We start from the raw sequence: 143,700 nt of genomic DNA, 5'->3' as shown, positions 1-143,700 counted from the left end.
CAGCTGCTGCAAGCGAATGGATTTTTTTGTATTTATTGCCAAAGTTGTAGTCCTTCAAAACAAATCTACAATTGATAGTTGTTTCTGAAAACATATTCAAGATTTGTCTCAACTGCTCTACAAAAAAGATTTGAAGGTAAAACAAAATCAAACCAAAAAAAAAACACTAAACGAAATTTGTTTAAATAAAATAAATCTAAGAAATATAAACAAGACAAATTTAAGCAAAAGAAAAAAAACCTAAGTGGAAATAACAATTGTCATGATGATGTTTAACTTCCGGTTATAAAATCATTTATTATTTGGCAGTTAAATTGTTTAGAGTTTCAAATCAGTTGTAATTAACAAATAATTATTTAAAATTTTTTTTATTGATATAGTGTTTTTTTATGATTTTAATTGTTTAATTTATTTGTAACTAATTATTGTATTTAGCCAGTTTTTTTTAAAAAAAGGTTAACTTCATTTAGTTTTTATTTTGTGCTTTTATTATTCTTCATAATTAAATCTATTTTTGTTTGTTAAGTTGTTCTGTAAGGTTTTTCGTTTCATGTTTTTTCCTTTTATTTAATTAAAAGTGGTTCTTAAATATTTCGAAATTTATTTGTCTAGTTTTTTTTTTTTCTTTAGTTAAAATTTTTATTTTATAATTTCTGTTCAAACTTCCAGTTTGGCCACAAATTTTGTGTGTTTTTTTGTCACAAACATAATTGTGTTTAAAATGTATTTCTTTTTTTTAAAGATTATTTAAATCTTTAATAAACCGGAATTAAAACTAGTTGATGTTTAGAATTAATGCATTGGTTGATTGGTTTTTAATTATTATAATAACAGTTTCGTTAATTGTGTGACTCCTTTTCTTTTGAAAAGCAATTTATTAAAAATTGACAAAAAAAAAACTTTTAAAATCGTTAACTGAGGGATTAAGTACTATGTTGATTTAGACTAGTTTTTTAGCAGTTATTATTACTGAAATGCTTATAGTTCTCCTTTGATTTACTTTTTTATTTTGGCTAAAATCCTAAATTCTTACATATCGAAAAATTTATGAGTGTATATTCAAATGTTGGCATTTTACTCGGTATTTGTTAATTTATCCACTTTTTCTGGAAACTCTCCCATTAAAGATTGTATATGTAGTGCCAAAGCAGCATCCTGATTGAATGAAAATCTAGCTAATATTTTTTTTAACACATCATGGTAAAGGCTATGATGTGTTCAAAAAAAAGCAATCAGATAGATTTTCATCCAATCAGGGTGCTGCGTGTGTGTGCATAGAAATCAAAAAGTACCAGTCATAGAATGAAAAAGTACCAAAAATCCTTTCCTACAGTACCCCTTAATGAAAAAAGTACCAAAAAGTCCCCTGTTTTTACTTACTAGGTTCAATATTAAAGAAAATTCAAAAAGTACCTTTTAAAGAATAAAAAAATTCCATACAGTCCAATTTTATAGGTTCCAAAAGTACCTTTCGAAGATGAAGAAAAAAGTACCAAAAGTTCCCTTTTGTATGTGTTCCATTTATTCCGGGCTCTACACTTAATATCATGTTTCTAGCCAATAACAACGCACAGTTTTATACGTATCGCGTTGTTCTTGCTCTGCTTGGATCTCAATTTTTGATAAACATTTTCTGTAGTTGTCTCGGATTTTAAATAGCATGTCTGACAGAATTATTGCAGATTTGGGTCCCGATAATAGCTGAGGTCCTCAGAAATTAATTTCAACAGACAGAGGCAAACAGACATACAGACGGACATTGCTAAATCGACTCCGCTATTTATAAGGATTCGGATATATATATACTTTATAGGGTCGGAAAATTATATTATAAAAATTACAAACGGAATGGCAAACTTATATATAGCCTTCTCAAATCCTTTCCCTGGACATTTTTCCTTGAAAAAGACCCAATCTTGGTGTATTGCAATACCAGGGTAAAGAGGTGCTACCAGCACCTCTAGTCTGCCGGGACTATAAACTGGTGATGTCATTAAACTCATCGGTCTTTCCATGAATTATTAGACATGGGATCAAACCAGAGAACCACATAATCTGGTACTACGGGTGGCCAGTTACCCGCAGGACTTCTCCTGGCTGGTCAGTTAGTTGAGGTTCCATCGGAATACACGTAGTGGCTGTGGTTTAAACCCAAGTTCGCGGGTTAAAAGACTAATGCACGATGAAATCTATAATTCGGGATAAGTTCGGTGCTGCTGCCGAATGAGAACAAATACCCCACAGAGAAGTGACTGTGGGACTAAGCTTTGGAAATGAGTTGGTGTTAAATGTGTATGATTCAGGATAAATGTAGGGGTATACGAATCTCATCCGCCCGTACACCTAAAGTGAGTCTGTTGTATGTTGTTCTTTTATAAGTGTGGCGGATGAATAAGAAGTGTGCAGGGTTGAATTGTGATGGATGAAAGGTATCTTATACGAGTGATATCATTAAATTTTCCTTCCTTGTCCAGGTATATTCAGGGAAAACTCTGTTTATACCAGATTTACCACAGTGTGCTCTCTGTAAGAACAAAGTTCTCGGCTTATTTGATGGATTCGTGTTTCGGACTACCGAATACGTCTCTTGGTGCTGTTGCCGACTCAACAGAGGCCATCTCATCTGCGTGGTTGTAAACGAAAGTGATGTTTGTGCTTCTCGGAAGTTAAGCAACGGGCCAGATATTAGATAGCTCTAGTACTTGAGCAAAGTACTTGTACATACATGGACCGGCAGAACCATGTACAAAAATTGCCACCCATGTGAAAGATACACAAAAGATACAAAAAACCGCCGTGCAATAGGCCAACACGTCACGAAGGTTAAGGGTCTAATTAACAGTTCAATATAGAGCTTCTAAAAGTGCGCAAGAAATGTCCGATTCCCACTTGAGACACTGCTAACTAACTACCTAACTAACTAATTAAAACTTTTAAGTTTAATTTCCTATTGAAAGCAATAGAAATTGCTTTCGAACCGATTATTATAGAGAATTGACACAGTGTTTAGTACAGTGTTAACATATATTTACTTAGAAGAATTTAAAAAAAAATATGTTATCAAAAACTTCATTACACAAGTTTATGTCTTAAGTCTTTTGTTTTGTTTATTTGCCTCTATAAAAAGTTTGTGTCTTAAATCTTCTGCTGTCAACATAACATAATAAAATACATGCATGTGTCTTAAGTCTTTTGTTTTTCTTTTCTTTGGCAAAACAAATTCTTTACAAAATGTGTTTATTTAACTTCTTTTGGCATCAAAATAACTTTAGCTGTAAAAATTGTAAAAACGCGTATTAAGTCAGTAATTAATAATAAAGAATATGCATGTGGGATGAGTTTACAAAAAAATTTTGTTTAACGACTACTTTTGCAATCATCTTTTTTACTTTTGTGTGTTACTAAGTAAACTATAAAAATATTGAAATTATGTAAAAAATATCTAAATAGATTTTTTTTTGTTATTAATAAGAAAGCAAACCACAACAAATGTTTCAAATTAAAGGCAATGAGTTGTATATAACAAATATGTATGTATATGATTTGGTGTAAAGGAAAAACCTATTGCCAAAAGTAACAATGAAAATCCATGGAAAAAAAGGCGGAAAATGTTGTAGTTGGAATTTTTCCTAAGCAACCGTTAGACATTATTTAGACAACTTAGCAACAGGTCTTTTAAGCTGCAATTTGGGGGATTATATTTTCTTGAAAGTTATTGTTGCTGGTGACTTTACATTACTTAATACAATATGACGACTAAGATGTTGATGTTGATGATAATGATGATTTGGTTGCTGCTGCTACTGTTATTGTGTGGTTAGTTTAGTGAGGGTAATACAAATCAAGTTTTTTTTTTTTTGTTTGTTTTTGTAATCTTTTTTGAATTTTGGCTATCAAAATATTAAACAAAAATCCAGTTTATATTATGGGTGAGTTGGTTGGTTAGAGTGTTGTTTTTGTTGTGTGTATGTTTTATAGTATTTTGCGTAAAAACGGTGTCAGCAGTGTCAGTTAAACCAGAGTTGAGACTTGTGCTGTGGTTGCTTTTTTCTGTGTTCGTGTGTTAAGTGCTATTAATACTTCTTGTTTTTGTGGCTTGTGTGTGTTTGAGTGAATACCTTCAATAGTTTTGAGTGTAAGTGTTTTACTTTCAATTTCATTTTGAGTAAATTTTCAAAGCTTTGTAACAACAACACAAAAGAGTAAAGCTTAGCTAATAACACTCTGAGCTAGCTAGAGAGCTGTAGTTAAAAATTAACATGTGTATTGTGTTAAAGCCTCCTTTTTATTACACTTACCCTCTACAAATAAAAACAATAAAAAAAAAACAATGTAAAAATGTACTACTTTTTTTCGTGTATTTTAGCAAACTCACACTCAGACAATTATCTTTATATTCATACACATATTTATGTTATTTTATTTCTATTTTTTGTAGGTATGTGTGAAATTTTAGTGTTTTTTAGACTCTTGTTGTTTTAAATCAAAAATTTATCGGCTTAAGCTTTAGTCTGTTGTGGTGTGATAAAAATACGTTAGTAATCAATTGCAACTCCAACAGCATAGACATTTCTCGTCTTTAAAGCGCGTCTAGTCGTTGTGTTTTTACTTAAATCCATAAACGTGTATATTTTTTTTAACCCCCCAAAAATTCAAACACCAAAAAAACGGAGGATACTCTATAAAGTGTATTAAATAAAAACATTAACACCAACAACAAATTTCTACGTTTCTACTAAAAAATGTATGTGTTTAATTGATTTGTACTGAAAAAAAGATAAATTATTTAAAAATATTTTTTTAAAAAATCTAACAGCAAGAAAACCTATGTTAAGAAAGAAAAAAAAAAAGAAAAACTATAATAAAACTGCTAAATCATTAAACATTACGTTTAATGTGTTAAAAGACAAATCATAAAAAAAGGAACAACAAATATGAAAAGCTTTAAAACATTTTGCAAAATTTATAATGGAATAAAATATTGCATTTACTATAATATTATTATGAAAATTTATTAAAAATTAAAAACAAATAAACAGTGGTGTGCGGTTTTTTGTCTTGAAGAAATAATGGGTATTGTGTAATTTTTTATACAAAATCGGCTTAAAATTTCAAATTTTCTTAATAAAAAATCTATAGCAGAAAATCAAAATTTGAACCGAGATAAAATGTTCCTGAGAAATTAAAGTTTAAGTTTCCTCAAGATTCTTATTTTCAGATTTTTCAATAAAAATCTGTGGCAATAAGGAAAAAGTACATAAGTTGGTATTTAAAATTGTATTTCCTATTCAAAACAGTAGTAAATTACCTTTTAAAATATCTTCTAAAGTTCTAAACAACTTTAAAAAAATCTAGCAAAAGTTTGTAAAATTAAAATATTCCTTTGTCCATTAAAAAAGTTCTTACCGAAAAATACATTCTAGAAAAGTTTATCGTTAAAATTATTTTATTAATATTGTAATCCTCATCAAGGCAAAACTTCCAAATTCAAATAGATTTTGAAAATTATCATATTATTAAAACTAAATTCTCAATTTTCTAGGAATTTTTTTCCAAAATTTCAGCTCAAAATTCCTTATTTTATTATAACTTATGAAAATCTCTATACAATAACAGATAATAAGCGAAATATTTTTTTAATATTCTAGAGAAAAGGAAATTCAAAATTTCTCAAGAATATTCTCGGAACTTGATTATTTAGTTCTTTAAAAACTCTTAAAATTTTTGTATTTATTGAGGAATGACACAATTTATAATTTTTGAACACTTTAACGTTGACATTTTAAGGAAATTTGAATTCTCAACTTTTTACGAATATTCCAAGAACTAAAAATTTCTAAAAACACTTGAACTTATTCCAACTATTGATAAGAAAATGAGAGTAAGATTTTTGGAATACATAAGTTCTCACATTTACAATATCTTTTTAAAGAAATTTGACTACAAAATTTATCGAGAATATTCCAAGAACTTTATTTGCAACATTTCTAAAAACACTTCAGCTTATTGGGTGCATTAATAATGTAATGATAAGTTTGGAGATTTTGGGATCCAATATAAGCACTGACTTTTTAAAGAAGATAAGATATAGATTATTTCAAGAATATTCCAAGAACTTAAACAAGATTTTTTTAAGCAACACTTATCGTGTTTCTATTTATCTATAGAGTAATGGCAAGTTTAACGATTTTTGCTTTATTTATTACTCTGACGCTATTAGCATTAAAGAATTTCAATTTCTAAGATTTTCGCGAATATTCCTAGAATTTCATATATTAGTTTTTTAATAAAATTTGCCAGTTTCTATAAATATATAGAGCAATGAGAAATTTGTAAATTTTTTAAGCTCATTAGCTCTCACTTTTAACATTTACTTTTGAAAAATAAAAGAATTTAAAATTCTAAGTTTTTCGCGAATATTCCTAGAACTTCATAAATTATTTTTTAATAAAATTTGCCAGTTTCTATAAACCGTTTTTGAACCATTCTCACTTAATTAGCATTGAATTCTTAAAAATGTGAACATTTTTTGTGAATATTCCAAAAACTTGTCTTTTAAATTTCTATATCTTCAGAGTAAAAACAAATTTAGAGATTTATATAACCTTTCAGAATCCATTCTAGTAGTAAGTTTTTTAAAATTCTAAATTCCGAAATGTTCGGCAATATTCCAAGAATTTAATTCAAATGTTTCTTTAGAATTATAACTTCAAAATTGGTGCTTTTAAAACTAAAATCACTTTTGACTTGAATAGATCAAAAGTCAACTTTACCACATTTATTTTACATTAATTAACTAATTAACGTTCTAATATTTAAATTGTTGCTAAAATTCGATTTACGTATTCGTAATCTTACTAATTAATATTTAAATGCAAAAAAAAAAAAAAAAAAAAAAAACTTCCATTAACACAAACATTGCCCTTTTGATAAAATGTTTCCCACTAAAACAATATTTATTGTTAAATCATTTAGAAAAATAAAAAAAAATAGTTGCAAATAAATATTGATTTAAACGAAGTTAAATAATTAGCATTTATAAATAATAGCAACCGCAAAAGTTAGTGGTCAATAACAAGATAACAAAAACACGTGTCTGTAGCGAAGGTTTTAGAGGAAATAGTTGATATTAGAATTACAATTTCAACGTTAGGCGTTTTAAAAGAACAGGTCGATAAAAAAAAACTGAACAAATTGAAATGGTTTTTGACATATATTTATACTTTAATGTTTTATAGAAAATATTTATATTGCTGGTTTAAATTTATTAAAATTTTGTTAATTTATTTATTGCTGATTTATTTAAATTTGTCCAAAAATTTCACAAAAACTACTTTATTTGAAAAATCGAAGAAAGTAACAATTTTAATTATTTCAAGAATATTCCAGGAACTTGTTTTTATTGACATAAAAATATAGCATACTTTAAGGCATTTAGAAAAATAATAATTGGTAGTATTTTAATATGTAAAAGGAATACTTTTTTAAATATAATAAAAATCTTATTAAAACAAAAGATTTAAGAAACAAACTTGAAATTTTTAGCAAATTTAAAGACCTTTACTAAAAGAGTTATTTGATTAAAGTCCTTTCATAATAAATCGGTTTTTTAGCTAAAAATATTAATTTGCTAAAAAATTAAAGTTTGTGTCTTAAATCTTTTGTTTTCGAAAACCACAAATTCACCTACATGCTTAAAAATGAAATGCTCTATAATTTCCCACACCTAAAATTAAAAAAAGTTATGAATATGTTAACATATGGCCAACATATTACGTGATTTATATTTTATATTCACAACACAAAAACACCAAAAAAAATCATGTTAAACCTCAAGTTAAAGGTGACTACTTCACTTGCCATTTCATCTGTGTCAGATGAGGTAATTTCTACTTCAGACCTATAAACCTAAAGCAAAACAAAAACCTTAAGTAAAAGTTAACCAAACAAAAGCATAAAATAAGTAATTAAAACAAATAAATTAAAAGTACTTTTTTTTACACCAAACAAACAATAAGAAACAAAAGCGCCCAAAAAAAAGCAATCACACACCACCCAACAAACTCGTTTAAAATGTAAGAAATACTCGTGATAAATGCAAAAAAAATACCAGAGAAAAAAAAACACGCAAATACTACTACCACACTTTACCATTTACAGATGACATAATATCTCTTTCTATTTGTATTGAAAGAAATTCAAAAGATAAAAAAAACCCACTGAAAACAAAAACGCCAACAAACCACAACCAACCAAACATTTAAAGTTTACAAACCAAATGATCTATTGGCAAATCTAAAGAAATGAATTTATGTCTGCAAGTCATATGTTGGCTGTTGACTGGAACTATCTGTCTGTTTGTCTGTCCGTCCGTCTGTCTTTACGTCCGTTTTGTGATGCCGGTATAAAAGAAAATAAACAAAAGCTAGAAATATGTTTGTACATGAGTTTTTAAACGCATGGTCGACAGCAAGACGTTTAAATACATAAGTTTTTTTTTTTTTCTTCTCAATATTCCTCAACAATGTTTCTTGGGTTTTTTTGTTTAATTTTTTATTTTGGTAATTCATGCTTGCATTATAACCGCCAGCTCTAACCACTTTGCAATGTTTTGTTATTGAAGTATTACCACATATTTATTGTTGCTCTTTTTGTTGTTGTTACTTTTTTTGGAGTTAAAATTTACACTTGTTGTCTTTCACACAGTTTTTGTTTTTTTTTTTTCTTAAGTTTTATTACCGTATCTTAAACCCAATTGGAAATTTGGTTTTGACTCTAATCTGGACTACAGTCTTGACTATAGTCTACACTATAGTCTTGACTAAGTCTGGACTATACTCTTGACTATAGTCTGGACTAAAGTCTTGACTATAGTCCGGACTACAGTCTTAACTATAATCTGCACTACAGTTTGTACTATAGTCTGAATTACATTCTGGACTCCAGTCTGGACTATAGTATTGACTATTGTCGGGACTACAGTCTTGACTATAGTCTGAACTATAGTCAAGTCTACAGTGCATACTACAGTCCAAACTATACTTAACTACATATAATCCAGACAATAGTTTTGACTATAATCGAGACGACAGTCTGGACTACAGTCTTGCCTATTGTCTGGACTACGGTTTTGGTTATAGTCTGAACTACAGTCTTGGATATAGTATGCAATACAGTCTTGACTATAGTCTGGAATATAGTATGGAATACAGTAGTCAAAACTGGACTACAATAGTCTGGACTACAATATTAACTATAGTCTGGACTACAGTATTGACTATAGTCTGGACTACAATATTAACTATAGTCTGGACTACAGTATTGGCTATAGTCTGGACTACAGTATTGACTATAGTCTAGACTACAGTCTTGCCTATTGTCTGGACTACGGTTTTGGTTATAGTCTGAACTAGAGTCTTGGATATAGTATACAATACAGTCTTGACTATAGTCTGGAATATAGTATGGAATACAGTATTGACGTTAGTCTGGACTACAATATTAACTATAGTCTGGACTACAGTATTGACTATAGTCTGGACTACAATATTAACTATAGTCTGGACTACAGTATTGGCTATAGTCTGGACTACAGTATTGACTATAGTCTAGACTACAGTCTTGCCTATTGTCTGGACTACGGTTTTGGTTATAGTCTGAACTACAGTCTTGGATATAGTATGCAATACAGTCTTGACTATAGTCTGGAATATAGTATGGAATACAGTATTGACGTTAGTCTGGACTACAATATTAACTATAATCTGGACTACAGTATTTGCTATAGTCTGGACTACAGTATTGACTATAGTCTGGACTACAGTCTTGACTATAGTCTGGACTACAGTCTTGACTATAGTCTAGACTACAGTGTTGACTATAGTCTAGACTACAGTGTTGACTATAGTCTGGACTACTGTCTTTACTATAGTATGACTACAGTCTTGACTATAGTCTGGACTACAGTCTTGACTATAGTCTAGACTACAGTGTTGACTATAGTCTAGACTACAGTGTTGACTATAGTCTAGACTACAGTGTTGACTATAGTCTGGACTACTGTCTTTACTATAGTATGACTACAGTCTTTACTAAAGTATAAACTACAGTCTTGACTATAGTCTGAACTACAGTCTTGACTATAGTCTGGACTACAGTCTTGACTATAGTCTGAACTACAGTCTTAATCATGTTATAGATAAGACAGGTTATAGATAAGACAATTTCATTTTCTTTTCCCATTTTCCCACTGGGTTTATTTTATTAAAAGATTAACAAAAAACGAATGCATTATTTAATAAAAACACAAAATCCCTCTGCTATTGAAGAAATCTAAAAAAAAAAACATGATTATTATTTGTTTATTAACAAATTATTGCTAATAATCGAAAACAACAACAACCAACCACTGCCATAAATAGACATAATAAAGAAATATAAAAGAATATAATAAGGTTAATAGATTTTATTGATTATAATCAAATGATTTGTTCAATTTCATGTACAAAATGTAAACGAAATAAACAAAATTTTCAAACAAAGACAACAGCAAACATCAGTAGATCTGCTGCAATCACAGCAAATCGATTGCAATAATAATAAGAAGCAAAAAAAACATGTATTTGAATAGAAATTTGTTTAGATAGAGAAACAATTATATTGTTTTTTTTTTTTATTATTGACATGCAGTTGAATTAAGAATTGTGTAATTTGTTCGAAAAAAATATGTTTATTTTTACAGCATTATAAATATAGAAATTATAAATTATTTAAATTTATTTTTGTTATTGTTAGTGCTGCTGCTGCTGTAAAGTTAACAATGTCAGAATTTAATAGCCAAATTATTATAGAAAAAAATGACTGGCCTTTAAAGGCAGCCAATAAAAACGATTGTAATTCAATAGGCACAATTTGGGTTTAAAAAGTATACAATAGTTTAGCCATATAAAAAAAAGTTTTTAAAATTTTTGTGTTAAATTCATTTTACAGGTGCTATTGAGTAAAATTTGCAAATATCAGAATGTGTTTTTTAGCTTCATGGGACATTTTTGAAATTTTTGGCACTTTTTAAAGAAAAGTACCAAACATCTTAAAAGTACCTACAGCGTTCTATAAGTCTGAAAGATATACAAAAGGTATCATATTACACTTCTTGTAAATTTTTTTTAATATGAAAAAGTTCCAAATTTCTGTAAAGTAATCTGGTTCTTTTTTATTTTTAAAAAGTACTAAAATACGTTTAATAAATTGTACTTTAGTGTAATAAGTTTATCTTTACTTCGCAACAAGTACTATTTTGCTATTGAAACAAAATCTGTATTTCTAGACTAAAAAAATTTGCCAAATATACCAAGAAATAAAATCTGTATTTCTAGACTAAAAAATTAATTACCCCCTTTTCCCAAAAAGTACCAAGATATTTATTCAAAAGAAAAAAAAAATTGATTTAACAACTTGGTACTCCCAAACAAATTAATTAATACATTAAGATTTCAAGGAGTTGGAAGGGTATGTGGTACTTTTTTCCATTAAAGGTACTTTTTTAGCATCTTTAAAATAAATGAAAAAATCCTTCATAAAAGTTATCTTGAGGAAATTATATTCAAAGAGAATATGTCATGATGGCACTTTTTTCTCAAAGTACCCAAAATGGGAACTTGAAAGAACTTTTTGATTACAAATATTAGGACTTAAAAGTACTTTATTTGTTTATTTATTGTATTAGTACCTTTTCTCTCCCCACCTTTAAGGAACCTAAAAATATAATAAAACTAGATACATATGTGGCCGAATGATTTACAAAGCAGAGATTTTAAGATACTTTTTCCCCTAAGGTACTAAATATGGGGACTTAATAGTACTTTTTAATAATAATTAAATTAAAAACTAGGAATTTGCTTAAAAGATTTAAAAGAACACAAACAAGAAAACTGAAAAAGTACTTTATTTATTACCCTTAACAGAGTTAAAATGTACTATTACTTTTATTTATTACCCTTAACAGTACTTTTCATTGATAAAACTGGTGAAAGAAAATGTCGTTTACAACTTAAAATCGCTGTCACAACGATAATAAAAAGAAAGACTTTAGAACGGCGCTTACAGACAATTTGCCAAAAACCACGAGCCTGCGTAATGAATCATTAGACCCCACACCGTTTCCAATAGCAAAGATATGACGCATAATTTAACACAAAAATTTTAAAGCAAAAAGACCTTAATAGAAGCACGTACGAAACATTTAAATAATAAAAATATACAATAAATGAAAAAAATATAAATATTTGCATAAAAAATTAATTATATTAAATATTACAAGCAAAGACACATGCACACAAACGCCCCAAATACATGCACTAATACTAAGAATAATTTTTGATTACCAATAAGTGTAAGTATGTGTTTGTGCATATATTATGCGTCTATTGACTTTAAAAATTAACATAATTTAGTGATTGCCATGAAATTTTGGTAAAACATAAAGAAAATACATACAACAAAAAAAACTGATGCACAACTTAAAAAAGAAAAATAAAACTTAAGAGGCGACCTTGGCCGATAATTTGTTGTTAAAGATAAATTATATATTTAAATGCAAGAGATTAAAATAATAAAGCTGTACAAAAATCATCTTAAACAAATTGAATAATATTTAAATATTTAACAATATACCAAAAAAATTAATGAAAATAAAATGACAAACAGAAAAAATAACTAAGAGCAAGGTCATTTGAAATGTTTTTATTAAGTTAAACATGTGTAGAGAGACCACAAAAAAATGCCAAGTATTTGTTAATGATAAAGAAAAAATTTGAATACCAATAAAAAAAATTCTTTAAAATATTCGATGTTAAGTCTAAAGGTCCATGAGCAAAGTTTTTTTTAATGATTATGGTTTAAAGGTTTTCTTGCTATAAAAAAATTTAAATAAACGGAAGTTTTTCTATTTATTTAATCAGTATTCTGAAAAAACAAATTTTTAATGAATATTTTTTATTTATCTTTATTTTATTTACAGTTTAGTTTAGTCAACGTTTTGGTTTATTGTAAAAAAACCTCATAAAAGTTGTTGGTTTATAAAACAGTTTTGTATAAAACAGTTTTATATATATTTTTTTAAAGAAATACCCCTCTCCAAATATCCAAAACACACACACTAACACAGCCAAAATGAGGCCATATTTAATAACATTTGCCTGTCTCTGCTCTGCCCTCGCTTTTGTAACAGCCGTACCAGTGCCTGCCTCCAATCAGGAACTAGATGTGCTACAGATTCCACTATCAAATGGAAAGGTAAGTTTTTCTTAAACAAACAAACAAACTATTATTAAATTAAAAGAAAATTTAAAAAAAAATTGCTAGATTTATAAAAAAAAAAATTAAAATTCAAACTTTAAACTTGTATTTTTACTTTGTTTGAAAGTATTTCAAATATTTACAACAAACAATAAACCGACATGAGGATGTTATTGAAGTTAATGAGTTGTATAAATATTTAGTTAAAACAAATAGTAATAAAAAAAATAAATTTTGCATAAAGTTGTTGAAAAACAACAACAACAACAAAATCAATTAATGTTTAAACTTTCATGTGGTAAATAAACTAAAACAAAAGTTTTTTTTTCCAAATGACCTCGGCAAGGTTAGTAAACTTTCAAATTTACAGCAACCAAAGAAAAACTGAAAAGTCCTTCAACTGTTACAATACGTTTCTAAAACCACACACACACATACACACTCTATTTACTTAACAAAAATCGTATGAATCATTTAAATTTCAACTTCCTTTTACAAAATGCAACTGGAAATATTTATTCAACGGTATTCAGGTCTTTGGGTTTGCATGGTTAATCAAAAAAAAAAAAACACAGTTAAACTAGCAATAACAATAGCAACAACTAAATATAATAATAAACAAACCAGTTCCTGGCTTAAAACACTCTTACCCATACCAAGGAAGTTTTTTTTTCGAAAAAAACAAGACTTTTTTTTAAAAAATACACAAAAATATGTTAAAGAAAAAAACTTTTAAAAAAAGCTAAAAATTAAAAGAGAGAGAAAAATTGAAAGTAATTTTCCATTAATATAAATAAGTATTGCTGCACACAACAACAAAGGAAAAATAACAATAACAACAATAGCTATGAAAAAGCTTTTTTTCAAGATATTAGTAACTCTAGTAGTATTTGTTCGAATGTTATAGGTTTTTTCCACTATTTTTTTGTTTTAAACAAAAATACACCAAAATTTTAGGCAGTTCAATTTACAGCAAAAAAAAATTGTTACAAATATTATTGAATTTTGTATTTATTTACATTTAAAACGAGAAATAAAACCGGCTTGTAGACTTAATTGTAAATGTACAAAGAGCAGTGGTCGGCCTTTATAGTTAACAGAGGCCGAGAACGATCCGTTGCTAATATGAACTTAATACGAATGTCTTCGACATTTGTTTATACAACAGGGATAAGTTTGCTATTATCAATCATGTGTGATGGTTTTTGAAACATGTATGCCTCAAGATCTCTTTATGTTGATCACTGATTTAAGGACTGATATTATTAAATTTCATATGTTGCTACGATCTTTAGTTGAAAGTAAATAGTTACACTGAGTTTCTAAATAAATCTTTAACCAGTAGCGCCCCTTAAAACTATTTCAGGTTTAGTGACTAGAACGGCTTGGACCCATCGGTTGTCACGTTCTACAGCCGTCCATAAACTAACATTAAGAAATCTACTTCCATTACAATTTCCCGCAAGAAAACCGATTCCAATACCCTAAAATTCCTAATTCTCCCGATTATAAGATTTCTATGTGACCCTTAGTAAGACTATCCACATCTTAAATTACACATTTTTAAGACGATCCAGGTCTTTGTATTTAAAGAGGTTTATACCAGCCAGTGATCATACTTTCATTGGCATGTTCGGAAACCCACAAAATTCCGATGCAATTGTACAGGCATTTCGATCTCTATAAATAGAAGTTTATAGCCTTCATCAGAGACAGTTTTCGAGAGAGATAATTTGAAAAACATTCCAACAAATGTCCACCCAATTGAACATTTTAAGTTTGGAACCTTGATATACATATATATGTAATTTAGTCTTGACCGGCTCAGCTTCATCAAAGACAATTTTCAAGATTATATTCGCATTTATATTTTCGAAAATTAGAAAAAGGTGTGGAGCTTTAATTGATGTAAATTCTACTTGAACCGAGTTAAGTTTATCACAGATAATTTTTCGAGATTATGCTCGCATCTGTGTCCTCGAATGATTTCGTTCAGTCATCTCTTAAGTATATTCTATTTATGAAATCTAGAATGAGACTTCATGAAGTCTAAGGACAAGTTTTCTTTATTCACTTCCAATAGAAAGTACCACTTTAATAGATGCCTAAATGTATGCTACACTTTTGTTCCCAATTCAAAGAACAAAATTCTTGGAATATTCTTGAAAATATTAACATAGAAATATTTTATTGTTTTTGAACTGCTAACAATTCAGTTTATACCAAACTATAGGAAGTCGTGCATTTCACTTCAATTAATTGCCTAAAGATCCAAATGAAATCTACAGACAAAAGAAATTTCTTCAAAATTCCTTAGAGGCAAGGAATCAGCGTCCAAAAATAATATTTTTCATGACAAGTCTGTGTTAAATGCTTATTTTGTTTCAGTTCTATAATACTTCTTTAAAATAGATTTTTTCATTCAGATCTTGTAAACTTTAAATAGGTTTAACCCAGTTTAAGTGAACTCAGTCCTAACACAAACTTTTATAGTATATTATAATTATCTTATAGTTAATTTTACCCAAAAAAAAAATTTAACGCCTTTGTTGCTGATTTTTTTTTCTATAGTTTTTAAACTGAAAATCGTGTCTCTAATGTTTTTCTAGCTAAAATTATATCTACTAGTTTGCTATAATACTTTTAACATTAATGTATCTGTTTGTTGCTGACACGTTCCGCTGTCATTATTTAATTACAACATAGATATACATTATGTTATTAGTATATGTGTGCGCCGGTATTCACTGGAGCCCCAAAAACCACCAGTGGAGACGCCAATCTGTCAGTTGTTTAATTGCTACTCATGTTGTTTTCATATTCTTAAAACAATTGCTGTTGCTATACAAATATCTTCTATTTAGCAGTAGTACTATTTGTATTAAAACTCCACTAATCTCTTTATTGTTTAACATTATTATTTATTTGTTAAACAATTTATTAAAGTGTCTAACCGAAAAAAATGAAAAGTGGTTTAATAGAAAACTTTTTTAAAAATCTAAAATCGTACGTTGAGAAGTTTTTGCAATAATTTTCGTTTTTAATGATCAATAGTGTTATTAGGACTTTAATATTTTCAAGAATATTCCAAGAATGTCTTATAAACTATAAAAAAGTATAGCATACTTTTGGGTATATATAAAAACAACAGCAGAAATTTTGAAATAAGAATTATTTTGTTCAAAATTTAAGTTATAAGAATATAGACTTAGACTATTTACGAATCTATTTTCTTGTCCCTTAAATTATGCTGTTTGTAACAGCCCAAACTTATGCTTTCCTTTTTGTTTATAAATTAAGGCACAATAAAACAGATTCAGGAATATTCCTAGAATCTATTTTCTTGATCTTTGAAATAAGAACAAAATTAATGCATTTATTGCAGTTTTTCTTAATTCCTAAAAGTATTCTACTCTTTTGTTCATAATTTAAAGGAAGGCAATAGATTCTTGGAATATTCTTGTAAATATTTACATGGAGAATTTTTAGTAATTTTTTTCAAGATTTTTGATTTCAACATTTCTATTACCACCTTGAAAGGAAGCAATCAGGTTAACATTATCAAAATATACCAACATTAATTTATCTCTTAAACGTGTTTCCAATTGCTTAAACAACAATTTATTATTTCTTCATTGCCGTTATTACAAAATATTACTTTACTTATTTGACTTTTAGTGACATATCCATCAAAATTTATTAACCCATTACACTAGTTGCCTTCCTAACCTATATTTATGAAAGCTTTTCCTGTATTTATGAGACAGTTTTATTTAAATTAAAATCAACTACATTGTTACTATGGCAAACAATTAAAACAAAGATAAAAAATTGCTTACATTGATTACAACTAGTTTTAAAAAAACACAAATCAACTTTTGACCAATTCACACAATAACTTAAAGACCCATATATTTCTGTAAAACCATCTGAAAACTCCATGCAACATTCACTGCAACAAGAAAAACTAGTCGTTTGTTGTTAAGCTGCAGTTGTAGTAGATGGATGAAGCTAAAACCTAGAGTTAATAATCCTAGACACATAATTTCAGTTTTAACAAGTAATAATAATAATTTCAGTTCAAACACACTCATTTGGCAAAAAAGATTACAAAATACATGAGACCAGGCTTAAAATCATAAAAGTTTGTAACGAAATAGGCATAAATTTGCAATGTTTAATGTCTTACATTATAACAAAAGAGTTCAATTGTCATTTTTAATTATTTTTTTTTTTTTTTTTAATTTTGTTTTAATTATTTCAAAAAACATGGGAATTTCCTATAGTAGAGCAACAGCAGAATTATAATCTGTAACAAATCTTGGAATATTAATGAAAGCCTAGACAAAACCTGAGAATTTTTTATGATGAAGTAATTAACAACAGCCACCGCCCTCTCTTGTATTTGAAAAAAGTAAATATATTTATTTATGCAAGAATATTATATAATGACTAAAGCTTGATTTTAGAACTCGAGTTATAACAAGGCTGAAAATAAACTTAAAAGTTTCTTATTGAACTAGTTTTGATTTTATGGTCGATAAAATAAGTTATATGAAGATTGAATACTAAAACCCAACAAACATTTTATAGCACAAATTGAAAACAATTTCTTATCTCAGTCTTAAATCAAGTGTCAATTTCAATGTCTTTCTCTAAAAATATATTTTTTGTTGATTCCTAAAAATATACTACATTTATAGTCCGATTTAATTTTTTCAAGAATATTTCAAGAATCTGTTAAATTTTCCTTAAGTTATTCAAATCTTCAATGCTTTTTGGAATTCTTATCTACAGACTTTCTGCTTTATTCTATAAATGCCCGAAATTATGCTACTCTTTTCTTCTTAATTCAAGATACAAGAAAATAGATTCTTGGAATATTCGCGAAAAAAATAAAATACAAATTAAAAAATATCGAACTTTTAGTTTACTGGTTATTTATGGGCCTATATAGTGATAATACAGTGCAGATAGCGATTCTTTCAAATTTTCATTAAGATTTACAAGATTGATAGAACCTATTTAGTGAAGAGATTTTAAGTAAATTCAAATTCTGATCTATTCTCGATCTGTTAAAGTGAAATAATCGATATTAACAGCGTGGAATTAGCTGATAAAAATTCGGACAAGTTTTACATAAAAAAGTAAGTAAGAAAGTTTTTTCTGCTTAAATGTGGTAAAGAATTGTTCAATATAAAAAATCATACAATTTTCTGGATCAATCCAGTTTCGTAAACAGACATTATCTGATTTCTCATCTTATAATGCTCTTTAAAAAAAACAAGCAAAATCATTGGAGGGTACCCCTCCGGCTGGCTAGTTGATAGTGTTTCAGTCAGTCAGTTTAATTCCCAACATAGACTTTTAAAGGAACCTCCAACAGGCCCTACAATATTGACTAGATGTATTTCTTCGAATTTTACATAACATACATTCACTTTTCAAACCAAAAAACCCTCTGGGAATGTAAAGGCTATGACTTTTGACTTCGTTCAAGAATATACCAAGAATTCGTTCTCATATTCTTTAAATTTTCATGTAAAATGTAGCATACTTTTAGACTTAAATGAAAATTTGCACAAAACAATTTTCTTTCAAAATATAATACATACATAGAGAGTATGGTAAAGTTAACAAATTCAAAATAACTTATGAATACTTTTTAATTCTAAGGAAGTTAGGAAAATTCGATTATTTTTCCCGATTACTGCCGCAATTGCAATTAGTCTCTGCTGATACCTGGTTTGAAACCCCTGGAGAGTAGTTCATTTGTAATTATATTAAATTTTTTAGTAGTTGGATATATTGATTTTTAATTATTTATTCTTATTAAACGTAAAACTTGAATTTCTATAATTCTACTTAATTTTTTTAATAACTTCAAACAACTACAATAAAAAAACACTCACCTCTATAAATTAACTATTAATAACTAGTAATTATCAATAAAAAAAAGTGCATATAAATTAAAACAAATTAATTTCTCGTAATTAATTTCAAATCCAATAATTACTCTGTGATATTAAGCTAGACAAATAATCGTTTAATTGAGTAACCGATTAAGCAAATTAACATCACTAGTAGTAAGTATTTAATGCTTTATGTGGTTGAAATATCACTTTGACTGCCTTAGCGTTAAAAACTTAAAGATACAAAATGTGCATGCATGTCTTTACATACATATATATTCTGTTAAAAAAAAATAAACTTATGTAATGCAATATACAACAGACACTCCAACAAACAGATATAGTATGGCATTCTATAAAACTTAAAATTTTATACGCATTCATTTGTAGTTTAGTTTGCTGGTTTAACCATAATAAAAAAAAATAACAAAAAAAAAACGAAAAAAAAAAACATTCATAAATTATTTTTGTTTGCAACAATTTTCATAGCAACATTTAATCATTTACTATATGTGAAGTCTAGCAAATTCGTTTGTGTCTTAAAATATTTTTTTTTTTTTTTTTTGTTGCAGTTTCGTTTAATTGTAATTGTTGTTAAATTTAGTTTTTCTTTTTTTTTTCGTTTGAATAATATTATACTTAATTCTTGTTATGATGTGTTAATTATTGAATTATTAAAATTTTTGATTTGCATGTGAATAATTATGGAGATTGTTTTTGGGTCGTTGTTAAATGCAGTTGACCGAAAAAATTATATGTTTTTGACTTTTTTGTTTGTTAATAAAATACAATATTTGTTTAATGTTTCTTGAGAAAAATGTTAAAAATAATTAGAGTGATATCATGGTTTTAAGAAAAATTATTGAAATTCTTATTTGTAATATTTTAAGATATAAAACGGATGTCTTGGTTTAAATTTAATTACTGCCAAATGTAGTACATTTACTTCACTTCCAAATAACTAAAAAGTATTTAAATTGTTAACACACTTAGTCTCTGTGTATGAATCCAATTTCATATTTTTAAAGAAAATTGTTTTGTTTACATATTTATATAAGCCTAAAAGTATGCTATAGTTTACATGATCATTTAAAGAATATCACATCGAATTCTTGGAATATTCTTGAATGAAATAAAAAATAAATTTGTTTGTGTTATTTTAACATACGTTAGCGTTAGATAGATACTATTTTAAGAAATCTAAACTCTTGATCATTCTATACACCCTACTTTAACTGAACCGCTGAAACAAATTTCATTTTTATTACGTCAAAAATTGGTTTAATTTTTAAACTATTTATATTAGCTGTATAGATAACATTTCAATCATAATAAATGTTTAATTCACCGCAAATATAATCGTATTTAATATCTTGACATTTAAATTGACATGAAAGAAGTGTGTCACATTCCATAAACTATGTTAGCAGACATTTTAAACATTCATATGTTGCGTGTCACTTACACATTCAATTAAAATCAAATTATGACAATGTTGTGAAATATTAACACTTCACCTCTATAAATCATAATCATATAAAAAGATGTAAGAGATTATAGTTATAAAAAGGGTGGTTCAAAATTTATGAAAGAAAATCATAAAATTATTTCACATCGGGCAAATAATCTCCACTAAGAGTTCATACGCAAAAGTTACTGCTTGAACAGTCTCATTGTCGAGGAAGTAGCGTTCGCATGTTATCTCTACCCCAACAAATTCTGTGCAGCTACAGGGCCATGAAGTTAAAAATCTGCTTTATCATGTTCTGAACTATTTATCTACAAAATGTAGTACAAATCGTGGCAGTCACATCAATTTGTTTCATTTTCCTAAACTGACAGCTCTTAAACTGCTTATGTGTTTAATATCTCAAATTTTTCGTCCTAAACTTACAGCTCTCAAACTGCTTATGTGTTTAATATCTCAAATTTATCATCCTAAACTGACAGCTCTCAAACTGCTTATGTGTTTAATAACTCAAATTTTTCGTCCTAAACTGATAACTCTCAAACTGCTTATGTGTTTAATGTCTCAAATTTACCATGAATTTTGTAACACCCTATCTATATACATATGAAAAAATGTACAGACGCAAAGCAAAAAAAATGCACATCTATTAATTTAAATCATGTCATAATTACTTTACATGAACAACAAAATACAGCACGCGTCATTTGTCACGAAACTCCCACGATTCTAATGGCAACAACAACAAAAAATCCAACACCAACACACAATAGTAAACTATTGTTTAAATTTGGTAGTTAAACATGATTAACAACATAATTATCATTAAAATGTTAAATATTTACAAACAATGATATACCGACGCGAAAACAAATATTTAAAAGAATTAAACAAAACAAGCAGCATTATAATGTAACTCTTTACAGAAGAGTTTTTTAACTTTTAGAAAAAAATTATTTTAAATATTTAACATTAAAATCAGTGAACTTTAAACAACTTTAAAGAAGATTTGGAAAAGTTGTTGGATATTTATATTAAACAAGATGGATTAACAAGTTTAAAGTAAATACACTCAAAGAAAAAAATATAATTGAATATGAGAAAAGCAAACCTTTAAATTCAACAATATTATGGTCACAGTCTCTCATAACTCGAGTAGACGCAATCATGTTATATTAACTCCTTCATGCTGCAATCTAATTTTTTCTCTAAGTGTAATTTTAAAAGTTTAATAACATTTTGCTAAAACAATTGTTTTTTTTTTCTCTGAAAATTTAATTTAGTAATCTTATAAATTATATAATTTTCCTTTACAACTAAAATTATAGTAATAGAAATTTAACAGCAAAAGTGAAAATGAAATTGGTATTGTTGCCAACTTTGTAACGTTTTTGTTTGAGCATAAAGAGCACCAGGAAGGAAATTGTATTTAAGTAAAAAATTAACGTTTATTTTAAACAATGTGGCACTCTTGTTTAACATAGCATTTTTTGAAATTTTCTACAGTTTCTGCCACAAAACAAATAAATTCACATTTAAATAAATATAAATAAGGAAACAGATGATTGATCGAATTTACAAAAAAAAAACTCAACTGTCAGGGTAAATTTTAAAACAGGTGATGGGCTGGCGTTGGCTATAACATTCAGTAAATTTGAAATTAAAATTACTTAGGTTTTTTTTAACTTTGTTTTATAATTTTTATTAAACCAATTTTGTTATTGTCTTAACTTAGATACGCGTAAGTTATTGTTTTATAATGACGTCAATGTTTAATTTAAATTAAGAATTTTTAAATAGCTGCCTACCTGCTTGTCTGTCAGTTGCGTGTGTGAAACTGTTTTAGAATTTTTAATGCCAAAAATTAAGATATTTGTCTGAAATTCATTGAATTGTTTTAAATCGTTTTTAACTTTATTAACAATAGGGAGTCATTATTTTAAATTATTTTTTTCACATTATAATTTTTCATAATTTATTTATTCAAATCAGGTGTTAAGTCTAGGAAATATCAAGGAATTTTTTTAGTTATTTTTTACCATTTGAAATGTTTTTTAGCATAATTCCTACACTATTAATTTGTAGAATACGTGGACAAAACAAAAATTGATCGAAATTTTCCATTTTGAGATCAAAGACAAAGACAACAGTTTGAATTATAGTCTAAACAATATTCTAAATATAAACCAGATTATAGTCTTATCTACAGACTAGACTGTAGACTTGCCTATAGCTTAGACTTTAGTATGAACTATAGACTGCACTATAGTCTGAACAAAATACTAGAGTTTGGACTATAGACTAGAGTCTGAACTATAGACTAGACTACAGTCTAAAATATAGACTAGACTGTAATCTAAACTTAAGTCTGGACTCTAGATTAGACTATAGCTCGACTATAGACTAAACTATAGTCTTGACTACAGACTAGACTATAGTATTGAGTATAGTCTAGACTATAGCCTTGATTATAGTCTTGAGTATAGTCTAGACTATAGCCTTGACTATAGACTAGACTATAGTCTTGACTATAGACTATATTCTGGACAATAGGCTATACTATAATCTGGACTATAGACTAGACTACAGTCTGAACTACAGACGAAAATACAGTCTTGACTAAAGACTAGACTATGGTCTATATTTAACACTGGACCATAGACTATACTATAATCTGGACTATAGACTAGACTATAGTCTGGATTATAATCTGGACTATAGACTAGACTATAGTCTGGACTATAGACTACACTATAATCTGGACTATAGACTAGACTATAGTCTGGACTATAAACTAGATTATATTCTGGACTATATTCTGGACAATAGACTAGACTATAATCTTCACTATAGACTAGACTACAGTCTGAACTATAGACGAAAATACAGTCTTGACTAAAGACTAGACTATGGTTTATATTTAACACTGGACCATAGACTATACTATAATCTGGACTATAGACTAGACTATAGTCTGGACTATAATCTGGACTATAGACTAGACTATACTCTGGACTATAGACTAGACTATAGTCTGGACTATATACTACACTATAATCTGGACTATAGACTAGACTATAGAATACACTATAATCTAGACTATAGACTAGACTAAAATTTGGACTATAGACTAGACTATAAGCTGGACTATAAAATAGACTATAGTCTGGGCTATAGATTAGACTATTGTCTGGACTATAGATTAGACTATAGTCTGGACTATAGACAATATTCTGGACTATAGACTAGACTATATTCTGGACTATAGACTAGACTATATTCTGGACTATAGACTAGACTATAGTCTATATTCTGGACTATAGACTACACTATATTCTGGACTATAGACTAGACTATAGTCTGGATTATATATTAGACTATAGACTATTGTCTTGGCTACATACTAGACTATAGTCTGGGCTACATACTAGACTATAGTCTGGACTATAGACTAAACTATAGTCTGGACTACACACTAAAGTGTAAATTAAACACTAGACTAAAGTCTGGACCATAAACAAAACTATAGTCTGGACTACAAACTAGACTCTAGTCTAGTGACAACCTTTTAATTAACAATTAATATTGATGGAAATTTTCCGCCGTTTGGATAAACAATTAAACAAATTGAACAATTAAAAATAAGATGCCTTCAATTTATTTAGATTAAGGCCATTTGAAAAATAAAATTGTTTTCAATCTCTACTAAAAAATGTCTTAAAAACAATTAAACATTATTATTACTTATTACTGAAATTAACATGAACTACTATTAATTACTTAAATGTTGCATTTTAAGCTAAACAACAACAACAAAAACAAATTAAAAAAACAATTGGCCAATAATTTTAAACATTTACGAGTAAAAGCAAAATATATAAAAGAAACGTGTATCAATCGATTAATTATTCGTATTTTTCTTGTATAGTTTTTTTTTTTTTTAAAAATTTATTTATTTGTTCAAACCACAGTGAGTTGATTTAATATGTGTATGACCTTAACCGACATATAAGCCATAAGTACTTTGGAATATACACGTTAATAATAATACATAATAATAAAAAATAATAAAGAAAAAAAAAATAAAATTGAATGGCATTTGATTTAAAATATTTAACTTATTAATTGATAAACGTTTGGTCGCTCGAACAACGAGGAGTTCACACAAATAAAACATAAAATATTTTATTTATTTTGCTGGATATTAACATAAATTCATGGAATAGCTTTACTAAAAAACGCATTAATTAATATTTTGTTTACATTTTTTACAAAAATCTGTTGTTGTTTATTTCAAGAAGCTTTAAACATTTAGATTAGTTAATTAGATATTGTGGGTTTTACAGCGAATAGTAAAACATTTTATCTTTTAAGAAAATATAACAAATTTATATGGTCATCATTAAAACTGTTATCTGTCACTTGGAGTATGTTCAGTGATTTGTTAATGTCAAAAGATGATTTTTTTAAAAAGATTTATAGGAATTTTATTAAACAGTTTAAAGATTCACATACATTTATACCTTTTGGATTAGTTTAACAGAAAAAATAAAAATTTTTCATTGAAATTCATTACTTTAGCTTTGAACTGATGTATCAGTTACAATTTACCGCCATTTCTATGTCAGTTTCATCCGTTTTAAAATGTAAATAACATTTTAAAATTACCATTCCCTTGATCATGCCATTTTATTTAAAGTTTTTCATTTAAAAAGCCATATCCGACAATTCAAATAATCAAATCAAAATGCAACAAAACAAAATAACTATTGTTTAAAGTGAACAATGTTAGAAAAATCAATCATTACACTTGATAATTTATTATAGTAATTGTAGGTGTAAAATTGGTTTTGAAACAAATTAACAAGAGTTTGCATAATAAATAATAAACAGCATCCCAAACATAAAACAAATTGTTAATACTTTAGCTCAAATTAAACAATTCACTTTTAACTTTTTAAAATGCAAAAAAAAAACAAAACAAAATAAAATAAAAAGGTGATTTAAGGTTTTTGACTTGAACAATAGGCAAAAATTGCAATTACGTGTAAAACTAAACAAACTTTCACTTTTTGTTACAGTATTACCATAAAAATAACAAAAACAATAAAAATTATAAATAATTATTAACCCTTAAATATTAAATAATAAAAAAAAAATTAAATTAAAAAAATATATATATTAAATCTTGTTTTTTCTTCATTTTGTCTTTTAAGGAATTGGATGTTTTAACATTGGGCTCCCGAGACCAAGAACAATTAATAGCAGAACGTAATAAAAGAACAATAGGTTTATTACGTGATCTGTTTCCCGATATAACTAAGGTATGATTGAAATATTTATGAAAAGTTTTTTTTGCGTTTTGTTTAGTCTGTTATAAAAACAAAAAGATGATAAGAAAAATAACACTAGACTTTTTGTTAAGAATACACAATTAATTGTTTATTTGATTACCTATTCATTTTTTTACTATTCTATTAACTATATGTAAATATATAAAATAATATTAATAGTTTAGCTATGCATAAATAAACACATACATACATAAGTAGGTGTGTTATAGTAAGGATAATTATATACCTACCACTGAATAGTTTAAATGACAACTACTCATGTCAGTCATTTTTGTAAATTAAATTAAAATAACTGACGGGTTTTTTTTTCTGTTCAACAAGTTAATGAATGAATTTTAAATTTTTTATAAATGCTTTTTGCCATAGCAATTAGACCAGGAAATAAATCGTTTTGTTAATAATATCTTAAGACAATTGGGTCCCATTGTCTTGGGTACCGTTTTAAATCCCTTAAACGATCATCCACGTTTACCCCTTGATGAAGCTGATGTAGATGATGAGTTGGATATAAATGCCAATAATGGAACATTGACAAATGAGTTTACAGTTTATGAACCGGATGGAGATTTTGAAAGATCACAGGAGAAGCGAGATAATAAAAGTGGAGAGGAGAAAACTGAAAAATAATATTATATAATAATTTTGAAAGATTAATCTAATTGGCATTACTAAAATATATCTCTACTGAATTGGCATTCTATTCGAAAAAATTAAAGATGATTGGCATCACTTTTTTATGTGTAAAATAAATTGGCAACATTGGTAACAAAAAAAATTGGCAACATATTATATTGAAAAGCTTCCAATTGGAAAAAAAGAGCTTTTTAGAAAAAGGTCGTTTACAAGATAAAGGCAATACTTTTTCCCACTTGCAAGAAAAATTAAAATTGATCAATTTTATTAAAGAGTCTCTGATGACATTAAGATCAATTGTTATCAAAGCATTTTAATCACATTTAAAGGCTCTTCAGCTACTCCAACAAATACGTACTATACCGCAATTTACTGATTACTCCTATATGTTTGATTCTCATGTGTGAGTCGATCTTTTCCAATTAGCTGATTTATGCAGATCTAATAGCGACTAGTTTGAGCATCACAGTTTGCTAGATTTATCGAAAAGTCGATCATCATCTGATCTTTTGAAGTACTTTGAGCAAAGCAGTTAGACTCTTACAGAATAATCGAATGAACGATAACGACAAGATATAAGAATAGTGGATTTGTTCTGATCTAAAAGATTCAAACTGATCAAGATTATAAGGTGGTCACGATCTTATCCCTTAAACCATCGTTACCAGTTAGCAGATTTTACATTTATTAATATAAAAGAATCTATAAATTAGAATTGGAACCACATTTCTAACACCTTCAGCTCCTTAAATTACCGTTATTTGCTCATTACTCTTATAGTATGTTTGACTCTTATCTATGATCTGATCTATGAAAGCTTAAAATGATACATTTATGTCGATTGCTTTAATAAATTAAGAACCTTCCCAAGATCTATAATAACAACATATTGGTATTTATAAAAAAATTAGATGATAATTTGGTAGATTTTTCGAGAAGTCGATCATAATCTTACCTTTTAAAGTACCATGATGTAGAAAGTTCAGAAATATAAGAAAAGAGCTGATAACTTGATGGATTCGATCTGACCCAAAAGTTTCAAACTGATCAACGATTCAAAGGCGATCACGATCATTCCCTTTAAACAATCATGACCAAAGCTAGCAGATTTTACGATCATAAGTAATTTTGTGCTTTATTGTGCTAAAATAAACATTTTCAAAATTGGAAAAGTAAAACGGTTGCATAAAGATCATATTTGTAATGATATCTGAAAAGTATAAAGCAGTGATCGCCAACCAGCCAGCCACAAGATTTCAAATACAAGAAGACCAAATGAAAAACAACAAAATTCGTAAAATCAAGCATTTAGGAAAGGAAATATTAAATAAGTAACTTGAGAACTTTATCAATAATAAATTCCTTTACGCCCATCACAGCTAAAAGACTTTAAAAGAAGGAAAAATTTATTGCCTTAAAAAATTTTCAATAATTTCCACACCAAAATCGTCTTTTTGGCCTAAAATTAAAGCAAATTATTTCATTTAAAAAAATTACAAATAAATCACTTGTTACTAATTTCAGCAAAACAAAAATGTCCTTCCTCAAATAAAAAATGAAAAACCAAACAAAATAAAATCACAAAATTTTACTAAAAAGCAAAAACCACAACAAAATTTTACTAATTAACGGTAATGTTATATAAAAACCCAAAATAAAGATATGGCGGACCAGGTTAGAAGATTCCAAAATGCATGCATGGAATTTTATATATAGAATATAAAATAAAAAAACAAAAATTGATAACGTCCATAATTGTCACTCTTACTCGCTCTATGTTACACTCACAATTGCAGATTGCATAAATTTTACACACAAATTTCTTTTGATTTTTTTTTCCTTTGAAACAATAAAAACCAAAAAATTGTGTTTTTTCCCCATAAAACTATGTTTTTTCAAAATAGCAAATTGATGGTATAGTAAATCGTATCATAGCTCAAGTGATACGAGTAGCTGGACCCGATGTTTTGCGTTCTGTATTGGGTAGTAATCGTAATATGACACCCCGGCCTAATTTGGCAGCCGATTTCGATGATGATGACGATGATGAAGATGATGTAAATAAAATTAATAATGATAGTAAAGCGACTACGACAACATCTGCAGGTGGTGATAATACTAGGGTACAAATAGATTTACCAACATTTCCACCAGAGACTGCACAAGCTGATGCCACAAATAAAGTGAGTTCGAGCAGTTTCGACAGCAGCTCAAATCCAACCTCAACCTTAACTACTCCTACCACAACTTCAACAACTAGCAGTACTACCATTCCTTCTACTACCTCTTCCTCGACCACTACGACCACCACCTTAGCTCCCTCTACCACTACTACCACCACCTCTACGACAACTGAAAGTCCCATTTTAATAATAGCGCCTATTACTACCACAACCACTACTACCACTCCTACTCCCACTACTACAACTTCAACAACAACCACTACTACTCCCAAACCCGATATTACCCTTAATGTACCCAATTCTATAACCTCATCAATGGTGAATTCATTAACAACCTCTCTACAAAATGAAATAAATTCAAATACCGAAACGAGAGCTGTTAATGAATCGCAATTGATAGCTATTGTTGAAAGTTTAAATCGTTTATTAAATTCTACAAATTATTTTGTTGCCTCCAGAGATAATTTCTCCACCTCATCACAACCAACAGCAACAACTTCAACTATAACAGCAGATTCAACAACAACACCAAAAATAACCAAATTATTACCAGTCAATAATTAAAATACAACTCTGTAATTATTCGAACAAAAATCAAAACAAAACGAAGCTGACCTTCAAAAACACAACGCTTTATCAAACAAACAATTCTACGCTCTGATCATTTCTGGATTTATCATTTTGAGTTCATCTGGCATCGTTAGTAGTTTTTATTTTTAATTTTTACTGAATGGTAGTTAATGAATTGTGTATTTTGTTTCTTTTTGGCACTTATACTCATCATTTTGACTTCATTTCAGCAAAAACAAATAAATTTTAATTAATTTGTTTTCCATTTTTTTAGTTTGTATTTGCAAATCTGTAGTTTAGTTTTTACAAAAACTCATTGCAACAATTCATCATTTTTCTTTTTTAACTTTATTTAAAAAAAAATTGTTTTAATTTTTTATTTTGTTTGTTTTTATTTACAAAAGGCATGAGAGTTTCGGAATTAAAAAGTATTTGTTGAGACTATTCTGAAATTATTAAAATTATTTTGTTATTGTTTGGTAGATGAAATATAGGTAACAACGTCTAAGCATAAAGAGAGTATTAAGATATAGCTATTTAATGTCAAGGGTATAAATAACGTAGCATACTTTTAGGCATTTTAAAATTATTGTTTAAGTTGCTGAAAACATTTCAATATTTATTAATTTCAAAACCTTTTGTGTCAGTATTTTTCTTGAGATCAATTTGATTGTTATTATGCTTAAGGCGACTATTTAATTAGTTATTTTACTAACTTGTGTTAGGATTTGTATTGAGAACTAAAGTTGATATATATTTACTCCTTTCTAAATATTTAAAAAAAATTGATCTGAATATTATAAGTTCAATCACTATTAATTTCAAAAAAGTTTTGGGGCCATTTTCTATTAATGTTTAGGACCTGCTTTGGTAAAATTTAAAATAATTTTTATTTGTTAAGTTCTGTAGGGAAACTCCCAAAAAGAGTGTAGTTTTTACGATTTCCATATAAACTTGCAATTGAAAATTATTTTATATTTAACAAAAGCATTCAAAACTAATTTCTGTTTTAAATTTAACTAAAATATTAATATTTCTTTTACTACATGGATTTCAATAATAAAAATTTCGCACTTGAAAGCTTTAATAAATCACTTTTACACTTTAAAGGAAGAGAATTTTAAACAATATTACGAAGTTTGTTTATATTTTTATATTTGTAAAAACACTTTTTTATGTAAATTAACCTCGATATTAAGAACTAGGAATAACTTAATGTTTCCACTACCATCAAATGCAAATGTTTCCACAAAATTGGCCACTTTTTTTAGCACATCCTATAATCATTTACACCAGACACATCCAAACAATCTGAAAACAAAATGTCATTAAAATTTTTATCACACAATTGTTGTTGTAGCAAATCGATGAGCAAGCTAATATGATTATATCAAAACTTTTACGTGCCTTGGGACCCACTATATTACGTACCGCCGTACAAGGTAATACCGCCAATAGAGCAAGAGCTTCATTTGATGCTGATTTCGATGATGATGATGATGACAATAGCAGCAGTAGCAGCAGTACAGGTAGTAGCACTTCATCTAGCAGTGGTACTAGAGTATCCATAGAATTGCCCACATTTGAGCCAGAAGATGATGATAATAATGAGGTAGATAGTGGTGATAAAACTACAACTACCACGAGTACAACTACAGAATCCACAAAATGTGAGTGGAATGGCAACAAAAATGAAAATGTTTGCTACAACAACGCTTAAAAACTTAATAAGCTATACTTTTTAAAAAAATATATACAATAATATGGTTAGTGTTGCCATTTAAAAATATGAATTAATCTGGCAATGCTTTTTAAATTATTGTAGATTTTTTTATTAAGTAATTGGCGCTTATTTCTTGTCTTCTTCACAATTGGTTTTTAATAAAAAATTTTTTTCTTTTTTTATTGGAATTTTTCTTTAAACAGAATTTTTTTAATTACACACTCTGAAAATAATTGGCAGTAAACAAGCAACAACAAAAAACCACTACTTTTTTTTAAACAACACAACAATTACAACAACAACATATAAAATAAAATTTACAAAAAAAAAACAAACAAATAAAACTACAAAATTTTTCTTTTCCGTTTAACGAGTCTATAACTCAATTTCCTCTAACACTATCTCTCTATGTTGTCACCTGTTAAATAATAAAAAAAAAAAATGCTCACCTTTTTGTTTAAGCTCTTAGTTTTTTAAGTTTAGTTTTGTTTTAGCAGGGAATTATTCTTTTTCACTTTGTATCTATTACTTGTACTTTTGTAAAATTGTATAATTTATGTTTATAGTTCCTTTTTATAACAAAATTGGCTTTTAATTATAAGGAAAATTCTAGACAAAAAAAATAACCATTTGAATGATCATGATTTCTCATGCTTTTTGTTTTCTCTTTTCTCTTTTTTTCTTTTTCATGCGCATACTACATAAAAAAAAATCTCAAAAAATCAACTTGTGAAATAACTCTTTAAAACTCAAAAAAAAATCGTTTAAATCAAAACTGAAAATCCATCAACCACAAATGCAAAAAAACTTTATAAATAAAACAAAATCAAATTAATAAATTGATTTTAAAAAATGTATACAAAATACATCATTATGCACGTGCATTCATTTTAATAATGTAATTAAAATGTTGGTATTGAAAAACTAATAATAATATAATTTGTAAAAAATTTATTTTTTGGTTTTGAAAATTCATTTAATGAAAACAAAATTGCCACACTTTTTTTGTAATTACACATTTATATGCATTTTGTAATGTACACATATGAACACTGACTAAATCACCACAATGTCATTTATTACACTTGTTATATATGCACAAAATATCCTGATCGTTTCTCTCTCTCTCTCTCTCTCTATCTATCCATGTCTCTCCCCTCATTAATCTGTTTATCATTATCATAACCTATCCTACCTCCTACACACTCCCATATAACTATTTTGAAAACTATCCTCTCTATTCCCTCCTGTGTATGTGCCTATCTCTCTCTCTCTTTTACTAAAACCTTTTGCACGTTATTATAACAAAAACAAAACAACATATAACCCTCTCCCAACCAAACAAATGGCAAAATCCTCCCAAAAAAATATATATATATAAATGTATAATGGCAACCTTGGTTTTATTCCCATTAATGAAATAATGAAATAAACGGTATTATTACGCGTTCGTTTGAAAACCACAATTTAAAAATGAAATAATTAATGCACGAAATTATTTTTTCAAAATCAATACGTATCTCGTATAACGTTTTAATTTGTTAAAATTCGCTGCATGAATGAATAATGTCGATTTAATTCGCATACAAAAGAATGGTGCCACTGATACACAAATTGATTTATCGGCCATTAACAAACAATTGGAAGAAACCATACGCGTTGCCAGACAAGTCAAAGAAGCTGAAGCCGCCGCTCAAGCTGTTGCTGCTCTCCAACAACAACAACAACCAGCTCAACTGCCCATTCCTTCGCCCAAGATTGAAGAGACCATACAATTGAGTTTCAACAATGAATTGAATAACATCGATAAGCCCAAATCGATTAGTAACGAATTACAATTGAGCGATTCCAAGTCACCAGCCATCGATGAATTGACTTTGGATTCAAATGAAGATACTGCCGATTTGGATGATAGAAACAAGAGGTATTTATTTGAGTTTTTAGATTAAGATCTTGTATACACATTTACATATGCAAATTGGCTTTAAATGAAATCTGAAACACTTTTCCAAATTTGGGTAACACAACACTATTGTTTTCTTTCCGACAAATTTTCTTATTTAGCAATATTTTCAAAAGGTTTTTGCAATTCGGCGGTGCCGGTTTAGCTGGCGGTGCTAGCGGTGGCTCAAGTGCCGGTGGTGCTGGAGGTGCTGGCGGCGCTGGAGGTTCCGGTAACTTCTTATTTGATATTGTCAGAGTAAGTACTATAAAGATTTTAAGTTATAGGGTTTTTTGGTTGGGTGAAGTACGATGAGATGCTTTTATTGTCGATCATTCGAACCATTTTTAAATTTCTCTCAGAAAGAACAGAAAGTAGTAAGAAGATCTGAAACGGATCCTGTAAGGAATGGTGCAAATCACAGAGCAGTTTATTGCTTTTAGAAATTCTATTGTAGGTCACGAATTTATAGTTCTATCAGTTCGGAGTCTTAAAATCACTACAATTACCAACAAAGAGATCGGAGGTTAGATTCACACCACAAACATTGGCATGTTTCACTACAACAATCGGTGGCCGAGACGAAAAATTTTCTTAGTTTGTAGATCCCTCTAGATAATCAAGTCTGTTTCACTACAATAACCGACGATCAAAAATGAAATCATAGAGCTTTAATTTAGAGTTCTATCAGAGATCGAGGGTTCAATTCACACACATAGGTCTGTTTTTATTACAACAACCGATAGCCAAAATGAAATTGTAGATACTCAAGTTAGAGTTCTCTTAACCTCTTAACTCTTAAAAATTCGATTCTGATTAAAGAAAGCTTTAGTTAAAGCTTTAAGTCAGAGTTATTCGTATTTCAGCTGATCGCAATAATACATACTGTCTTTTTAGATCTTGTTTTTACACTTTAAGTTTTCACGAAATCCTAATCAATATCAAACAGTTAAACATTCTGCTTAAGCCAATACGGCCCAGCTCTTCTCTGCACTATGATCAGCAAAAATGAACACGATTTAATAATTGATTTATTTTACTGATCTTACAACATAATGACAACACTCGTACTATTCCAAATTCACTCTATTAAAAACTCGTTCCTTTAAAAATATATTAACATTTTCTCTTTCTTCCCAATTTTATAGCTTTTCTCTGGTAGTGTGCAAACTCAAGCTGGTGATGAAGCAGCCAATAGTGTAAGCAGTTCCTCAGACAGTGATTCCGATAGCGATAGCAATCGTTCCAATGATGGTTACACGGAAGGTATTCCCGGACCTGTAACCAGATTAGTCGTTTTAGCTAACAGAGGTTTGGCCAATTTGGTACAAGATTTGATTTTGGTAAGTTTTACATATAAAACTCTAGAATATAATTAAAAATACTAATTCTCTCTCCCTCTCACATTATTCCCTTAGCGTGTGGCTGCCACAAGTGAGAAATTCGTTAACTTCAAGGCCAAACTCATCACTGCTCTCATTTAAATCTTCAAGCTTTGTTCACACTTACTTCTTATACTATCAACAGCTGTTCATTTCAAAATTAGTCAAATTTTCTTCTACAAAACAACGAAATTCTTTTTTCCTTTACAAAAAAAAAAAAACTTTTTTAGTTTAATTTATTTTTTGCCTAAAAACACGAAGAACAAGATAAAATTAGTTAAACAAAAAACTTAATTCACACAAAACTTTATCTCACACTATTCATCACTATTTTTTTTTTTTTTTTATTTTATTTATTAAAAAACGAAACAAACTACGAACAAAATTTACCCAGTTTGTTTAAAAATGAAAATGTTAAAAACTATTACTAACAATAGGTAGTTAAACAAACTAAAACAAAAAACGATCGTAGCCTATATTTTGTAGTATGCTGCTTGTAAATATGAAATGCCTTTTTAATTATTTTTGTAGTATTGTTTTTTATAATTTTTTTATAATTTTTTCCTATTTTGTAAAAGTTTCCTTATGTATTTTTTCTTAAAACAAAACAAATATGACTGTGGTGTTTTATAAACTATTATTATACTATTAAATTGTTCCCAGTTTGTAAACGTAAAGAAAAAATCAAAATCCTTCATTAAAGTAAAATCGAAAAAAAAGTAGAATTTTGTAGTTAAACACATTTAGTATTCAGTAGCAGTTAAATATCATCGTATACTTCAAAACATTTTACATTTTACACTGTAAAAAAATTTGTAGTTAAAAATCTGCTTAAACTTTGAAGTTGTTGTTAAACATTCTATAAAATCCTAATATTTACTGTTAATTTTTTTAAAGAGAAAACAAAAGAAAATAATTGCCCATTTAAAGAAAAAATCTTAAGTTAATTTTTTTGATATTATGTTGGAATTGTTTTTTTTTTAATTTTTTTTGATAAGTGTAAGTCATTTTTTTATTTTATTAGTTTTTAAGTTTTGTAAAAATGTATCCTTAATTTCTCCCAGAAATATATACCAAGTTAATTAGTTTCCGTTTTAAATAATTTTAAAGTTTTACAACTTTGGTATGGAATTTTCAATTCATTCACACTTTGTTCTATATTAAGTAAAATATTAATTATAACTGCATATTTTTTGTCTGTGTATAAAAACACCATCCCTCTATTTCAAATCTTTTTTATCTGTTTTTGTAATTACTTACTCTTATTATCTGTCTCTTATTAATTTTTAAGTGTTGTAAATAAAAATAAATAAAATATAGTTAAAAATAAATAAAAAATACAAATAAAGAAGTGTTTATTTTCTTTGTGGGATCTTTGGGCAATCAAGGATGCAGTTTTTAAACAATGTGTCAAAATATTTACTTCTGGTTTGTGTGTGTTTTTTTAAAATACTCCAATTACACACTCATACACATCTATTATCACATAACTATATAGGAAAAACTATACTTCCCTAAATAACAATGAAAATCTGTGATCACTTTTAATTCTCACCAAAAATAAACTTCTATATGGAAAATCTAAAATCGGCTCTAGTTCCTTAAATAAGCCTTAAATCGACAAAACAATGAAAATCACTTTTATTTATCACCAACAATCGATTTTCATAATGGAAAACTAAAATCGGCTCTAGTTCCTTAAATAAGCCTCAAATCGACAAAACAATTAAAATCTGTGATCACTTTTATTTCTCACCAAAAATCGATTTTTATAAGGGAAAACTAAAATCGGCCCTAATTCCTTAAATAAGCCTCAAATCTACAAAACAATTAAAATCTGTGATCCCTTTTATTTCTCACCAAAAATCGATTTTTATAAGGGAAAACTAAATTCGGCTCTAGTTCCTTAAATACGCCTCAAATCGACAAAACAATTAAAATCTGTGATCACTTTTATTTCTCACCAAAAATCGATTTTTGTATGGGAAAACTAAAATCGGCTCTAGTTCCTTAAATAAGCATCAAATCGACAAAACAATGAAAATTTGTGATCACTTTTATTTCCCACCAAAAGTCGATTCTTATACAGGAAAACTAAAATCGGTTCTAGTTCCTTAAATAAGCATCAAATCGACAAAACAATGAAAATCTGTGATCACTTTTATTTCCCACCAAAAGTCAATTTTTATATGGGAAAACTAAAATCTAGTTCCTTAAATAAGCCTCAAATCGACAAAACAATTAAAATCTGTGATCACTTTTATTTCTCACCAAAAATCGATTTTTATAAGCGAAAACTAAAATCGGCTCTAGTTCCTTAAATAAGCCTCAAATCTACAAAACAATTAAAATCTGTGATCACTTTTATTTCTCACCAAAAATCGATTTTTATAAGGGAAAACTAAATTCGGCTCTAGTTCCTTAAATAAGCCTCAAATCGACAAAACAACGAAAATCTGTGATCACTTTTATTTCTCACCAAAAATCGATTTTTGTATGGGAAAATCAAAATCGGCTCTAGTTCCTTAAATAAGCATCAAATCGACAAAACAATGAAAATCTGTGATCACTTTTATTTCCCACCAAAAATCGATTTTTATAACTAAAATCGGCTCTAGTTCCTTAAATAAGCCTCAAATCGACAAAACAACGAAAATCTGTGATCACTTTTATTTCTCACCAAAAATCGATTTTTATAAGCGAAAACTAAAATCGGCTCTAGTTCCTTAAATAAGCCTCAAATCTACAAAACAATTAAAATCTGTGATCACTTTTATTTCTCACCAAAAATCGATTTTTATAAGGGAAAACCAAATTCGGCTCTAGTTCCTTAAATAAGCCTCAAATCGACAAAACAACGAAAATCTGTGACCACTTTTATTTCTCACCAAAAATCGATTTTTATATGGGAAAATTAAAATCGGCTCTAGTTCCTTAAATAAGCCTCAAATCGAGAAAACAATGAAAATCTGTGATCACTTTTATTTCCCACCAAAAGTCGATTCTTATATAGGAAAACTAAAATCGGCTCTAGTTCCTTAAATAAGCCTCAAATCGACAAAACAATTAAAATCTGTGATCACTTTTATTGCTCACCAAAAATCGATTTTTATATGGGAAAACTAAAATCGGCTCTAGTTCCTTAAATAAGCCTCAAATCGACAAAACAACGAAAATCTGTGATCACTTTTATTTCTCACCAAAAGTCGATTTTTATATGGGAAAACTAAAATCGGCTCTAGTTCCTTAAATAAGCATCAAATCGACAAAACAATGAAAATCTGTGATCACCTTTATTTCCCACCAAAAGTCGATTCTTATATAGGAAAACTAAAATCGGCTCTAGTTCCTTAAATAAGCCTAAAATCGACAAAACAATGAAAATCTGTGATCACTTTTATTTCCCACCAAAAGTCGATTTTTATATGGGAAAACTAAAATCGGCTCTAGTTCCTTAAATAAGCCTCAAATCGACAAAAAAATTAAAATCTGTGATCACTTTTATTCCCACCAAAAGTCGATTTTTATGTGGGAAACCTAAAATCGGCTCTAGTTCCTTAAATAAGCCTCAAATCGACAAAACAATTAAAATCTGTGATCACTTTTATTTCCCACCAAAAGTCAGTTTTTATATGGGAAAACTAAAATCGGCTCTAGTTCCTTAAATAAGCCTCAAATCGACAAAACAATTAAAATCTGTGATCACTTTTATTTCCCACCAAAAGTAGATTTTTATATGGGAAAACTAAAATCGGCTCTAGTTCCTTAAATAAGCCTCAAATCGACACTTTTATTTCTCACCAAAAATCGATTTTTATATGGGAAAATTAAAATCGGCTCTAGTTCCTTAAATAAGCCTCAAATCGACAAAACAATTAAAATCTGTGATCACTTTTATTTCTCACCAAAAAACGATTTTTATATGGGAAAACTAAAATCGGCTCTAGTTCCTTAAATAAGCCCCAAATCGACAAAACAATTAAAATCTGTGATCACTTTTATTTCTCACCAAAAATCGATTTTTATAAGGGAAAACTAAAATCGGCTCTAGTTCCTTAAATAAGCCTCAAATCTACAAAACAATTAAAATTTGTGATCACTTTTATTTCTCACCAAAAATCGATTTTTATATGGGAAAATTAAAATCGGCTCTAGTTCCTTAAATAAGCCTCAAATCGACAAAACAATTAAAATCTGTGATCACTTTTATTTCCCACCAAAAGTCGATTCTTATATAGGAAAACTAAAATCGGCTCTAGTTCCTTAAATAAGCCTCAAATCGACAAAACAATTAAAATCTGTGATCACCTTTATTTCCCACCAAAAGTCGATTCTTATATAGGAAAACTAAAATCGGCTCTAGTTCCTTAAATAAGCCTAAAATCGACAAAACAATTAAAATCTGTGATCACTTTTATTTCCCACCAAAAGTCGATTTTTATATGGGAAAACTAAAATCGGCTCTAGTTCCTTAAATAAGCCTCAAATCGACAAAACAATTAAAATCTGTGATCACTTTTATTTCCCACCAAAAGTCGATTTTTATGTGGGAAACCTAAAATCGGCTCTAGTTCCTTAAATAAGCCTCAAATCGACAAAACAATTAAAATCTGTGATCACTTTTATTTCTCACCAAAAATCAATTTTTATATGGGAAAACTAAAATCGGCTCTAGTTCCTTAAATAAGCCTCAAATCGACAAAACAACGAAAATCTGTGATCACTTTTATTTCTCACCAAAAATCGATTTTTATAAGGGAAAACTAAAATCGGCTCTAGTTCCTTAAATAAGCTTCAAATCGACAAAACAATTAAAATCTGTGATTACTTTTATTTCTCACCAAAAATCGATTTTTATATGGGAAAACTAAAATCGGCTCTAGTTCCTTAAATAAGCATCAAATCGACAAAACAATTAAAATCTGTGATCACCTTTATTTCCCACCAAAAGTCGATTCTTATATAGGAAAACTAAAATCGGCTCTAGTTCCTTAAATAAGCCTAAAATCGACAAAACAATTAAAATCTGTGATCACTTTTATTTCCCACCAAAAGTCGATTTTTATATGGGAAAACTAAAATCGGCTCTAGTTCCTTAAATAAGCCTCAAATCGACAAAACAATTAAAATCTGTGATCACTTTTATTTCCCACCAAAAGTCAATTTTTATATGGGAAAACTAAAATCGGCTCTAGTTCCTTAAATAAGCCTCAAATCGACAAAACAATTAAAATCTGTGATCACTTTTATTTCCCACCAAAAGTCGATTTTTATATGGGAAAACTAAAATCGGCTCTAGTTCCTTAAATAAGTCTCAAATCGACAAAGCAATGAAAATCTGTGATCACTTTTATTTCCCACCAAAAATCGATTTTTATATGGGAAAACTAAAATCGGCTCGAGTTCCTTAAATAAGCCTCAAATCGACAAAACAATTAAAATCTGTGATCACTTTTATTTCTCACCAAAAATCGATTTTTATATGGGAAAACTAAAATCGGCTCTAATTCCTTAAATAAGCCTCAAATCGACAAAACAATTAAAATCTGTGATCACTTTTATTTCCCACCAAAAATCGATTTTTATATGGGAAAACTAAAATCGGCTCGAGTTCCTTAAATAAGCCTCAAATCGACAAAACAATTAAAATCTGTGATCACTTTTATTTCTCACCAAAAATCGATTTTTATATGGGAAAACTAAAATCGGCTCTAGTTCCTTAAATAAGCCCCAAATCGACAAAACAATTAAAATCTGTGATCACTTTTATTTCTCACCAAAAATCGATTTTTATAAGGGAAAACTAAAATCGGCTCTAGTTCCTTAAATAAGCCTCAAATCTACAAAACAATTAAAATCTGTGATCACTTTTATTTCTCACCAAAAATCGATTTTTATATGGGAAAACTAAAATCGGCTCTAGTTCCTTAAATAAGCCTCAAATCGAGAAAACAATGAAAATCTGTGATCACTTTTATTTCCCACCAAAAGTCGATTCTTATATAGGAAAACTAAAATCGGCTCTAGTTCCTTAAATAAGCCTCAAATCGACAAAACATTTAAAATCTGTGATCACTTTTATTTCTCACCAAAAATCGATTTTTATATGGGAAAACTAAAATCGGCTCTAGTTCCTTAAATAAGCCTCAAATTGACAAAACAACGAAAATCTGTGATCACTTTTATTTCTCACCAAAAGTCGATTTTTATATGGGAAAACTAAAATCGGCTCGAGTTCCTTAAATAAGCCTCAAATCGACAAAACAATTAAAATCTGTGATCACCTTTATTTCTCACCAAAAGTCGATTTCTATATAGGAAAACTAAAATCGGCTCTAGTTCCTTAAATAAGCCTCAAATCGACAAAACAATGAAAATCTGTGATCACTTTTATTTCCCACCAAAAGTCGATTTTTATATGGGAAAACTAAAATCGGCTCTAGTTCCTTAAATAAGCCTCAAATCGACAAAACAATTAAAATCTGTGATTACTTTTATTTCTCACCAAAAGTCGATTTTTATATGGGAAAGCTAAAATCGGCTCTAGTTCCTTAAATATGCATCAAATCGACAAAACAATGAAAATCTGTGATCACCTTTATTTCTCACCAAAAATCGATTTTTATATAGGAAAACTAAAATCGGCTCTAGTTTCTTAAATAAGCCTCAAATCGACAAAACTTTTATTTCCCACCAAAAGCCAATTTTTATAAGGGAAAACTAAAATCGGCTCTAGTTCCTTAAATAAGCATCAAATCGACAAAACAATGAAAATCTGTGATCACCTTTATTTCCCACCAAAAGTCGATTCTTATATAGGAAAGCTAAAATCGGCTCTAGTTCCTTAAATAAGCCTCAAATCGACAAAACAATTAAAATCTGTGATCACTTTTATTTCTCACCAAAAATCGATTTTTATATGGGAAAACTAAAATCGGCTCTAGTTCCTTAAAAAAGCCTCAAATCGAGAAAACAATGAAAATCTGTGATCACTTTTATTTCTCACCAAAAGTCGATTTTTATATGGGAAAACTAAAATCGGCTCTAGTTCCTTAAATAAGCCTCAAATCGACAAAACAATTAAAATCTGTGATCACTTTTATTTCTCACCAAAAGTCGATTTTTATATGGGAAAACTATGAAAATCTGTGGTCACCTTTATTTCTCACCAAAAATCGATTTTTATATAGGAAAACTAAAATCGGCTCTAGTTCCTTAAATAAGCCTCAAATCGACAAAACAATTAAAATCTGTGATCACTTTTATTTCTCACCAAAAGTCGATTTTTATATGGGAAAACTAAAATCGGCTCTAGTTCCTTAAATAAGCATCAAATCGACAAAACAATGAAAATCTGTGATCACCTTTATTTCCCACCAAAAGTCGATTCTTATATAGGAAAGCTAAAATCGGCTCTAGTTCCTTAAATAAGCCTCAAATCGACAAAACAATTAAAATCTGTGATCACTTTTATTTCTCACCAAAAATCGATTTTTATAAGGGAAAACTAAAATCGGCTCTAGTTCCTTAAATAAGCCCCAAATCGACAAAATAATTAAAATCTGTGATCACTTTACCTTAAATCGACAAAATAATGAAAGTCTGTGATCACTTTTATTTCTCACCAAAAGTCGATTTTTATATGGGAAAACTAAAATCGGCTCTAGTTCCTTAAATAAGCCTCAAATCGACAAAACATTAAAATTTGCGATCACTTTTATTTCTCACCAAAAATCGATTTTTATAAGGGAAAACTAAAATCGGCTCTAGTTCCTTAAATAAGCTTCAAATCGATAAAGCAATGAAAATCTGTGATCACTTTTATTTCTCACCAAAAATCAATTTTTTTATGGAAAAACTAAAATCGGCTCTAGTTCCTTAAATAAGCCTCAAATCGACAAAACAATGAAAATCTGTGATCACTTTTATTTCCCACCAAAAATCGATTTTTATAAGGGAAAACTAAAATCGGCTCTAGTTCCTTAAATAAGCCTCAAATCGACAAAACAATTAAAATCTGTGATCACTTTTATTTCTCACCAAAAATCGATTTTTATAAGGGAAAACTAAAATCGGCTCTAGTTCCTTAAATAAGCCTCAAATCGACAAAACAACGAAAATCTGTGATCACTTTTATTTCTCACCAAAAGTCGATTTTTATATGGGAAAACTAAAATCGGCTCTAGTTCCTTAAATAAGCTTAATATCGATAAAACAATGAAAATCTGTGATCACTTTTATTTCTCACCAAAAATCGATTTTTATAAGGGAAAACTTAAATCAGCTCTAGTTCCTTAAATAAGTCTCAAATCGAAAAAACAACGAAAATCTGTGATCACTTTTATTTCCCACCAAAAGTCGATTTTTATATAGGAAAACTAAAATCGGCTCCAGTTCCTTAAATAAGCCTCAAATCGACAAAACAATGAAAATCTGTGATCACTTTTATTTCCCACCAAAAGTCGATTTTTATATAGGAAAACTAAAATCGGCTCCAGTTCCTTAAATAAGCCTCAAATCGACAAAACAATGAAAATCTGTGATCACTTTTATTTCCCACCAAAAGTCAATTTTTATATGGGAAAACTAAAATCGGCTTTAGTTCCTTAAATAAGCCTCAAATCGACAAAACAATTAAAATCTGTGATCACTTTTTTCTCACCAAAAATCGATTTTTATATAGGAAAACTAAAATCGGTCCTAGTTCCTTAAATAAGCCTCAAATCGACAAAACAATGAAAATCTGTGATCACTTTTATTTCTCACCAAAAGCCAATTTTTATAAGGGAAAACTAAAATCGGCTCTAGTTCCTTAAATAAGCCTCAAATCGACAAAACAATTAAAATCTGTGATCACTTTTATTTCCCACCAAAAGTCGATTTTTATATAGGAAAACTAAAATCGGCTCTAGTTCCTTAAATAAGCCTCAAATCGACAAAACAATTCAAATCTGTGATCACTTTTATTTCTCACCAAAAATCAACTTTTATTTGGAAAAACTAAAATCGGCTCTAGTTCCTTGAATAAGCCTCAAATCGACAAAACAATGAAAATCTGTGATCACTTTTATTTCCGACCAAAAGTCAATTTATATATATGGGAAAACTAAAATCGGCTCTAGTTCCTTAAATAAGCTTCAAATCGACAAAACAATGAAAATCTGTGATCACTTTTATTTCTCACCAAAAGTCAATTTATATATATGGGAAAACTAAAATCGGCTCTAGTTCCTTAAATAAGCTTCAAATCGACAAAACAATTAAAATCTGTGATCACTTTTTTTCTCGGCAAAAATCGATTTTTATATAGGAAAACTAAAATCGGTCCTAGTTCCTTAAATAAGCCTCAAATCGACAAAACAACGAAAATCTGTTGTCACCTTTAATTCTCAACAAAAATCAACTTTTATATGGAAAAACTAAAATCGGCTAGTTCCTTAAATAAGCCTCAAATCGACAAAACAATTAAAATCTGTGATCGCTTTTATTTCCCACCAAAAGTCGATTTTTTTTTTAGGAAAACTAAAATCGGCTCAAATCGACAAAACAATGAAAATCTGTGATCACCTTTAATTCTCAACAAAAATCAACTTTTATATGGAAAAACTAAAATCGGCTAGTTCCTTAAATAAGCCTCAAATCGACAAAACAATTAAAATCTGTGATCACTTTTATTTCTCACCAAAAGTCAATTTTTATATGGGAAAACTAAAATCGGCTCTAGTTCCTTAAATAAGCCTCAAATCGACAAAACAATTAAAATCTGTGATCACTTTTTTTCTCGCCAAAAATCGATTTTTATATAGGAAAACTAAAATCGGTCCTAGTTCCTTAAATAAGCCTCAAATCGACAAAACAATGAAAATCTGTGATCGCTTTTATTTCCCACCAAAAGTCGATTTTTTTTGGAAAACTAAAATCGGCTCTAGTTCCTTAAATAAGCCTCAAATCGACAAAACAATTAAAATCTGTGATCACTTTTATTTCCCACCAAAAGTCGATTTTTATATAGGAAAACTAAAATCGGCTCTAGTTCCTTAAATAAGCCTTTAAATCGACAAAACAATGAAAATCTGTGATCGCTTTTATTTCCCACCAAAAATCAATTTTTATATGGGAAAACTAAAATCGGCTCTAGTTCCTTAAATCGACAAAACAATTAAAATCTGTGATCACTTTTATTTCTAACCCAAAGTTAATTTTTATATAGGAAAACTAAAATCGGCTCTAGTTCCTTAAATAAGCCTCAAATAGACAAAACAATGAAAATCTGTGATCACTTTTATTTCCCACCAAAAGTCGATTTTTATGTGGGAAAACTAAAATCGGCTCTAGTTCCTTAAATAAGCCTCAAATCTACAAAACAACGAAAATCTGTGATCACTTTTATTTCTCACCAAAAGTCGATTTTTATATGGGAAAACTAAAATCGGCTCTAGTTCCTTAAATAAGCCTCAAATCTACAAAACAACGAAAATCTGTGATCACTTTTATTTCTCACCAAAAGTCGATTTTTATATGGGAAAACTAAAATCGGCTCTAGTTCCTTAAATAAGCCTCAAATAGACAAAACAATGAAAATCTGTGATCACTTTTATTTCCCACCAAAAGTCGATTTTTATGTGGGAAAACTAAAATCGGCTCTAGTTCCTTAAATAAGCCTCAAATCTACAAAACAACGAAAATCTGTGATCACTTTTATTTCCCACCAAAATCGGCTCTAGTTCCTTAAATAAGCATCAAATCGACAAAACAATGAAAATCTGTGATCACTTTTATTTCCCACCAAAAGTCGATTCTTATATAAGAAAACTAAAATCGGCGCTAGTTCCTTACATAAGCCTCAAATCGACAAAACAATTAAAATCTGTGATCACTTTTATTTCTCACCAAAAGTCGATTTTTATATGGGAAAACTAAAATCGGCTCTAGTTCCCTAAATAAGCCTCAAATCGACAAAACAGTGAAAATCTGTGATCACTTTTATTTCTCGCCAAAAATCGATTTTTATAAGGGAAAACTAAAATCGGCTCTAGTTCCCTAAATAAGCCTCAAATCGACAAAACAATTAAAATCTGTGATCACTTTTATTTCTCACCAAAAGTCAATTTTTATATAGGAAAACTAAAATCGGCGCTAGTTCCTTAAATAAGCCTCAAATCGACAAAACAATTAAAATCTGTGATCACTTTTATTTCTCACCAAAAATCGATTTTAATATTATAAAACTAAAATCGGCCCTAGGCCTCAAATCGACAAAACAATGAAAATCTGTGATCACTTTTATTTCTCACCACAAATCAGTTTTTATAGGAAAAACTAAAATCGGTTCTAGTCCCTTAAATAAGCATCAAATCGACAAAACAATGAAAATCTGTAATCACTTTTATTTCTCATCAAAAATTGATTTTTATATGTTTTATATAAATTAGCTGTAGTTCCTTAAATAAGCCTTAAATTGATGTTTATATTTTTCTCACCAAAAATCGATATTTTCACAACAATGATTTAATATGAAAAATTACACATACATATATACTTAAGTTTAATTTAAAAGAGAAACAAATTAATTTTAATTAATTTATCTTTAAGAACATCAGCAATTTTAATTAAATAAATCTTTGACACTACCCAGCAAACATACAGACTTCAATATAATGAAATGTTTTTTTTTTTTTTTTTTTTTTTGTTATTCTATTTAAAATTTAAAAATTGTGAACCAAGATACAACTGACATATAAAAATCATATGATCAACTGTATGAACCATCACACTATACTTCAACCACTCTTCAAATTGACCACCCAAAAAAGTAATAAACCCCCCATTGATTAAGAACAACAAACCCATTTATCTGTCATACCAAATAACCACATACATAAATATGTTGGTATTATATACTTAGTACAAACATACATAACTATTGTTTGAAACATTATCCATACGAAAACTATGTACATACAAATGTGTATGATCATCCCATAAAAACAAAAATTCCCATTGCTCATACATTGTACACTTCACAAGTGTTTATGGACAATTTGTCGTCATTAATGACTTAATTCATTTTACAGTATTTTTTTATTCAAGTAGTCGTTTAGAGTGTGGATGCCACAAATAATAAAAACATTTGATACATTTGAGTAGAAAACAAAACAGTAGCCCAAGTACAAAAAAAACGCAAACAAAAATCTTATATGACCATCTTCTACTCAATTCATACCATCCCATCCCAACCCAAACCGCACTTGTTCTACTATATTTACTCTAAATGAAATAATTATTTAAAATAAAATACAAAAATTCTGAAACGATCAAATGAACAATATAAGTGTAGCTGAGAACAATGTAATATTTTCAGTCTTGTGGGAGAAAGCCAACCAACTACTAGTTACAAGGAGAAAAGTATTAAACAAAAAATTATTCAATAATTAAAACAAAACAAAAATAAATTAACAAAATATATCTATTAATTAAAAATTAACAAATGGAATTCTATACAAATTTCGCGCAAATGGAAATGTGTACAAATAGTCGCATTAGTCCCTCAGAATCGGATTCTTCAAATAGTACAGCTACTAAGCCCCGACATGTGGTCAATGCTCGTGAACGTTGTCGTACCCAAAGGTATGTACATAATATTTTGCGAAATTTTTCTTTTTTACATAAATAATAAATTGAATAGTTTTTCCAGTGTTAATTCGGCTTTCAATACTTTACGCACATTAATACCCACCGAACCATATGATCGTAAATTGTCTAAAATTGAGATATTACGTTTGGCTAAGAGTTATATAGCTCATTTGGATGCTGTTATTGTGACAGGTATGTAAATACGTAGTTCTACTTAAACAAAATATCGTGGTGCAATATAAATTGTCACAGTAGTATGCGAATCTGATTGTCTCTAGGTTAGGTTGATAGGGAGACAGTATACTACATCAAATCCAAATAAAGACATTTATGCATTATCGGGTCTGTTGTGCGCTCCTTTTCATGGAAATCTTTATAGTAAACTATGTTCTTTAATAAGCCAGACCCCGATTTTTATAATGGAAAACAAAGCAAATGAGCGGCGATTTCTTTAATTTATCACCAAAAATCAATTTAGAGTGGAAAACTAAAATCGGATATCGTTTATTAAATAAGATTTAAATCGAGCAAACAAAATCTGTGATCACTTTTATTTCTCACCTAAAATTTCGGAGTAATAAAATCCCTGTTAAAAATTTTTAATATCTAAAAATTCAACTGATGCCTCCCGCACTTACGTTAAATGGTTTGTTTTCATTTCAAGGTTTCCAACTAGTCCTAGCTATCCCCACCCCAAAAAAAAAACCCATCACGTATCTGATATTATTTTACGTCTAATTGTTTTAATTACTCATTAAAAAATGTATTTATTATAAAAAATTAATGTATTTTACTATTTTTCTTTCTAGGTAATAATGAAAAGCCCTGCAGCATTTATTCCCGAGAAGTACATCACCAGTGCAATAATGAAAGAATAACCGAAAGCAGAACTGCAATATGTACATTTTGTGCCAATAATTTTAACAAAAGTTAAAATTATAATTTATTTTTTTAATTAGTTTATAATGACCAAATTATTTATTTACCTTATTCAAATGTAACGTATTAAACTGATTTTTTATATCATATTACACACCCTGTTGTTCTTCCATAAATACTACCCTGTGGTATAACACATTAATTAAAGAGTGTTGCCAAAATAAAAAAAAGTATGGGAAATCGCCAAATATTTAATTTGTTTCATGTTAACGATATTAAGCATCGTTCTATTCGTGCTTTAATTTCTAAAGCCAAAATATTATAAACTATGATTTATATAGTTTCAGAAATATGTATATTTTAAAAGACCATTCTTAGGCAAAAAAAAATGTTCTATACGTTAAAATTTTAAATATTTATATTTTAATGGAGCAAAGGACTTAAAAAAACCACATTTTTACGTAATTCAAACGAAACGGGTAAAACTGGGTAATTATGTGTTATTTTGGTATTTTTAAGAAATACTATCTTTTATAATCACGCCTAAAGAGTAATTTTTGTATTTTTTTAATGTTATGAAGGTTGTTTTAAGTCAAAGAAATGTAAACGAAGTCTCTGATCATTTAATCTCTGAACAGATTTTATGCTTTACCATAGGGGTTAAATTATCCCGGAGAATACTTAAGCATAATGCTATGAAACCACTTGAATAATTATCATTATAAAATTTAAAAACACAGCTGAAACCTTAGCCGGCTTACAGCCGATTTTAAACCGACGCCGTCGTTAATGTTTGTCGGCGTAGGGTTCTTTGATGAATAACAAAAATACAACCCTGTATAACAAACTCATGTCATTCGCCATTTTCATTTTTTTCCATACGGGTGTTTTCTTTGGCTGTGAACAGAAAACATAATAGTGAATTAAATTTTTCAATAAAAATGGTAAATTATTGCAATATTCTTTAATAATATAAATAAAAACTATGAGTTTACATCACAATGAATGTTTAGATAAATGATGATAATAAATTTAAGTGATATTTGTGAAGATAAAACGTAACAAAATTGCCGGGTGTTGAATAGCAAAAAAAATTAAAGAATGAAGAAAAACGATGTGTATTGAGAAGCACAATGACCGCATCATTAAATTAACAATTAGCGGCGGGGTAAAATGAATGAGTGTCTCACTCACATACAAGCTGTGTAATAGTGGATGAAAAAAGAAGAAAAGAAAAAATGCACGTGAGGTTTTTATTCCAGATTATTCTAAAATGCAATAGAAATTGAAGGAAATTGTAAGGTTTTTGTGGATATTATACAGCTAAATTTAGGAAAATTGTTAAAATTAAACAGTTTGAGTTGAAATTTATGGCATACTTTAGTTTTTTGGTCGGCATGAGACATAAAACAGCGTGTTTGAAGATGAATCATACTCTTGGTTTATTGAAGTTAAATTTTTCTCTTGTTTTTGTAGAAGCAAACAAGGATTTTTAGGTTTTAAAAGAGAAATTTAATTGAAAAGAGATTTTTCGGTAGAAATAAGTAAGGTTATGTTAAAAAGCGGCCGTATTCCTGTTTTAACGCCTTCTTACAATGACTTGAGTTACCAGATGTTTACTATGGCTAATAGCGATTTTTTTTATTTTTTTTAATGAAAATTGTAGGAGATGTCTTTAAATCCTGTACGTGTTCTCAAAAATGAGGCACAAGAAGAAAAAGCCGAGATGGCTCGTCTGTCTTCTTTCATAGGAGCCATTGCTATTGGAGATTTGGTTAAGAGTACTTTGGGCCCTAAAGGTATGGACAAGATCTTGGTGTCCCATGGTCGTGAAGCCGGTAAAGTCAGTATAACCAATGATGGTGCCACTATTTTGCGTTCTGTCGGTGTTGACAATCCTGCAGCCAAGATTTTAGTCGATATGTCCCGCGTCCAAGACGAAGAAGTCGGTGATGGTACCACTTCTGTCACAGTTTTAGCTGCTGAACTTTTGCGTGAAGCTGAAAAACTCATCGACCAAAAACTTCATCCACAAATTATTATTGCTGGTTGGCGTATGGCCACCAAGGTAGCTCGTGAAGCTCTTATCCAATCTTCACAAGACAACTCGGCCAATGATGCTAAATTTAAGGAAGATCTTATGAATATTGCCCGCACAACATTGTCCTCCAAGATTTTACATCAACACAAAGATTTCTTTGCTAATTTGGCTGTAGATGCTGTTTTGCGCTTGAAGGGATCTGGTGAATTGCATGCCATTCAAATTATTAAGAAGAGCGGTGGTACCTTGGATGATTCATTTTTGGATGAAGGTTTCTTGCTGGACAAAAAACCTGGTGTACACCAACCACAAAGAGTAAGTTTGTTTATATCTTTTAACCATTTAAATACCTTTTTTAGAATAACAAATTCTGTACACTCTCGGACCGTCAAATTGGTTGTGAATTATGTTTTTATATTAATATTTCATATCACAGCCATTTTGACGAGTTTGATGGTGTATTAAAAAACATCAAAAAATTCCGAACAATATTTCTTTAAAAATTGTAAAATTTGGCCTAATTTTAAAGTCATTTAAAAAATCTAAATACTTATCTATAAAAATTTCCTCAATCAAATATCAGAGATTATCGATACTGTGTTGTGAAGTGTTTAAAGATTCATTAAAGTGCATTAAGTTTTTCTATTTTCATTAGTAAATCTAATGAGTTAAACCTTAATTTACTTTTCATTTTTAGATTGAAAACGCTAAAATCCTCATTGCCAACACCCCTATGGATACTGACAAAATCAAAGTTTTCGGCAGTACCATTAAGGTTGACAGTTTAGCTAAAATTGCTGACTTGGAATTGGCCGAAAAAGAGAAAATGAAGGATAAAGTACAAAAGATCTTAAATCACAATTGTAACGTATTCATCAATCGTCAATTGATCTACAATTACCCCGAACAATTGTTTGCCGATGCTGGTGTTATGGCTATTGAACATGCCGATTTCGATGGCATTGAACGTTTAGCTTTGGTCACCGGTGGTGAAATTGTATCGACTTTTGAAAATCCTGCTTTGGTTAAATTGGGTGAATGTGATCTAATTGAACAAGTTATGATTGGTGAGGACACTCTTTTGCGTTTCAGTGGTGTTAAAATGGGTGAAGCTTGTAGCATTGTTATTCGTGGTGCTACACAACAAATTTTGGATGAAGCTGATCGTTCATTGCATGATGCTTTGTGCGTTTTGGCTGCCACAGTTAAGGAATCACGTATTATTTATGGTGGTGGTTCGTCAGAAGCTTTAATGGCCAATGCAGTATTGAAGAAGGCTGCTGAAACAGCTGGCAAGGAAGCCATTGCCATGGAGGCCTTTGCACGTAAGTTTTAAAGCTAAATTTGAATATATTGAAAAAATTGTAATTCTTTTTATTTAATTTTTATATTAGGTGCTCTTTTGGCTTTACCCACTGCCATTGCCGACAATGCTGGCTATGACTCCGCCCAATTGGTTTCCGAATTGAGAGCTGCTCATGCCCAAGGCAAAACCACAGCTGGTCTTGATATGGAAAAGGGCAAAGTGGGTGATATGAAAGAATTGGGCATCACTGAATCATTTGCCGTCAAACGTCAAGTCCTTTTGTCTGCCTCTGAGGCCGCCGAAATGATTTTGCGTGTTGATAATATTATTAAGTGTGCACCCAGAAGACGTGTACCCGATCGTGGCTACTGTTAAGCTAATTCTTTTACTTATCATCATCCTTTTGCATAACTCATGATGTTCTCTACATTTTATAAACTACTTAATTTAATCAATCACTTTTTTTGTTAGAAAAACAAACAAACCAACTAACATTTATTTAGTTAACACCCTGATGATCCTCCTGTTATAAATTCTTCATGTTTAATTGTACTATCTTTTGATTAATTTAATGTTCTTTTTGTTTTAAATCTCTTTCTATTAATCAATTTTGGCAAATAAAGTCAGCTTAGCTTAGACTTTTAAGCATTTTGTTTTGAGAAGTATATTGAAAATATCGTTTAATTTACAAAATGCTTGAAAATGTGTCTTTAATTCTAAGAACATTTATAAAAAAAATCAATAAAACCAAAACTGTTTTTGTATTTTTAAATGCACTAAACAGAAAAAATACTTAAATTAATTTTCTTCAGAACAAAATTTACTATTAAAATTTGAAAACACTATTAATACACAAAAAATACTAAACATTTGTAAATTGTTTTATTTTAAGATAAATTGGTTTTTGGGAGAAGTTTTTTAAAAATGAAATATTCTGTTCAGTAACGGAATTCCATTCCGATCGAAAGTTGAACCACATATTTTAAAATTTGATTCTTTAGAGAAAGAAAAAATAAGTTTTTTTTTTTTTTGTGAGACCACTCAGTTTTTAAATTGGGATTCAAATTTGTTTGTAATTATGGTTTCTTAAACTTGATTCTTGTTTTAATAAGCAAAACACTTATGAATAAACGATAAACACTTATGATGAAACAAAATCCATCGAAATAACAAATAACTGAAACATGAAAAAGATCTTCTGTTTTTAAAGTAGGATATTTCTAACTTACCTTACCAATTAGCTGCAAATTGATATTTTGATGGATGGAGATTATTATGGTTCCAAACATGATTTTATTAAAAGTACATAGTACACAATAGTAGACATGAAATTTAAATCTCATGTAATTTTAGTTAACGTCGAAACACTTTAAACCATCATACATACAACCTCAGTGTTATAAACGTGCCTGTAAGGCTTTATCCGTTTTAACAAAATTGATATTATGCCGATAATAGACTATTGACTTTAACAGTTTTTATCGCTAGGGAACGAAACATTTTATAGACTTTCAAACGGAAAGTCTTAAATGGAACAAAAACAAACATTTCACACTCCACGCAAGGACATTTAGAGGCAAATTCACGACCGACACTTTCTCCGGCAATATAAACAAAGATAATACCGAACGAGACATTACGACCGACATCAGCTCCGGCAACCTTGCGGAACGGTCGCCGGAGCTGATTAAGGATAACACTTAAAACGGAAGAGACATGTAGGACACCGAAGGCCATCAAATGTTCACTAAAATTTTGCAAAGCTTTTAGGAAACGATATCTACTCCGGCAGCAGACAAGACACCGAAGCGCATCATATTAATATGGAAAGGAACACGGAGAACGCCGAAGGTCATCAAATTTTCACTACAACTTTGCAAAGATATTTAGAAACAATTTTCAGACTGATGCCTGCTCCGGCAGCAGTAACGACACCATTAAAGATCACCTCGAAAACCGAACGAGACAATTGAGACACCCAAGGGCATCACTTTGGTATTACAACTTTTTTTCATATTATCACTTATTTCTCTTAAACTTTTGCTTTATATTTTTATAACATAACACTTTTACTTCATTTTTTAACACTTTCTATAAAGATTTTCTTATTTTTTTTAAGATTTTTAACAATAGGATGCATCCAGATGCAATTCTTATTAAACTGCATAATGCAGACTTTTTGCAAACACATTTGAATGATTTTTTTATTTACACTCAATAAACTTTGCTTTTGACTTTTATTATAAACTTTTTTAATAATATTATTAGATTTTTTAACACTTTTTCTCAATTTTTCTTAAATTCACTTTATTTTTTTTCTCTACACCATTAAGTCGAACGCGTCACTAAATGCAGTTAGGATAAAAACAACAACAACAAAAAATAAGCTTAAATGTCACACAGTGAGACAGTTACGAAAAAAAACAGTAAAAAATAATTGTGCAGTTTTTAAACGGTTTGTCCGATTTTAATAAAATTTCATGTCCATAAAGAGGAATTTTCAAAGTGGGACACATCGGTTATATAAAATATTGAAACCTATCCTAAAGGAGAAAAATTCAAAATTTATTATCAAAAATCCCGTAATTCTCAAAAAAAATCTCTAAACTGTTTTTTTTTACTATGATGTTCACACCAGGGGCGAGTTTATAGAAATCATATACAAAATTATTAAGAACATAACGGGTCATTTAAATTGTGCTACAATTTTTGTAATATCAACTAGGTATGCGATTTGAGTACCCGAATTAAGTTACTTCGTTTCACTAAAATGAAAACTAAGATTTACTTGTCCCGTAAGTAATTTCAGCTACAAATAGCCCAGTATTCAATAGTATTTTCATTAATACAAGTGTCTCATTAACCGCTATGGATTACATTATAACATCTATAGAATTCAAAAATTCGGTTATATGTGGAAAAATGATACTGCACAATTTCCGCATTCATCAGAGTTTCCAGTTCTTGTTTTAATCAAAATTTGTCCACAATAAGTGTGAGCACTTAAAATTCTGTTCGCCATTTTCAAGTAGGCGGGCTTTTTGTTCCTTGAGTCAATGTCAAAAGTCCAATATTTATGCAATGTCCAAGAAAAACTCTTCCAAATTCTATGACCTTTGTGTTCTTAATATGATCATATACTGTGCTACATTCACCTTTTAGCGTGAACTCAATTACTGACAGAGCATCTTTCAAAGACCATGGGATTTGCATCAAGGAATCGATTCTTTTCGCATTGTAAGCTGCCTTTTCATTTCCAAAAATATTCTTATGACGATTAAGACATACTCGTCCGACCAACTGGCTGGCTTTTTTATGATATTTTCATGATACATTGATATTTTGAAGATATTTTGGATCATATATGTATGTCTTTTGGTCCATTATTTCATCTAACCGCCATACAATCAAACCTTCCGATTTAGACTTTTTAGCTCATAACTACGACAAGAGTTATGCCAGCATTGTGAGGTTTTATATGCCTTAAACGTCTATAATTGATTTGTAACCTATTTTTTTATATAAAAATAAAATTTTCCTTCAAATTATAAGAGGATCGGCCCATATTTGACCCGAACTCCCATATAAAGCCTTTTTTAGAAAATTGGTTGTTCATCAATAAATTGTTTAAATATATCTGAATTAAAGTAAAAATCAACATAAATGCTTTTTTATAAAAAATAATTCGAATTTAAAAAAACTGGTTATGAGTTAACTGGTGTATAATTGATTTGTAACCTATTTTTTTTATATAAAAATTAAATTTTCCTTCAAATTTTAAGAGGATCGGCCCATATTTGACCCGAACTCCCATATAAAGCCTTTTTTAGAAAATTGGTTGTTCATCAATAAATTGTTTAAGTACATCTGAATTAAAGTAAAAATCAACATAAATGCTTTTTTATAAAAAATAATTCGAATTTAAAAAAACTGGTTATGAGTTAACTGGTGTAGGGTGTTATAATATAATACCTTTTATGTATGTCTGCCATGACCGACTATGCTGTATACTTGTTCTTTTATTTTATTTATCTTTAAATGACTATGTATAACTTTGTACATACATACGTTCCACTGCAAGCCCATGAAGTTGCAGTTCAATAACTTAAAGTTGTTACTAGTTAGTACTGTTACTAGTTAGTACTCAAAACAACTTGCAAGAAGATAATGAAACAAGAGCGCGTTTCAGAATTTTCCATTTCTATTTCAGAAATTTTTAATAGAATTTTCATGTAAAATTTCTGAAATTCAAATGGAAAATTCTGAAATACGAATGAAAATTTCTTAAATACAACAATTAGAAAGTACTTAAATACAATAGGAATTAATTTTTAAGTTAATTTTAAATTTTCTGAAATAAAAATGGAAAATTCTGAACTACAAATGGCAAATTCTGAAATAGAATTGGAAATTTCTGAAATATAATTAGAAATTTCTGAAATATAACTAGAAAGTTGTGAAATATAATTAGAAATTTCTGAAATAAAAAATATATTTCTGAAATATAAAATATATTTCTGAAACATAAACGGAAATTTCTGAAATATAACTAGAAATTTTTGAAATATAATTAGAAATTTCTAAAATTCAATTGGAAACTTCTGAAATACAATTTTAATTTTCTGAAATAAAAATGGAAAATTCTGAACTACAAATGGAAAATTCTGAAATAGAATTGGAAATTTCTGAAATATAATTAGAAATTTCTGAAATATAACTAGAAAGTTGTGAAATATAATTAGAAATTTCTGAAATAAATAATATATATTTCTGAAATATAATTAGAATTTTCTGTAATATAAAATATATTTCTGAAACGTAATTAGAAATTTCTGCATTATAACTAGAAATTTTTGAAATATAATTAGAAATTTCTAAAAATCAATTTGAAACTTCTGAAATACAACTGGAAATGGTGTAGTACAGCGTTTATTTACTTTTTACTAATTTTGTGAGTAATTTCGTAAATTTTGAATTTACTGGGAAATAAATGAACAGACCTTTTGTCTTTACGCATGAGAAATTTTTGTCAGACAGTTAACAAATGAGCAACAAGAGAAGTTACCTTATTAGGCGGAAATAAATTTAAAACTGGAATTGCATTAAATTGTAATATGTCTGTTTATGGGAAGTGAAAATGTAGTTGAAATAAATGATGATGCTGCCATATAGTTGAAATATAGGGATGTTGTCTGAAATAAAGCGGAAATGATGCAGAAAATATTGGAATTTCAGGTAATAATAGCGGATATAGTTAATTTAGTATAAAATTGTGTTTAAATATGCAAAATGAGCTAAAAATATTGAAAAGGTAATAAAAACTAAAATTTTTTCAAATTTCCTATACATATTTTTTGTTAAAAAATCAAAATCTGGATGTTAAAAATAAAAATAAACGGAAATGTAAAGTAAACAGAGCAAATTGGATAATTTGAACTGGTATGTATCAGTGCTGTTAAAGTATTGAGTAGTGGGTATCGAGTATTTGCCCTATTTTTTGGGTACTCAATACTAAAAAGTAGTTACTCAATACTTTCAGACTTGTATATGGATTTAACTTATTTAAATTTAACAGCTATGATGTGAAAAAATACAGCTCTACAACTAATACAGGTCATATCATTATTAGAAATGCAACTCTTAGCAATATCAAATCAAAATGTAAAAATAATTTAATAACTGAAATAATACATTCGTAATTCAGCTCTGGGTGGAGGAAGATCGTCGTGCGTCGTTGCCATTATCGTTTAAGGGTGATCAGGCCGTCCTTTTTGCTCTGCCTTCGAGAGTTTTGCGTCTCAAACAGCATTGGCCAATGTGTGACGTCAGATAACTGTACTGAGTTACAGTTTTTCTTGAGGTGCATATTTGGCCATGTGCATTCGTTTTGACTTAACCTAAGTTTTTAATTTTAATTTTTTTAACATATGAGCTAGTTTTTTCTAGCTAGAATTGGTGATGGCGTTGTATAATTTTAATTACTGGCCAAATAAATCTTAGTTTCGAATACTAAGTAACTTAAAGAACAAACAAACAAACAAACAAACAAACAAACAAACTGAAATAATAGTTAAAAAGTTACAAATATTTATTGACGCAATCTAAAAAAATAAAATGTCTCAAAAGAGGTGTGATGTCTGGTCTAACTCTACTTAAAAAAAGGAAAAATTCCTCGTTTTTAATTTAAAATAAACCGTTAAAAGTATCGAGTAGTATTGAATACCCAAACGAAAAGTATTGAGTATTATTGAGTAATCAAAAGTAGTAGAATATTACAGCACTAGTATGTATTCGTTTCGAGTTGCCATATATTTTTTAACAAACAGCTTAACAAGTTTTTGAGTTTAACAAGTATCAGAACCGGAATGGCAATTTTGTATAGAAAACAGGCGGAAATGGAAGCTTAAAATTTTCAATGAACTAAAAACGTATTTATGTACATATTTAAAAATAAACACACTTTACAGATTTGTCCTTCAAAAATAATAAAATATTGAATATTATGGGAAAATAATGGATACAATTACAAAAATTTTCTTTTTATTAGAACGTAAGAAAATTGTATAGAAAATTCTTAAAAATGTTCTTTAGTTTTCGAGATCATTTTTAAAAATTATCTTTAAATAGAAAATTTTCCAAAAGAAATTTATTTAAAACCAAGCCATTTCCTTTTTTTATAAACAATTTTGAGAAATACATATTATCTCTTTATAGAGACTCTTCAATCTTTTTTCTCGACAAATAGCTTACTGATAAGAAATCCTGTTTCAAATAAAACATTATTTATTTATTACAATTTTCTATGCACTTTATTATTTTGTTCTAAGAAAACAAATAAAATAGATTATATATGTAAATAAAATATATGTATGGATTATTCCACTTAATTACAAAATAAATTCATAAAATTCAACAAAATTTCGAGTAAAATTTCTTAATGAATTGTTACAAAAACAAAAAATAGAACTAAACATTAATAATTAAACAACTAAAAACACTTTTTTATTGTAATGGTTAAATAGCAAACTTAAAATTCAGCAAAATTAAAGCATGAGATAAAACTCATTCGAGAAAACGTATACTTTATAAAATGATTAGGAAATGGCGCATTCCATTTCACCATGTTTGGGAAGACAATCCAAGACCAAAGCTACGGCACGTGCCATATAAGTCATAGTGCCATAACTGCCACTAGGAGCACTAAATTAAGAAAATAAAGAAATTTTAGATTTTAGTAAAAAAAAAAAGTATTAACACTGATATACCCACCTGTCATACAAATGTTGACAAATATATGCAGCACCACCACACAACAACATACCAGAGGCGGCCTGGTGTTGTTCCTTACCATCTTTGGATTTGGCACAGCAGAGTGTAGCATCACCCTGAACCTTACGTTGATCTTCCAAAAACAATTGATTGGCTTTGTGCACCAAATGTTCGACATATATAATACCACCCAAATTTGGTACCATATTATGTTCGGTTACCAGAGTCAAAACCATTAAAGCCTCCACCACCAATTGACGATATTCCGGTTGGGGTATTTGATTTAAGGCTGTCTCAACTTCCAAGGCAAACTTTAACTCGCCAGGAGTCATTTCTTGGGTTAAACTCTGTTGTAGAATACGACCTTCTATGGCCAAACCTTGACATTTTTCTAAAACTGACCAGACACGCGAATAGAAATCACGTGGCACACGATTAAGAGCACCATCTAGACGACGTCTACGTAACCATTGTCCCTGTCTATCATCAATACTGGCGATTAAGGCATCTTCACCCTCTGGGTCACCCAAACCAATTTGACTCTTCTTGCTAACACGGCTGGATTTACAGCTAACAATGGATAGATTGCCACGAGCCACTATAATATTTATAATAAACAACAGTTTAAGGAGTAATAATATTTTAAATATAACTAAAAACCTACCACTGCTTACAGCAAATTCCTTGCCACTTAAGATATGATATAAAAGATTTTTCATTTCAAAAGGTGACAAATTCAACAAATGTTCCGAGGCCGCCTCACCATCACAATTCAAAGTACGTGATAATTCCTTGGCCATTACTTGAATAATAAGACCAACTCTAAGACGTAACATTTCATGGAACAATTGTGGTTCGGTGCGTATAAACATGGCCAAATAAACCATTAATTCTTGTGTCAACATAGCGGTACTTTCATCATCACCATAAGCCTTTAAAATAAGAAAATAAATTACAATTTAAAACTAAAAACCAAAGAAACACATTTCAAATACAAACATCATGTATCAACTGTCTTAAGTCTGCTTCGGGTAAGGGAGCCGTTATGGTAAACTCATTATTCGGTGGCATGCCCACGGTCACTTGTTTCTGACGTACCAACAAATCGGTAACAGCTTTGGCTAAATCCTCCACTCGCTTACCCAACATACCGGCGGTATGACGTACCAAACCCCAGAGTTTCTGCTGACAGGCCTTTTCGTATAAGCCCTTGAGTAAATCGCGCACAGTAACGACACGTCCCTCTTCCAGCATGCCTTCAGAGTGAGAGGAATTAATAACATTGACATTGTTGGTATTATTAGAAGATGCTGACTCATCATTGGGCACCACCAACAGTGCAGATGGTGGTAATGGAGGCTTCGAAGCAGTACTTTTTAAAGCTAACTCATCGTATGTTGATTCCTCCACAAGGGTTGGATCAATTACTTTTGATTTTTTGTTTTTAAATATTTTATTTCCAAAAAAAAAGCATTAACACATATTTACATGCAAGATGTGAGTGAGTGTGTTTTATTATTTCAATAATGAAATATGATTATTTTTAAGGTGCAATATTTAATTTTTGTAAGCATTAACATTAGCAGTCCATTTATTATTAAATTAAATAGCCAAATTTGTTTAGATAAAGATGAATTTATGAAGAGTTATGCGTGAGTATGAGAGAGTTACATTTAAACCAAAACGACCAAACAGATTTGTTTTCATATAGAGTTTATAGAAAAAGAAGAGAAAATTAAATAGAGAAATGTTAAAATAATTGAAAATTTTGTAAAAGTTTTATTTTTTTAATTTTAAAAGAGTTTTAAGAATTTTTAAAAGCTGGTGTAGAGTGTTCAAGTTCCAATGTGTAAAATATAATAAGTGTTGGGAGTTTAAATTTATAAACATCACTGTTTGACAAACTACTAAATGGTCATATGTATATGTAAATATTTACAATGGTGCTGAGTTAATTAGATCAACTTATACTTGAAAATAACAACAATTTTGAAAATTTTTCTTTTATAGAGAATTTCTTTTAATAAAATAATTTCAAAAATTTCTTTTTTATAGCAAATTTTTAAAAACTGATGTATTTTTTACAGAAAATTTTGAAAATTAAATTCATAAAATCTTTTTTTCATAGAAAATTTTTGAAATTTTACCTATTTTATAGAAAATGTATAGAAAATTTATCTCTCTTTTTTTAGAATTTTCAAAATTTTCTTTTTTTTATATAAAATTTTCGAAAATTTTTCATTTTATTAAATAATTTCGAAACATCATTTTTTACTTTTAAAAATTTCTACTTTTAATCAAATTTTTTTTCTTTTTTTAAGAAAAAATTTCGAAATTATCTATTTTTTGTAGAAATTTTCTCCTTTTTATAGAAATTTTTGAAATTATATCTTTATTAAATCTATTTTCTTCTTAAAGATTTTCGAAAATTTAACTGGTTTTAAAAAAAATTTTCGAAAATTTTCTTTTTTTTTAGAAAATTTTATCTCTTTTTATAGAATTTTCGTAATTTTAACTTTTTTATATAAAATTTTCGAAATATTCTCGATTTTTATAGAAAATTTACAAAGAAAATTTTCAAAATTTCCTCTTTTTCATAAAAATTATTAGAATTTGTTTCCTTTAATAACAAATTATATCGAAATGTATTTTTTTTATAGAAATTATTCGTAATTTGGCTTTTTTCGTATAAAATTATTTGATTTCTTTTATAGAAATTTTTCGAAATTTTTTCTTTTTTCATAGAAATTATTAAAATTTTTCTCTTTTGAAAAAAAAATATATTAATTATATAAACAATTTTTGAACTTTTTATATAGAATTCTTGCTTTTTGTTCTAATTGATCACCATTGTATTTATTTAGAGAACAAATGTTTATGGTTTTAGAATTAGACATTGACAATGCAAAACTGTATATACAAAGATAACAAAACATATTTTAAAAAGAGACACAAAAAAAAACTTTATTTACAGTTGAAATTAAAAAATTAACTAAAATTAATATAAAAATATTAAATTTTAGCAATTTAAATTCAATCTTTCGACAATCTCTTTTTTACTCAGTGCAACAGAGATTTTGAGGAAACAATAGCACGAACAAGATATGTGCCCAGATTGATTTGAGATGTTTTAACTCATTATTATCCAGGGAAAGCGAATGTATAGAATATGAATTCAGTAGCACATTAAAACAAAGTCGGGTAAATACGATTCTCGAGTTAAATTTTTAATTCTCAAAAACAGTTTAGTTGTTTGAATGAATATCACTTTGTAAGAATTCGCTTTGAATCTGTCTTCGGTGCATACATTGTAAAAAGAAGGTTTAAAGTTCGTTAAACCCATATACATATGTATGTATGTAATCTGATTGTTGTTTTATTTATCCTTTAAACTTTTAAAAATAATTACACCAATCTAACAGTGATGAGTGCGGCGTTCAACCAATTGTATTTTGTATTTTCTAATAAAATGTTAAATGTATTGTGTGTAAATAATTTCTAGAGATGATAAAAGTATTTTTATAAAATCTCATAATAAAACAAACTAAAAAAGTGTATAAATAATAAAAAAAAACTAAAAGTATTACTTAAATCATATAAAATACCCAATTATACACATAATAATTAAAAGAAAATTACTTGCACTAAAAAAATATATTAAATACAACACACCAAATAATATAAGTAATCACATCCTCTTTTTTAAGCCTTGTAAAATAGCAAACCATTTTAAGAGTTGCCAAAATGGATTTTAAAACTTGTTTAATTTTTTTTAATAAAAAGTTAAAATACTGTACATTTTGAATTTTACAGTTTTGCAATAGGTTTTTAAGTTGCATTATTGTGAACAAATTATAAAAGCTTTGGTTGTCTAGACTTTAGAACATTTATTCGTTTACTTTATTTCAACCTTTTTGCTTATGTTTGCAATTTTATAAGGATTGAACATAACAATAGTTTATCATTCCACAAGATTTAAAAATGAAGACGTGATTATTATAAATATTTTAAAAATTATATTTCAAAAAGCCCCATAAAATGTTGTAATAGAATATAAAGAAACAATTACAAGTGCCTCTGTATTGGTAGGAGGATTATATATTTAAAAAAAATTGCTGGTGGGTCAACAACATAACAACAAATTTAGGACATTAAACTTGAACTTACCAGAAGAGGAGGAAGAGGACGATGATGATTTTTGTTTAAGTCCTAAGCCGGCTAATGATTGGTAATAATCGAAAAATAAATTCACAAGGACATTATAGAAAAAAACAAATTTTGAAGGAATAACAAAATATAACAAAATTTTGAAATTTCCAAAATGAGGAAAATGATATTGAAAATGATATGAAGGAGAAAAGTGATGTTCAAATGAAAACATAAAGTGGATAATTATTATATGAAATGATTTTAAAAAGACATTGGACATTGGGAGAAACATAGGTAGTTTTTGGAGACATATGGTAGACGGTGGTGTTTTTGTATAAATGTATATAATTAAATAAAATTGTATTAAGTGTTTATTGTATGTTAGATATAAATTTAAATAACATGTATTAAAAATTAACGTAATAAAATTGTTTATATATTTAAATATTTTATAATAACAACAACTTACCTGTATTGAAATCTAATCCTTGGGTATCTACCAAATATTGTAAGATGTCACCTTGTTCTTCTAGATTTTCCGTTTCTCTTAGCATGGCTATTAACTCTTCCACTTCTGTATCGGCAAAATTTGTATCCGTACGATGGCGTTGCACAAGAATTTTAGGAACATTGTTGACTATTTTAGCATATTTGTTATTTACAAGTTAAGTTTTTTTTTACAACATTTACACACAAACCGAAATAATAAAACATTTTCAACAAATATTTAATGTGCATAAATTCATACATACAAATTTTGTTTAATGGCAAATATATGAAAATAAAAGAAAAATTAAATCAAATATAATAAACTGAAAAAGTAGAAAGTAAAATAATAATAAAAATGTTACATAAATGTACCCTACAGCACACTAGAATGGTTTCACGTCTAATTAAAAACTTTATTAAGTAAATTTTTAATCTTTGAAAACAAGTGGCGAAATAAATAAAAATAGCTAATTTTTTAAAAAAAAATCAATAAAAACATACATAAATATGCGGATAAACATACCGAAGACTAATGAAATTTCTTTAAATCAGTATTTCAAAACAAAAAAACAAATTTTACAAAAGAAATTATAAAATTTCTAAATAAAAATGTTATAATTTTACTGTAATTTAATCCTTGCTTTCGAAAAAGTAAAATCATTAACTGATATAGTGATGTAGGGTAAAAAAAAAATAATCAAAGACTACAACAACAACACTCACTTTCTTGTTGTCTAGCAAACTCACTGCGTTTTTCTATAGCTGAACGACTATGATTGATATCAATTGGATAAATATTCTCACGTATCAACACTTCCGAACGATTTTGATTCGTATTAGTAGCACTTCCCTCAGGTGTAGTGGAGAATGAATTTAATGGAGTCTGTTGATTAGCCTGCAACCAGGGCGGTGGTACAATTGATGATAAACGTCTTTCGGTCAAAGGTGTAGGACCCTCCATGCCCAAATTATCAGCTACAAGCAAAAAAAAGTATTGCTAAAGGAAAATATATTACAAAAAATTAATCTTATTACTTACAATCCACATTAATAGATCTAGTTTTCTTAATAGCACCCTTACAGGACATGCGTCGCCTTAGATGTCTGGGACGCAATTGACCACCTCTTAGATTCATAGTATTACGATGACTAAATGAACGCAACAAATGTTCATCCAAATATGTCTGTACATCGGGATGTAAACGATCGGGGTAACCATCTTCGGTACTGCCCAAAAAGCTTAAATCAGTTATAGCAGAGGTATTAAGGAAATCCTTAAGATTGCCCAACATAACACGAGTACCATTAATATAACCCGATTTTAGTTTACGCATTGTTTGTATCATGGCCAAGGGTATTCTATCTTGATCTAGGAATGTTAGAAAAATTATTTTTATTAGTATTTTTTTCTTTAAGGAAACATTTAGCATAAACCACGAGCTCAACGTTATAAAACATACAAATTATAAGTTGTTAGTAACATTTCTAATTAAACTACATTAAGGAGTAACTAACAATCTAAGAAGCTATATTCTACAGTAGGTTTTTTTTTTTTTGTTAAAAATATATTCTAAGTACTTTAAGCTTATAGTTTTATAACAACTTTTATTAGTTCATAATTCGAAATTAAGTTCATAATAAATTCAAACTTTATGGAAAATTTTTAAAATCGTTTAAATGATCTATAAATCATGTTGATTCTTAAATATGTATATGTATAATAATTTCTGTTTTATTTAAATTTCTTAAATTTGCCAAATTTCGAACTTAAAAGTTTGGGAGAAATTAAAATGTTTATTAGTTTTGAAGTTTATTCAATATAATTTCAGATTAAATACATTTTAAGGCATGTTCGAAATTTCGAAATAATCTCTAAATCATAAAAAACATAATGTTGACAATTTATAACATTTTCGAAATTCAAATTTTTTAAGAATTTTGAAGTATTTTCAATGTAGTTTCGCAATACATAAGAAGTCTTTTGAGATATGTTCAAAAATTCGAATGTACATATGTTCGAAAAATGTTTAAAGCTGTTAAAATGATTGATTTTTAAAGTGTAATTAATGTAGCTCCAGAATATACGCTTTTTAAAACCATATTCGAAATTTTTGCAGACAATTTCTATCATTTTCGAAATTTCGAATTTAAAAATTTTGATAATATTAAAATTTTTAAGAATTTTAAAGTCCATATTTTCAATGTCGTTTCACGATTTAAGCTTTGTTTAGATATGTTCAACATTTTTTTAAAACTCTAAATCATTAAAATTCTTAAAAATATCATTTTAGTTTTATTTGTATACAAATTCTCACATTTTCAAAATTTCGAACTTATAATTTTTTTTAACTGCAGATTAAGATGAATTTTTGCAGACAATTTCTATCATTTTCGAAATTTCGAATTTAAAAATTTTGATAATATTAAAATTTTTAAGAATTTTAAAGTCCATATTTTCAATGTCGTTTCACGATTTAAGCTTTGTTTAGATTTGAACTTATATGTTCAAAATTTTTTTAAAACTCTAAATCATTAAAATTCTTAAAAATATAATTTTAGTTTTATTTGTATACAAATTCTTACATTTTCAAAATTTCGAACTTATAATTTTTTTTAAATATTATTAAAATTTTAAAGAATTTTTAACCATTTCCTGTATAACTGCAGATTAAGATGAATGAAATCAGACTCGAGTTCATTAATACGAATTTGAAAATTGGAACTTTACTTCGATATTTTACATGAAAAGTATTTGGAGACTTTAATGAATGAGAAATATCAGAGAATTTCCATATTATTTATAAAATATCTTCGTGTCCTTTGGAGTTCTATTAAATTTCATATAAAACGATCTTAAAGCTTTTAAGTAATGTTATTTAATTCTAAGTAAATTTTTAGAATATACACATTCATATTCTTTGTATGGCTTCATTATTTGTGGTTGATCACTATTATCATCATTCCAAAATCGAAAATTCAATTCAAACATTTAAACACTAATGTTAGAGTAATAACAAACTAAATAAAGAAAATCACGCTGATAAATAATTGAAATTATGTTAATAATTTATTAGTTACAAGAAATTCTATTGAACGGTAAAAAAAATTTTATTATTAGTTACATTATCTTAAAGATAAAACAAAAATTAAAAACTTAGGGCAAAAAAAAAGAAAAATTAAATAAAGCAAAATTTTTAAGCATGCAGGACAACATACCAAATAGCGTAGTTTAAATAATATATTTTTAAAAACAAAACTGCAACAAAAAAATGATTTTAAAAAAAGCTTAGCGAAAATAATAATGATTTAATTTACTATATAAATTTTATTTTGTGTTATGATTGTATGATTGATTTTGATAAATTTATTTATTATTTTATTTATTGCTTTTAAATAAGGACTTTTATGGGGTAATTACCTAGCATATAGTGTGTTGCCATTAAAGTTATAGTGGGTCTTCCTAACATATGACGCCAATTATTTGTTAGGAAAGCTAAATTGGTGGTGAAATTACTTGCAAGCAAGTCAGGATCACGTGTGGTGTAATATTCTTCATAATCGATATGCTAATTAAATTAATTTGAAAATAATTTTTTATATATAATATGTAAAATGAATTGTAATGTTTTTTTTTATTTATTTTTCTTTTCTCTTTATCGCTTTCTATACAATACTACTCAAATCAGTGATAATGATATTCAAAATTCTATTGGTGTGCGTAATAAAACTTAAAGTAATAATAAAGAAAGAAATAATAAAATTGCAAAAATATCACAGGTATTTAAAGTATGTAACAGAGGTTTGAACATAAATTTAAGAATAAATAAAAAAAAACTACAACTGTTAAAAGGAATATACAGTAAACAAAAGCAAGTTTCTCTATAACCAATTTGAAATCTAATAATAATACAGAAGATATTAAACAAGATTTTTTAATTTAATAGATCATTCTTTAAATATAATGTATAATAAAACAAAAATTAGAATTTTTATTTTTTAATAAGTGTATTAAATAAAATATCTTGTTTAACTACTCTGTCATGTAGTAATCTAATAAATTTTCACCTTTTCCAATTCCTTTAAATATTAATGAACAATAATTTTAACAATTTATTTCTACTGCCAATTGAACATAATAACATAAAGGTACCATAACCAACAATGAACCTATAAAAACTTGCTTTTGATACGAGAAATAAAACAGAAACATTCAAATTAGACAGAAATGATTAAAAGAAAATAAATGCATCATCCCTTGCAATTAAAATTTAAATAATAAGAAAAATAACTGATAATGCTGTAAACAAAAACAAATATTTAAGAAAAAAACTCAAATAAAAATTTTAAAACAGACCTAAATGAATTTTCTTCAAAACTAAAGTAACCAAGGGACGTCCAAGCAAATCCCAAGCGGACTTAAGAAAATTTATTTCGCCCTTTAAAATATCAATCATTAATTCATTGTCGGAGGCGATATAAAAACGTGATAAGTCGACAAACTAATATTGGGCATTAAAGAAATAAAATTAAAATAAATTAAATTAAATAAAATACTATAAAAGAAAATTAATAATAGATTTTATACCTAAAATAAAACTTAACTAAGAAATATATGAAAAACTTTTTAACTTACCTGTGGCGTAAAAGCAAATATTCTATCTTTTAAAGAATACAATTTACTCGTACTTAATATACCCACATCACGAGACTTACGACCAGTCAAACCCAATTTACGATTTCTGCCTAAATACGTATATAAATGACTTAAAACACGAGCTGGTTGAACTTCAATTGGTGCCACCTCAGCTATGGTTTGAACATGCAAATCATATTCAGCCAATTTATCGCGTATTTCATTATCTTCAGCAATTATAACCACCTGTACGACAACATCTGGTTTTTTCTGAGCACCCAAACGTCGATTGAGGGGATCTAATTCACCCACCGCTAGAAATCCCTAAATTAACAAATATATCTGTTTATTTATATGTTTCAAATGAGTTTTTAAACTTGCCTCTTGTAATAATCTGCCTAAAATGAATAGAGATTGACCCCACAAAAATGGACAGCGTCCTACAACTTCCCTGGGTTGTGATCCTGGCATTTGATATTCTTGCGGTACAGTATCATGTGTTACCGCATAACTCTCGGGTATTAAAAGTATACCATCATCTCCACGAACCATTATTTGCTGGAAACAAATTTTTGAAAGTTTTTATTTTTTAAATAAATTATTAAATACGCCATAAGGAACATAATTTCGAAATCGCAAGAGGCTAAAACTTTCAGATAACGTAATAGATTATTTAAATAAAGGGTCTTAATGTGTAAAAATTTCCTAATAATGTATTTTTGTCACACCGTGTTATTCATTGAATTCATTAATGCCACTTTATATGTCATCGTTTCTAGTCATGATACAACCATATTATGGTTTCTAGTAAATTATCAAGTTTATAATAATTGAAAGCATTTAAAATTGGCAGTTATTAATTTATATTCCTTTAAATAATAAAAAATTAAAAACTTCCCTACTCACCTCCAAACGATCTGCATACTCTTTAACAGCCAACTTATCAGATTGAAATGCATGGAACAATATCAAATAACAATAAAATAATGGCCATTCACATTCAATATTCTCAAACATACGCAATTCCCATCTTTCGTAGTATAAACGTGTGGGATCCTCTTTAGGTGTACGATAGCCATCACGTAAGAAACGTTTACAACCGTATTTACCTTGCAAACGCTGTAAGATGGCATCTTTGGTATTACGTATCAATTGTGGGTCGTCGACAGCAAAGGCTGGGAATCCAATAACACATAAAAGACCTGAATCCAGTTCTTTACTATTCGATTCTCGCGGTAACATTGACTGTAAAACAGCTTGACACTTGTGTGCCTCGTCAGCCAATACATGTATAACACTAGCGGGACCACCGCGGGCACCAAATAGATCTAATTCGTTCATGGCCTCTAGAGCAGCCTTAGCCATACCAATAGAACTGGCATTAAGTTCAGGTTCACCATGATTTGTTTTGTCTCCACGTTCCCAGATGCCATAATCGGGAATACAATAGGCTGATTCAATATAGAAGACTAAATTTTGTATAAATGATACTTCATCTAAAGAGAAAACAATTTGAAGGCCAGATGCTGTCATTTGTGCCAAAATCAAAAGATACAATGATACCGCATCGATTTGTAGATGGCCCCATTCAGCATCACCCACAACGGGTTGTCCGTTTTTGCTAGAATACTTAGCATGTAGAGAATCCAAAGGATTTTGAGTTATTTTAAACTTTTCCACTTTATCCTTTTGATTCATCATGGCCATTAAGAGACCACGCATTAATTTAACACAACTTTGTTCTAGTTCATAGCATTTGGCACGATCTTCATCCTGATCTGCTATCTTTTTGTAGGCCATCGACAGACCCCATACTGCCAATATACAATATACATTATCTCTGATCCAGGCATGCGAATTAATATTAGATGCTGGAAATAAACCCGTTACGGGCTCCTGGTGGCTCATAATCAAACGATGAACAATACGTTGGTAATAGTCCAGGCGTACGCCTGAATTGCTGCGTGAACGCATATTTTGTTGTTTTTCAATTCGATCGACAAAGTGGAAAAACTATATAAGTGAAAAAATTGTTTCTGTTTAAATTAGCTTTTTTATTTCTGCGTAAATTGCAGTTGACTTTTCACTAAATGATACAGAAAACTTACATAATTTCACAATTTTTCTCAAAATTTATTTTTATTTTTACTGATGTTGATTATTTATCTACAACACGTTTCTATAGCATAATTTTTGCTAAATTACACTTCCTCACAATATTTTTTGTAATAAATTTGATATTTTTTAAAGAATTTTCAAATATTTTCACAAATTTTCAATATTTTTTTTCCACAAACTAAACAATGTAAATTTTTTACAATAAATTTTCACTTGTAAATGGAAAATGTCACGTCAATGTCAAATTAATCGTTGCATTCAAACAGCTGATTGTCATTATATTGTTTTTTTTTCTTTGTTTACATCAAACAAAGAATTACTGAAAAGCAAATTCGACGATTAACAAACAAAATGCAAAAAAATGTAAACAAACATTGTTGTATTTAGAAAACAACGGTTGTAAATACAGAAATATTTAACCCTATGATGTACAATAAATAAAAATAGTCGAAAACTAATTTCACAAACAATTTTATTAAAAACAAGTTAAAACATTCCAAACACTTAATACATATAATATCATATTAACTATTTAAACGCATACGATCTATTGGACGGCGTCCCTGTATGCGGAAACGTTTTGATGAAGTATTAAACTCAGAGGTAGGAGATGTAGATTCCGAATTATTCAATTGGGCTAAATATGCTGAAGTCGACTGATTATCTGTGGTATAAGTACGTTTACGTTTTAAGGAACTCAACTCATTTTCATCTACTAATGGCTTAGGCCGAACCAAAGATCCTAAAATTTAAAAACAAATTAAAATGTATCACGGTGTGACAAAAAATGTGAATATTTCGATATTGTGAAACAGGCAGATTGTATATAATTACGAAAGGTATAAAATTGTATAGTATACCTGCTATGGAGGCACATCTTTTGATTATAGAATTTGAATTAGCATCAACCAATACATATGAATCATTTTTTGGAGAATCCTTTGTCTTCGATCCTTTACGTGAGGGTAAACGCATAACTGAAGTCATTAGGGACCACAAACCACTAGACTGTTGAGGTTCAGTTGATTTTTTCACTTCACATTCCGATTTTTGTAATGATTTTTCGGGTTCTTCCGGCAAAAAAACCTCATCATCTTCAACATCAACGCAATCTACATCATCATCGAAGTCATGCGTTATATTTTCTATACGACTGAAAGCTGTGCTATGGGCACATTCTTTTATATAAGGCCTTCGTAGCGGTGAAAAACGTCCACTCAAATTTTGTTTTACCATAAGTTTGCGCTGTTTAGTTTCGGCTGATTCATTTTCATTAGATTTATGTGCCGGTGATGAGTTTGGTGTGAAAAATACATCATTTGGAGAATTTTGAGATTCAACCGAGTCACGTGACTCTATTTTAGGAGTTTCAAATTTTATAAGATTTTTGTGTATAACAGCGCCCGGAATACGAGTTATTGGTGTTAGAGGTGGCATTGCTGTGTGTCGTACGTTTTCTGTGTCAAAAGATTGTAACTGTTGAATCTGTTCGGTAGCGGCGGTGATAATTTCAACGCTGCTGCATGATTTGAATACAGAACCTCCTGTGCTATTTGATGTCCCAGCGGCCGATTGATAAGAGGAATTTGTCGAACTTGCATAGGGTTTCACAGAATTTATACTACCATTCGAACTAGCTGCTGAAGTAGAGGATGAAACACTGGACAAATGTTCCGTGCGCGTTATAACAATGGACTCGGTTGTAAGTTTTTGGGCCGATAGTAAAATTTTACGTCTTAAATTGGGTAAATCATTACGTTGCTTTGGCTGATTATAAGTTTGTTGTTGTGGTAAAGATTCCTCACTTTCACTTTGGCTACGTCGGACGGCCGGCGACAAACGTAAATCTAAAGCTGGTGGTTGTGGAGATTGTTCGTCGTTAACCTCAGGCGATGAAGTGTTATCAAACATCTTTTTACGATGGAAGGCATTAGAACCTCGAAGAGCTGTGGACGCAGGCAGTCCATGTTCTGCAAATGCTTTTTGAATACTTTTAGACATAACCTGTCGCAAGGGTGTGACCGCAGACAATCTAGGACGTGATCCTGCAACTTTCATATAACGATTCACTGGTTCAACGGCTTGACTATTAAAAGAAGGGAAATTTCATTACAGAGGAGAAAAATAAATTTCTACATGGTTATTCCAAATAATAATAGAGCGACTATAGTCCTGCATGAGGAAAGGGTTAAAAAGTTTCATCAAAACTCGTCATTTTTTTGGAAGTTTCTTAATGATACCTACCTGCTTGGTTGAGGAAAAACTGGACTATCCGATTCCAAGCTACTGTTATATTGAATACTTGACATATGACCACCGCCAGTCGCATTAAATGTTTGCTCTTTTGGCTTAGCAAATACCATTTCCAAATGAACGGGCGTCGAAGAACATCGTATAACTTTGCCTTTCACTGCCGAGGCTACTCCCATACTACATCTGATCGAAGAATTACTTATAGATGATATATTCTTTATCGACGAAACACTATCACTTATAAATTCTTCGTGGGTTAATTTACTTTTGGCTTTCCAACGCATATTTATTACCGATATCGGCGTCAGGTGGCTTTCGTTAAAATCATGACGTCTCATTGGAGAATTTTGTGTTGCGATGCAATGAGGCATTGTGGCCTTAGTAACGGTGACTTTAGATGCTTCATCCGTGTAACAAGTTTGATTTGAGTTAATGGATTCCTGATTTTGACACACAGCGCTAGGATGTATACATTTTGAAAACTCTTTAAGATCATCAACTTTATTATAGATTTTAAAGCATTTCTGACAACGCAGTGGCAAGTGATGTAATTCTATATGCTCAAGCATTTCATTATGCAGTTCCGGCTGTAATGGTAAGGGTCGTTTTTCGCAAATGGGGCAAAAGAGATAAATTGTTTCGTAAGCTGCTGCGGTATCATTTACAGCTGTGGAACCTGCTTCATTGCCACCACCATTCGTAGTTGGAATCTCAATAGGTTTGCGAATAATTATGGCATGATTTTTTATTTCATGTTTGTGACGACATTCGGCACAACAAAAAACACCTTGACAAACTTTACAAATAACCTAAAGATCGTATAATTAACATTAATTTTAAACTTAATTAAATACACAATACTGCTTACATCATCAGGTATACGCATGGCTTAATTTTTTTAAATCATTAAGTTATTTAAATTTTTAACACACTGGGATAAAAAACAATAGAATTACAAAGATATTAATCAAAAACAACTATAACGGTAAAAAAATCAAAAGATGTAATGTATAGCAAAAGGGATGAGAAGTAGTGTACAAATGATCAAATTTATTTAAAGTACTTCAATAGTACTATTTTTCTTACACATATGTACATCAAAAATTATATAAACTATTGAAACGATTTAAATTTATCATTCCGATAGGTCTATCTCCGAAGGGAATTGCACAGACATGTCAGATTTTACTTATATATTATTCCCCCTTTGCTAAATTTTCTTTATTATTTTGAAATAATTATGGATCAATATTAATTGATGTTATTCGGTTTATTCGTTACTTCAAATTTGGCAATTTTCTTTTATTCGAACAGTTAATAGACAAAATTAATCGTATGAATGAATTCCCTAATATATAAATATCTTAACCTTCAAACGACACAGTAATAATCGCTAAAGGGAAAAAATTCTACAATTTAAAACCACAAAATATTTAAAAATAAATTTAATATTAAATTAACAAATTGTATTTTTTATTAAACTTTATTTAGAAAAAAATCGTTCTGGCAATGCTTCTTTCTCTTATTTAATACAAACACGGTGGTAGCTATGGAACAGCTGTTTAATGTTTACTAATAAGCAGTAACATACAACTGTCACACTTACTTGTAATTGTTGTTTTTTGTAAACAAAACAACCAAAACGTTTTGACAGATCTTTTACATTTCTACATAAATTTGCCTCTTGTTTTTGTACATCTCTGTTTTGATCAAGCATCTACCCCCTTTTATAATTAGCCGTATAGTGTACATCGGAAAATTTTATTTTTTATAGGCGAAATTACATTAATTTCGACCCATAATTTTTTTTAAATATTGTGTAGCTGTTAGAATATTTTTGTAATAATATGGATGTATTTGATAATTGTCGTATTTGTTTACATGAAATTAATCATGAGCCAATAAAAATGACACGGCTCATATTGAGATTCCTCGAAAAATGTTTACAATTAACAAATGTTACAAAACCAAATCGACAAGACAAGGTAAAACTAAATTTATGTGCACCGTGTTTTAATCGAATATCCGAATTCCAAGATTTTCATGAACAGTGCAAAGATTCCGATGAATTTTGGAAAACACAATTCGAGGATTTGAAAGATGCTGTCATCGACAATAAGGAATTACAATTTGAACAAAGTGTATTAGTGCCGTTAGTGGAAGACAGTAATCATTCTTTAGAGGCTGATACCACAGTAACCACAACAGGAATAAAACAGCCTACATGTAGACAACCGGGCGAAACTGTGGAAGAAGTGCAACAGGAATCAGTACATTCACTGCAAGCCGATGTAGAGCAGAATCTTCAGATATACCAGGAAAAAGAAAACAATAACTTACCACCAACTTCCCCTATAAACGTACAAGACGAAGAGACAACTCAAATAGAGAATTTTAATGGTATCGACTTGACTAACTGGCCCGATGACACAAATGATGTTGATGATGACGATGCTGATGATAGTGAAATTAAAATTATTGGACCTAGCGAATGTGATGATGATGAAGATATTGACGACGACTACGACGAGGACAACACTAAAGAGGTTAATGAAGAAATTATCGAATATGAGTATCAAGTAGAAGAGGATGAAGAAGTTGAAATTGAAGAAATTCCAACTATTGATGAATCAGCTGCTGGTGCTACGGAATCATTTGGAGTGGATTATCGTTCATTTTCTTATGAAAAAGTTGAAACGGAAAATTCCAGTGAAAGTACTATCATCCATGAAACAATTGAAGAGACTATGGAAGAACATACTGAAACTACAACGCAGAATGCGTTCTTTATGACAACAACTATTGATGAAAGTGGAAAAGTTAAAATGTCTTATAAATGTCAACATTGTGGTAAGTTGAGATCTTGGTTATAATATTAAAAAAGAATTGTTAAATTGAATACCTAGTTGCAAACAGTATAGTCGGACAATATTGGTGCATGGAGAAATATGGGCCAATCCTTATAAATTTTAGTAGACCTAAAAAGTGATTCTGAGCCTATTGGTGGTTGTGTAAGGTATATAGTGATGTAGAGTATAAAAACAACAAAACTTAACCAAAATGTATTTTTTAAAAGTATAACATTTTCTAAAAGTATTCAAAAAGTATTCTTCTTAGCAAAGAAATGGAAGCTTAAAGAAAATTTGTCACAAAAAAGCAGTTAAAATTTTTGTTTTGAAAATGAGACCTTTTATAATGTCAAACAAATAATATAGATAGAATGTACAGATTCCCAGCTTTCGTTTGATACCAATATTAGCATCATACAACACATATAAATATTTAAAATATTAGTCTGAAATTGTATAAGGCCATAAGAGCTGATTATGAAAATCGGAGTACGCAGAACTTCTATAAATGGAATCTAGTTTCACATGCATATCAACTTTTCTATGTGTGAAAGCTTTTTTCCAAATTGTTACAGGGTGTAATATTTAACGATGAATCTGATGATGTTTTGTTTTTGATAAAAGTGGAAAACATTCTATAATTTAATTTTTTCTTATCTTCAAATTGTTTTAATATCCTTTCAGATAAAACGTTCAACCGTGTTTACGATATTGAATCTCACTATAATATACACAACGGTGTTAAACCCTACACCTGCAATGTTTGTGGCAAATCATTTCGACAGAAAAATATTCTAACCACTCACCAAGCTTTACATTTTGGCAAAAAAGTCGAATGTGCCGAATGTGGTAAGAAATTTGCTCGCCGATCACAGCTTATACTACACTATAGAATGCATCGTGATGAAAAGCCATTTGTATGCAATTTCGATGGTTGTCAAGCGGCATTCCGCCAAAGAAAGCAATTAATTGATCACTCATTCATACATACGGGAGAGAAGAATTTTCAGTGTGCTACATGTACCAAATGCTTTCATACGAGAAAACGTCTACAGGATCATATATATAAGGTTCATTCACAGCATCGTTATCGTTGCGATTTGTGTGAAAAGGCCTTTTTGAAACCGCACATGTAAGTGTTAAGTTTAATACTTTAGCTTTCTAATAATTTTTTACAAAATTAATTATTGTTTTTCTTTTGTAGGCTTAAACATCATATGATAACCGCTCATAATGTAGAAGTAGACGATGTGTCACATCTTAAAACTTTAGTGGAGGATTTAAAACCAACATCTAAAAGATCTACAAGAAATACCATTATAAATTAAATGTACATGCAAACATCCATAGATAAATGTGTTTTAATTGATGTGTCTGTCGATTTTGTAATGTTTAGTGTCATTGTTTAAGTAAAAAAATACATAATTCTAATGTATGTACATACAAATATAATATGAAATTAATTTAATTTATGCTTAATAAATTATTGAGAAGAAAATCTAAAATTAGTGTATAATTTTCATAGTAAATAATAGCCACCTGTTTGTTGAAATTGACAATTCTACGTTTCTAGTTATCATACGGAACGGAAACTCCAATTAATATATTGATTGAATTTCAAAGAAACATAGTTTTATTTCTAATAAAAATCAAACTAGAAAAATTTCTATTTTGATTACAACAAAACAAATTACAGCATTTTCTTTATAAGTATTTTTGCATATTTAAAAAAAACATTTTAAATTATTCATATTTCATTGGTCTTTAAAAAATAAAATTCATAAAAAAATTAACACATAACAAATAATTCATAGCGTTAGTTAATAATAAAAAACTTAAGTCACTAGTCTTAAAATTTAAAGAGCAGAAAATGGATCGCAGTCATCATCATTGCCTGCAATAGGATTGTATGTTTGGTAAAGTTCACGTTCACTATCCTCATCGGAATTATAATTATCAATTTGTTGTGCCTCAAAGTTCAATTCATTGTCCAATATGGTGTGTAGTCGCTGTTGAGGCATTATGTATTCCATTTCAATAGAATCGAAAGCATTGAAATTGTATTTTAACCAAGAGTATTTTGTGGTTTCTTTCAATAATCTCGGCCATTTTTCGTAAACAATTTTCTTCAAACGTATAACAACATTAAGACCTTTTATTTCATGAGAAACACTTTGCGGTTCTATTGAACCTAAAAGATTTAAATTTAAAACAGATTTTTCTGTTTGTATCTCTGCCACAAATAGAATATTTTTTGCGGACACTTCTAATAAATAGTCTTTAATATCAGGAGCATAAATTGATATAAAGATCATGCAATCGTTTTCATACCACGTAGTTAGTGGACGTTTATGTAAAGCAGTTAAGGGGGGTGGTATGTTATACGCTGTTACTTCTTCTTTGGAACAATTGGAAATATCGGTAGAACTTAATGAAATGGAAGATTTTATACTACTATTTGAGAAGCTAGTGCAATGTCCCTGTTCATCTATTTCACTATCTGATGAGATTAATTTTGGATTTTGTTTTAAGTCCTTGTTGGTAATTGCTATTTCTTCACGATTATTACAAATATTTTCATTTTCATCACTTTTTGTATTCAATTGCTTGACGCTTTGTTTATTACACTCAATAGCTTTATTGTTTATGGTTGTTTTCTGTATATCTTCCATCATGTCATCCAGTTCAATATCGAAGACATCCTTTTTAATAAAATCCATTAGTTGTTCAAACGTTAAGACTTCATCTTTCTTGTAAGTTTTGCCAACATCTTTTATTTCCTCTATTTCCTCAGACTTATCTTCCATGCCGATTTCATATTCCAAGAAATTTTTTGTTTCTTCATCGTATACAGTAATACCATTATCCACTAAAGTTTTGTTAAACAATAAAGCAGATTTAAAATCATTTTCTTGCTCGCACTCATATAATAAAATTTTATAGGAATTTATAGGCAAGTTATGCAAATTGGAGGCCGGCTTTTCATTTTCCAAAACAGCACATGCATATAAATAGTCTTTCGTAACTTGATATCTTTTATTAAAACGATCCCATTTTATGCCAACTAAAGTACAATGTACTGCTTGATAGGGAGTGAAGGTAACAATTTCATCAGTTGTTTCATAGAGAAAATCATTGTACAATTCGTCTGTTTTGGCATTTGTAAAACAGGCATAATCACATAGGAAAAATCTATATAAACGTTGCTCCTTTTTTTCACCAAACACACCATAGACTTTAGCTCTTACATAAAGATTGTTGTATTTTACTATACAATTGTGTAATGGTTCAAAATCGTATACTTCATTTTCTTTATTATTGGCCGATTTAATATTGTTCACATGTTCATTTATCACTTTGTTAAGCTCATCAAATAGAAACATGGAATTTTTATCAATAATTTGCAAAAATATATTTTCCCAATTACCATTTTCTCCCTCATCGCCAATTTCAACTTTTACGATTTCATTAAAGGGCAATTGGGTCCAGGTTTCCTTTTTAGTTGGTTGGCTAACTTGAGATTGCTTATTGTCTTCATTTGGTATATTAGTGGCGTTAAGTGGTACATAAACCTGGAAGAGTCAAAAAGATCAATACAAAAAAAAAACTTAGTTTAAGATTATTAAATACACGGTGTGACAAAATTACGAATATTACTCTCCACGTGATCAAATATAGTTTATAACCTTATTAAAGTAATTCACCAACCATTTTCATTCGAAACATTAAGAAACTTACCCCCGTATTCATAAAATCGTTTATTTTAGGTTTATTACACACATTTTCCATACAAAATTCCTACAATAAACCATCAACAACTTTATTAAAAGTTTATAAATATGGGGGCTATTGTTTAGTAAATTATCTTCCAAATAAAATGAGATATCGCTTGTTTCTATCGAATTAAAAATCCGTTTTTGGGGGAATAACTCCCAATAAGTATATAAGAATTTCAAATATAGTATTGTGATTTACTCAGCTTGGTCTAAAAACCACACTTGATTACATGTTGTCCGGCAGTGTTTTTAGGACTCAATATTTTGACTAATGCTGCAAACAAGTTTCAAAATGTTTCAAATTAAAAGATTTATAACAAAAAATCATCGCTATAAGGAAAACGATTTAAATACGACCAAATTAGGAAGTTATGAAAAATACTAATTTTCTTGATTTAAAGAATTACAGTCGATTTTTTATTTTCTATATAAAAAACGATTTTTGGTAAGAAATAAAAGTGATCACAGATTTTCAATGTTTTTTAGATTTGAGGCTTATTTAAGGAACAACATACCAACAACCATTGAAAGCTTGTAAAAAATATATTCGAGATCTACATAATATACAATATATTGCTAAACCAAATTAAGATTACCTCATCACGTTGATCAACGCCATTCTCCAATTGATCATCCCAATCTTCATTTTTCACAATTTCTTTAGTAGCAGCAACACTAACCTCTAGTTTATGTTCAACTGTCTTTATGGGTTCTAAACCAGTTTTAGCCGATTCCATACTACTATTAGTGGCATCTTCATCATTTGAGGAGGAAAATTTAATTAAATTAATGCTCTCATTTTTACACGACTGAAAATCGAGATCAGAATCACAGTTATCGACGTCTTCGTCTATGTCAGTGGCATTTAGTAAGCCAAATTCCTCAGCAAGATCACGTACATGCTTACGTTCACCATTGTATAGGACACCGAAATTTTTACCAACTAATGACTTTTTCAAATGAACCACCTGACAATAGGCATCAATACCAGTCAACTTTTCCATAACGACCACATTCTTTACCCAAATTGTATTCGCTAGAGCAAAATCAATGCTCGCCTGAACAACATAATTCGATTTAATATCCTCCATTATCCATTTTTGTACTTGTTTCGTAGTTTTCGAGTCCCACGTACGTTCATTGTCAAATGGTACAATATTCATTAAACGAACATCGACAGCTTGAGGGGGGAAATCTTTAAATTTGTCATCGCACACAAAGATTTCATTGCATTTAACAGAACTTATAATAGTACCATCGTCAATCAGGCGGAGAGTTACTTTCAAATTAGATTGAACCACATTGGTACTCTTTTGCTGGAAAATAGGAGCTTCTAGTATACGTGCCCTGCGAAAGTTTTCAGCATACTGATATATGCACAAATCATTAAGTTGTGGAGGCCAATGTAAAAAGAGATTATTGTCATTGCGATAATGCATATTTAGTTGTATACTAAACGTTAAAGCTTCACTGGAACGACGTACTTCTAACCACTTCGTAGTATTGGGTAGTTTATGGTGTAACAAACGTACTGCATAATAGGTAGGGGAAAAAACTTTCAAAACGTGTATACGAATTTCACCTCCGCAGGGAATACCATCGCTTTTGCTGACTACATCAAAACGTGTCAACTCATGACGACTATCACAGCGAGCCTCATCACATTCGCCAAACTCTAAAAGTTGTGGACATAAAAGTGAACCCTTAAAAATTCTTTGCTCTTCGCGCATTATTAAGACTCGCTTTGAAACTGCTAGAATTTCTTCGTGCACAGTTTGATTGTGTTTACGCATAAAGTCAACGAGTCGCGGTAATTGCAAACTATTATTTTCATCTAATAGTATCATGGAATGTGCACAATGTTTATTCGCCTCAAAAGTTGTGGTTGCAATTGATATTTGTTCAAAATTCTGGCTAACGTAATTATTGTAGGTACGTGCTAAAGCAGAAAATCTTGTAGTAAATTGAGTCCAAGAGGTGGGCATTGAATAGTGTATGAGATTATTTACATTTTGTATTTTCAATTCACAAAAACGAGCATCGGTGCATACGAGAATTTGAGAAGAAATCTGTAAAGAATCATTTTAAAAGTATTTTCTTTAATAACAAACTTCCAAACATACATATCGTCATATAAAATCCAAAAAGCCCTAAGTTACATTGAACACATTTTTCAGGAGAAGCAAAAAACCTTTTAAAGTGATAAATAATCCAAAAATTTTCAAAATTTTCTCAAGTTAAGCATATTTTTATTGACGAATTAGTATTTGAAGAAAAATTTGCGGTTTTTGTTTTAATTGTGGAGATATGAAACTTACGCCCTTGAGAATTTGTCTTTTCTGAAACCCAAAAGGGCGTAAGTTACATTAAAAAATAGTAAGTTTCAACATTTTTAACTAAACTGAAATCAGTTTTTGCTGGTCAAATAGGCCGAAACATGGAAAGCATAAGGTTTCTTTGTTTTCATAAAGATTTTCGGAAATTGGAATTTTTTTTGGAAAAAATTCTAAAGCTGTTAAAAAAATCTATAAATCGCAAAGTTTCGCTAAAACTGCCATTTTTGTTTATAACATTTTACAATTTCGAAGTTAAAAACTCAAAAGAATTTTAAAATTTTCGTAAATTTGAAGGTATTTTTAGAATATAATCTTTTAGAATTTCGAAGATAGCGACGTTTATTTTGATTGTAGGAGTGTAAAATTTAGCAGTAGCATGTATTTTAATACGGTGCATCATAATCAATCAAAAAGTCGATTTTAATTTTTTGTAACTTAGGGCCTTTTGGATTTCATATGACGATATGTTCGAATTTAGAAAGTCTTTATTCCAAAAAAAACTATTTTAATTTAATAACTAAAAATTATATTTTTTTATTCCTTAGGATTTTAATTTTACTTTTCACATTTTCCTCTCACTTATAAATTTGATTTCTTCTACATTCTTTGTCTTTTCTTCAAGGGAACCTTTGGGTCTCCGAGTGGTTGTATACCTTATTGCATACCTTGTCCATTTAAACTAAACTATAATTTAAATATGATTTTAGCAGTATTAAATCGAATTGAATTTTAGTTCGAAAATTTGCATCAAAAATGCAATTTGATGAAAAGATTATTTGTCACTTTTTGATTATAGGCTTACGATTCAAATCAAATATTGAACATTTGAACTGATTATGAGTTGATTTCGATAAAACAAATTTCTTGAAATTATACCTATTAGGCATTAAAACTTCCTATATTAAAATTTTCATACAATTTCCAATAATACTTCCAAAATCTTACCTTCTTTTTCCATTCATCAATAGTAATGCGTTCGTTTTCTGTCGAACGACTATAAAAACCAATGCAGTGATGACCACAATCTTGCAGGTTCTTTATAACATTTTGAACTTCATCATCTTCGTTGCATATTATTAATGTACGATTGTCACAACTTTGGGCCGATTCAGATATTTTTCTTATATATTTCAATATTGTATCATTTTTTTCCGCGCTAGATTTTAATTTTACCGAAAGTGTAGCATGACCATATACTGCAGCCTCTAGAAAGTCGCCGATTAAAAGTAAAGGTTGGTTTGATTTTCGAATTAATTTAACCATGGGTCGATCCCAATCGCGTGAGGTAACTATTAGCTGTGGTGTCAATTTTTCAAATTTAGATTTTTTGGCCATTTTAAATATAATACGACTAGCATTCTGAAAATCTTCTTGAGATCTAGACAACATTATATCCATATCATCGATGACAATGTGTTGCAAACGTTCAGCATCGAATAGAGGTTCTTGTTCGTTTTCATGCAACAATCGCAAAATACTAGAGGGTGTGGCAACTAATATACCGCAGCCATTGAGTAGTTGAATTTTGGTTTCAATTAAGTTACGCATACCATATGAAGGTATACAAGTAGGAGCTTCATTTCTTAAACCACTCATTAGGCGGCGACAGTAATTGCTTACCATTTCAACATGTTTCAAAGAGGCAACCAAAATTATGGCCACTGGTCCATATGAAGGTTTAACTAGATCTGCCCGACAGCAAAGCAAACTACATAGAGGTGGCAAGTAAGACCATGTTTTACCCGATCTTGAAGGATTAACTATGAACAATGAATTGCTGCGCAAGACATGAGACCAGGCATACACCTGTATACGATAGACTTTATTAACACGCATTTGTCGCATTTCTTCGTGGATTTCTGGCAGAAATGGCGCCTCCGTTATATTTTCTATCGGTGTGAGTTGTATGCTAGAGTGGGCCAAAACCAAATGATCAATAAATTTAGTTTGTATTTTACGTTCACCTTCTATAATGGGCAAGTTGGCGCTATGTTTGACTTCCATTAATGCTTCATAATTGAAGACTTCTTTAAACACTTTTTCCTTACGTATTTTATCTAGAGACGAAGATGATCGTGAACTAACATTATTAGTGGAATTTTTACATTCGATAATAGGAGCTATATTGCTATCATTGCCAGAAACATTTGACGAATTACTAGTTAGTAGGGACTTTTGAGAGCTGGAGCTTGTATTAAGAAGTTTTAAATCGAGTATATTTTTATTTCCCATTTCCTTTTCAATATTATGTTCTTGCAAAATTTTATCAATTTTTGATAGTTGAGATGTGGGAGATTTTAGTTGTCTTCTTTTGCGCAGTTTTTGACTGGGAACAGTAGAGTTTGTAGAGCTGTAATTTGTATGAAGTTTAGTAGTTTTATTGCGAACAAAGTTTTTACAACTTTGTTGTCTATGTTAAAATATGGCAAATGTAGTCTATGTTAAAACCTCCCAGGAATCATTTATTTTAAAACTGGATCAAGTCTTTGTTAAATTAAAAATTTCATTTAGCAATAATCGTATTAAAATTTAATTAAAAAAAAAAATTTGGAATTTTATTTTATAAAACTTGATTCAATTTTAAAATAAAAAGCTGTAAATTAGTGTCTTTTTAAATATATATTAGTTAAAGCTCAGACTTGATCCATATTTAATTAACAAATGAAACCACACAGTTTTAACAATAAAATTTAAAGTTTTATTCGTAAAATAAAAAATAAAAAATTCATTCGTATAATAAAAGTAACAAAAATAATAATTATAATACATACTCATTTAATGAGAGAAATTCATTTTAAACTGAATTACGAGTCGTTAATAATAAGATATAAAAAGAAATATTTCAGAAAACACTTACGTTGAAACCTCACTTGACAAGTAATTGTCTGATTTTAATCCCTTAATTAAAGATTCTTCATTTGATAACTTCTCGCGTTGCTGTTGTTGGGAACATCTTATGTTATGCGAGTCCAGCTCAGTGTTAGTATCAGTATATGTTTTATTAATTAATTGGGTATTTTGGGTTAATCGTTTAGGTGGTTTCATTTGGAAAAAATCCGATGATGAGAAACTTTGATCGTTTGTATTATTGGAAAGTAATTCATCTGTCGATGAGGTTTGTTCGTGTGGTACACAGTCGTATCTAGTAGATTTTTTACGATGCCAATGATTTTCTTCATCCCTATAGTTTTGCAAACGTGTTATATCGTAACCAGCTGGTACCATTGTAAGACTGTCATACCCCGATTGAGAAACCTGAAAATATTAAAAAAAAAAACATAAAGTACAAAATCAGAGTCATTACATAAATGCTATAAAAATATTTAAATTAATATTTCATAAACATTTACCTTTAATTTATCCTTTGTTGTATTTGTCGAAGCTGTAGCAAATGAATATGTTTCATTAAGCTTCACAATTTGTTCGTCTGGTTTTGAAATTCTTTTTGGTTTTAGTTGAAAGTCTAAATTTTTAAATAGTGAAATATCAATGCCTTCCTCTTGTTTTATCTAAAAATTATTTATTGTATACAATAAAGTAAATCTTTTTATATTAATCTTAAATATTTGATTACCTTAGATTGCGTACTATTTGCAGACAATTGTGACACAGAAGGAGTGTTTACTTGACTGCCCTCATTAGAAGATGCAAATGTTGAAGATCCAAACTTCTTACGCATTGCTATTAACTGCTTAGCTCTTATATTTTTAACTGATATTTCACTTTTATTATCCTGTAAAAAAAAATATTTAATTTTTTTTAAGAAATTACATTTTTATTTATTTACAAACCTGTAAATTATCGGTTGTAGTATTGTTACTTGTTGATAGAGTTAATGATTGTTCAAGCAATTGATATGAATAACTATCGGATGTTTTCGGTTGACTTATTGAAGAATTGGTTGTTTCATTTTGATTCTGATAAATATAAAATAAAGAAATTTAAGTTATTAAATAGACTATAGTATAGTCTGTACGATAGTCTAGTATATAGTCTGGACTATAGTAAAGTTATCCAGAATATGACAATGATCCAATTCGATATTTTTTACAAAAATTTTAAGTTTTCGCTTGAAATTCTAATTACCAATTGAAATATAAATTTTTAATAAAAATTATCACTAAAAATTCAAATAATCACTAAAATAAAACATTTTCGTTAAAAATAAATTTTTTCACTAAAAAGCCAAATTTTAGCTAAAAATTAAATTTTTTCACAAAATATTTTTAATCTGAATTGTACCAATTTTATTGAGAAAGCAGTTCAAAGATCATTTATATTATATAATGAAAAGTGTAATATAATATGAAAAATTATTTATTTTTAATAATTTTCTACAAAAATTTTAAACAATTTCATAAAACATACCTTTTGTCTGCGACCCGAAGACGTTTCATTTAATTTATTCTCCTTTTCGGCACGAGCAGCTTTTCTACGCAATTCTATTAACTTTTGTTGTCGCAATTTAACACTGGAAACCGTCGAGGATGCTGTTGAGTCCAAATCTATTAAAGGTTTCGAATTATGTGTTTCTTTTCTCGCCGCCTCTGTAAATTGTGCAAGTTTTTGTAGGCGTGAGGAAACATTTGTTGAAACAGAACGTGAACCAGAATATGAAGGTTGTGGATTTTCTATTGGCCAATTTACATCAAACATCATATTTTCGATTTCGAATGATTTCGGAAGAGCTGTTGGTGGCAAATCTTTTTCCGTTAAATACTTCTGTTGTTTGATTTTTGTTAACATCCCCGCTTTACCAATATAATTAATTTCCTGATTATTTGCCACTGAGACGGAATCATCAAATGCAATATCATCTATAATATCCTCAGATATTTCACAGCTAGATTCGAATAATTCGGATACTGCTTCAATTTTCTTGCGTTCATTTCGTTCTTGCCAGTCCTCTACTTTACGTTTGGCATTCTCATCGACCAGAGTGGCATTCATTTGTTTGGAATGTTCAATGTAATTGTGTTTTATATTATTGAATTTCATTTTGGTATTACGATCATTCGAAAGCCAAGGAGCAATTTTTATAGTTTTAAATTTGGAACAGGTTTCTTTGAAAATCAAATCATTCACTTCAATGGCGTTCGTGGTCTTTAGTAAATAGTCACGTGCATTGATTTCTACACATTTGTGGTTCAAAATTCTCAGTTCACCCCAGACATGGTTATCGTTGGTTTGAAAGTGTTTGACGAAACTTATTGAGGTGGCATCGGTCAAGAGCTTTTCTAGCATATTACAGGTTTTTTGTAACCACTTGTCTTTTTTAATCATTACCAAATTGCCTTCTATATCATCGTATTCCTGTTCGGCCGGATAAATATTTGCAATCCCGCCAACTTGTATGTGACCTATGTCAACTTGCAAATTGCTGGGCAAATTTCGTAAATGTTCTTTTTTCGTTAGTAAGGGAAACCCATAATCTAAAGCCCAAACTATATATTCCTCCTGTTGGAATTCGGCTTTTTGTAATATCTCAGCCCGTATGTACTTATTCCAGGCTATGAAGTTGACCGCCACTTTATCCCCAATTTGGGGACGCAAGAAATTATCACATGATGGCTTATTCTTATAAAGTTCCACTAAACTCTGTTCAAAAGTGCTTAGCACGTGGAATTGTTCATCAGGAGCACCGATCGCTTTGTACCAAAATAAGTGAGGATTTATGAAATGCGTCACAGTGATACAATGATCATTGTCCATTTTGCAACGAAAACTAAATGTTTGAAGATGCTTTAATTTAGTAATATAAAATGCATTACAAGAAATTTACCTTAAAAATTTAGAAAATAATTAATATCCCATTTGCAGAATATCGAATTGCAAGCCTACTTTTTGTTCTTTTTATCAGTTTTAACGGAGAGTTTTGTAAAAAAAATCCTATAAGATTTTTATGCAATCAGGCATGGAAAATTCAGCACTTTAGTACTTTTTCCTTTTACTTTTTGATATCGAAAAATACCGCAAATTCTCCACTACCTTTTAAGTCTAGTCTAGCCTATAGTTTAGTCTATTCTAGTTTAGTACTTTAAAACTTAAAAAGTACTCTTTTTGTTATAAGTTAGTACTATCTCAGAATTTAAAATTTCCATGCCTGAATGCAATTGAAAGCAGCGTAGACTTCTATACAGTGTCGCCAGATGTGGGGATTTGTCCCCCAGTTGGGGATTTTATTTGGATAGATTTTATGGAAAAGGGACTTTCGCATATTTGTGGATTTTTTTTAATTTTCCGGTATTTTTGAGGATTTTTATTTTTTCTTATAAATATTAACAATCATTATTATTATTCTGGCCAAGTTTCTTGTATTTATGAGTATTCTAGCTTTAGCAATGGCAATCAAAAAAAGTAACGGAAAAATGTTTAAGTTAAAACAAGTAAAAAGTATATGTGGCCTAGTTGTGGCCCAATGATTGCCATTTTTAGAGCATAATTCCTGGTTACAAAAACTAACTTGTGAATACAAAAATCTGTTTTATACCTTGGCAGTTTTTATTGCATTCTGCAAGGGCTAGGTGAAATTGAAGTCGGATATTTCTCATTTCAGTTTTTCATGAAAAAATTTGGTGGAAACTATGGAGATTTCAATTTAAAAATGGGGATTTCAAGCTTCATATCAGTCAATATTTTTCTGGCAACACTCGTTCTATAGTTAAACAAAAGTTAACTTTTTGTAAAGTTGATTTTTTTAAATTTTTGCGAAGCAGATAAATTTAAAAATGGCGTCAACAAATTCTATATGAAGCGACATGGCCACACAACAAATTTGTTGACTCAAACAGTAAGTTTTTTAATTGTGTTAGTGAAAAACTCACATGTATATATGCGGGTGAGTTTTTTACAATCAAAAAACTTACCGTTTGAGTCAACCAATTTGATGTGTCGCTAAGGTGCTTAATACATAGTAAATTCGCACCAATTATTTTCTTGTTTGTTGTTGCAAAAATAAAAATCATCTTTTTCACGAATAAATTTCACAAATATATTACTTTATTTTTTTGAAATTAACTTAAAAGTTTTATTATTAAAAAAAGGTTTGGATAAAAGATTTTCAATGCACATTTCAAAATTAATGAAAAACAACGAAGTTGCTGTATTTTTCGCTGGAATTTTTATGCAAAATATTGAAGTTGCTGTATTTTTTACGGCAATTTATCCCACCGCTGGCCGGCATGATGACTTTTTGCGAAAAAAAAGTCATTTAATTTTGCGCCGAATTCATGAAATTTTTTATATATGTATATAGTTTGGCAGCGTCCGGTTTGAGAGAGATTTTTTTTATATGGAGTTTAACAGCTTCGGGCTAAACAATCAGCTATTGAAAAGACTTCACCTTATTAGTTTCGCCATGCGTCATACACTTCATGCAAGAATACAACACTGAAAACCCAATGCTACCAAGTTTTTAACACACAAAAGCCTTGAAAATCTGGCATTGCTGACTGAAAACAAGGCGAATATGTCATTCACATTAAACTGATAACACCCTTATACAATAAACATAAACATTGCGATCTGAAAAAAATAGATTTATCCTTCCACATTCACAACTTAGAAGATACAATAAAAATGGAAATTTTCAGTAATCTTTGTAGATCATGTAATATAGAAAAAGAAAAACTAGTAAATATACACAACAGTAAACAGACATCTATAATGGAAATGTTGGAATATTGTTTACAAACAACTATAATAAATGAACCGAAATTTCCCCAATTTATTTGCTATGACTGCATTAAACAGTTAGAAATTTCATATCGATTTATAAAAAGATTTAATTTGGCACAAAGGGAGTTTGAAGAAACATACGAACGTCTACAGAAAATTGGTACAAAAGCAAACATTGATAGTCCGATAGAAGTTACTATTGAGGAGACCCATGGTGAGGAGCTTGAAGAAAAATCTGTGCATGTAGTATCTGAAGATTCAATTAAAACTGCAGATAAATTAATAATTAATTCATCCGACATTTACTTGCCGTTAAAAGAGACGAAACCAATTCAGCAATTAAGTGATTTTATAGCTTCAACAAGTTCACCGAATACCGAGGTTCCATCAGCACACGTTACATCCCCCGCCATAATATGTTCTCTTTGTAGTAAATCATTTTTCACAACAAAGGCTTTGCATTTGCACTTAAAACTCAGCCACAAACAAAAAATAGCTAATACTTAATGACATCAACCAAGCAATTAACATTGTATAAACTTTCGATTTACATTTCTTGATTTTAAATAAAGTTCACCATATTTTTTAAACACCTATAACATCGTATTTTCTTTACACGTTTCAATCCTTATGCACTTTTGCTGCTCTGGGATCATCGGGACGCATGACTACATAGCCCAATTTATAACGACGATTATCGCCATCGTGTCCGTAATAGTTAACCAAGCCAATACCAGCTAAACCTAAGCCAATGATGGCTAGCACGGAGCCACCGACAATATCGGGAATTTCGTTCCAGGCTCTTTTAATTAGGCCAACTGAACCACGGGCGGCAGGAGCAGACATTTTAAACTGCTAGAAAAAATATAAACTGCGTTAAGATATTTAATATTTTTGCCAAAAAATAATAAAATTTTACCGAAAAAATGCAATATTACACAACACGAGCCGAAAGAAATATTAAGACCAGCTGTTCACAGATCAGCGCCGAACAATACGCAATGAGCTGAGCATAGCCGTCGATTCATTTTGTAAACTACGACGTCAAAAAAAAATTTTATACGGAGTACTATCGGTTTTGATTCGAATTTAGGCAATCTTTTGATTTTTTTATATAATTTTTTCTAGCCGGTAATTTTAAGTAACCGTGGATATATTTTGACAGAAGTTGACGACGTTAATTTGGATTGCCACAAGTCTCCCCCACCTGCTTGAATGTAGAGTTCTACTTTCGAACTTGAATTTTCATTTCATTCCAAACATTTTAAAAGCAAACGCTTTTTTTATTTGGAAACCTGGAAAATTGAACTTTTTGCATAAATAATGAGAAAATATTGAAAAAATGAACAATGTCGACAAAAGTCGATAATCAAAAAGTTCGAAATATCGACAATTTAAGAGTTGTAAAAAATCGGAAATTTAATAGTCGAAAAGTTGTAATTTTTTTTTTAACTAGCAGATTTAAAAGTTTTTTTATATACAGCTTAGTAAAATAAATAAAACAATAAATAAAAAATACAGAACAAATCGCTTTCGTTTAGATTTAATTTTCTTCGTCAAATAATTTAAATTAATAAAAAATTCAATATTATGGAAGTAATTTCAAACTTTTTTCGAATGGCGCCATCTTGTGTAAATTTTATTTTATATCTCAATTAAATACACAAAACTGCAACACTGTGGTGTAAAATACAACCCTAACCTCTAGTCCGCCATTTCTTCACTACGATGAAGAAAAAAAGTGTGCTCGTCGTTCACGCGTTTCTTTACTCGTTTATTCGTGCTTCATAGAAAATCCAAATTTTCACACTTTATAACTATAGTTTTAACAAAAATTCATTGTTTAACGCAGAGTTTTAACAGTTATAATGAAAATTTAAAGGTGATCTGTGTAAAAATCTAAAAATTTCACAACGAAATAGTCAAGACAAAAATCTATTCACTACGTTCAAAAGGCAAGAAAAAAGTTGAAATCTAAGTCGTCGAATAAAAAGAAAAAAATTGCGAAAGCCAAATAGTGATGAGAAAAGAAATTCGTCTATAACTGGCGGCTGCATGTGTTAAAGTGAGATAGATCTATATATAGTCGTGTATATGCGTGTGTTGAGAACCCAGAGTTCAAACGACAAAGAAGTAGTAGAAGAAAAAATCAAAAGTTGTGTGTTCGAAGCACCCGCGACTCTCGAGGCTAACGAGTTGATTGATATTTGCCATTTTTTGTGATTACTAAAAGTGTAATTCTTTTTAAAAACATTACTAAATAAATCAGTGCTTAACATTTCAAGTATAATACTAACAAATACTTTTCAAAGTGAGAAAAGAAAAAAAAATTGAAAATCAGAAGACGCCAAGCTCTAGGGGGTGCGTGCATGCATGCGTCAATAACAACCTCGTTGCGGTGTATGGGAATTGAAAGAGGTGCTTGTGTTTAAATTTCAACACAAGCGTTAGTTTGCAACATTTTACAATTACGAAAATTTATCATTAGCAGCGTAAAATGTCGGAATATGCACAGGATGAAAGTAGTAGTCCTCCACGACATGGAAGTGGCGATGCAAATCTAAATATCAGTATGGAAGATGCTGCTAATAACGTAAGTAGTCAATCAACACTTAACTTTATTATTTATAAATTTTTTAGAATTTTTATTTAGATAGTAGTACTTGGTCTAATCAATCTTTATATAAATATGCACATACACATATTGCTATTGTATATCTGTCTATATACAACTATATGTATTTATATAAAGGCCAGCAACAAGGTTGTAGTCAGGTTGTTGTTTTTGTAGGGATGCCATATACATTAATTTTGTTTACGTACAAATTTACATGCATCACACTCTAGTTTTTTAAAGTATTTGAATTTTCCTCATTAATTTCGAGTCAACGATACCAATTTCATAATATTCCGTGTATTATATTATATGTAAACCTGTCTTTAAGAATTATGCTTGCATAAAGTCAAGTCAATTGCCAATTACCTACATGAAACAGTATGAATTGCATTTTTGCATTCAGTACAAATTAGGAATTTTACCCAGTATGTACATACATACATATGTACATACATAGGTAAATTCTATAGTATCATGGCTAAAATCTCAGTTCGAAGAACTCAACATTGATAATGCAACTTAAATCATACTACTCTCCTAAAACTAGGGATGTAAAAGCCACCTTCTGTCCCCTCGTAGAATTGGATTTAGTTCTTTAGACCACGATCGAGCCGGTCTCATTCTTTTGCCCCTACAGTAAAAGTTTCGTCAGGGAGGAGAAAACAGGAATAGTAATCAATGTTTATGGGAATTAGACAATTTTTAAACACTTACACAATAGAAGCTATAGGCACACATATGTATGTTTGCTCTTACTAGAGGTTATCTAGAGAACTACATAGAAATGAACCACTCTATGGCAACCGTAGGTCGGTAATATAGATTTAGATTTCACGAGTGCTGCTACGGGTATGGACAGCTATGTATACATGACGTTGTTTAATAGGTGCACATGCAACGAGTTTAATCTTTTCTTTAAGGAATTTTGCTGAAGTGCTAAAAACAACGAAGATAAAGAAGAAACAGTCTATGCCTGATGCCTTTATCAAATAAATCATTAACTATAATATACTGTCCTTTATTAGAGGTTGATCTTTCTAGTACAGATGTTCGTAAGATTAATTTGCACATTCATTCGACAGGCGAATGAAAAACCTAATATAGGAAAAAATTAGCCCTATTGTTGATTCGAGAAAAAACTAAATCACTTAACAAGTTTCAAGGCCAATAACGAGATGAAGACAAAACCCATAAATATTCACTACTATGTTTTCTGTTCACTGCAAATTAAAATAAAGTTCATATTTAAATTTATAATTTATCGTCAAAAACAAAATTTACAGTCAATTATTGGAAAAGTAAAGTCGCGAGTTTCGAGCATATTACCCAATCGTTTGTCCAAATGGTTTTCACCATCTGCAAAATTACAAAATGATTCATTAAATGGTAGTATTTGTGGTTCAAATACAAATACTTTGCAAACACGCCGTAGGCGTCGCATTGAAATCGAAGAAGAAGATAATTACGAGGATGATGAGGATGTACAACGTCCTGGAGAATATGAAGAAAATAATCATCGTTTATACGCTAAGCAGTCGCAAACTCGTGAACGTGAAATTGAAGTCGATGATGAGAATGATGACGATGATGAAAGCCAAAATAGTGATGAAGAATACAATAGCAACAATTTAACTAAACAAACAAGACGAGATTTAAATGTTGAAAGACAGCCGCCAGCAAAAAGATCTCGTCTTAATATTGATGTAAGTACCGCATTAGTTATTTTGAAAAATCCAATTTTAAGCAATTAATTTATGTTACAGGTTCGTGATAGTCCATTAATCACACGACATCAACCACTTTTATCATCTACACCAGCTGTGGCTAGTTCTTATTTACGTAATTCTGGTAGCACAGCATCAGCTTCAAGGTCGTCTTATCAACGTTATACAAATTTGAATCTTTATGGAAACCAAAGTAAGAAGGAACCAGCTTTCAACTTTGGCCAACAAAAGGACTCAAAACCATTTAATACCGATATCATTGATTTGATATCAAATCCTTCTTATGAACATGATGATAAACTAGCAGAAGCTTCTAATGCATACGGTGGTAGTCGTACTGGAATAAGGTAATGTATTTTTTTTAAATACTTTCTTTATAAACACTTCTACAAGAGTTAATAATAACCCTTTTTCTTTACTTTAGCTCCCGTAAAAGTTTAAATATCCCATCTTCTGCCTCAACATTAACTAGTGTAGAACGTGTTTATGCAACTGTGGCTCATCTTAAGCGTCAGCCTTTGTCAACAGCTAAAGCAGATTTATCGACCTCTCACACAGTGGGTATACCACCTAGGCGTACTTCAACTACTATACACGAAGTAGAAGATCAAGAATCGGAAGATCAAGAAAAAGTCCAAAGTGGTGATGGAACCGAGAAACGTGAGGAGCTATTGGAATCCAATGCTAATACTTGCAATGGGGGTTCTAATAACTTTACCGCCAATAAAAGACAAAAACTAATAAATGGTTCGGGCTTGAAGGCTGCAGGATTGCCCGAATCAAATGAAGCTATTTTAATTGATTCCGCTTCAGAAAGTGGTGAAAGTGCAATGGATGTAATGAAAACCAATTCATCTAACAAACAACGTAAGACTGGTCTTTTTAACATGTCAGCTACAGGCGCTACAAATACTCGTAACAGTAGTCGTACTTCTTCATTTGGAAATGGTTTAAATTTCTATTCCCACCTTGAGGGACGAAAATCTTTATTCAGCGGCCCCAATCATGGCATTTCGAATCCATTAAATAACTCTACATTATCTTTAACATCACTTAATCGCCGTCAATTCAACGCCTCAATCTATGGTAGTACATCTGCATTGAGTGATAGTCGTTTGTTAAATACGTTTTCTCCATTTTACAAGGGAAAAACGACATACGGTGGAGCAGCAGCTTATAATAAATATACAGCTGGTGCAGGCGCCAGTTCAGTGCGTATAACACCCACATTAATAAGGCCAACATCAAGTCTCTCCACACTATCATCGAATACTTCAATGGGTAACAATGTTAACACTCAAATTGGGGACAATTCAACAATATCGTCGACGGCCAAACGTATATTGGATTTGATTAATGATTTTGCCACACCCTTAAGTGAAGCTAAAAAGATGGCAAGTAGTCTGAAAAGTAATCCAAACCTACAGATACCACCACAAGCTAAAGGTCGCTTAAATGAAAATGATTTAAATGCTTCGAGAGCTATGCGCTTGTCGCAAGTACGAACACCTTATACTAGACCGGCTGTAATACTACAGCCCTCTGGAAATGCTAGCGGAAGAGGTACAGCGGGCGGTCTCATGCCACCCATTAAGGAACTCCAAGTGCCAACAATGTCTCAATTGTTGCAAATGAAGAAAATTCAAAATACTACCGAAAAAGCGAGAAAAATTGCTCAAAACTCTGTAGTAAACAGTGGAACATCCGAGTACACTTTACCTGAAGTGGCAACCACAAAAACAAATACCAACAACGACCAGGATCAACAGAAGCATACAAACAAAATAAGGAACAAAGTGACAAACTCATTGAGACCATCAGCAGCAGCAAAGGATTTGCAAGATGAAGAGCCACCCCCACCCGTAAATTTACCCAATATAGCATTTCCACTTATGCAATCTGTGCCCAAAATTGATATACAATTAAATAAACCTTCAGTTACCACCAACAACACCATTGAGTGTAAAACTTCAAATGCAGCAAAAACTGAATCATCTAAAATAAACTCATTTGTATTTAATCCTACACCTATGAAAGCCGCAACACAAACATCGATTTCAACAACAGACAGCAAAAAAACACCACCAGTTCCAACTCAATCACTGAATACAGTCTCTGCTTCAACACATAAAACAACCACGAACACTTTTAAATTTTCTGAACCTTTACAAATTGTTGGCGTCTCAACACCAACTCAGAGTGTAACTAAAAATGACATTGATAAATATAAATTTAGTCCCCCACTAGATGTCATCGTAACACCAACATCCACATCCGTAAAACAACACAATACCCAACCGAAACAGCCTCAACTTAAAGAGGGATCTTGCTTAGATGCTCTTAGTAAACCTTTCACCTTGCCACCGACAACACCTAAAACCAATATGCCAGATCAAACATCTTCAATAAACGGATCTCTAAATGCATCTTCCGGTTTTGGTAATCAATTTAAAAAATCGTCTAATGAATGGGAATGTGACGCTTGTATGATTCGCAACAAATCAGATGCTAATAAATGTGTGGCTTGTGAAACTCCACGTACGCAAAAGCCCTCAACAAATCAGCAATCCATAAATACATCATTGTCTTTTACTGCATCAACTACATCTACATTTGGCCAACAATTTAAGAAATCCTCAAATGAATGGGAATGTGATGCATGCATGATACGCAATAAACAAGACGCCACAAAGTGTGTGGCTTGTGAAACACCACGTAAAGGAGCAACGCAGCAATCAACCACAGCATTACCACCAATTAAAAATTCATTTGGTGATGCTTTTAAACCAAAATCTGGTACATGGGAATGTGTAACATGTATGATTTCTAATAAAAATGAGGCGAATGAATGCATAGCTTGTCAAACCAAAAAGCCAGGAGCTACGGGAACAACCTCTACCACAACAGCATCTCCAGCAACACAGTTTAAGTTTGGTTTTAGTGCTGCTGCTGCTGCTGGCACCGGTATTACAAATGCTAATTCAAATGCGGATGCTGGTTTCAAAACATTGGCAGCTCAGCAAAAAGCTTCTAAATGGGAATGTGATGCTTGTATGACTCGCAATGATGCCAATCGCACAAAATGTGCTTGTTGTGAGCAACCTAAGCCAGGAGCAACAAGCGCAGAACCAACCAATTCGTCATCAACTAAATTTCAGTTTGGAGCTACTGCAGCATCCAAATTTAGTTTTGGTTTTAGTACTGGAGCCAATGCACCTAAAGAAGACGATTTAAGGAAAGGTTTGGCTAGTAAAACAGAAGATAATACAAAACCAGCATCAGTGCCGGCACAAGGTGGTTTCCAATTCGGAATCAAGCCAATATCTAGCACCACGAGTGAAAGTAAAAAGGATGAAACAGATTCCAACACAAAAATTACAGGCTTTAAATTTGGTGTTACCCCAGCATCTACAACTGTTGCGACAAAGGTAAGCGAAAATTCAGTTGTTTCATCCGCCCCATCCGGTTTTGTATTTGGCTCGAAGTCCTTGACAACAACAACAGCAACAACTAAGTCAAACACAGCATTGTCTTCCGATACCGCTGCTAGCACACCAAGTGTGAAATTCACTTTGCCCCCCACTACCACCAACACAACTGTTAGTAATAATGACAAGCCAACGGGCGTGGCAGCACCTTCGTTTGGTTTCGGCACCAGTACAGCCTCTTCAACGACTGGAGGATTTTCATTTGGCACCAAAATAGAGACCGTAAAGCCAACTGCATCCGTCACAGAGGAAAAGAAATCTTTAGAGAGTTTTGCATTCAAAGCTCCAACAACAATATCGGCCACATCTCCAAAAAGCTCAGGTTTTGTTTTTGGTTCATCTACAATCAATAGTAGTTCAACAGCTGCAGCAACTACTGTCAGTAGCTCCATTAACACTACGACATCAACATCAGCAACAACAACCACTTCTTCAACTATAACAGCAGCTGTAAAGCCAATGTTTACTTTTGGTTCGTCTTCAGCAACTACACCAGCTGCAAACACGCAAGCTACAACAGGTTTTGGTGGCTTTAATTTTGGAAGTAATTCAGCAAACAATGCAACTGTGACAACAACGACAGCGAATACGTTATTTTCGGCTGTTACTTCCACGACTACCATATCTACAACAGCGAACGTAACATCAACAACATCCTTGTCAACATCGTCAACGACAACTACTACACCTGCCTCAACAAATATATTTGGTTCATTTGGTGGAGGAGGGGGTTCATCTAATGCCTCTGCAACACCAATATTTGGTTCCTCTATCAATCCTCCTGCCAATAATAACTTAACTACTGTTAGTTCCTCAACCAATAACTCAACCTCGGCAAATACTCCACAATTCGGAACATTTGGATCTAAAACCACATCTAATGTATTTGGGTCGTTTGGCGGAGTTGGTGGAGCAGGTGGTAACAATAATACATTGGTAAAGCCAAAAGAAACAAAACCAACACTACCAGTATTTGGTAATGTTGCACCAACCAGCACCTCTCAGTCATCACAGTCAAATTCAGGTGGTTTTGTGTTCGGTTCTAATGCGATGAACAATTCTGCAGCAGCAACAACCGCTTCAGCAGGTTCAGTTACAAGTACTAGCACAACATGGCCTAAAAACAGTTTTGTATTTGGTTCAGCGGCAAGCGCAACACCGCCAACAAACTCTGCTGTTCCAGCCAACACAAGCGAAAATAAAGAAGTTGCTAAACCTTCTGTATTCGGTTCGTTTGGTTCATCTAGCACTAATACCACTAATCAGCAGCAAACTTCGTCTATTTTTGGGGTCCCCGCGACAGCTTCAAATGCAGCAGCATCGGGATCAACAAACTCAAGTACAAATCTATTTGGCTCTAATTCAGCACCAGCTGCCACCAGTATATTTGGAGCTAATTCGAGTGGTAATGCCGTAACACCGACCCCAGCATTTGGTTCATCGCCATTCGGCGGTGCTGCTTCTTCGACAAGTGCAACACCAACCTTTGGAAGTACAGCAGCTTCGGGTCCCACTACATTTGGTGGTTTTGGTGCAGCAACTAACAATACTACAACAAACACCACTGAGGTTAAAAAACCAGAGGCTGCTTTTAATTTTGGTGCAGCACCAGCAACACAAAATACTAGTGTAAGCAAATTTATTTGTTTCGGATTATCAAAATTTTTTGACATGTGATATCTTTCTTTTATTTTTATATTAAAATATATATATTTTTAATAATTTTAGGGTGGTTTTAATTTCGGTTCATCAGCGTCTACAACAAAACCAGCATTCAATTTTGGTAGTACAACAACTACACAACAGCCTACGTTTAATTTTACCGGAACAGCGGAGGTATGTTAAATCCTTTTATTTAAATGCTACCTTTGTAATATTAACGATTTAGTAAGCTATTCCATAAGTAATATAAAAACATATTTATAGTTATAGTAGTTATAAAGTAGTAATAATTTAAAATTTGATTTTCTTTTCTTCTCTTTTTTCTTGTTTCATTTTAAACTTATTTCTTTCTTTATTTTTTACTTCTTGTATAATAACGTTGTTGTGTATAAATCTTTGAAATAATTGTAATCGTATCATCTATCTATCGTCCAATGTATCGTTCTAACGTCCACTGTTAAACTTTGATTATTAACATGAAACAACAAATGATATGTGGGATTTTTCTATAAAAAAAATCACAGTCTCAAAATTCAACGAAACCTTTTCAATTTGGCGCAACTCCATCGGCACCAGTTTTCAATTTTAATCGTGGTGCTTTAGAGGTAAAGTAAAAAAAACAACACTCACAAATACACACATACACTAAACGTGACAAGCCCATAATTATTCATTATCTGTTTTTAAATTTCATTATTGTTTAAATGCATTTAAATTTTCCAATAATTCAATACATAAAAAGACGATGTTTAAGTTTGATTATTACAATCAGCATGTAAAATTTGTGCATTCTGTATTTTGTTTATTACTTACATATATCTAATCCACACATTTCATTTTTACTAACCACCTTTAACACCACCACTTTTTATAGGAAGAATTCTTTAATCCAGTTTTTAAGGTAAATAATAAATGCATATTTAATTTGGCCAAGATTTTCTCTATATCGAGGAGCGCTCTTAACTAAGCAAAATTATTCATAGTTTTTAGAGGAATTTACTACTATTTATGGCAAAGTAGCCATATATAGGCTGCCAGGCTTCAAGAACAAAAGTTGATTGAGCTTCGTTTGAAGTCAATTTTATTTTTTGAAAAGAAAACTACTTGCCATCAATAAATATTACAATTTCTTTGAATTTATTCTTTAGGCCAAACTAAACATGCGGACGTAGCATATCTTGTAAGAATGCTAAAGTTTACAGAAGGTTATACACTAAAGATCGATCACTATTTCACATATTCACAATTTCAGAATGAAGTTACGCTTTGCAAGTTTAGACTTTTAGCGATAACTCCTATATTCATTACTACAAATAATTTTAAATTATTCTTTGAAGGAAAAATGCAAACTTTGAAAAACTTTTTTACGACTAAAAAGTACTATTAGTATATTCTGGAAGGAACATTTTCTTTTTGTGGAGTAATATTTAGTTTTTTTTTATTAGCACTTTTTAATGTAGTCTCACGATATAAATCCTTAATAGGCCAATTAAACCTATACTTTTAGGTATAAAGGTAGGCTAGGTTGTGGTTATAAATAAATAAATAGTAATTAAGAGTTTTCAAAGAACAATCTAGTATTTGGGTTAAAGAATATATTCCCTCCGTTTGTATTATTTTTCATTAATACATTTTGTAACACAAATGCTCCAAATTAAAAATATGATTAAATTAAAAAACAAAATTTTTGACATTTTTTTTTTACAGGGCACGCCGAATGCACCTTTCCAATTTAATGCAGGTGCCGCGCCTGTAACAAGTAATATATTCGCGTAAGTACAAATTTTTAATGAAAACAAAAAATAATTAAATTTAGCAAACAATAAAAGGAAGGATGCATACTTTCGGCTAGATCATAAAACTAATAAATTGTAAATTATATAATAATTTAATGTGAATGAGATTAATGCAAAAAATTTGCATGATATCAAAGAATCGTTATACGAAATCTTAATTATAATTCATGTGTATGATATGATGTATGATGATATATTTATTGTTTTTTGTTTGTTTTGTGATCTGTGTTTGCTAATGTATACATATATTATTTTACATCCATTCCTTAAAAATGTTAAAAAACAAATGAGTCATTTTTTAAATTGTTTCTTTTCCAAAACAGGCCAGCGCCAACACCAGGAGCCCAAACAGCACAACAGGCAAAACGGAAAATACGTGCACCGATAAGGCGAGTAACACAACGGTAGAGAACATTATAAAATCAAACGCTAATAACAGCGTGGACCGATCACAACAAAATAAACATGAACAGACAGGACTATGCTTAAGACAGAACACAATTAGCAGCCGTATTAATAACAAAGAGCTAAAACATCAATGCCAACAACAAAAACAACAACTAGACGACATAATCTTCAGCAAGACATTATTTAATAAAGAAACAGACGACGCCTCAAGACGTGATAGCAGCTGCAGCGGCTTAAATACTGCAGATGTTGCCAGCAACAGACAACAATTGCAAACAAATAGATTTTCGAAAGATATAAGCCGTAAAACGCCAGAACATCCCATGAATAGTTTAAAACAAAAGAATAAAATTCTTTTAAACAAATACAAACTCATTAGAAAGCCATCAACATTTGCAGCGACATCAGCATCCGCTGCGGCAAAGGGAAAAGAAGGCACTACAAAAGAGTTAATAGTCCATAGTGGTGGTGAGGGCGGTGGTGTTCCACAGCAAACAAAAGCTAAACGTGTAGTTAAAGTGAAAACTCCTGTGTCTCCGATAAAAATAAATTATTATCGTAAAATTAATAACGCTTCAATTAATGAAACTCACAAAGGAACAGTAAAAAGAGAAGAAAAAAGTATGCACATTTTAAAAAATAAGTCAATGGCCTCGTCAGTATCTGGTACTACTTCTCCAACACAATCCAATTGTTCGTCTGTTTTATTTAAAAGTCCTCGACGTAAAGTCCAAATGATTGTAAGTGACAACACTTCGAAAGCAAATAAATTCCGGGAAACTAAAAGTCGTTATTCTTTGGTGATTAACAAACCTAATACGTCTGTATATACAAATCCTAAAATTTCTTCGAAAGTAACTGCTACATTTCTTAAAACTACTACCACTGAACAACCTTCATCATCAACATAATCTACGCAACATGTTGCTGGCAACAAAGTCGTACTATACAACACATCTACAACTTAATGACAACTTTAAAACGCTACAGAGTTTATACATAAAATGTGACAACCAACAACAAGAACAATATAATACAAAATAAACAGAAGATTTTTTAAATAAAATAATTAAAACCCCTAGTAATACAAAACAGAAAATAAAATAATTTTTTAAGATCTTATCTACAATTTCAAACTCAACTAGAACAGCATCTCTTTAAAAACTATAGAAGAGAGGAGAGAGAGAAGGTTTAAATAAAGAAAGAACTACACAACAACATGATCAATTCAAAAAGTAATAAAAAATCCTTTACAAATTTCCCGATCATTAAAAAAAACGGGAATGTTCTAAAGAATTTCATCATGTGCCTCGGATAGTTTTTCTTTTTTATTCTTAACCAAAGCTTGTACTAAATGTCAAGTTGTTATTGTATTTTTATTATTTTTTTAGTTCATACTTCATTTGTGTGTTTGTTTTTAGCTAAATATTTTTGGCCATAAAACTAAATTTCTTTTTATTAGATATTCACACACAAAAAATACAGAAAGAAGAATTAATATAAAATCATATAATTCAATTGTTTCTATTTAATTTGTTTATTATAAAATTAAAAAACTTTAATTTTTTCTATTTTATTATTTATTCGTTTATAATTATATGATAATTTATAATTTACCTTATTCCGATTTCTTTCTCTCCTCCCCCAACGCCTCCTTTTGCATTTCGTACCATTTGTTATATTGGCCATGAGATTATGAAATCCTTAAAATCATTTGTTTTCACTTTAAGTAAATACATATATTTTGTTATAAAAAAACTTCTTTTTATTATTAAAAAATAAATTAAACAAAAAATCTATATATTTTTTAACATCTTTCTTATTAAAAATATGAAAAAAAAAAAAACATTTTTAATTTGTTAACAACTACTACTCACTATTATTGTTTGCTAACTTAAATTCATTTTATTTTGTTGTTCATTTTTAACTAACTTAAAACAATAACAATTATTTTTCTAATCAACATTAAAAATGCTTTAGTGTCTGTCACCATTGTGGTTAATACAAACAAGTCTCTGCTTATAGACATACCTGTGAGGCATTTGTTGGTGATCAACTTTTTTAAAGAAAATACGTTTTTTTATTTAGGATAAACATTAGCTTTTTGTTTGTCCTTTATTATTAAACACCTTCTTCTTATACATTATTTTCTTAAATTATTAGTTTAGTTAAAAAATTATTAATATATTATTTTTTAATATTAATTTTGTTCTAATTTCTTTATTATTTTTTTGTGTATAATCTGAAATATAAGAGATTTTTAATTTTTTTATTACTGTCTTGATATAGAAACAAAAAATACATAAATATTTATGGCATACATGAAAAAATTATATAAAAAAACTGAAAAAATTACAATTAAATTTATGTAAATAAGTAAATATATTGCAAAAAACTATTGATAATCCTAAATAAAAGTTGTTTTACAATGAAGCAAAAACACGGAGTTTAAACGAAGTGAGTAATATTGTTTTAATATTTAAAAACAACTACAAAAATATTTTTTGGTAGAATATAAAAATAGATTGCAAATTTTTGATAGTTGTTTTTTTTTTACATTTAGATATTAATAAGGCACATAAAAATTGGATTGTTTAAGTCTGATTAGGCCAGTCCCAATTATTTAATTGGTCATCAGGCAGCTCATTGGTAATGACTGGCATTTGTTGAAAACTGCCAATGGCTGATGATTCAGTTTCTTTCAGCTTTGTGGAAGTGGAACTAAAAAAAATTGGATAAAAATTTCTTAATTTATAGTAAAAAAGGCAAACGCACTATGCACTTTTAATAGTTTATTATCATTAAATGAAATAATTTCTTTAGTTTTCCAAAATAGATTATTTTCTAATTTTTTATGAAAAATTACAATTTTGAAATTTAACAAAATCTTACCAAATCCAAGTAATATAAAAATATTTTAATTAAATAAATTATAATGAAAGTTTTATACACGTTATATATACTTTATATTTATGAACTTTTCTTATTCTGAATGAAAGTGGTTTGGTATTAAATTCATAATTATCATGAAATTCATTCTATTATTATTATTTCAATTTTCAATACTTTTTGAGTCTTTCACAGTATTTTTATATTAAAATTGTTTCAGAATAGGCATGTTGTAAATACTAGTTTAGCGAATGCAATGCGATAGCGAATAATAAATTTTTTGCGAATGTAAATGAGAATTAAAGTATATCGAGGGACTATATTCAATAGTCTCTATCTAAAATAATACAAGTTTTCAGGAGAGCAAAAAAACTGTTTATTTCGCTAGTTCGTGAAGATTTTTTAATTTTTTCTTTTACGATATATTCTAAACCATTATATAAAAAAAATTTTAATTTTTGCATTATTTACAAAATTATTCACAAATTTATATCAGATAGAGCTTATTTTTCTACGAAAATGTTCATTCAACCAACAGATAGAGAGTTTTTCATGGAAACATAAAATTTTTATTTGAATTAAAATCAATAAATATTATATTTTATACAATTTAATGGAGGAAAAGAAACCAAATTGTTGAAAAAGCAACAGATTATAATGTTTTGGTCCAAAATCAATGTTATATGGTTAAACACGACAATAAAATTGATTTAATTAGTATCATAATGAGCGATATCTCAAAAACTATTAGACCGATTTTAAATATTTTGACGGATTTGTGTTCAGCATGTCCAAATTATTAAGAAGACTTGTTTTGCAACCAGTGATGCCAGGAGATTTTTTTCAGAAATCCCTACGCTTATGAGAAAAAATCCCTTTTTTTCCCTACACCCACTTTTTATTTTCCCTACATTTTTCCCTACACTACTTTTTTCCATTTTTTTCAAAGTTTATCTTAAAAAAATACAAAAATAACATCAAAAACTAAAATATTAGCTCCGTTTTATATGTATGTATTTTTTTTTAATTTTTAGGAATGAAATTTCTAGAATTTAAATTTTAATTTTTTTTCTTTCAATTTTACATCATACAAATCTTCCAACCCTGACTCTTCAGTTAAGATTAAAAAAAAAAAATTGAAAGATTTATGGCAGTATATCGAATCGTGATAAAAATTTATTTTATGTGCCTCCAACAAAAAGATTTTCATAAAATAATTATTTTAAATAAGGTTTACTTTTGCGTTTACTTTTTGCGGTTTACTTTTATAAATTTTCAGAACATTAAATTCATTTTTTCAATCCTGAGTTACTGCATTAAGCCCCCGACTACTCTATCTATAAGGAGTCAGAATATATCGCCCTACAGGATTGGCATAATCCAAAAACTCCTTTCAAGAAAAATGGATATGAATATTTAATGACATTTAACTATTTTTTTAATAACTTTTAAACAAATCAAGGGGTTTTAAAAATCCAGATTCAGATAGTTGAGGTTAAAATGTTTCTCATCTAAATTGAAATTAAATTTTTAGTTGTCTAATATTCACAAAAACGTGGGTTTTAGTTTTTACGTTTACAAAAAATCGATTTCACATCGAAAATAATAGACATATTTGAAATTTCATAAATCTATATGAAAGATTTTAGTATGTCGCATGTTTTGAAGACCTTAGTTCAAGAAAGCCGAATTTTGGATTATGCCAGTCTTGTAGCGATATGTACAGTGGCGAGCAAAAGTGGATACATATCAATCAAGTGTATGTTAAAAACCCAATAAAATCGAGAAAATATTAAACAAAAATTTTATATTGGTTTTAAAATAAGCAATAGAAGAATAAGAAAATAAAACAATAGAAAATTCGCGAATATTGAAACTTTATCTCAAGTTTTAGCTAATTTTATTAAAAAAGTCTATGTATCCACTTTTGCACGTTTAAATTTAATTAATCTAGCAACACAAGTAAATTTAAAAATAACAATGAATTTGAGTACTGCTACTTGATTTACCTTTGAAGAAAGCATCAAAACAAACAGTTACCATTTTTGAGTCATATTTGTAATTTTTTTGCAAATATTTTAATTTTCTAGTTTTAATTAGACAAATATCAAGTTTATTGGGAAACCAAATGGTCGAAATGACAAAAAATAATTACTGTGCTCGTCAAATTGCCAAGAAGTTAGGAATTTGCCACCGAAGAGTGCTACAAGTGCGAAAAAGAAAAATATGAGCACACCAGAAGTTAAGAAATGTCGATCGTGTTTGCTTTCGGAGAGATCTTATTGACATCTTATTGAGCGTTTATTGACATCCAAACAGGTAAAAATACAAAAAACAGGCTATAGTCGTCATAAATAAGTCCTTAAGTGAATGGGTGAAGTCCGGGGAGCTCTTCGTAGAATTGGCCTTATATCAGCCGTAAAGCAGAAAACACCAGCGTTATCAGAAAAAAGTGTGAAGGATCGTCTTAAATTTAGCAAGAACCACAAAAATTGGAGTGTTGATGACTGGAAAAGGGTTATATGGTCCGATGAAACGAAAACTAATCGTTTTCAGTCTGATGGCAAGGAATATTACTGGCACCGCCCTTATGAAAGCTTAAAAAAGCACCAAGTAAAACAAAAGGGTGAAACAAGCGGGTGGTAGTCTGATTGTGTGGGCTTGTTTCACTTGGTAGAATCTCGGTTCTTTAGTAAATTTAGATGCTATAATGAAAAAGGAGGATTATTTGAGTATTTTCAATCCAATATTCCAGATTTTGTGGAAGAATGTGCATATCCAGAGTCCGAGGTTATACTCCAACAGGATGGGGATCCGAAGCATACGGCAAAAATCGTAAAGAATTGGCTTTCAGCGCAGAATTTTCAAACGATGCAATAGCCAACTCAATGCCCGGAAATCAATCCAATTGAAAATTTATGGGCTTTGTTAAAAAAACGTCTTGCGCAATTCGATAATGCACCAAGAAATCTTAAAGTGGTCTAGTATTCCGGAGTGGTCTAGTATTCCGCACCGGACCATTGAGACCTTGGTCAAAAGTACGCCTAAACGTATAAAAAGTGTCATAAAAGCAAAAGGACTTTGCACAAAATATTAAAAATCAAATTTTTTTTTAAAACGTGCAAAACTGGATACTTCGACTTTATTTATAAATATGTTTTAATTTTTAGATTAATATTTAATTATCATGAATTTAATTTTGTTTTCTTTTTATATTGCTTTACTGAATATTTAAAATTGAAAACTTTATTATTTTTCCTTTATTTTATGGGTTTTATAGCATTTTTAAGTCTTATTAGCTAAACATGTATCCAGTTTTGCTCGCCACTGTAGGTACATATGTATATTGTAGAAATTACAAGCAGAATTTTTACTAACGATACACTTAAAACTGATTTCATTTTTAATTTAAAAGTTTAATACATGAAATAGTATATTTTTAGTTGTTAAAAACTATGAAATTGAAAAATCCCTACAATTTGACAATAGTAAGAAATCTTTCCCTTTTTCCCTACACGTGGAATTTTTGAAAAAAATCCCTACAAAAAGGGAAAATTCCCTACACTTGGCATCACTGTTTGCAACAGAAAATTATCCAAAGGGATCGAGTTTGAAGCAATTTTTGGATAAGATAGAGAGTTTTGCATTCAGAATTTTTCTTTTTTTAAGATAGAGAAATTTAAAAAATGCTATAAAATTGCCAAAAAATATTTTTTTTTTCTTTGAAATTTATATCACTGATGCGCGATAGTTTGCTGAATATTTTGCCATCAAAATCTCATTTTCATAAAAATGAGAGATAGCGACTATTGAATATAGTCCCTCGATATTTTGAGTAAAAAAGTAAGAATGATAAAAAAACATAATGTAAACGCTAAAAGCTTTTACATTCATTTCAATTAAATTTTCTAAAATTAGTATTCGCTAAAACATTCTCTAAGATTTAGCAAATGTAAAAAGCGAAAGCGAGCATTCGTTAAATCCCTAATTATTATTAATATCGATAATAGCCGTCTATAAACTTACTTTAAATGGGAGGAACAAGTTGGCACTTCCACGACGATACAATCCTCTCCTAGTAAATTTGTATTATCATTTCCTTCCGTTTGTTGTTTAACTTCATTATTGGCCACCTCCTTTGAACATTTCTTTTTAAATTTTTTATCTCCCGAACTATGATTGTCACCATAATGTTGTTGATTCATATGTTTATTTAGATTTGATTGTCGTGTAAAACGACTTGGACACATTTGACAAGCGAATGGTTTATCCCCACTATGACTTAACAGATGTGTATTTAGGTCAGTTTGTCGTGCGTATTTTTTATCACAATATGGACAGGGTATAGTTTTATCCATATGATTGAGTTTCATGTGTGTAGCCATCGATGAGTGTTGTATGAAACGTTTGCCGCATATATCACAACCGTACGGCCGTTCTCCGGTATGACGACGCATATGACTTTTTAGCGTTGTCGGCCGTAGAAAACGATCACCACAGAACTTACACTCATAAGGACGTTCTCCTGTATGCGCCCGCATATGATGTTTAAGTGCATATATCGTTGAATAAGCTTTAGCTATTTGAAAAGAAAAAATAAAAAAAGAGAATTTATGTGTTAGGAAGAAAGGTTCGTAATAGTTCGTAAAATTGCTTTTTTCAGCTGCAAACATAACTACATAACTCAAAATAATATATAACACAATTTCGAAAATAAATACATTAATTAAAGGAATTATTTTTAAATATATTTCATAAAGTTTTAATTGTACATATTTCAAAAAATTTTATTTAAGAACAAAATATAAAAATATTTGAAAATTGTAAAATCCTGTTTAATTTATTGCTTTTGAAATTCTGTACCAGTACTTGCTTGTAGTGCATTCCAGTTATTTTATGCTTCTGTAGAAGTTATTTTTATTTGATTATATCAAATTCACAAAATTCTTCTATATTTTTGAATAGTTTCGAAATAGTGAATTGGGGTTATAAGTTGATTTTTTAATGTAATTTTAAGTTTGCTTTGTTTAATTTATAAAGAACATTTTATTGAAATTAAGTTTAATAATTTGACTTACGACACATTGTACATAAATAGTCCTTTTCACCGGTATGCATTACCATATGATATCTGAAAGGATTTTTAGAGAATTATTTAAAATTAAATTGATTAAAATATTTGGCTTCAAAGTGGATGTTGTTGATGTTCTCTCCAAAAATTTTGATAAATAGTATCTTAGACCTCTCAAATATTTGACGAAAAAGACGTAAGCACTATTTTTTGTAAATTTATTTTTGATTCTACATGATTTTTGTAATTGGAAATAATGTCGAAACAAATAATAAAGACGTTATAAACTGATGTCGTCAAAGATATATTATGTTTGCGCAAATAATTATATATGCAATCAAAATTTTTTAGAGATCACGTCATTTTTGTCAAATAGTTGATAGATGTGAACGTAGAATTGGAATTACTTCGACTTTGAATTTTCAATAATAACTTCGAAATTAAGACTATTTCGATCGAAAACAGACATTTTAAATAGTAATAATAACTTAAACTTCTATAAATCCATTTAAATAATGAAGTGATCATTTTTGTACCTTAATTTAGAAGCAGATATCATTTGTTTACCACAAACTTCACAAGGAAACATTTTCTTTGGTTTTGGCAATTTCGTCTTAGCACTCTGTTCATTGGTATTTTCTTCGTCATCATCCGAAATATCGTTATTCTTTAAGATTTTCTTTTTATTTTTTATATATTTGCCAACTAATAATGAGGATTTGGAAATCGTTTTTCCTTTAGGTAGATGTATATCCATATGAGCTTCAAGACCTACATTGGTGAAATAAGCCTTGTTACAGATTTTACATTTTAAACGACCTAAAAATATATAAAATTCATCTTTTAGCAAACTAATTAAAGAACAAGTTACATATAAACGTACCTTGGGGAAAAATTTGTGATTCTACTGACTTGAAAAAATCGCCTTCAACTTTATCATTACTACTGCTGCTGTTGTCACTAAGATGAGGGGAGTAAAGAGTGCTGTTATGGTGTTGGTGCTGGGGATCTTCAACAGTATTATCAACGTTATCTTGAGATAAAAGAAACACACAATAAAAGTATAACATTAAAAATAGAAATAAAGATATAAAAATAAAAAAATTTACCTAATAAAGTACGAGAATATTCATCTTCATTATAATCTTCAATAATTTCAGATTTATTGTCCTAAAAAATGTAAAATATTAAAATCCCTTAAACATTTTGGAAAATTTCATTGGTTTTTTACATTATCTAAAGTCTCTTCATTGTCTGTAGCATTTTCTAAAGGATCTTTAATAGTAACATCATTATCATGACAATAAACTTCATTATCTCGTTTTAAGGCATTTAATTTCTTATCACTTGACAAGACCCGTTGTAAAAATTCGTATGTTTGTTGTAAATCTTGAGCACACTCTTTACAGATCCTTTGGGGAAATCCATCATTTATTTTTACTTGAAGATGTGTGCAAAAATTAAAAATATCGACAAAATTACGATCATCCGAGGAGAAATGACATTGTTTATTCATTTCAAAATAAGATTTCTCCAATGATTCTCTTAGACATGCCCTACAGCTGGTTGATGTAGAAGACGACATCGTAAAAAGTAAGAACTTTTAAAATTAAATAAACGATTTTTTTATCCGTGCGTTTTTGTATTTTAAAGTATTTGCAAACTGAAAGATACTTTTCTAACTAAATACCATACTTTGTGCTAAATACTATGGTGTATCAACGTAAGGTGGATCTATTCCATCAGCTGATAACTGTTTTACACTTGATTGGTGCACATGGCTGTCAACGTTTGTTTTTGTTGCATTTTTATTTTTAAAAATTTCCGTTAAAACTGTAAAAACTTTATTGTATTTGAAAATCTACAAGTAATTTAATAATTTACTATAAAAAATAAAAATAAGAAAGATTATAAATTACTCGTAATTTTATTTTGTTAAAAGCCGATTAGAAGATTAATCTTTTGTCATTAGCGGATATTTTTGGCTCATTTTAGTAAAATATATTTTAGTTTTAGTATTTTTTAGTACAAATATTTCATTGTTTGTAAACAATTTAGTTTTTAGTGAAAAATAAATTTTTTACTCATTAATTGAATTTAATTTTTTCTAATTTTGGGTCAAAATTTTTTTTTTTATTTAAAAATTTAAATTAATTTTTAATTTAAAATTAGATGTAATTTTTTGTGAAGAATTGAATTTTTAGTAAAAATTGAATAAAAAAGATTTTTTTGAAACATTTTTTATGAAAAATTAAATTTTATGTAAAATATCTATTTTCCAAACAAACAATTATTGTTCAAAATTAACACGTATTTATCATAGATATTAATATTTTGATAGAAGTGTAAATTCGATTTTTATTCTAAACTGAAATTAGTAAAAAAAAATAAATTTTATTTTAAACCAATATTTTTTTTTTTTGAAAAATTAATTGCTTAAATAAAATAATTTCTTAAAAGTATTATTTGTTGTTTTCTAGGAAAAAAAAAACAAAACCATTTTTTGTTAAAAACAACGCATTCTATCGACTAAAGTAGTTGTTCTCTTCAAAATATAACACATTCGTTTATCAACACTGTTTTCTGTTTCATTTAACTTCGTTCCATTCCCTCTTATGAACATTGCTAACTTTGTTGACAATATTTTTTAACAAACGTCAATTCTCCATTTTTCTTTTTCACTAGTTATTACATTGTTGTGTGTAATTTAAATTTTTTTCGATTAAAATTCGTGTTTTAATAAAAAATTCATAGAAAAATTAGCGAAATAGCAAGTAATTTCAACTATTTGCAAAATGTCTTTGTCTAGTCTGTTACCTACACCCACAAATGCGGTGTGGGATCGTGAAGATGAAAGACGCGTGGCTGCTAAAGGGGCTCCTAAAATAGGTGCCTTAGTATCGGCTAAAATAGCTGCACCACCTTATGGCCAACGCAAGGATTGGGTACCGCGAACAGAAGCCGACTTCGGTGATGGTGGTGCGTTTCCCGAAATACATGTAGCTCAATATCCTTTGGGTATGGGAGCACCGGCAAATTTGGGTAAAAAATCCAATGCTTTGGCCGTACGTTTAGATGAAAAGGGAAAAATTAAATATGATGCCATAGCACGTCAAGGACATGGCAAAGATAAAATAGTTTATTCATCCATTTCCCAATTATTGCCTGCTGAGGTTTTATCAGAGGATGCAGAGGAATTACAAAGGCCAGATGCCGAGACAATAGCTGATACTACTGAAGAGACAAGGAGAGCTTTGGAAAAGTTGACTAGTCAAAAAATAGCAGCTGCCATGCCCGTCAGACATGCAGAAAAGGGTGCTCCAGCACAGTATATCCGCTACACGCCTTCACAACAAGGTGATGCTTTTAATTCCGGTGCCAAACAGCGTATTATACGTATGGTGGAAGCGCAAGTAGATCCCATGGAACCACCTAAATTTCGTATTAATAAGAAAATACCTAGAGGACCACCCTCACCTCCAGCACCGGTTTTACATTCGCCTTCGCGTAAAGTCACCGTCAAAGAACAAAAAGAGTGGAAAATTCCTCCTTGTATATCGAATTGGAAAAATGCTAAAGGTTATACCATTCCTCTAGATAAGCGATTAGCTGCCGATGGTAGAGGTTTACAGCAAGTTCATATTAATGAAAAATTCGCAAAAATGTCTGAAGCTTTATATATAGCCGATCGTAAGGCTCGTGAAGCTGTTGAGGCCAGAGCTCAATTGGAGAAGAAATTGGCACAGAAAGAAAAGGAAAAGAAGGAGGACATGTTACGTATGATGGCCCAGAGAGCTCGAGAAGAACGTGCTGGTATACGTAATCCCACAGAGGAAGCTCCCGGTACAAGTGCTGAGGCCAGAGAACGCAATGAACTACGTGCAGAGCGACATCGTGAGAGACAGCGTGATCGCAACTTGGCACGGGCAGCTCCTGACAAGCGTTCCAAATTACAAAAAGAGCGCGAGCGTGATATTTCAGAACAAATTGCCCTCGGTATGCCTGCCAAGTCAGCCGGCACCGGTGAGGCACTATTCGACCAGCGTCTTTTCAATACTACTAAAGGCATGGATTCCGGTTATGGCGATGATGAAGCTTACAATGTATATGATAAGCCTTGGCGTGAGGCCAACTCTTTGGGCAATCATTTGTATAGACCAAGTAAACAAGCTGACAATGACGCCTATGGTGCCGACTTAGATCGTATTGTAAATACTCAACGCTTCGTTCCCGACAAAGAATTCTCGGGTACATCGAGAGCCGGTGGTAGTGGTGCACCTTCACGTAGTGGTCCTGTTCAATTTGAAAAAGAAGAGGATCCCTTCGGTCTCGATCAGTTCTTGAACATGGCTAAAAAAGCTCCAAAGAGAGGCGAAGATAAAAGTGATCGTTCTGGTGGTAGTTCGGATAAAAAACGAAGAAAAGATTAGGACCGTTTCCACTATACACACACAAACAAACTACTATTTGACTTATAGTTCTTTTTATCTATTAGTTAAGAATATTTGGAATATTTTCAACATTTCCATGGATTTTGTTAAATAACAAAAATTTGGTTACAAAATGCATTGTAATTATTTTTAGGTTTATAAAGAATGACGACAGTTAATTTTGTCCCACTAAAGTAAAGTGTCTTTTTATTTGTATTTTTATGTTATATTGGATGAAAAGTATTGTTTCGATTATATCAATGGTGTTGTATGAATGGCCCTAACAGTTTTTATTCAAATTGGGGCTACATATATATTCCAACTGTAAATGCGTTTAAAAACTTGACAAAAATGAATGCTGAATATCTTTTGAACTTTAAATGAATACCTATACGCCAATATCTGTATTATTTCCCAAAAAAACCTTATTCAAGACCACTGTGTTTTGTTTATGCTTCAATTTCCCACACACTTAATGTTACCATATGTTTAATGCTACAGCGTTTTTTTAATTGTAGCGGATAAACAGTATGGTAGCACTGCCATCAGCTGTTGATTTAATTTATTTCCATTGTGTTTTTTTCTTTTTCTGATGCCGCTTGTGAAATATTGTATGCTTTAATTTTATAAAATAAGAAATTTTAATTCATTTATTTTAAATTAAAGCCAACCAACATGGCTAGTACATCGGTAGCGGTTAAACGCCCACTATCAGTAACAGAAACTGTAGAATGTATCCAACAGCCTCCACATAAGAAAATTCGTATACAAACCACCAGCAAAAATGTATCGGCAACCAACAAACTCCAGCAAGCCATAAACTTATTGGGAACAATCTCACCACAAAACAACAAAGAGCTCTTAGAATTGTTAGTAAAAATTGCGGATGAACTAGTGCTTGATGATTGTGAAATTTCCGAATTCCATGAGGCCATCAACAAGTTAATTGATATTTTTCGCCAAGAACGTGATGGTGATACGACGGTTCGCGTAATGATACTCGGTTTGCTGGCGGACTTTGCAGAAGTACGTGTGGCAGAGGTGGTGAATGCCTTGATTGATGAAATCATAGGTGTATTGAAATATGAAAAATCGCAAAAGGTGATAGCTCAAGGTCTTTGCAGTCTACATAAGATTGGTGCCAAGAACTTGAAGCATTTACCCACAATGCATATTACAAAAATGGCTCATTTTGCCCAACAGCAGTTGTGCTCGGAATCACATCAAACCCAAAAGAATGCCTTGATGGTATTGTCAGCATTTGTGGCCTTAACAGATGCTAAAAAGGGTGTCATTGACACCATAGGACACTATGCAGACTCTCAGGATTCGGGTGTAAGGGCACAAAGTTTAAGATCTATTCTGTGTTTGGGCGATAGGGGAGCAGTGTTGTCTCCATCCCTATACAAACGTGCTGTAGCGGCAATGCAAGATGACTACGAATGTGTTCGCCAACAGGCTTTGCAACTGGTCTTTAAATTGGGTATTAACCACCCCGACCATATGATATCGTGTGGAACGGAAGATGAGGAGGAAATGCGTCTAGTGGATGCGGCTTTTAGTAAAGTATGCGCTGCATTATGCGATTTATGTATACAGATACGTGTACAAGCTGCCGAACATTTGGGTGACATGACCATGGTGAGTTCAGAATTTCTACATCAAACATTGGACAAAAAACTGATGAGCAATTTGAGACGTAAGAAAACTGCCCATGAAAGGGGTGCTCAATTGGTGGCCTCTGGTGAATGGTCTTCTGGAAAACGTTGGGCTGATGATGCCCCTCAAGAACAATTGGATACCAATACCATTTCCCTCATAGCCAGTGGTGCTTGTGGAGCTTTAGTCCATGGGTTAGAGGATGAGTTTCTAGAAGTGCGCATTGCTACCGTTGATTCTATGTGCAAATTGGCTCTAAAACATCCGGATTTTGCGGTAACCTGTTTAGATTTTTTGGTCGATATGTTTAATGATGAAATTGAGGAGGTGCGTCTCAAGGCCATCTACAGTTTGACCGCCATAGCTAAGCATATTGTTTTGCGTGAAGATCAATTGGAAATTATGCTATCTTCTTTAGAAGATTTCTCAGTAGAAGTACGTGAAGGTTTGCATTTGATGTTGGGTGCTTGTCGTGTTTCTACTCAAGCTTGTCTTCTAATGGTGGTGCAAAAATTATTAGATGTCCTCTCGAAATATCCCCAGGATAAGCTATCTGCCTTTGGTTGCATGCGCAAAGTGGGACAAAAGCATCCAAACCTTTGTTTAGCTGTTACGTCGCATCTTTTGCAGGATCATCCCTTTTTCGATAGTGCTGAAAGGGATGTCGAAGATCCCGCCTATTTGTGTATTTTAATTTTGTTATTTAATGCGGCTGCAAATTTGGTACCCATTATAAGTCTATTTCCCGATGTGACCCTAAAACATTACGCATATTTGCGTGATGCTATGCCGAGCTTAGTGCCGCAACTGCCTATAGAAGGTGCTTCCATGAAAAAGCCCATGGATGATTTAAACGGTTCAAATAATTCACGACAGTATTTGGAAACCATATTGGCTCATATAAATGATATATTTTCCATAGCCCGGGATCGGGTACCTCTATTGAAAACGGCCCAAGACAATTTGAAGGTAAGTGAATTTGAATATCACAATGAAAAATTGTTACTAATATTTGTAAATTCTTATTTGCAGCGCCTGGGTGAAATTGATCCCGAAATGTTGGGCACAGCAAATTTTTTGGAAACTTTCTTAGCTGCTCAAATACAAATTGAACAATTGCAAAGTTGCACCACTTCACAGCATAGTAGAGCTCCGCTTAAAGAATCTCTGGCTCAATTGGTGCGTAATTGTCTAAAACTTCAGCATATATTTTCGGGACTTACCTATAGCGATATGTTGCTGGTTAAACAAATTTGCTTAAGGGCCAGTGCTCTCCATTTGGTTTTGGTAGTGCGTGATAGGTCTCAAAGCGCCTTGGGTCCTTGTCAAATGTTATTACAAACCGCCTCTGACATCAGTAATTTCTTAGATGAAAAACAGGAATCCCAGCCGGATTCCTTAACCACTCTACTACTCAATCAGTTGTCTAGTATTGTTGATCCAAAGCCGGGAAAAGTATTTCGAGAAATTTTGCCTCTCGTGCAAAAACCTTCGGCTGTAAGCATGCCTCCAGCTAATGTCAACATTAAAATGTGTATGGCCAATATATTGGAACCATGTCCGCAAATGTCACAAGATAATGTTATAAAAGTAACCGCAGGCCTTATTGCTGCTCTACCGTTTGTAGCTGAAATCGATAATCTACAAGAGTCTCAAAAGCAAGATATGCGCATAAAAATTAAATATCCTGATCAGCACTTGCACACAGTTGTGCCGAAGTTGTCGGATTTTAAGAAAATAATGACCGAACAGGGTGCTCATGAAACGAATGTGCGTTTAAGAACTACCATCTTGCTCTCTCATTCGGTATGGACCGAAGCCTCTTCTGTGGAGATAACACTTTGTCTGGCAGTGCGACCTGGGACAGAATTGGAGTTGTGTAAACCAGCAAAAATATTATTTGCACCGAAACCAGTAAGGAGAGGAATTTAAGAAAAATAAAAACAATATTTTTTCAACTAGTTCTTAAGCCTTTAATTTGTAATAAATACTACTACTACTACATTTTCATATATATACATATTAATGTAAATAAAATTTTAATTAAACTATAGATTGCATACAATTTACGTTTTTTTATTCCACTTTGTTTCTTTTACATTTGATTTTTATTATAACCGGGATGCTTGGATTTTAGATGATAATATAATCTGAAATGAAAAAAGAATAATACATAAATTATATGCCTTTTGCGTTGGTAAATAGAGTAAGTAGTTTAAAATATTTTAATTAAGAAAGAAACAGACTGTTCTAATTTAAATTTAATTTATCTGTTTTTATAACAATGTGGCAATTCTGCATGTTGTTTATGAAATTTTAAACACCCCTGTCTTAAATTGTTATGAAGTGGTAACTTCTCTTAATCTTATATAAATACTCTGGCACAACAGGCCTCAGAGCCCTTTTAGCTCAGTGGTAGAGCACTGGTCTCGTAAACCAGGGGTCGTGAGTTCAAACCTCACAGAGGGCAATGTAATTTTTTTTATTTTTTTACATACTTTTTTTTCATTCATCATTATTTATTATTATTAATTTTAAATTATTATAATTTAAATTTTATTATTTATTATTTATAAAAAAAAAACAAAAAAAAAATATATTTTTTTGCGTTTTTTTATTACAACCCACCAAAAAAAAAACAAATTTTTTTCCCCCCCTCCCCCTTCTTCAACAACACAAAAACAACAACAACACCCCAAAACTAACATAAAAAAAACAACAACAATAATAACAACACACACAACAAACAAACCCCAACCCAACACACACACCAAAACAACACACAAAAAACAAAATGGCGGCGGGTGATGATGTTACCGGACTGCGTGGTTTGTGTGTGTGGTGGTGGTTGTTGTTGATTGATGCATTTTTTCGTTTGTTTTTTTTTATAATTCCCATAATCTTTTTTTCCACAAACTTTGTATATATAGAACGTCCCAAGTGCTTCGTTACAAAACAGAAAGAATAAAAAAAAGGAAGGCGTGGAGAGGAGAGAGAGACAGAGAGAGAGGAGAGAAAGAAAGAAGAGTGTTGTGGAGGAGGTGGGGAGGGAGAACAGAAGGAAGGAGAAGAGAAGAAAGAAGGGGGTGGGTGGTGTTTGTTGGTGTAAGTGGGATTGTTGATGGATGGATGGGTGGTGAATTTTAATGATTTTGATTGAGGAGGAGGAGAGGAGGAAGGAAAGGGCCACACGGGACGGACGGTGTTGGGCCCCCCGGTTAGATCAGAATTTTATTTTTTGGCTGGCGAAAGTGTGGTGAGTTTACAAATCCGTGGTGAATATAAGTGGGTGTGGTGAATTTCGAAATCGTGGTGAAAAAAGAAATTCACCACAAAAACCGTTATGTCAAATAAAAAGCTTTTAAAGCTCTTAAAGCTTTTTATAAAGCTTTGAAACTTGTAAAGCTCTAAAATATTTTTTGTAAAGCTCCTAAAGCTTTTTTCAAAGCTCTTAATTAAAGCTTTTTTTGTAAAGCTTTAAAATATTTTTTGTAAAGCTCTTACAGCTTTTTCAAAAGGCTTAAAGCTTTTTGAAAGCTCTTTTATAACTTTTTAAAAGCTGTCCGTTATAGTTTTTTTATCGTTAAAATTCCTTCTTTTCATTCACAATAGTTGATTTCGTTCTTTGTTGGTAAGTAATTTGACGTTTTGAACATGGGTGTCATTTATACTACTAGTCTTTCTTATTCCTAACTTTTTCCATAAACAAAGCATTAAATTCAATCGTAAGACTGGTCTTGAGAGTTGGAGGGAGACACTCTCGCGTCCTCGACATTATTTTTAAGGACGTCCAGGCTTGTTTGTATTTGTTGTCTGGCTTTCGACGGTGTTGCGTCTGTCTCTCTCACTCGCATTTCTGTGATGTTTTTTTTTATTTTCTGTAAAAAACTGTGCAGTTTATATATTAATTAGGGCATTCATGTAAACACAACACCTGTGAAATCTTGCACATTTGCACAAATGGGTAAACTAACTGTAATATATATTTAAAAGATAAAATTAGTGTAAGTTTACCAGTTAAATAAATAGGCGATCAAATTTATCTCAGTTGTGATACATACAATTCAATGGAAAGTTGTAAATTCACAAATTGCACAGTTTGCGAGGTTTTTAAACGTTTAAAAACAAAACCCTTATTGTCTGTGTCAGCCTCGTAACCGAAAAAGTAGAGACCTTATTCAATAAATCTACAGGAGAAGAAGAAAACCGTCTCCAACGGATTTATTTTAAATTGTTTCGAAATGTGTATTGAAAATCGAGAAATGAAAGAAAGAAACTGCGTTTATAATTTTTAAAAATATGTAGTAATAAACAAGCAAAGTTTTACACTCAGGTCTCGTTTTATGCGTAGATGCGTTCCAAAACAAATCGAGTAAATTAAATTCGCATAAAAAGATAATTACTCTACTAGCTTCATATAAAACCTAATGATTCGTTCCAAAATTCTGAAAACCGCATAAATTCAAATTTTAATTAAAAAATCAAGAAGAATCGCAGAAAAAAAATCAACAAAAATATTTTCATTTTTTATTTTAATTTTGAAAAAAAAAAAAATAAACAAAAAATAATAGTTGTGTTTTGTTGCTAACGTTCAAAGGCAATTTCATATAAATTTAAAATTTATAAACGTTAGGAGTTAACGTGTAAAATTATACAAGTTAATGTTAACGTTGATAAAAGTGCTACCAATTCAAAAATAAAAATACAAATATTAATGTGTTTATGTCAAACAATAAAAAAATATTTTAAAATAAAATTTAAATCAAAGAAAATTACCAAATAAAAAAACCTTTTCAAGAAATTGTAAATAATTTCAAGATTTAGCAGATTTCTTCTGTGGAGTGATGCCAAGTCAGGTAATGTTCGTTTTGTTGCTAACTTTAAGCGTTAACACTCATTGATAGCAACAAAACACAACTAATATTAATTCATTAATAAAGAAAGAAAAGAAAATTATTCAAAAATAAGCTGAAACGTTTTTTTTTTTAAATTCTGTTAATATTATTAATCTGAATCAATGAATCATTTTGAAATTGGTTTATCATCACTTTCATCACTAAATGATATAATTAATCATATTGCCATTATATGGTAAAATAATATCTTTTCATCACTAGAATTAACTAACATATCTCATGAATAGGGGACGACGAGATCAAAGAATTTTTAGGAGTTTCAATTGTTTTTTTTTTTTTTGCTTGCAAAATAGTTTGTCATCAAACTTTGAGATTTTTAAATTGTTCTTGATATCCGGAAAACAGGTCAGTCAGTCCGCCTTGGATCCACATTTAGAATTTGATATTGTATGGCATTAACTGTGTTGAGGATATATTTTACCAATTTAAATACGACAAAAAAAGCTAAAAAAAACATCTAAAATTCCAAAATCTGTTAAAATTCTAAAAAAATCTTTCATTAGAAAACCGCGTAGTTTGAATCCGCATAAATCGAGACCTGAGTGAGTGTATACGAATTGTTCTTCTCCTCTAATTTTCTGAAAAGGAGTTGTCACGTTTGCGTACTAAGGATAACGTTATCCTAAAGAGTAACGCGATAAAAAATACAGTTAAAATACATAACTGTTTTGTTTTAGATTTTTTTTCAAAACTTTGCTTATAAAGTAAGTCCAAATTATATTTTTTTTGTAAATACAAAATGAACAAAATATATAATAATAACCAGAACAATGGTTTTTATGCAAATGCATATATCATCCATCCATCCATCGCTCATTTGCTACAAGACTGGCATAATCCAAGCAAGATTTGTGTTTTTTGAACTGAGGGCTGACTGGCTACAAAACATGCGTCAGTCATACTAAATTAAGTCTTTCATATAGATTTATCAAATTTCAAATATGTCCATTATTTTCGTTGTAACAACGATTTTTTATTGTAAACGTAAAACTAAAACTCAGTTTTACTCGAATATTAATTAGATAAATAACAAGAATTTATAGTCGGACATGGCCGACCATATGATATCCTACACCAGTGATTATGTTGAAAATGTTGATTATTTTTTTAATAATAAAGTATTTAATTTCATTTTTACCTAAATTCACAAATATTTTTGTTGGCAAAAAATGGATTTTCTAAATGAGAGGAGGCAGGGGGTTAATATGATCCTATCCTTATCAATTTTGGTAGAGGGAGTTAGGCTAGATATTTATACAGAATATCATCATGATATATATTAGTGTTTGTAAGTGAATTTTGACCATCAAGTCATTTTCTGAAGGGCACTTTGTATGGGGGATAGGGTCAAATGAGGTCCGATCATTGCGAAATCCGCAGTAATACTGAGACTTATATATTACTAAGTTTTGCCGACTTTTAAAGTGATACAATGGAAACTTTTTCTAAATTTTCACAAACGGACTCAAAACGCAAAACTTTATTAAAAAATTTTAATTTTTTTTTTTTTGGAATTTCTTTTGTAATATATATATCCTTATTTATTCAAATTAATAAAATTCTATGAATATAATTAACTAAATTTTGAAAAAATAAAACAAGGTTAAAAAGAAATTGGTTTTCTGTTACTGACAAAACAATGGAAAAAACTTTGGTATTATTTATCTTAACAAAAACAGTCAGAACTTGTCAGTAACTTAGAATATGGTTGGGTACCTTTTACTTTCTATTGCTGCTTGACATCGGAGATGCATTGAAACAATAATTGAGTCAAAAATTTCATGGAAGGACGATTTTTAAGTCCATATCTTCGAACTACTGGTTCCCATAGATTTTCTGTGGGGTTAATATATGGAAAATAGGCAGACCACTTCAATACAGGTATGACTTTCGAGTCTAACTACACGATTGCAACTCAAAAGTTGGCTTTTAGGGTAATTTTGCTTTTAAAATCTCCAAACTACGAGCCTAGTTTCAACAGCGGAGGAAACTTTATGTTTTTTTAATGGATCTCTACCTTATACCACATATTTTTATATACAGTGTCTCACATAAATATTCGAATTTATTATTTTTTATGAATTACTGTGTTATTTTATGATGCTACTTTAAAAATAATAATAGTATTTAAAATTTTTTAATGAAATTTTATTAATTTATATTATTTTTACGAAATACAAGAAAAAAGTAATAAAAACTCATTAATGGTTTCCAAGAAAATGGAAAAAACCCAAAAAGGGTCATTTCAGGTACTGCCCAAAAATATTCGAATTTTTTCTCAGAACTTTTTTAGAATCCTTGAACACGTGTTTTATTGCCCATTAATTAACCTATTATGCAAGTAGTGGTTATATGGAATATTTAACATTATATTTTTTGGAAATTTGCATAATTATGTTGTAAATCCTTCCAGTGTAAGCGCTTAAAATTTTCAAAGAAAAAGAGTTGATCAATTCAAATTAAAAAATTAATTTATATCTGTATAATAAAGGCCGCTCAAGTAAATACATATAGGAAATGTTTGATAGATTCCCATCGACAATATATTTTGTCATTACACGCATGGAACAAAGAATTCCATCGAGTATTTACCAGTATTAAGTCGTCCAAAACTACTGTCAATACAGGACGACAGAGAAATACTGAGGAAATACCGAAGGAACCTTCATCTATCAGCTCCAAAAATTAACAACGAACTCAGGACAGTCCTGTGAATAAAAATTAGTGTCGAAGTTGTGCGCAAAGTACTAGGGAGCAATAATTTGCATGGTCAAGTACCAAGGTGGAAACCGCTCATATCGAAGTTAATCGATGTTAAGTGTCTTGACTCCGCAAATAGACTCATAAGTAAGAATATTGGATTCTGGAAGGAGGTTATCTTCGACGATTAGTACAAATATAATATTTTTGGCTCAGATTGTCGTCAAATGATATGGCGAAAGCTTGGAGATGCCTTGGAGTTATCTAACTTAAAACCAACTGTAAAGGACCCAAGTTGCTCTGCCATATTTTGGGGTTCTGTGTCCGTCCACGGTGTTGGACCACTAAAATTTATTATTGTAATTATAGACTAGAAGGTCCACTTGTCAATTTTATAGCAGAATTTGCATGCTAGTACCACCAAAATGGGGCTACAACCCATTCAATTTATTTTTCAACAGAAAAGCGATCCAAAATAAACGACCTGGTACTTGAAAATGTTGATCATTTACAACACTAAGTATCTTCTTTCACCAAATTTTCAATGGAGTTAATTTCTGCACTTAAACTCCATTGAAAATTTGTGGTTATATTTACAAGAACAACTTTTAAATCACTCATTATCCTCTAAAACCACCAAACGGTTGCTTTGCATGAAGAATGGGACATAATAACGCCAGAACTATTCCATAAATTGGTAGAAACGGTCCCACGACGCTTGGAAGTTGTTTTTAAAAACAAAGACTACTATACAAAACATTAATTTCATTTTAATTATTTATTTTTACTTCATAATGCTAATCTAAATATGATTTATACAAAAAATTCGAATACTTTTGTGAAGCTATTTTTTGCACTTTTTTTTAAAAAAAGTTAAATTAGTTTAAGTAAATTATTTTTTTTTTTAAATTTTTAAAATGTGGTTGGTATAAAATTTAAGGACTGTCTGAACAACATAATAAATTTATTTATTTATTTTTCCCACAAGATCTATTATAAAATGATGTTTATTTTCATAATACATTAAATTCGAATACTTATGAGAGACACTGTATATATCTTTTTATAATTGAATTCGACTAATACCTTGCCCAGTTCTATACCATAATTTTGCCACCGCTTAACTTGATATTCTTCGGGTGTAGTATCTTTCCCCTTTGGCCGCATTACAAATGTCCTCTAAATCTAAATTTGGACACCTCCAAAAAAGTACATTATTTCATATTAATTCGACCACTTTATGTTATCTTTGGCAAAGAGTAGACGAGTAGAACGATTATTTCTAAAACAAAGAGGTTTTCTCGCAGGACGACTACAACCAAGACCAGTAGTCTCATTTTCCATGTGACTAACCATAGGAGTACTAATTTCGAATTCTATTGTCATCAAATTATACGAAGTCTTCAACCCATATGTTGAGTTTTTTCATTGTATCTTTCTTTCTCATGAAATTTTTAAATATTTTTGAAAGTGTGAACTAATTTTTCATTAATTGTTTAAATATATCGGTAATAAAGATTGAAACATTTTTAGCACATATTTTAATTTTTTATTGCATGGAAATCCTTGCCTTGATAATAACAAACCGAAAGAGAACATTCTTCTGAACTTACCCTTTTTGTTTTGCAAAATCCAAATCGCAAATTTTACAATTGTATAAAGACACCGTTGTACAGTGTGCTTCACGCATATGAGTATTCAAGGACGGCTTCTTAGTGTACATTTTACCGCATATAGTGCATTGAAAGCGTACACCCAAATGTGAGCTAGATATGTGACGATCTAAATGCGACTTTTGCATATAGGAGCTCGGACATTCGGTACATTGATATGGACGTATGTTATTGTGTTGACGCATATGGATATTAAGATGAGCTGTTCGACTAAAACGTCGATGACAGAGAGTACATTCAAATGGTTTACCCGTATGCAATGTCATGTGGGTCTTTAAAATCGATTTCTGTTGGAATGTTTTACCACAAATTTCGCACTTGAAAGGGCGTAAATTGGTGTGAATGTATAGATGAGCCTTTAGATTGGCGCGAGTAGAAAATGCCTTGTCGCAATATTCGCAAGAAAATTTACGTTCCGTCCCATGCGTCTTCATATGTTCACGATAATCATAGAGGGTCTTAAAATGAGTACCTAAACAGAAATTAGAAATGACGATAATACTAACAAATCATTTTAAGATTAAATTTTATACTAACCGCATATTTCACACTGGCAATCCTCTGATTGATTATGCAGTTTACGATGTTGTTCCAATTTCTCTTCTGTCAAATATTTGCGTCCACAATCAGCACACTGCCATTTTCTACTTTCAACCAAGGGATCCAACATTATTGTCTGAATTTGACCAGTTTGTAATGGTACTTGAAGTCTTGTAATTTCTACGATTGGCATATTCTTTTGCGATTCTAAATTTATTGCCTCAATATCATCTGATGATGGAGTATAATTTGATTGTATTTTATTGCTTTCTATTTCAGCACTATTAATAACGTCGGCTAGAGTATTATTCATTTCAATTTCAGTATCATGTTCCACATGATCACTGTTGTAGTCTTCTTCAATTATTTCTTCTGATTCCTCTTCCTGTTTATCAAAATTTAGATAGTTTTCCATACAACTATCATTCTTATTGTATAGTTCAAATAAAATATCAGTATCTTCAACTTCTTCCTCGTCGTCTTCCTGTTGTTGTGTTTTGGCATCACTTTCATAACGTTCCTCATCATCTTCGTATTCATCTTCAGTGGTAATAACTTCGTCTTCCAAATCTGGTTTAATTGCTAGCGATGCATTATTTGTTTCGCTTATATATATATTTATATTATCCGGCGTTTGCTGATGATATCTCTCCAATATTTCAGATTTTATTTCTTGCCTTTGGGATTCTTGTAAAACTTTTCTTAATTCCAAGTCAGTTTTTTCAGCTTTCAATCGAAATTCATAAAATTCTTTTAATTTTTCTAAACACGTCAAACACACCACCTGCGGCAAAGCATCTTGTTGTTGGGCATTCAATTGAAAACATTTATTATATATTTCCAATAGCTTGTGTTCCATTTGACCATAAACAGGTACTACACTATCAAGCGTAAAGAATTCTCCTTGTTGTATTTTACATATTCGACAAGTTATTTTCATTTTTTATTAATTTTTTCACTAATTTTTAAGCAATTTTTTGCACTACAATTGAAAAACCAATAACAATAATAAACATGTTTTTGTTTATGTTTTTTATTTTGTGACAAGCAGCTGTCCTTTAAGTTTAGAGTTGCCAGATGATTAGCGTCATTGTCATTATTAAGGTGGAAGTACACAACACCCGTTAAGGCGGCAGTGCGTTTTACGCTTTTTAAATTTTTCGCGCTTTACAAGCTGCAAGTTACAGACCACGCGTCATTTTGATAAATCTTTTAAGACTATAACTGTTTTAAAAATCAAAATTTTACGTTTTTGTTTATTTTTTAATATTGGTCTTTCATTGTTGGTGAAATTTTAGTTTATTCTTATTTTGCACAAAACAAAATACAACCCTGATCAGCTACCGACGTGTAAAAAGTTGAAAATTGCTGAACTTTTTGCGGCAGACGCGTTACAAACTACAGTATGTAACTTGTTAAATTAAAATACAGTATTTCAACTTTTTTGACAGAAGCCTATTACACGTTGTCGCATATTGTGTACTTCCTCCTTTAGTTTGCAAATTTAGAACTTTTTTTCTGTTGTTCTTAAATGTTTTAATAACATAAAATATATTACAAATGTTTATATGATTTGCTAAAAGACCAAAATTTATCATATTAGGACAGAAAGCAAATTGTAAGCGTTTTTTATACATAATATGGCAACTGTAGTGTTGTTCTTATTGTGAATTGTTTTTTTATTTGCCTATTTCTGTTTATTACAGGTGTTAAATTGTTTTAACTGAAAAATCGTTTTATTTTTACGTTTAATGAATAAATTATGAAAAGTTTACCGTTTCATGTTTTAAAATATCGGTTTAAAATAAAAAAAACAGTAATTTAGTACATTAATTCGTATTTTTTTTGATTCACAGTTTTTTTCGTTAGTTTGACATATTTATCCCGCTCATTTGATTTACGTTTTTGTGATGAAGTCTATTATCGTGTTAAAAATGTGTCGTAAAAAACTTGATTATAACAAAATAAAATATTGCAAATATTTAAAATATTGTAATAATAAAAATATGTATATAATTTGCAATTTACTGTGAGGACTATTTGTTTGTTATTGTTTATGTTATCAAAATAAAGCCGTGCTTCAAAATTTGTGACATTTAGTTCTGAGGAAGATGAAACAATTTAGTGCGAATTATGAAAAAATGTTTGCTGAAATGTAAATTTAGCCGAGTCTATATATAGAAAGAACATTCTTCAAAGTAAGTATTGAATGGATATTCATATTAGTAAACTACATGTATTCAGGATTTTCAAAATTGAAACATAGCAATCTTCCAGTGAAAGGGGTTTGGAAGTCAAGACAAGGTACATATGTACATAGCTATTAATATTTTCTTGCATTAATTCAGAAAAAAATATGTGTGTATATATGTACATTTAGGTGGCTTTAAAATTGAAGTTTCTACAGTTCCCACGGAAAATATAAATTTCGTTCTTTCTAGTAAAGGTATTAATTAGTTAATATTTTATTTTCATTTTTCAAAACTCATTTTCTTCTCTATTTAATTAAAATTTTTCCTGCGTAAAGTACGTCCATTTTAATAAAAAATTTTCGGCTTAAACATTAAAATATTTATTTTATTAATTAAAATATTAATTTTAATAATACTCTTTTTAAACACTACAACAATGTTTTAAAATTTAATTCAATAAACAGAACAGAAATACATAACTAAAAATATGTATTCATTTGGAATTTTCTAAAACTTATTTCAATATCAATGGCAATACAACTTGTGGTTCATTAGTACGTGGATTGTCCGAATATAAAGCCACAGTTTTTTCATTCAAATCGAAAACACCCACGCAAATAGTTTTCACCAATTGTTCAAGAGTTCCATCTTCACGGAAGACGCAATGTTCACCACCACTGCAATCGCCCAACATTTCAACAATATCACTTTTAGTTTGGGGTGGTTTATAAGTACTAAAGGTATGCATGCGTGAGACACTGGAATCGACCTGCAATTGATTAGCCTGTTCAATATCCATGCGTTCATATCTAAACAAAAAAATAATAAAAAAAAGATTTGTTAAAAATCAATCTAGAAAATTATCTAGTTTGGGAATAAATTACTGGTTGGTATGATAGTTGTGTTCGCCTTTCTCGATTTTCTTAATATCCAAACGAGATTCTTTAGCATCACCTAAAACTGGAGCCATTTCAATGTTGTAGCACAATTTGGAAGGATCGCTTAAAATTGAAAAATATTTAATAATCAATAAAATTTAATTGCAAGAAATAAATATTAAAGAATGTTTCCTTACTTAAGGAAAGTAATATTAATGGAGCAACCATCAGCAGCACCAATGCCAGCATCTTTCAAAATGTCTAAAGCTTGATCAAAGTTTTCAGCGCTTAACAACGCTCTTGTAAGGAAGTGACGAGCTGGTGGTTAAAAAATAATTATTAAGAAAATACCTTCACTTAATATTTTTGTTATACTTACGTATTTTACCACTTCTTAAGACTTCAGCTGATAGAGTGTTAATTGAAAATACCAAACCATGATGATTGTAGTTCATTGTATAACCAGGCAAATGACCAGCATAACATAAGGACATGAAACGTTCCTCCTTAACATTATATTTACCCTGTGGTGTATCATTTATGATGTGTGCAACCACAAAATAGTAATGGTTGAGGGTTTCTGTTAAAGCATCTTCGGTATGGGCTAAAACGCGTTCATTTTCACCATTCAAAATAATAGTTGAGCATCCAGTAGGCTGTTTTTTATCTACAGCATTTAAGTATTTAAGGCTTTGTGGTAGGATTTCATCCATATGCAAAAGGAATAACTGAAATAAAGTTTGGACGAAAAGTGTTGAATGTTATTAGAAAAAAGAATTTCTTGGGAGGGTGGGGGAGCTTCTTATAAAATTTCTTTTCAATTCAAACATTTCTGTCGAAATTTAGTCATATTATTCAATCATTTAGGTATATAATTAAGAGCATTTTAAAATTTTTAAATTAAATTGAACATTCTTTCAACTCAATTCTATTTGTTATAGGAGAAATTTCACAGAATAAAAATGATCTTTAAAATATATGTATTTCTATTTGAAAAGAGTTAGTTTATTTAGGAATTAAGTGAATAGAATTATGTTGTTATTAATTAGTTTCTTTCTAATTAAAATTAATATTCGGAATATCATTTAATTATATTTAAAATTAATTTTAACTGAGTATCCTTAATAATAACACTCAGTTTTTTATTATTATTATTTTTTTAAATATAATATTTATGTATATACAAAATAATTGTAACGGTATAGCAAAGACAACACGCTAATAATTATTATACCCACCATCAAAAAAGATGGGGGGTATATTGATTTTGTCATTCCGTTTGTAACACATCGAAATATTGGTCATAGACCCACAAAAGTATATATATTCTGGGTCCTCATTAAATTCTAAGTCGATCTAGCCATGTCATTAAATTCTAAGTCGATCTAGCCGTCTGTCCGTCCGTCCGTCCGTCCGTCTGTCTGTCTGTTGAAAGCACGATAGAGTCCCAATGGAAAGAGCTAGAGGGTTGAAATTTTACATAAATATTTCTAACAGGTAAGGTTTGTTTGGTGTTGAAAATGGGCAATATCGGTCCACATTTTCTGATAGCCCCCATACAAGTGGCCCCTCGAAAAGCAGCTTTAACAGCCATAACTTGTTTAAAAATACGAATTCGGCATATGGAAGTTTCTTATGATCCAAAATCATTATGCAAAATTTTATGAGGATCGGTTCATAATTGACCCTACCCCCATATAAGGTCCCCTTCAGAAAATGACTTTAACGCTCATTACTGGCTTAAAAATACTAGTATATAGATGAAATTCGACATAAGTAAGTTTCATACGAGTCAAAATCTATCTAAAAAATTTTATGCGGATCGGTTCATGATTGACTCTACCCCCCATATAAGGTCCCCTTTAGAAAATGACTGCAACGCTCATTAATGGCTTAAAAATACGAGTGTAGCGATGAAATTCGACACAAATAAATTTAATACGAACCAAATTCTATCTACCAAATTCTATTAGGATCGACCCATAATTGACCCTACCCCCTATATAAGGTCCCCTTCAGAAAATTACTTTAACGCTTATAACTGGCCTAAAAAATACGAGTATATAGATGAAGTTCGACATAAGTAAGTTTCATTCTAGTCAAACGAGGTTTGATGGTGGGTATATAAGATTCGGCATTGCCGAATATAACACTCTTACTTGTTTTAAATTAAATTTTGTTCTACAAATCAATATAAAAATGTTTTAATTGTAATATATTAAAAAAATGTTGAAGGCAAAAATTAGGTGTTTATTTGGTAACCATTAACCGCATGGATTATTTATTAAAAAAAGTATTAGCATTAACATTGAAAATAAAAATAACAATGTTAATGGTAATTTTCTTGTAGTACTGTTATAATAAAGTAAAAATGCAATTGGCTATAGATTTTAGAGTGACCAGGTTATTACTATTTAAATCTTTAACATAAATTAAATATTATTTTTAAGAAAATGTTTAAATCAAATAGAATTTTAGTTTGCCTTTAACTACAAAAACAAATTCTTTAAAAAAAAAATTTTGACGGTTATAATAGAGTATAGAAATAGTTATCAAGTGACAAATCTATTTGTTCTAAATTTAAGATAAAACTGCGGAAATGTTAAAAAAGAATAAATGATAGCATTGACGCCAAACATTTGCCTGAAACATTACAAGTTTCAAATTACATCATTACAAAAATGCAAACAAAAAATTACTTTACTATTAATGTAACGTTTTTAATGCAAGCTTAATTTGTATTCTCAAATGTGTATCGAAAAGTCTTGTTATACAATATATGGATAACCGGCAATGGCTGTCAAAATAAAAGACATAATAGTTGGCAAAATGCAACTAATTGAATTTCTTTTCAAAAGTCATGTTTTTTCTTAGTGTCGAATTGCATTTTTCACATAAACTGCAATTTGTTTGGCTTCTTTCTGCATTGAAATTGTTTTTGCTTTGCATGTTATTTTGTTCAATAGGGGGTTTTTGTTTGGTAGTTTTTTTTTTTTTTTGGGGTAATGTGGCCTTAGTTGAAGACTTTAAAAGCCACTATTAAAATCAATAATTTGTTTGTTTTTTAGTTCACAATTAAATTGTTTAATATTTTTATCGACAACTAGTTAATCATATGGTAGATTGATTTTTAATAGCCCACCAATTGGTTTTTTTTAATAGATATTTATTCTAAATAAATTTGTTAACACGCAATTTTGACAATATGCTAGCACTAAGTATGAGTATTAAGTGTTGTATGCAGTCATTTAAGCACGATTATTTAATGGCCTTCATCACTGCCACGTTTGGTTCTTTGTTTTTTTTTTTTTTGTCCAAGAATTCTAAAGATCACTTTTTGTCATTCCTTTATTTAAATGGCCATGATATTGTTTTTTGATTTTTATAGTGATTTTTTTTGGTCTGTTATAATTTGGCTTGTTACCACAAGTGCATTATAATTGTCTAATTAAAATCCAAACAAAATAAAACTCTTGTTTTTATACTTGAATCTAAAGTACAATTTTTATTTAATTTACCGTTTAATGAATGATTTTTTTAACTACAATTTTTGTTCATTCATTTGGCATTGAAAACATAATATAATAAGTGCATTTGAAATTAATTACCTACACATGTGTTCGCACTTATGCATATCATTGATATTTAATAGAAACAAAAATGCAAGTTAATTGTTTAGCTATTTATGTGGTTTCATATTTATATTAGATCTGCCTTTAAAATAATTTTAAACTATATGCTAGGCTATTTATAGTAAGACTATATACTAGACTATATTCCAGACTATAGTACACATCATGGACTTCATTACAGACCAGACTATAGACTAGACTATATATTAAACTATTTATTCTATGGACTATTGGTTGTAGTACATAGAATAGCTAGACTATAGTCCAGACAATAGAGTCCAGTATATGGCTAAGAATAAGATTAAATTAGTCCATAGTTAAAATTTTAGACTAGAATATTTTTCAAATTATTTATTAGACTATAGTTCGGACTATAGAATATACTAGACAAGGCTATAGTGTACACTATAGCTTAAATTTCAGTCCAGACTATTGATTAGATTTTAGTACAGACTGTAGTCCAGGCTACATATCACACTATTGTCCAGACTATATACTAGACTATAGTCGAGAATATACACTACACTACCGTTCACATTGTAGACCAGACTAGTACCCAGATTATGGATCAAACTGTAGTATAGACTGCGGACCAAACTATAGTTCCTACTAGAGACTAGACTATAGTCAAGAATACAGAATGACTTTAGTCCAGACTATAGACTAGAGTAGACTTTCGTCCTAACTATATACTGGACTCTAGTTCACACCATAGACTAGACTATAATCCAAAATAAAGAGTACACTATAGCCCAGACTAAAATATAGATTATAATCAAAATCATAATGTAGTACATCCTTCGTACAAGACTATAGTTCTGACCATAGACTATAGTCTGCAGTTCTGACTATAAAATAGACTATGTATTTGAATGGATCTAGAAAAATTTATTTGTTGATTCCTTATTCAAAGCTAAGACTTTAAAAAAAAAGGAAGAATTTTATTTTAAAATGAGTAATATCGGTTAAATATTAACTGCAAAACGCGTAAATAGTTAAAAAAAGTTCAGGTTTATGTCAGATATATTTTTAGAGCAGGTCTAATAAACATAAAATCAAAAGTATATGCAAATGTATAACAGCTTTAAATAATTAATTATATTTAATATTTTTTAATCTTCAGCAATGTATAATAATTTACAAGACGTCGCGTAAATAGTTACAAAAGTTCGCGTTTATTTCAGATTGATTTTATTTGCTTTCACTATAAATAATAATTTCCTTCCTATGTTGGTCCAATTAAGTCTTAATTTTTGTATTTCAGTTTCTCACTCAACTCAATAAAGATTTGTTGGTTTAAGGTTTAACGTTCTAAATGGATATTTCTTAATTTTGTAAATTAAAAACATTGAAATAGGAACCGATTCTTAGTGAAAATATTATTGAAATTGTATTCAAATAAATTAGAATATTGACAGGTTACGGAAAGCATTTCTTTTCTAAACTAAATTTTGCAGGTGTTCTTTAATTAATTATGTAGTTGAAAAATTTACAAAACAACCTACGCAAATTCTTTATTTTAAATCGCTTATGCAATTTTATAAAATTTTACATTGGTTACAAATATGTTAGAACAACATGATTAATTAAATTTAATAAGCAGCGATATTTAAAACGGTACTTTTTTACTGAAAAATATTTGATCAAAATTTGATTTTAAAAAGGGGGGTTTTTTGGGCAAATTGGTGTTAACCAAATAAAATCTTTTGTATTTAACTTTATGCGAAATAGTAATTTTCATATGTATTTTGTATTGAAATTGTAAAAAGTGTAAAAACCATAATTAAAATACAAATAATTAACTGCCGGAAAATTTTATTAATTTTTTTTCTAAAATAACTAGTTCTGGAACGAATGCAAAGAGAACTAATACAGATTCTTGTATAATAATCTTGGAACCAGTGATGTCGTCATTACTTTTTGAAATTGTTCTCTGGAAAATTCTTGTGATTATAAAGTACTTTAAAAATTTTTCTAGGAACTAGTTTTAGATTCGATTCACAAACTGAATCGTGAGTGTTATTGAAAATTCTGGGAATAAATTTTATATTATATAAATCTTATTATAATTAGCCAAATAATTCCATACTTATCACTCAATCAAAATGCAGTTTTTGTCCATAAGATTTATTATCTATGATAAAACTAATTTTTTGAAATTAATTATCACCCAATTTACTTTTAATAGCTCAATAATCAACGCTTTCGTGATGGTCGTTTATTAATCAATCTTATTGATGACATGTTTGAACAAATACTTAATTAAATGCAATTAATTTGTAATTCTGTTGATTTTGTATTTTAAAATGTTTTTGTTTTATTGTAATTGCAGTTACGTTTGAGTTAACAACATATTATGAGTTAATAGCAAATATTTAATAAATAAAAAAACAATAATTAAAATTGTAGGTGGTTAATCTCGGTAATTGTTGTGTTTTTTTTTTTTTTTTTTTGTTAAAACATTAATTTTGACACGTTTTTTTCAGCAACTATTATTTATGTAAAACTAATATTAGAATTATGACGATTGTCATGAAAAAAAAAATAAACAAATATTTAATATTTTAGAAAGAAAAGGTGATGTAAGACGGAAGTGAAAAAAAAGAAATTCGTTAAACTAGTTTTATTGTAGTACATTTGCATAAATATTGAAATAAGCCGTTATACATATTTATATATCAAATATGTATTTTTCTATGCTAACAAATTTTTTAAAATTATTAATGTTTTGTTAAATTGCATTAAAATGTAATTAATTTATCTTAATGACAATTTTATACACACATAATTGCGTTAAAAACCAGTTAAATTTGAATTAATTTTTCATTCTAAAATCTTAGTAGGAATTTAATTAAACAAATTGTAGCAGAGGAAATAAATTTTTGAAGCCGATTTTTTAATTTATAGTTATTTAAGGAAACAAATATATATGTTAGTTTTTTGTAACATAGAATTAGCTACTTGACTGGTTCATGATAAATAGAGCCCATTTTTAACTGATATGAGTTATTCAAGAACAAGTCAATAATTCAAATTTTGAATAAAGAAATTTTTTGGCATCCATTCTATGAAATGGTTCTTGAACTAGTTTCAGGTTAATTATCACATCTAGACAAGAGAATTCTAATAATGAAATTTATCTCTGTACAGTTTAGAATGCTTCTGGTACTATAATTAATTAGTTCTGTTCGAAATTAACATCCTCGGAAGTAAGTCTATTCCATTAGTAACAGGTATAATTCTTAAAACTGATTTATTATTTCAATTATTTAGGAATATAAATTAAATTTTGGTTGCGTTTAATATATTAGAACTAGTTAAGTAACTGCTTCCTGATCAACAATTTTTGAACTAATTCTTTAATCAATGATTTTAATTCAAAATTGTCATCGTCGGAAGTAATTCTAGAATAACAATTACTGCTTAGTAATAAGTCTAAAATAAGTTAATTTTCAGTGCTTTTTTTTGCAACCAGTTGAAGTATTTTTCATTTCGCAAGAAAATTTGTTTTAGTTTGTTTGACGCTGAAACAAATTATTTTTATTCGAATTTTTCAACTTCGGAACTAATTCTATGGCAGCGTCATGGAATCAACATTTATTCTATTCGGTTTTGTTGGAAATATACGCCCTCGGAACTAGTTATACGAAAGCTCTTTAGAACTATGAAACCTGCTTAGGAACAGTATTGGAATTAGTTATTATTTCAGTGATTTTTAATAAAAACTAGTTTAAAGAAATAGTTAAAGATATGTTTAACCTTTATTTCTCAAGAACAATATTAAGTAGATGTATCTTGTACTCTTTCCATGTTTGGTTTCAAAATAATTAACTTTGGAACTAAGTAACGTAATAGAATAAACGATTTTTATTTGAATTTGACATCCTCGAAACTAGTTTTAAAGAAGTTTTGGAATAATTCTACAATTGATTATTTTTTCTATGATTTTATGCTGGACCCATTAAAGAATTTTTACCCATTATTTTGAACAATTTCTAGAACGTCTAAAATTTAATGTAAATATTTCAGTTTCGATTTGAAATCTACGATTTTTGTTGAAATTGTCAAAAATTCTTTAGAAGCATAATAATGTTTAAAGTTCTAAGAAACTTGGGAAAATTTCTAGAACATTTTTCAGCATTTTTTGAAATTGTAAAGATTGTTTAGAAAACCTTTAACATCACAACTATGTTCCAGAGAATGGTATCTTATTGGAAACGTTACATAGTTTCAAGATTGCTGTTAACGGTTCTAAAGTGTAACTGTTAGCATTCGTTCTAGAACTAGTTATTCTCATTTTTCCTGAGTCTTAGTTAAAAATTATAATTTAAGTTTAATTCCTAAAAGATCAAAAGTCATTAAAATTAGCACTGTTAGTTTTATTAGCGAAAGTTAACTTTAACTTTTCGCAATAATTCAGCTAGAAATTGTAAGACATTTGCATTATTTTTAAATAAAAAAAAACTATAATTATAAATGCAACTTTCGTAGCATTTAACAGATACTTAAATTCTTATTTATATTTAAATTTACGTGACATTTTTAAAAATTCAATTTAAACTTACCTTGTGGAATTCAACTTGGGCACCATCTGCCACACCTTCTAATTCTCTGATATATTGAGGGAATGAGTTCTTAACACTTTCTAAAGTTTCATTATAAGCATTCTCTGAAAGAGACAAAATAAATTAAGCAAATTTTTTTTCAAATAAACAATAATATATTATTTAATTTTATGATTAAATAATAGCTTAAATTAACATATTTATACTCACTTCCTTTTTCGGTAGCGTACAAAGGTAAATAAACTTCAATTAATGGAGACGATAAGAGCAAAAAGTTTTTAATCATTGAGGAAAATGTACGACCCTAGAAATAGACAAAAAGTGATTGTTAAAATAGGTTATAAATTTTTTATACATAATTGTTTTTCAAAAGATTTTTTTTCAAAAATTGACCACCCGTTGTGTTTTGTTTTTTGTGTAGCAAAATGTTTTTTTGCTTTTTGATTTCACAATTATTTATATTTTTTACCGCAAAAATACTTTGATAAATCCATCACGATTTTATTGTGTTCTTTGTTGTTGCTAATTTTTATTTATGTAATATGTATAAATCCTATCTAAGACCATTAGTAATATATAATATTCTAATAAAATGTTATAGCATTAAAAAGAACTGTTAAGGAATTAATTGTTATAGCTGACATGTGATATTTATACCTTTGGCCTTCGTTAGAAGGATTTTCCATATCTTATATAGTTTCTACAATTTAATTTTGCGACTACATCCTTACTTATAGAGGAGTCAATTTGTCTATGTCTCTCGGTTTGTTGAAATAAAGATCCGTGAGAGAATATATATGTATTCAAATATTTCTGTATTTAAATCTTAAATTATTAGAGAAATATTTCCAGAAGTTTTTTTTTCAGAATTTTGAATATATGTATTTCGGATGCTATTTCTATATGTTTAGATAAGTATAAATATGAAATATGTTTATATGAAAAAAAAACATATTCGAAAGATCTTTCATTTGATATGCATTATGTTTAGCAAAAGAATTTTGAGATATTTACATCCGAAAATATTAAAAAAAAATCGTTTTTGAGATTTTAGTCATATCTCAACCATTTATATATGTTCAGAATTTGGGATTTTTTAAAATTAATAAAATTTAAAATTAAAATTTTAATAAATTAAAAAACAAAATGAAAATATTATTTTTTTTTTATTTTTAAAAAATTAAAAAAATATAAATTTGCTCTTAGTTTCATTCGAATAATTTTGTTTTGAATAAAAATAAAATTTTATTGAATTGCATAATTGACAATTAATTTTTTCATAAGAAAATTCATTCAATAATTCAATTATTTATTAATACCATTTACATTTTGCAAAATCAATGTTAAACATTTTTTATTAATTAATTTAATATGTAATAAATTTAATATTTCTTTATTCGATTTTGCAAAATCAATGTAAAACATTTTTTTTTAATTAATTAAATATGTAATAAATAAGTATTTCAGAAAAGTAAGATAATTATTAAATTATTCAATAAGATATTTGTTGTTTAAGTAATAAATTATGTAAGTAATTAAATCGATATGCGTTTGTAGCACGTTTAAAATTAAAATTGTTATTACAGCTTCAAATTTAATTTGACGGTAATTTACAGACATTATTAATTTTTTTAATTTGTCATCTGTATTTTCGAACATTATTTAGCAAATATTTTTCAATAGAAATCTAAAAGAATTCAAAAATCTGATAATAATTGTAAAATTTCTTTTAAATAAACTAGTTTTTGAATGGTAGCAAAAGGGACCACTTTAGATTTTTAAGAATATGTTCAAATATGTATTTGTTATCTAAAGCTTCTTTAGATTTAGTTCCAAAAGTTACAATTTCAAAAAGAAATAATCGATTTAAGAGTTGATTCAACTAGTCAGTAGATTACCGAGTAGACTAGTTCATAGACTATACAGTAAATAAAAAGGCCGATAAATTATTTAGTTCTTTGTAGGAAAAGGTTAGTCCATACTTTATACTAGGGGAACTTATTACTTTAAAGTGGTAATGTACTAGAAGGGGATCACTTAATAAATTTGTTCCGGATTTTATATTATATTAACTTTTAAATCTTAAAAATTGAAAGAGTTATAGAGGGATAACTGGGGTCTTCAGAAGATTGATTTCAACAGGCAGACAGACAGACAGACAGACAGACAGACATACAGACAGACAGACAGACAGACAGACAGACAGACAGACAGACAGACAGACAGACATACAGACAGACAGACAGACAGACAGACAGACAGACAGACAAGACAGACAGACAGACAGACAGACAGACAGACAGACAGACAGACAGACAGACAGACAGACAGACAGACAGACAGACAGACAGACAGACAGACAGACAGACAGACAGACAGACAGACAGACAGACAGACAGACAGACAGACAGACAAACAGACAGACAGATGGAAATGGCTTCCTTCAACTCCGCTTCCTATAAGGTAGGGTCGGAAAATTATATTGTGGAAATTACAAACGGTATGACAAACTTATATATATATACCCTTTTTACAAAGGTGAAGGGTTTTATTATTTCAGTTGTAATATATTTTATTTGACAATGAACCGATTCAAAATTTTAAGATTCTTAACATATTTTTTTTTGACGGTCATAGTTCTCAAAATGGGCTAGCATGTATACATATCTAATTGATTTTTTCGGCCAATAGTTAAGTTTGCCGATTCACAGAGTGTTTATAGAAACATATAAAGCCCTTAAAGCAAATTTTATAATTTTTCTTTTGAGCAAAGGATAAAAAAGGGACCATATTGAAAAAATTAAACAAAATTTATTATTTTTTTGGAAACAGTGAAGAAATTGCTATCTAAACTCAATTGGACAATTTTTGCTAGGACCAATAGGTCAAAAGTTACACTCATTTGAAAAAAACCCTATAAGACTAAAATGTCCAACTTTGACCCTCTCTTACTCCGACAGTTCTTGACCGATAGAGCTGTCTGGCCTACTATCCAATAGTACTATCATTGATGCAAATTTCATCCAAATCTATTTTTTATGTTAAGTCACTTGACACGAAATTGCCCATATATTTTAAGTTTAAAATGTTAGTCCATGCTTGTAATAAACTCTACTATTTTGTGGTTATTTAATATGTCTTCAAATCCACGAGTTTAGAGTAAGTCTGTCTTAATTATTTATGAGTTTTAGTTTACGACAAGTCAATATTGTTGTTGTTGCTGATAAATATTTATTAAATTTTAACACAATTTTGAAGTTCACGATCATTAAGTTTTGTTTTACGTTTTAGCTAATTTTGCTGTTGTTGTTAATTTAAATTTGTTTATAAATATTTTAGTTGTTGTTTAACGGTAAACGTATACTGTTGATTTTTTTTTAAAGTTAATTAACAAATTTGTTTGGTTTTTTGCCCTCTCCTCCCCAACAATAATAATACATATGAAATATTTAAAAATATTTAAACGCATGATAAGTTGTTGATAACATTTAATTGTTTAGGCACTTTTTTTGATTGATTTATTATTAGTTAATTTTTTAATTTATTAATTGTTATGTTTAAGAAAATTAAAGTTTTTGTTTTAAATTTGTTTCAAAATTTATTTGATTTGATTGTTTTCTTAAATATTTGTGTAATCTTTGAGATTACTTAATATTTGTTTTATTTAACTGATAACATTGTTTGACAGGTACTTATAAATACTATCTATATGGTTATTTGTTGATTACTTCTTTTAAAGTGTAAAATAATCTTTGAAAATAGTAGATAATTGTATGTTATAATAGGTCGAAAATATGTATTTCAGTTAGGTTAGGATCACTTAAAATGATCTAGCTATGTCTGTCTGTCTTTATTATGGATCGAAGAGGAGAATAGCTATTGGAATGAAATTTAAAAATAATAATCTCTGATAAAAAATCTTTGGTTTTGAAAACGTGCTTAATCAGTCCAACAAAATAAAAAATAACACGCACGGGCCATTAATTATAATAAACTAAAGAGTTTTATTGACGGGTTGTAAGGTTGTATAATTCTGTACAAATATTAAATGGTTTCTACTTCATTATTCATCTTACTATTTCTCTTCAAACTTCATTATCTTCTACACAGAAAAAATTATCGGTAGTTTATTTTCAATTAACATGTTTTCCTCTTTCTTTAACTTTAATTATCTCATTGTTTTGATCTTAAGTATACAAATTTGATTAAACTTTTAATTGAATCAATTAATTTTTTAATTGGCTGAAAAAGTTTTTCCAGCCTACTTTTTTATTTTGGTTTTTTGTTTTGATATTTTATTTAAATAATTTCATTATTTATAACGGAAAATAATTCTCAAATAGTCAATAATATTTTAGGCATAAGAAGTTGAAGTTTCATAAATATTTTAAAATTTATAAATCACTTTATTTGTTCAAATGTGACAATAAAGAGATATTTTTGAGAGTGCTTAACGCATTTTTAAAGGTAAAGGAATCCTTTAATGTTGTAAGCATTCAATTAATGCTTTGATTGTTTCAATCATCGAGTTTATTGATTTTTAATACATTTTTAATCAAATTGTTCAATTTATTTGATTAATAAACTAATTGAAATGTAAGTTTTATTTTATTAAATATTTAATTTATCCAATTAATGAATTAGCTAATTTTAAATTTTTAATTTAATTACTGATGTTAATTGTTTTGATTATTTCTTTAATTGGAAAAAAATATTTTTTTTTACAAATTTCATAATTGATATCATCATTTTGTTGATAGGTGCAAAACTTGCTTGATACAATCAATTTGATAATTAAAACACATTTTCAGTTTTTTCTGTGTATAAACAACTACATTTAAATAATTTGTCATTAACTTTTGTTTTATATATTTTTATATAATTTATAAAAAATGAATGTGTTGTATATTGTCTGCACGCCCTTAAAAATTATAAATTTAAATTTTCTATAAATTTTGTTTGTTTATCAATAACAACTGTTAAGTTTTAATTTGTTATAAATAAACAAGCCCCTTTAATTTTGTATTCAAATTGCAAATAATAAATTAAAAATTACGTCCCTATTATTTCGTTGTAATCAAAATTTTTACATCAAAACACTAAAGACGATTTAATAACCTTAGATTTTGAGTGAAAATTTTTTAAATAAGTTTGTATTATTGATTAGTTAGTTGTTTGTAAAAATGTAGTTTATTTTACAAATTATCATTTTTGTTATCAGCAATAAATTGTGTAATTAATATTGTTTTAATATGAAGCGTAATTTGTATTAAGTAAAATCAGTTATAGTTAAGGAAAATCATTTATTTAAAATAGTTTTAAAAGTTTTCTTTTTAATAATAGATTACAATATAAATTTTAGTTAAAATTTTTATAGATTGATATTTTATGAACATATCGTTGTCATATTTCAGGAAAACTACATAGACAGAAATGGTTTGGGTTATAGATACAAAGGGAGCAATCTCTGCTTTTTCCATAGACTTATTTGCGCAAATGGGTAACCGTAATATTTGAAAGATAACATGAATTTTCGGACATGTCTTAATGGGCTTAAATTTTAAAGCTTCCTTAAGAATTATTCAAAATTTATGAAAATTATTTTCAAAATTTCTATGTTTGAAATTGTAAAATTGGGCTCAAATAATTCTAAAATATTTTTTTTTCGAATTCTTATGATTTAGAGATTATTTTAATTGTATTAAGTTCGTATATTCAAATTTAATTTTGAATTTTCGAATATACTTAATATCGTTTATATTCTGAAATCATATTGAATTCTTTCAAATTATTAAAAATTGAACTTTAATTTCATTTCAAAAATAAAAAAAACCTAGTAACACGCTCAACTGTCATTTAAAATTAGAAACAAATATCCTTGATATTTTCATAATTTAAATGTTAAATTATAAATTCAAAATATTGTTCTAACAGAACACGCACCATCAATAAATTTTTCCCTACGTGGTCCTTGAGTATCATACATGTAAATAAATTACAACTTACCATATCGAAACCCACATCATAGTGAGTACCGCGGGTGTAGAGTACAGGAATAGCCTGACGACGAGGAATATTTTTAGCGCTCATTTTCTAACTTTAATAGAAATGATGAAACAAAACAAATGCAAGTTATTAATTAAACAATTTAACAGTAATTTAACTTTTAAGTAAAAAAAATTCTTATCACTTTAATTTTGCTGATTTTTGTGTTTTATTTTCAAGCACTTTCTCGTAAATGTTTATATCAATGTAAATAAAAAATAAAAATTTTAACCGGCAATAATAAAAGTGATAAGTCTTAAAATTCAACGGTTAATACTTGTTTTAAAATTATATTCTTTTTAAATTTATTTTATATATTTGTATTTGTATTAAATTTTTGTTTACTTTTTATTTATATAGATGTTTTTTTTTAACAGAATTTTTGCCGTTTTATATTTTAAAAAGTTCCAAAACGCTCGACAGTAGTTCTCAAACTAATTGGTTTAAAAATTCTGGCCTGCAAAGTTACTTCGGTTTTTCTGTTTATATAGATTTTTTATTTCGTTCGTCTGTTTGCATTTATTTCTATTACATGTAGTAGGAGCCGAATTGTTTGTGTTCTAAACTGAAAAAGTGCTGGTAACTGCTTTAAACCGAAACATTTTGTTTATAAGTAGGAACATAACAAAAAACTGTTCTCAAGTTAAATTAGAAAAAAATTAAATATTGTTGCTGTTATTAAGCTGTTATAATTCGTTCGCAACATATGTACATACATTCGTAATGAAAGAATCAAACAGAAACCTTAATACACGCTGTTTACACATACTTAGAGAACAGTGAGGAATAAAAATGGAAAACAATTCATAATTAATTTATTGTCTAGTATATAGTTTCGTCTATAGTTTAGTTTATAGTCTAGTCTATAGTCTAGTCTATAGTCTAGTCTATAGTCTAGTCTATAGTCTAGTCTATAGTCTAGTCTATAGTCTAGTCTATAGTCTAGTCTATAGTCTAGTCTATAGTCTAGTCTATAGTCTAGTCTATAGTCTAGTCTATAGTCTAGTCTATAGTCTAGTCTATAGTCTAGTCTATAGTCTAGTCTATAGTCTAGTCTATAGTCTAGTCTATAGTCTAGTCTATAGTCTAGTCTATAGTCTAGTCTATAGTCTAGTCTATAGTCTAGTCTATAGTCTAGTCTATAGTCTAGTCTATAGTCTAGTCTATAGTCTAGTCTATAGTCTAGTCTATAGTCTAGTCTATAGTCTAGTCTATAGTCTAGGTCTATAGTCTAGTCTATAGTCTAGTCTATAGTCTAGTCTATAGTCTAGTCTATAGTCTAGTCTAGTCTAGTCTAGTCTATAGTCTAGTCTATAGTCTAGTCTATAGTCTAGTCTATAGTCTAGTCTATAGTCTAGTCTATAGTCTAGTCTATAGTCTAGTCTATAGTCTAGTCTATAGTCTAGTCTATAGTCTAGTCTATAGTCTAGTCTATAGTCTAGTCTATAGTCTAGTCTATAGTCTAGTCTATAGTCTAGTCTATAGTCTAGTCTATAGTCTAGTCTATAGTCTAGTCTATAGTCTAGTCTATAGTCTAGTCTATAGTCTAGTCTATAGTCTAGTCTATAGTCTAGTCTATAGTCTAGTCTATAGTCTAGTCTATAGTCTAGTCTATAGTCTAGTCTATAGTCTAGTCTATAGTCTAGTCTATAGTCTAGTCTATAGTCTAGTCTATAGTCTAGTCTATAGTCTAGTCTATAGTCTAGTCTATAGTCTAGTCTATAGTCTAGTCTATAGTCTAGTCTATAGTCTAGTCTAGTCTATAGTCTAGTCTATAGTCTGGTATAGTAGTAGTTTAGTAGTGTAGTCGAGTTTATGTATTCTATAGTCTAGTCTATAGGCTATTCTATTCTATAGTCTAGTCTATAATGTAGTCGATAGTCTAGTTTATAGTTTAGTCTAAAATCTAGTTTATAGCTTAGTCTTTATTCTTGTCTATAGTCT

At 29.6% G+C, this 143,700-nt stretch overlaps 15 protein-coding genes and 1 non-coding gene across 29 annotated transcripts; 10 read left to right on the top strand and 6 right to left on the bottom strand.

Moving 5' to 3' along the window:
* The first annotated feature begins 4,508 nt into the window (after positions 1-4,508).
* Positions 4,509-34,812, top strand: LOC119603158. 2 transcript variants are annotated; one of them, XM_037955108.1, is made up of 7 exons: positions 4,509-4,744; positions 13,019-13,293; positions 25,893-26,000; positions 32,732-33,063; positions 33,219-33,339; positions 34,230-34,424; positions 34,500-34,812. In XM_037955108.1, exons 2-7 carry the CDS (start codon positions 13,171-13,173, stop codon positions 34,563-34,565), a joined length of 945 nt encoding a protein of 314 aa, XP_037811036.1. In that variant the 5' UTR covers positions 4,509-4,744; positions 13,019-13,170; the 3' UTR covers positions 34,566-34,812. The 2 variants fall into 2 exon arrangements, with proteins under 2 accessions (XP_037811036.1, XP_037811035.1); XM_037955107.1 differs by having other exon boundaries at positions 4,511-4,744; positions 33,204-33,339.
* On the top strand, positions 29,311-31,336 carry LOC119603160 (anaphase-promoting complex subunit cdh1-like). Its single transcript, XM_037955109.1, has 2 exons — positions 29,311-29,545; positions 30,777-31,336. The coding sequence occupies exon 2, from the start codon at positions 30,798-30,800 to the stop codon at positions 31,134-31,136; it is 339 nt and encodes a 112-aa protein (XP_037811037.1). The 5' UTR covers positions 29,311-29,545; positions 30,777-30,797; the 3' UTR covers positions 31,137-31,336.
* Positions 34,813-46,838: 12,026 nt separating the features above from the next.
* LOC119603171 (transcription factor 15) lies at positions 46,839-48,115 on the top strand. 2 transcript variants are annotated; one of them, XM_037955124.1, is made up of 3 exons: positions 46,839-47,090; positions 47,158-47,288; positions 47,906-48,115. In XM_037955124.1, exons 1-3 carry the CDS (start codon positions 46,951-46,953, stop codon positions 48,028-48,030), a joined length of 396 nt encoding a protein of 131 aa, XP_037811052.1. In that variant the 5' UTR covers positions 46,839-46,950; the 3' UTR covers positions 48,031-48,115. The 2 variants fall into 2 exon arrangements, with proteins under 2 accessions (XP_037811052.1, XP_037811051.1); XM_037955123.1 differs by having other exon boundaries at positions 47,149-47,288.
* Positions 48,116-48,763: 648 nt separating this feature from the next.
* On the top strand, positions 48,764-52,069 carry LOC119603165 (T-complex protein 1 subunit beta). The gene is made up of 4 exons (XM_037955116.1): positions 48,764-48,919; positions 49,642-50,331; positions 50,714-51,341; positions 51,411-52,069. Exons 1-4 carry the CDS (start codon positions 48,917-48,919, stop codon positions 51,695-51,697), a joined length of 1,608 nt encoding a protein of 535 aa, XP_037811044.1. The 5' UTR covers positions 48,764-48,916; the 3' UTR covers positions 51,698-52,069.
* Positions 52,070-58,115: 6,046 nt separating this feature from the next.
* LOC119603157 (probable phosphorylase b kinase regulatory subunit alpha) lies at positions 58,116-70,263 on the bottom strand. 10 transcript variants are annotated; one of them, XM_037955097.1, is made up of 13 exons: positions 69,971-70,251; positions 68,769-69,875; positions 68,244-68,420; positions 67,863-68,186; positions 67,584-67,728; positions 64,269-64,598; positions 63,953-64,204; positions 63,210-63,377; positions 62,759-62,809; positions 59,591-60,018; positions 59,256-59,523; positions 58,592-59,189; positions 58,116-58,522 (listed from the first exon to the last, which is right to left on the bottom strand). In XM_037955097.1, the coding sequence occupies exons 2-13, from the start codon at positions 69,834-69,836 to the stop codon at positions 58,417-58,419; spliced, it is 3,915 nt and encodes a 1,304-aa protein (XP_037811025.1). In that variant the 5' UTR covers positions 69,837-69,875; positions 69,971-70,251; the 3' UTR covers positions 58,116-58,416. The 10 variants fall into 10 exon arrangements, with proteins under 10 accessions (XP_037811025.1, XP_037811023.1, XP_037811026.1 ...); XM_037955095.1 differs by lacking the exon at positions 67,584-67,728 and adding an exon at positions 66,648-66,795; XM_037955098.1 differs by lacking the exon at positions 67,584-67,728 and adding an exon at positions 66,648-66,795 and having other exon boundaries at positions 63,977-64,204.
* A 172-nt stretch (positions 70,264-70,435) lies between these two features.
* LOC119603172 (mitosis initiation protein fs(1)Ya) lies at positions 70,436-73,260 on the bottom strand. The gene is made up of 4 exons (XM_037955125.1): positions 73,102-73,260; positions 72,225-73,042; positions 70,841-72,066; positions 70,436-70,722 (listed from the first exon to the last, which is right to left on the bottom strand). The coding sequence occupies exons 1-4, from the start codon at positions 73,117-73,119 to the stop codon at positions 70,505-70,507; spliced, it is 2,280 nt and encodes a 759-aa protein (XP_037811053.1). The 5' UTR covers positions 73,120-73,260; the 3' UTR covers positions 70,436-70,504.
* Positions 73,261-73,927: 667 nt separating this feature from the next.
* Positions 73,928-76,585, top strand: LOC119603177 (zinc finger protein 1 homolog). The gene is made up of 3 exons (XM_037955132.1): positions 73,928-75,083; positions 75,767-76,214; positions 76,287-76,585. The coding sequence occupies exons 1-3, from the start codon at positions 74,081-74,083 to the stop codon at positions 76,408-76,410; spliced, it is 1,575 nt and encodes a 524-aa protein (XP_037811060.1). The 5' UTR covers positions 73,928-74,080; the 3' UTR covers positions 76,411-76,585.
* Positions 76,586-76,679: 94 nt separating this feature from the next.
* Positions 76,680-87,288, bottom strand: LOC119603176 (putative ATP-dependent RNA helicase SoYb). Its single transcript, XM_037955131.1, has 9 exons — positions 86,977-87,288; positions 85,563-86,919; positions 84,986-85,111; positions 84,769-84,927; positions 84,545-84,703; positions 84,052-84,449; positions 82,140-83,544; positions 79,455-80,927; positions 76,680-78,654 (listed from the first exon to the last, which is right to left on the bottom strand). The coding sequence occupies exons 2-9, from the start codon at positions 86,904-86,906 to the stop codon at positions 76,939-76,941; spliced, it is 6,780 nt and encodes a 2,259-aa protein (XP_037811059.1). The 5' UTR covers positions 86,907-86,919; positions 86,977-87,288; the 3' UTR covers positions 76,680-76,938.
* Positions 87,289-88,685: 1,397 nt separating this feature from the next.
* LOC119603173 lies at positions 88,686-89,465 on the top strand. The gene has a single exon (XM_037955127.1). The coding sequence runs from the start codon at positions 88,773-88,775 to the stop codon at positions 89,376-89,378; it is 606 nt and encodes a 201-aa protein (XP_037811055.1). The 5' UTR covers positions 88,686-88,772; the 3' UTR covers positions 89,379-89,465.
* On the bottom strand, positions 89,423-89,938 carry LOC119603174. Of its 2 annotated transcripts, none has more exons than XM_037955128.1 (2): positions 89,791-89,938; positions 89,423-89,723 (listed from the first exon to the last, which is right to left on the bottom strand). In XM_037955128.1, the coding sequence occupies exon 2, from the start codon at positions 89,715-89,717 to the stop codon at positions 89,493-89,495; it is 225 nt and encodes a 74-aa protein (XP_037811056.1). In that variant the 5' UTR covers positions 89,718-89,723; positions 89,791-89,938; the 3' UTR covers positions 89,423-89,492. The 2 variants fall into 2 exon arrangements, with proteins under 2 accessions (XP_037811056.1, XP_037811057.1); XM_037955129.1 differs by having other exon boundaries at positions 89,423-89,726; positions 89,791-89,900.
* A 641-nt stretch (positions 89,939-90,579) lies between these two features.
* LOC119603161 (nuclear pore complex protein Nup153) lies at positions 90,580-102,365 on the top strand. 2 transcript variants are annotated; one of them, XM_037955110.1, is made up of 8 exons: positions 90,580-91,464; positions 92,772-93,191; positions 93,252-93,559; positions 93,637-98,329; positions 98,429-98,536; positions 98,887-98,967; positions 100,070-100,134; positions 100,482-102,365. In XM_037955110.1, exons 1-8 carry the CDS (start codon positions 91,369-91,371, stop codon positions 100,564-100,566), a joined length of 5,856 nt encoding a protein of 1,951 aa, XP_037811038.1. In that variant the 5' UTR covers positions 90,580-91,368; the 3' UTR covers positions 100,567-102,365. The 2 variants fall into 2 exon arrangements, with proteins under 2 accessions (XP_037811038.1, XP_037811040.1); XM_037955112.1 differs by lacking the exon at positions 98,887-98,967 and having other exon boundaries at positions 90,581-91,464.
* Positions 102,366-102,830: 465 nt separating this feature from the next.
* Positions 102,831-125,490, bottom strand: LOC119603168 (zinc finger protein 569-like). The gene is made up of 9 exons (XM_037955120.1): positions 124,442-125,490; positions 123,845-124,376; positions 109,758-110,130; positions 109,636-109,696; positions 109,410-109,559; positions 109,063-109,345; positions 108,534-108,586; positions 107,482-108,034; positions 102,831-103,287 (listed from the first exon to the last, which is right to left on the bottom strand). Exons 1-9 carry the CDS (start codon positions 125,382-125,384, stop codon positions 103,161-103,163), a joined length of 3,075 nt encoding a protein of 1,024 aa, XP_037811048.1. The 5' UTR covers positions 125,385-125,490; the 3' UTR covers positions 102,831-103,160.
* LOC119603163 (puff-specific protein Bx42) lies at positions 111,172-113,150 on the top strand. Its single transcript, XM_037955114.1, has one exon. It carries the CDS (start codon positions 111,322-111,324, stop codon positions 112,954-112,956), a length of 1,635 nt encoding a protein of 544 aa, XP_037811042.1. The 5' UTR covers positions 111,172-111,321; the 3' UTR covers positions 112,957-113,150.
* LOC119603162 (integrator complex subunit 4) lies at positions 113,514-116,667 on the top strand. The gene is made up of 3 exons (XM_037955113.1): positions 113,514-113,567; positions 113,623-115,584; positions 115,648-116,667. The coding sequence occupies exons 2-3, from the start codon at positions 113,632-113,634 to the stop codon at positions 116,545-116,547; spliced, it is 2,853 nt and encodes a 950-aa protein (XP_037811041.1). The 5' UTR covers positions 113,514-113,567; positions 113,623-113,631; the 3' UTR covers positions 116,548-116,667.
* On the top strand, positions 117,014-117,085 carry Trnat-cgu. Its single transcript has one exon. It is a non-coding gene; the product is annotated as a tRNA-Thr (tRNA).
* A 1,510-nt stretch (positions 125,491-127,000) lies between the features above and the next one.
* On the bottom strand, positions 127,001-142,351 carry LOC119603167. The gene is made up of 8 exons (XM_037955118.1): positions 142,102-142,351; positions 141,718-141,808; positions 135,922-136,015; positions 135,712-135,815; positions 127,894-128,242; positions 127,712-127,832; positions 127,521-127,637; positions 127,001-127,445 (listed from the first exon to the last, which is right to left on the bottom strand). Exons 2-8 carry the CDS (start codon positions 141,799-141,801, stop codon positions 127,151-127,153), a joined length of 1,164 nt encoding a protein of 387 aa, XP_037811046.1. The 5' UTR covers positions 141,802-141,808; positions 142,102-142,351; the 3' UTR covers positions 127,001-127,150.
* Positions 142,352-143,700: the final 1,349 nt, after the last annotated feature.

Source organism: Lucilia sericata, unplaced genomic scaffold, assembly GCF_015586225.1.
Source record: "Lucilia sericata isolate MDLA Ls3-8-SP2 unplaced genomic scaffold, ASM1558622v1 Contig000278F_arrow, whole genome shotgun sequence".
Classification (NCBI taxonomy): Eukaryota; Metazoa; Arthropoda; class Insecta; order Diptera; family Calliphoridae; genus Lucilia; species Lucilia sericata.
This window is presented reverse-complemented; position numbering and strand designations above follow the sequence as displayed.

What these genes read in the sequence shown, in the direction of transcription:
- LOC119603158 (XM_037955107.1), top strand. Translation starts at nt 13,171, where the DNA reads ATGAGGCCATATTTAATAACATTTGCCTGTCTCTGCTCTGCCCTCGCT. An exon ending in TTCCACTATCAAATGGAAAG is followed by an intron (nt 13,294 to 25,892) that starts GTAAGTTTTTCT and finishes TTGTCTTTTAAG; the next exon opens with GAATTGGATGTTTTAACATT. An exon ending in TCTTATTTGATATTGTCAGA is followed by an intron (nt 33,340 to 34,229) that starts GTAAGTACTATA and finishes CCAATTTTATAG; the next exon opens with CTTTTCTCTGGTAGTGTGCA.
- LOC119603160 (XM_037955109.1), top strand. Translation starts at nt 30,798, where the DNA reads ATGATTATATCAAAACTTTTACGTGCCTTGGGACCCACTATATTACGT.
- LOC119603171 (XM_037955123.1), top strand. Translation starts at nt 46,951, where the DNA reads ATGGAATTCTATACAAATTTCGCGCAAATGGAAATGTGTACAAATAGT. An exon ending in GAACGTTGTCGTACCCAAAG is followed by an intron (nt 47,091 to 47,148) that starts GTATGTACATAA and finishes TAAATTGAATAG; the next exon opens with TTTTTCCAGTGTTAATTCGG. An exon ending in GGATGCTGTTATTGTGACAG is followed by an intron (nt 47,289 to 47,905) that starts GTATGTAAATAC and finishes TTTTCTTTCTAG; the next exon opens with GTAATAATGAAAAGCCCTGC.
- LOC119603165 (XM_037955116.1), top strand. An exon ending in GTGTACACCAACCACAAAGA is followed by an intron (nt 50,332 to 50,713) that starts GTAAGTTTGTTT and finishes TTTCATTTTTAG; the next exon opens with ATTGAAAACGCTAAAATCCT. An exon ending in TGCCATGGAGGCCTTTGCAC is followed by an intron (nt 51,342 to 51,410) that starts GTAAGTTTTAAA and finishes TTTTTATATTAG; the next exon opens with GTGCTCTTTTGGCTTTACCC.
- LOC119603157 (XM_037955095.1), bottom strand. Translation starts at nt 69,836, where the DNA reads ATGCGTTCACGCAGCAATTCAGGCGTACGCCTGGACTATTACCAACGT. An exon ending in TAGATCTATTAATGTGGATT is followed by an intron (nt 64,205 to 64,268) that starts GTAAGTAATAAG and finishes TTTTGCTTGTAG; the next exon opens with CTGATAATTTGGGCATGGAG. An exon ending in TGTCAACATTTGTATGACAG is followed by an intron (nt 58,523 to 58,591) that starts GTGGGTATATCA and finishes TTCTTAATTTAG; the next exon opens with TGCTCCTAGTGGCAGTTATG.
- LOC119603172 (XM_037955125.1), bottom strand. An exon ending in GTTTTTCCTCAACCAAGCAG is followed by an intron (nt 72,067 to 72,224) that starts GTAGGTATCATT and finishes TTCTTTTAATAG; the next exon opens with TCAAGCCGTTGAACCAGTGA. An exon ending in AAGATGTGCCTCCATAGCAG is followed by an intron (nt 70,723 to 70,840) that starts GTATACTATACA and finishes TTTAAATTTTAG; the next exon opens with GATCTTTGGTTCGGCCTAAG.
- LOC119603177 (XM_037955132.1), top strand. Translation starts at nt 74,081, where the DNA reads ATGGATGTATTTGATAATTGTCGTATTTGTTTACATGAAATTAATCAT. An exon ending in TTATAAATGTCAACATTGTG is followed by an intron (nt 75,084 to 75,766) that starts GTAAGTTGAGAT and finishes ATATCCTTTCAG; the next exon opens with ATAAAACGTTCAACCGTGTT. An exon ending in GCCTTTTTGAAACCGCACAT is followed by an intron (nt 76,215 to 76,286) that starts GTAAGTGTTAAG and finishes TTTCTTTTGTAG; the next exon opens with GCTTAAACATCATATGATAA.
- LOC119603176 (XM_037955131.1), bottom strand. Translation starts at nt 86,906, where the DNA reads ATGGACAATGATCATTGTATCACTGTGACGCATTTCATAAATCCTCAC. An exon ending in CTACAACCGATAATTTACAG is followed by an intron (nt 84,928 to 84,985) that starts GTTTGTAAATAA and finishes TTTTTTTTACAG; the next exon opens with GATAATAAAAGTGAAATATC. An exon ending in CAACAAAGGATAAATTAAAG is followed by an intron (nt 84,450 to 84,544) that starts GTAAATGTTTAT and finishes TAATATTTTCAG; the next exon opens with GTTTCTCAATCGGGGTATGA.
- LOC119603173 (XM_037955127.1), top strand. Translation starts at nt 88,773, where the DNA reads ATGGAAATTTTCAGTAATCTTTGTAGATCATGTAATATAGAAAAAGAA.
- LOC119603174 (XM_037955128.1), bottom strand. Translation starts at nt 89,717, where the DNA reads ATGTCTGCTCCTGCCGCCCGTGGTTCAGTTGGCCTAATTAAAAGAGCC.
- LOC119603161 (XM_037955110.1), top strand. Translation starts at nt 91,369, where the DNA reads ATGTCGGAATATGCACAGGATGAAAGTAGTAGTCCTCCACGACATGGA. An exon ending in TGGAAGATGCTGCTAATAAC is followed by an intron (nt 91,465 to 92,771) that starts GTAAGTAGTCAA and finishes CAAAATTTACAG; the next exon opens with TCAATTATTGGAAAAGTAAA. An exon ending in CAGCAACACAAAATACTAGT is followed by an intron (nt 98,330 to 98,428) that starts GTAAGCAAATTT and finishes TAATAATTTTAG; the next exon opens with GGTGGTTTTAATTTCGGTTC.
- LOC119603163 (XM_037955114.1), top strand. Translation starts at nt 111,322, where the DNA reads ATGTCTTTGTCTAGTCTGTTACCTACACCCACAAATGCGGTGTGGGAT.
- LOC119603162 (XM_037955113.1), top strand. Translation starts at nt 113,632, where the DNA reads ATGGCTAGTACATCGGTAGCGGTTAAACGCCCACTATCAGTAACAGAA. An exon ending in CGGCCCAAGACAATTTGAAG is followed by an intron (nt 115,585 to 115,647) that starts GTAAGTGAATTT and finishes TCTTATTTGCAG; the next exon opens with CGCCTGGGTGAAATTGATCC.
- LOC119603168 (XM_037955120.1), bottom strand. Translation starts at nt 125,384, where the DNA reads ATGAAAATAACTTGTCGAATATGTAAAATACAACAAGGAGAATTCTTT. An exon ending in ATATTCTCGTACTTTATTAG is followed by an intron (nt 109,560 to 109,635) that starts GTAAATTTTTTT and finishes TTTTATCTCAAG; the next exon opens with ATAACGTTGATAATACTGTT. An exon ending in ATCACAAATTTTTCCCCAAG is followed by an intron (nt 109,346 to 109,409) that starts GTACGTTTATAT and finishes ATATATTTTTAG; the next exon opens with GTCGTTTAAAATGTAAAATC.
- LOC119603167 (XM_037955118.1), bottom strand. Translation starts at nt 141,801, where the DNA reads ATGAGCGCTAAAAATATTCCTCGTCGTCAGGCTATTCCTGTACTCTAC. An exon ending in ATGATGTGGGTTTCGATATG is followed by an intron (nt 136,016 to 141,717) that starts GTAAGTTGTAAT and finishes GTCTATTTCTAG; the next exon opens with GGTCGTACATTTTCCTCAAT. An exon ending in CTTAAGAAGTGGTAAAATAC is followed by an intron (nt 127,833 to 127,893) that starts GTAAGTATAACA and finishes TTTAACCACCAG; the next exon opens with CTCGTCACTTCCTTACAAGA.